Source organism: Sapajus apella, unplaced genomic scaffold (assembly GCF_009761245.1).
Source record: "Sapajus apella isolate SASKATOON/1434 unplaced genomic scaffold, GSC_monkey_1.0 scaffold11, whole genome shotgun sequence".
Classification (NCBI taxonomy): Eukaryota; Metazoa; Chordata; class Mammalia; order Primates; family Cebidae; genus Sapajus; species Sapajus apella.
In genome coordinates this window covers 8,393,405-8,537,583 of record NW_022436951.1, presented here as the reverse complement: position 1 = coordinate 8,537,583, position 144,179 = coordinate 8,393,405, and the positions used below count along the sequence as shown (strand labels likewise).

General features: G+C 40.8%; 4 protein-coding genes and 1 pseudogene across 7 annotated transcripts; 2 read left to right on the top strand and 3 right to left on the bottom strand.

The window, feature by feature from the left end:
* Positions 1-26,760: 26,760 nt before the first annotated feature.
* Positions 26,761-30,166, top strand: RXFP3 (relaxin family peptide receptor 3). The gene has a single exon (XM_032279003.1). The coding sequence runs from the start codon at positions 27,391-27,393 to the stop codon at positions 28,798-28,800; it is 1,410 nt and encodes a 469-aa protein (XP_032134894.1). The 5' UTR covers positions 26,761-27,390; the 3' UTR covers positions 28,801-30,166.
* A 5,686-nt stretch (positions 30,167-35,852) lies between these two features.
* SLC45A2 (solute carrier family 45 member 2) lies at positions 35,853-75,804 on the bottom strand. Its single transcript, XM_032279002.1, has 7 exons — positions 74,989-75,804; positions 73,017-73,193; positions 53,906-54,231; positions 43,752-43,895; positions 42,768-42,891; positions 38,380-38,591; positions 35,853-36,109 (listed from the first exon to the last, which is right to left on the bottom strand). Exons 1-7 carry the CDS (start codon positions 75,371-75,373, stop codon positions 35,885-35,887), a joined length of 1,593 nt encoding a protein of 530 aa, XP_032134893.1. The 5' UTR covers positions 75,374-75,804; the 3' UTR covers positions 35,853-35,884.
* On the top strand, positions 60,885-63,212 carry LOC116552295 (annotated as a pseudogene).
* A 6,274-nt stretch (positions 75,805-82,078) lies between the features above and the next one.
* AMACR (alpha-methylacyl-CoA racemase) lies at positions 82,079-98,793 on the bottom strand. Of its 2 annotated transcripts, XM_032279000.1 has the most exons (5): positions 98,445-98,793; positions 96,335-96,478; positions 95,159-95,319; positions 89,334-89,520; positions 82,079-82,835 (listed from the first exon to the last, which is right to left on the bottom strand). In XM_032279000.1, exons 1-5 carry the CDS (start codon positions 98,689-98,691, stop codon positions 82,426-82,428), a joined length of 1,149 nt encoding a protein of 382 aa, XP_032134891.1. In that variant the 5' UTR covers positions 98,692-98,793; the 3' UTR covers positions 82,079-82,425. The 2 variants fall into 2 exon arrangements, with proteins under 2 accessions (XP_032134891.1, XP_032134892.1); XM_032279001.1 differs by lacking the exon at positions 95,159-95,319.
* A 10,506-nt stretch (positions 98,794-109,299) lies between these two features.
* On the bottom strand, positions 109,300-133,542 carry C1QTNF3 (C1q and TNF related 3). Of its 3 annotated transcripts, none has more exons than XM_032278996.1 (6): positions 133,007-133,542; positions 125,878-125,989; positions 123,539-123,693; positions 118,961-119,090; positions 114,395-114,494; positions 109,300-111,585 (listed from the first exon to the last, which is right to left on the bottom strand). In XM_032278996.1, exons 1-6 carry the CDS (start codon positions 133,505-133,507, stop codon positions 111,426-111,428), a joined length of 1,158 nt encoding a protein of 385 aa, XP_032134887.1. In that variant the 5' UTR covers positions 133,508-133,542; the 3' UTR covers positions 109,300-111,425. The 3 variants fall into 3 exon arrangements, with proteins under 3 accessions (XP_032134887.1, XP_032134889.1, XP_032134890.1); XM_032278998.1 differs by having other exon boundaries at positions 133,046-133,542; XM_032278999.1 differs by having other exon boundaries at positions 133,226-133,535.
* Positions 133,543-144,179: the final 10,637 nt, after the last annotated feature.

The window sequence follows — 144,179 nt, the reverse complement described above, 5'->3', positions numbered from 1 at the left end:
AGATAACGCCATTGCACTCCAGTGAGCCGAGATCACGCCACTGCACTGAGCAACAAGAGTGAAACTCCATCTCAAAGAAAAAAGGCCTGTGTGGGGGGGTTATATTTATTTTTAAGAGAAATTTAAGAGTTAAATATATGCAACAGTAGAAGAAACTTTAGCAGAAATTCTTAGTGAACTTGGGTTTGGAAAATATTTTTTAAATATAACCCAAAAGCTTTCATAGTTTCTAAAGATTAGTGGGAAAAAATATATATCCTCAGAGCACAAACTAAAAAAAGTCAATTACTTGGACGTCACCAAAATTAAAAACTTTGCTCTTGAAAAGACACTGCTATGAAAATGAAATGGTGAATCAAGGACTAGAAAAAACTGCTTGCAAAACATATGTCTGAAAAATTATATAAATCTTGACTATGTAAAGATATCTTACTACTAAATGAATAAAACACAACCAATAAAAATGGACAAAATATTTGATGGACACTTCACCACAAAAGATTTGTAGATGCCAAATAAACACATGAAAAGACTGTTAACATCATTAGTCATTAGGGAAAAGCAAAAATTAAAACCACAATGAGATATTATTATGCAGCAGAAAAGCTAAAATTTAAAAGGCTGACCATGCCCAGTATTAATATCTTGATATGTAGGAACCAGGATTCTCTGACCCTGCTTGTAGGATTGTAAATGGTATAACTACTTTTGAAAATAGTTTGACAGTTTCTTTAAAAGTTAAATATACACCTACCATATGACCTAACCATTCTACTCTTTGGTATTTACCCAATTATCCACACAAAGATTTACACACAAATGTATATAACAGTTTCATTTGTAGTAGACAAAATCTGGCAACAATTGAAATCTATCGACAATTGAAAGAATAAACAAATTATGATATATCCTTATTGTGGAAAAATACTCAATAATAAAAAGGAGTAAACTACACTCAGTAATTGGGATAAATTGCAAAATAATTATACTCAGTGAAATAAAGCTAGATTTTTTTCTAAAGTACAAAACAAGGACACATACGATTCCATTTATATAAAATTCTAAGTAAAGCAAATGGTAGTGACTGGCAAATCAGAATGAGTGAGTCTGAATGAGAGGCAGATTACAAGGGGCAGGAAAAAACTCTGGGCATGTTAAAATCAAGTGTTATGCTTTAAGCATGTGCACTTCATTATGTGTGAATTATATTGCAGTTTTAAACATGTTTTTAGAATCTAGAAAGTAGTCCATCTTTGTAAGTGGCACCATTGACCTCATTGATAGATAGACTTACGTCAAGTCTGTGGTTTTAGAATGTTTTTACTATTTGACTGAAGCTACATCACTAGCCACATCTTGCTGATGAAACATTGTCACGTTTTCCTGAGGTAAATCCTTGATGCCAGATGCTAGCTAGATTCGTCAAACCTACGGAAGAATGGTTTTGGTTTGAATTTCCCTGATGATTCATTATACCGAATATTTTTTCACACACCGGCTGGCCATTTGTATGTCTTCTTTTGAGAAATGTTTATTCACGTCTCAGTTACTATATGATCCAGCAATCTCATTACTGGGTAAACATCCAAAGAAAATGGAATAAGTATGTCAAAGAGATATCTGCACTTCTATGTTTATTGGAGCACTATTCACAATAGCCAAAGTATGGAATCAGCCTAAGTGTCTAACCACAAATAAATGCATAAAGAAAATGTGATAGATATACATAATGGAATACTATTTGGCCATCAAAAAGAATGAAATTCTGCCATTTGGTACAACATGGATGAACCTGCAGGATATTATGTTAAATGAAACAAGCCAGGCACAAAAAGGCAAATACCATATGATCTCATTCATATGTGGGATCTAAAAAAGTTGATCTCATAATAGTAGAGAGTATAATGGTGGTTACCAGAGGCTGAGGTGATTCGTGGGAGGAGGGGATGGGAAATGTTGGTCAAAGGATACATAACTACAATTAGATAGAAGGAATAAATTTCAAGAGATCTACTATATGGCAAAGTTTTTATACTTAATGATGATATGCTATTTTCTTAAAGGAGAGTAGATGTTATATGCTTCTGCCACAAAAATGATCACTATATGAGGTAATGCATTTGCTAATTATCTAGATTTAACCATTCTGCAATTTATATATACTTCAAAACATCATATTGTATACAATCAAAGCAAAAAATGCTGTCAACTTTTTAAACATTTTTTGAAAAATAAATAATAAAAAGAATGTAGAAGCTAGACATAAAAAGTCAGCCTAAGCTAGTTTGCCATGATGGAGGTGGGAAGAGCATAGAGGCTGGTATTCAAAAGCATTCCTCAATGACTTTGTAGTGTTTAGACCTATGTGCAGATGCTACAATTGTGCATCTGATCATTGTGAACAAGGAAGAAAAAGAGTGGGAATGCCAGCTCTTAGACCCACTGGAAGCATCTAGGATTGGATGTTCCCAGTCCATCTCTGATTGAGTCACACACGGGCCTAGGAGGTAACAGGGAGTTAAAATTCCTTGTGTTATTCTTAAAAGACAACAGAGGATCTAGGACAATGCTTTTTAACCTCAGATGCACATTAGAATAATCTGTGAAACGTTGCAAAAATAACATCTGGATCTTAACCCAGACCTACAAAATCAGAATTCCTAGGGGGAGGAACCCAGAGTTTGGAATGTTTTTAAGCTCCTCAAGAGATTCTAAGACAGCTAAGAAAACAATGCATCAATGGTTTATTCTGTGGCAGAATAATCAATTGGAAAAATTTTACTGTATTTTGTTTTCTTCTTTCATGGACATTCATAACCTTAGAAGGGAAAAGCAGTCAATCCCCATACCTGCTCCCCTCCCCGCAATCCCTCACATCCTTACATTCTTATTGTCTTTTTGTCTGAACTTTATTTAAGGGAAAGAGTAGCTAATAACAAACTCCCTCCCTTCCTTCCTTCCTCCCTCCCTCCCACCCTTCCTTCCTCCCTTCTTTCCTTCCTATATTCCTTCCTTCTTTCTCAATGTGTTTCAAAGTGGGAGTAGTGGAAAGCTACTACCTGGTTTTTGAACAGTGATTCTCAAACTTCAGTATATCAAAACCACCTGTTAGCCTTGTGAAAACCTAGATTGCTAGGTCCCAGCCCCAGAGTTTCTGATTCAGTAGGTATCAGGTACGGCCCAAGTGTGCATGTCTACAAAACCCCAGGTGATGTTGATGTTGTCTGCTGGGAACACGTTTTGACAACCACTGTTTTAGAGTGTTTGCTGTGATTAGGTTGCATTATTTCTCAACAATAGAATGGATGAGTTCAATAATTTAAAAAGGAAGTGTTAAAGTCCAAAGGGTCATGAACTTTAGGGACTGGAATAGGAGAGAGGTTGGAGATTTAGAAGAGGTCAAAGCTTGCCTCCGTGCTTTCCTGAGGAGGCCTGCACAGGTGTTGATAGCAAGAGGGCATATCAGGTCATCCCATTGAGTTACTCAACAGAGGTGACCCGGGCTGAGCTCAGCATGAAAAAAAGCTGCCAGTGGAGCTGCACAATTTGTTAGGCCACTCAGACCTGACATGCAACGACATCAGCAGTGTGCCAGCATGGCACCAGAACTAGGGTCCTCTCTCTCTTCCTGACTGCATGAGCCCTAGGGTACAGCTGAAGAGGAAGAGGCTACCAGAGCTGATTAGCCTTAATGTCTCTCCAACTTAGGGGAGCCTTAACCCAACCTTAATTTAATTTAGAAAAATAATGAAATGTGATCGGTGTTGCCCTCTGAATGCTGTGGAGTAATCAAGACCTGTTTTAATATCTCCTGCTGAAACAAGGCCCCATTAACTTTTTAACTAGGAAGGATTGTTGTTACCCTGATTACAGAGGTCCCCCACAGCTGGGGCAAATATCGGCGTTAGGGGAGGTGAGGGGCAATATTACTTCCCACACATGGAGAATAGCAATTACCAGGTTGTGAACAAGCAGAACGTGGAGAAGACCAGAGAAGCATTTGAAGTGGAGCTCACAGATTACTGCAAATGTATTCCCTTTGTTAAATCAGTGTTAGTAGGAAAGAAATGGAATGAACGTCTCATTCATGGGTTCAAGCTGCACATGATTTTCTAGGCATATGTCAGGAGCTGGGGATACAAAGATGGATTAGATATGACCACAGTTCTCAAGAGGTATTCAGTTTAGAGAAGGGTGGTATGTATTACTGTTTGTCTAAGGCAGTAGCAGCCACTATAATAAATATTCATGTTAAATTCTATGGCAGCACAGAAAGAGTAATTCATTTTCTCTAGGGAATATTGGGAATAAGAGAATCCTTCAAAGAAGAAACAATGTGTAAGTTGAATCTTGGAGAACAATTAGTAGTTTACCAGACAACAGGGACAGAAGAAAAATGTCTGAGCAAAGAGAGTGATGGGGTAGGCAAAGAAGAGAGGGAGATTGCTTTAAAATGTAGGGGATGGCTAGTGGTCTGGTGTCAGCACAATTCAGTGTTTGGATATTGCAGTTGGTGGAGTAATGTTGACGAGGATCCAGTAGAAGGTAGGACCATGTTGAGAAGAGCCTGTATTCATATTCAACTGGCGTGAGGGAATTTAACAGAAGATTTATACAATGTTTAGATGTCTCCATACTTATAGTTAACCACTGCCCTGAGAGCACTAAGTAACCCCAGCCTCAGGCTGCTCTCATCCTCTCTTGACACCCCCTTTCCCTCATCTGTCTATGATCTGGCAACTAGAAGGTTAATACTTGACATCACAGAAACTCTCCATGTATTACTCTGCTCCTATCTTTAAAATGTTCATACTTCTTTTTTTCCTTGTAAGTAATTTATCTGTCTTTCTCCAGTATTTTGATTTGGAAGCTTAGATGTTTAACCTGTCATCTTTTAAAAAAATATGTACATATAGCTATATACTTTCATCTAAGCACTGCTTTAGTTACAACCTCCAAATATTGATGTGTCACATTTTTATTATGATTTAAAATATTTTTTAATTTCTCTTGTTAATTTTTTCACTCCTGGGTTGCTTAACATGTGTGGCTTAATTTTGAAACACTTGGGGGATGTCTAGTTATCATTCTTTCACTGATTTCTAGTTTAATTCCACTGTGCACAAACTATATACTCTGTATGATTTCAATCCTTTGAAATTTTTTGAAACTTGATTTTGGTCCAGTATGTGGTCTCTTTTGATGAATGTGCTATGTGTACTTTAATAAAATGTGTATTTTCTGTTTGTTGAGAATAGAGTGTAGAATTCACCCTTAGGATGTGTTCCTTCTGGAGTTTCAACCAAAAGCCTGGACGAATTACTTGCACCCTTCCACATTAGCAGGTTGGAACTTCAATCTCTGTTGCCCCAGCACTGTGTAGTTGTTGAAATATCTGCTTAGATGACTTTCCCTCCAAATCCTGTTTTTCACAGGGTATCACGACATCCTGCCCTGCTGTGCTATGCAGGGTTTAAGATATCCCCCATGACCCCCGCACTCTTGTGTGGCCCCCTTCTCTTCGAGTGTGGACTCACCTTTAAAGAAGAAGATATGACAGAAGTGTTGGTAGTGGCACTGCTGATAGGAGCTTATAAGAAGACTATAGCTTCTATGCTGAGACCTGTCTGTCCATCAGATCACTTACTCTGGTGGAAACCAGTTGCCATGCTGTGACGCAGCCTGTGGAGAATCCCATTGGGTGAAAGATGGAGACCTGCTATGTGAATGAGCTTAGAAGTAGTTTCCTCTGCCTACCAGTCAAGCCTGCACATAAAACCATAGCCCAAACTGACAGTTCAACTGCAACCTCATGAGAGAGAGACATTGAGCTAACGGCATTATTCTGCATCTGGATTCTTGATTCATAGAAACTGTTCAATAATAAATGTTCATTGTTTTAAGCAATAATGTTTTACTGTAATTTGTTATTAGGCAAATAATAACATATAAAATATTACCAGTAGAAATAGAGAGAAGTAAATAAATTCAAGAAAAAAAGAATTTTTTGAGACCGTGCTAGCAGAACCTACTATGTAGGGTTAGATTGGGTATAAAGGAAAATGAAAAATAAAGAATTATTCTTGGGTTCTTAGCTTGCAAACATAAAGGAATAGTAATGCCACTAAGCAAGATTTGGACACCTGAAGGAAAATTAGCAACCATGTGGGAATGTCAAGTAGCAATTGAACAGACAACTCTGGAGTTTTGGAGGTAAAAGACTTTAAGCACAGATTTGGGATAATAATGGTATCAACTTCACTGGCTGTGATCATTAGGTGAGCTGATACAGGTAAAACTCTTTGCACAGTGTGCACGGTTGTTACCTGTGGTAGGTAGAATTGTGTTCCCCCAAAAGATATATTCAAGTCCTAAGCCCTGGTATCTATAAATGTGACCTTATTTGAAAATAAGGTCTTTGCAGATGTAATTAGTTGAAATAAGGCTATACTGGAATATCGTGAGCCCTAATCCAACTGATAGCCTCATAAAAAGAGAAAACAGAGACACAGAGATACACACAGAAATGAGTATGTCATCTGAAGGCAGAGACAGAGATTGGAGTGATGGAATGGTATGATAGTCTGTTTCGCGTTTCCATAAAGGCATACCTGAGGCTGGGTAATTTGTAAAGGAAAGAGATGTATTTGGCTCACAGTTCTTCAGACTGTATTAGCATGGCACTAGGATCAACTCGGCTTCTGGTGAGGCCTCAGGAAGTTTTACCCATGGTAAAAGAAAGGGGAACAGGTATGTCACATGGCAAGAGAGAGAGATAGGAGGAGGCACCAGCCTCTTTTGAACCACCAGCTCCCTCATAAACTAACTGATCAAGAGCTCACTTATTACCATGGCAAGGACACCAAGCCATTCATGAAGGACCCATCCCCATGACCCAGACACATCCCAGGGTGGTATACCTCAACATTGGAAATCACATTTCGTGAGATTTGGAGGGGACAAACATCCAAACCATATAAGATTGGTTTCCCCTGAGGGCCTCCGGAAGAAATCAACCTTGCCAATGCCTTGCTTCCTGACTCTAGTTTCCAGAATGGTGAGAATAAACTTCCATTGTTTTAAGTCACCCAGTGCGTATTAACTTGTTACAACAATCCTATAAAACTAATAAAGTGTCCAAATAAATGTGAATGGTTGTCATGGCTTCTATTATTATTCATATTGTTGTCATTACACATCCAAACACCTAACATGTCACTTTGTGTATATAAGAACTCAATTCACATTTATAGTAGGACGAAAGATTTGTCATATGTGCAGATTAAAAAGAAGTAATGCAGTGTGAGGGGCGCCCACACATACTCCAAAGGGGTCTTGAAAGAATAGATTCTTTTCTCCTCCTATCTGAAAACCCACTTTGCCTGTAAAATTCCAGGATCTAGAAGTTCTGATTATGTGTCTCCTCTCTAATTTGACTCCAGGAGTGATTTTCTGTCCTCTAACCAAGATCCACACAAATTATTCCTCCATACTACAGTCTTCCAGAACAGAATATCCATGTGACTACAGGCTCCTCCAACCTACATCCTAGCCTTTACTTACACATTACTTACATACTGCATTATTTGGATTGTAACTTTATATATTTACTCAAATTTTCATAGCACTTTGCTTTCTCTGTAAGTATTGAAAGGGCAAAATAACAGCTTTTATCTTTAAAAATACTGCATAATGTTTTTCTTCGACATAATGGATATTCCCACATTTTTAACAGGCATATCTCCTGATCACAATATCTTGAAACTATATGCTGAGGACTTTTTTGGTATTTCTTTTTATATTTCAGTTGGTTTTGGGGGAACAGGTGGTGTCTGGTTGCACGTATGAGTTTTTTGGTGGTGATTTCTGAGATTTCAGTGTACCCATCACCTGAGCAGTATGCACTGCACTCAGTGTGTAGTCTTTTATCCCTCATTCATCTCCCACCCTTTCCCCTGAGTCCCCAAAGTCCCATGCATCATTCTTATGCCTTTGAGTCCTTAAAGCTTAGCTCCCTCTTATGAGTGAGAACATACAACATTTGGTTTTCCATTCCTGAGTTATTGCACTTAGAACAATGCTCTCCAACTCCACCCAGGTTACTGCAAATGCCATTATTTCATTCCTTTGCATGGCTGCATAGTATTCCATAGTATATATGTGCCACATTTTCTTTATTCACTGGTTGATTGATGGGCATTTGGGCTGGTTCCATATTTTTGCAATTGTGAATTGTGCTGCTACAAACATGCATGTGCAAGTATTTTTTCTTGTGTAATGACTTCTTTTCATCTTTTTCCAGATATGGGATTGCTGGATCAAATGGTAGATCTTTTTAACTTTTAGTTATTTAAGGAATCTCCACACTGTTTTCCATAGCGGTTGTACTAGTTTATATTCCCAACAGCAAAAATTACCAACAAATAAAGTCCATGACTGGATAGAATTCAGCTGTGAATCTGGTCATGAACTTTTTTTTTTTGTTGCCAATTTGTTTTACTACCATTTCCATCTCTCTGCTTGTTATTGGTCTGTTCAGAGTTTCTATTTCTTTCTGGTTTACTCTAGAGGGTTGTATATTTCCAAGAATTTATCCATCTCCTCTAGGTTATCTAGTTTGTGCACATAAATCTATTCATAGTAGCCTTGAATGATCTTTTATATTTCTGTGGTATTGGTTGTAATATCTCTGGTTTCATTTCTAATTTAGCTTATTTGGATCGTCTCTCTTATTTTCATGGTTAATCTTGCTAATGGTCTATTGATTTTGTTTATCTTTTCAAAGAACCAGTTTTTATTCATTTATCTTTTGTATTTTATTTGTTTTCATTGGATTTAGTTCTGCTCTGATCTTTGATTTTTTTTTCTTCTGTTGGGTTTGGGTTTGGTTTGTTCTTGTTTCTCTAGTTCCTTGAGGTGTGACCTTAGATTGTCTACTTGTGCACTTTCAGACTTTTTGATGTGGGCATTTAAGGCTATGAACTTTCCTCTTATCACAACCTAATACAGTTTGGCTGTGTCCCCATCCAACTCCCATCTTTAAGTATGGCTCCTATAATCCCCACGTGTTATAGAAGAGACCTGGTGAGAAGTCATTGAATCATCAAGGTGAGACGGTTTTTCCTATGCTATTCTTGCAGTAGTGAATAGGTCTCACAAGATCTGATGGTTTTATAAAGGGCAGTTTCCATGCACACACTCTCTTGTCTGCCACCATGCAAGACGTGACTGTTCTTCCTTCAACTTTCACCATGATTGTGAGGCCTCCTCAGCCATGTGGAACTGTGAGTGCATTAAATCTCTTTCTCTTCTTGAATTACCCAATCTTGTATATTTCTTCATAACGGTATGAAAATGGACAAATACAGTAGATTTGTACTGCAGAGAGTAGGGTGCTGCTATAAAGATAACTGAAAATGTGGAAGTAACTTTGGAACTGAGTAACAAGCAAAGGTTGGAACAGTTTGGAGGCCTCAGAAGAATATAGAAAATGTGGGAAAGTTTGGAACTTCCTAGAGATTTGTTGAATGGCTTTAACCAAAATTCTGATAGTAATATGGAGGATAAAGTCCAGCCTGAGGTGGTCTGAGATGGAGATGAGAAACTTGTTGAGAAGTGGAGGAAGGATGATTCTTGCTATGCTTTAGCAAAGAGACTGGTGATATTTTGCCCCTGCCCTAGAGATCTATGGAACTATCAACATGAGGGAGATGACATAGGGTATCTCACAGAAGAAAATTCTAAGCAGCAAAGTGTTCAAGAGGTGAGTTGGGTGCTAGTAAGAGTATGGAGTTTTATTCATTCACAAAGATACAGTTTGGAATAGGAACTTATGTGTAAAGGGAAACAGAGCATAGAAGTCTAGAAAATTTGCAGCCTGGGGGAGATCCAAGATGGCCGAATTGGAACAGCTCTGGAATGCAGTTCCCAGTGAGAACAACACAGAGGGTGAGTAATCACTGCATTTCCAAATGAGTTTTTACTGCCCACAGACCAGGAGATTCCAGGCTGAAAAGTGACTCAAGTTTCCAGACAGCCGTTTCAGCCGTTTCATGGGTCTCTACACAAAAAAATCACAAAAATCTGGGCAGCCATTAGAACTGGCACCTGGAATGCCTGGGATACAGAGCCACCCCTTCAACTGAAGAAAAGGGGGCTGAAACAGGGAGCCAGGTGATCTGGCTCAGCAGGTCCCACCCCAACAAAGACCAGCAATCTGAAACTCTCTGGATTGAGAGTTTCACACCAAGTGCAGTTGGACCCAGGATGGTCCAGCTTGGCAGTGGGTGGGGAGGGAGGGCATGAGCCATTATTAAGTCCACCACTACCAAGGCAGTCCATCATTACCAAGGCAGTCTGCCATTATCAAGGCACTCCACCATTACGAAGGCAGTTCACCATTACCAAGGCAATCCGCCTTTACTAAAGCAGCCTGCCATTGCCATGGCACTCTGAGGCAGACTGCCATTATGAAGGCAGTTCTAACTGTACCTCTGTAAACAAAACTGCAAGGAAGTTCACACAGCAGCTGGGCAGAGCCAATGGCAGGTCAGCAATACCTCTGCTGGCAGACTGTGACTAGACTACCTCCTTGCTGGGCAGGGCATCTCTGAAAAAGGGCAGCAGCAGATCAGGAACTTATAAATAAAGCCCCACTTTCCCAGGACAAAGCACCTGGGGAAAAAGGCAGTTATGAGTTCCTCTGCAGCAGACTTAAACGTATCAGCCAAGCAACTCTGAATGGAACAACAGAGCTCCCAGCTCAGCACTTGAGCTCCTACAAGGGACAGGCTGTCTCTTCAAGCAGCACCGCAGCCCACGCGTATCCAAAGAGACATCTCATAAAGGAGAGCTCAGGCTGACATCTGGCAGGTACCCTTCTGGGATGAAGATAACAGAAGAAGAAACCGGCAGCAACCCTTACTGTTCTGCAGCCACCACAGGTAATTCCCAGGCAAGCAGGGCCTGGAGTGGTCCTCCAGCAGTCCTACAGTAGAGGGGCCTGACTGTTAGAAGGAAAACTAAAAAACAGAAAGAAATAACTTCAACATCAACAAAAAGGACATCCACTCAGAGATCCAATCTGAACCAACTACAAAGACTACAGGTAGATAAATCCATGAAGATGGGAAGAAACCAGTGCAAAAAGGAGGAAAACACCTAAAACCAGAAAGCCTCTTCTCCTCCAAGGCATCACAACTCCTCAACAGCAAGGGAATAAAGCTGGATGAAGAATGAATCTGATGAATTGACAGAAATAGGCTTCAGAAGGTGGGTAATAACAAACTTATCTGAGCTAAAATAACATGTTCTAACCCAATGAAAAGAAACTAAGAACATTGAAAAAAGTTTGATGAAATGCTAATGAGAATAAACAGCTTAGAGAAGAATACAAATGACCTGATGGAGCTGAAAAACACAACACAAGAACTTTGCAAAGCATACACAAATTTCAATAGCTGAATTGACCAAGCAGAAGAAAGGATATCAGAGATTGAAGATCAACTCAATGAAATAAAATTAGAAGGCAAGATAAAGAAAAAAAGTGAAAAGAAATGAACAAAGCCTCCAAGAAATATGGGATTATGTGAAAAGACCAAAACTACATTTGATACGTGTAACTGAATGTGATGAAGAGGATCAATCCAAGCTGGAAAACACTCTTCAGGCTTTTATCTAGGAGAATTTCCCCAACCTAGCAAGGCAGGCCAACATTCAAGTCCAGGAAATACAGAGAACACCACAAAGATATTCCTCAAGAGGAGAAACCCCAAGATTCACCAGGATTGAAATGAAGGAAAAATGCTAAAGGCAGCCAGAGAGAAAGATTGGGTTACCCACAAAGGGAAGACCATCAGACTCACAGTGGATCTCTTGGCAGAAACCCTACAAGCCAGAAGGGAGTGGGGGCCAATATTCAACATCCTTAAAGAAAAGAACTGTCAACCCAGAAGTTCATATCCAGCCAAACTAAACTTCATAAGCAAAGGAGAAATAAAATCCTTTAGAGACAAGCAATTGCTGAGAGATTTTGTCACCACCAGGACTACCTTACAAGAGCTCTTGAAAGAAGCAGTAAACATAGAACAGAATAATCAGTACCAGCCACTCCAAAAAACGTACCAAATGGTAAAGACCATTGAAACAATGAAGAAACTACATCAACTATCCAGCCAAACAAACAGCTAGCATCAAAATGGCAGGACTAAATTCACACATAACAATATTAACCTTAAATGTAAATGGGCTAAGGCCCCAATCAAAAGACACAGAGTCGCAAATTGAATAAAAACTCAAAACCCATCAGTGTGCTGTATTCAGAAAACTCATCTCATGTGCAAGGACACAGACATAGACTCAAAATAATGGAATGGAGGAAGATTTACCAAGCAAATGGAGAGCAAAAAAACAGCAGGAGTTGCAATCCTAATCTCTGACAAAATAGACTTTAAACCAACAAATATCAAAAGAGTCAAAGAAGGGCATTACATAATGGTAAAATGATCAATGCAACACGAAGCGCTAACGATCCTAAATATATACGCACCCAAGACAGGAGCACCCAGATACTTAAAGCAAGTTCTTAATGACCTACAAGGAGACTTAGACACCCACACAATAACAGTGCTAGAATGTAACGCTCCACTGTCAATATTAGGACAACGAGACAGAAAATTAACAAGGATATTCAGGACTTGAACTCAGATCTGGACCAAGCAAACCTAATAGATATCTACAGAACTCTCCACCCCAAATCCACAGAATATAAATTCTTCTCAGCACTACATTGCACCTCCTTTAAAACTGACCACACAATTGGAAGTAAATCACTCCTCAGCAAATGCAAAATAATGGAAATCATAACAAACAGTCTCTCAGACAACAGTGCATTTAAATTAGAACTCAGGATTAAGAAACTAACTCAGAACTGCACAACTTCATGGAAACTGAACAACTGGCTCTTGAATGTTGACTGGATAAACAATGAAATGAAGGCAGAAATAAAGATGTTCTTTGAAACCAATGAGAAAAAATATATATCAGAATCTCTGGGACACATTTAAAGCAGTTTCTAGAGAAAATTTATAGCAATAAATGCCCATGAAAGGCAAGGAAAGATCTAAAATTGACACCCTATTATCAAAATTGAAAGAGCTAGAGGAGCAAGATGAAAAAAACCTGAAAAGCTAGCAGAAGACAAGAAATAACTAAGATCAGAGCAGAACTGAAGGGGCTAGAGTCACAAAAAAACCTTCAAAAAATCAATAAATCCAGGAGCTGGTTTTTTTGAAAAGATCAACAAAATAGACAGACTGCTAGACAGATTAATAAAAATGAAAAGAGAGAATAATAAAATACATGCAATAAAAAATGATAAAGGGGATATCACCAACGATTCCACAGAAATACAAACTACCATCACAGATTACTACAAACAACTCTATGCACATAAACCAGTAAACCTAGAAGAAATGGATAAATTCCAGGACACTTGCACCCTCCCAAGCCTAAACCAAGAAGAAGTTGAAATCCTGAATAGACCAATAACAAGGGCTGAATTGAGCTAGCAATTAATAGCCTACCAACAAAAAAAAGCCCAGGTCCAGATGGGTTCACAGCTGAATTCTACCTGACATACAAAGAGAAGCTGGTACCACTCCATCTGAAACTATTCCAAACAATCCAAAAAGAAGGAATCCTTCCCAAATCATTTTATGAGACCAACATCATCCTGATACCAAAACCTGGCAGAGACTCACCAAGAAAAAGAAAACTTCAGGCCAATATCCATGATGAAAATAGATGCAAAAATCTTCAATAAAATACTGCAAACTGATTGCAACAGCACATCAAAAAGTTTATCCATTATGATCAAGTAGGCTTCATCCTGGGGATGCAAGGCTGGTTCAACATACACAAGTCTATAACTGTAACCCACCACATAAACAGAACCAAAGACAAAAATCATATGATTATCTCAATAGTTGCAGAGAAGGTCTTTGGCAAAATTCAACAGTGCTTTATGCTAAAAACTCACAATAAACTAGATATCAATGGAACATATCTCAAAATAATAAAAGCTATTTATGACACACAGCCAATATCATACTAAATGGGAAAAAACTGGAAATATTCCCTTTGAAATCTGGCACTAGACAAGGATGCCCTCTCTCACCACTCCTATTCAATATAGTATTGGAAGTTCTAGCCAGAGCAATCAGGCAAGAAAAAGAAATAAAGCATATTCAGTTAGGAAATGAGGAAGTCAAATTGTCTCTATTTGCAGACAACATGATTGTATATTTATAAGACCCCACTGTCTCAGCCCAAAATCTCCTGAAACTGATAAGCAACTTCAACAAAGTCTCAGGATACAAAATCAATGCGCAGAAATCACATGCATTCCTATACACCAATAACAGACTAAAAGAGAGCCAAATCAAAAGCAAACTCCCATTTACAGTTGCTATGAAGAGAATAAATACCTAGGAATATAACTAACAAAGGATATAAAGGACCTCTTCAAGGAGAACTATGAACCACTGCTCAAGGAAATGAGAGGGGATACAAGGCCATGGGAGCCTGCCTCTTGTATCAATGTGACTTGGAAGTAAGACATGGAGTCGAAGGAGATCATTTTGGAACTTTAAGGTTTAATGACTAGTGTATTGGATTTCAGACTTGCATGGAGCCTGTAGCCCCTGTGTTTGGGCCAATTTTCCCCATTTGGAATGGGTGTATTTACCTAATGCCTGCACCCCCATTGTATCTAGGAAGTAACTAACTTGTTTTTGATTTTACAAACTCATAGGCAGAAGGGACTTGCCTTGTCTTGGTTAAGTATTTGGACTCTGGACTTTTAAGTTAATGCTAAAATGAGTTAAGACTCTGGAGAACTGTTGGGAAGGGATGATTGGTTTTGAAATGTGAGGACCTGAGATTTAGAAGGGGACAGGGGTAAAATGATATGGTTTGGCTGTGTCTCCACCCAAATTTCATCTTAAATTGTAGTTCCCATAATTCTTATGTGTTGTGGGAGGGACCCAGCAGGAGGTAATTGAATCATGGTGGCAGGTTTTTCCCATGCTGTTCTCATGATAGTGAATAAGTCTTGTAAGATCTGATGGTTTTATAAAGGGCAATTCCCCTGCATACACTCTCTTGCCCGCCACCATGCAAGATGTGCCTTTGCTCCCACTATGATTGTGAGACCTCCCCAGCTAGGTGGAACTATGAGTCCATTACTTTTTTTTTCTTTATAGATTTCCCAGTCTTGGGTATTTCTTCGTAGTAGTATAAAAATGGACTAATACACTGCCTTTGCTGTATCCCAGAGGTTTTGATAAGGTGTGTCAGTATTATTGTTCAGTTCAAAGAATGTTTTAATTTTCATCTTGATTTCATTGTTGACCCAATGATCATTCAAGAGCAAGTTATTTAATTTCCATATATTTGTATGGTCTTAAAGGTTCTGTATGGAGTCAATTTTCAATTTTGTTCCACTGTTGTCTGAGAGAGTACTTGGTGTAATTTCAATTTTCTTAAATGTATTGAGACTTGTTTTGTGGCCTTTCATATGGTCTATCTTGGAGAATGTTCTATGTGCTGATGATTCTGCGGTTATTGGGTGGAATGTTCTATAAATATTTGTTAAGTTCATTTATTCTAGGGTATAGTTTAAGTCTACTCTTTCTTTATTGACTTTATTTTTATGACCTGTCTAGTGCTTTCAGTGGAGTGTTGAGGTCCACCACTATTACTGTGTTGCTGTCTATCTCATTTCTTAGGTCTAGTAGTAATGTTTTATAAATTTGGGAGCTCCAGTGTTAGATGTGTAAGTATTTAGGATTGTGATATTTTCCTGCTGGACAAGTCCTTTTATCATTATATAATGTCCCTTTTTGTCTTTTTCAACTGCTGTTGCTTTAAATTTTGTTTTGTCTGATATAAGAATAACTATTCCTCCTTGCTTTTCATGTCCGCTTGCATGGAATATCTTTTTGCACACATTCATCTTAAGTTTATGTGAGTCCCTATGTGTTTGGTGAGTCTCTTAAAGACAGCACATACTTGGTTGATGAATTCTTACCCATCTGAATCTTTTAAGTGAAGCATTTAGGCCATTTATATGCAAAGTTAGTATTGAGATGTGAGGTACTATTTGATTCATTGTGCTAGCTGTTGACTGAATACCTTGGGTTTTTTTAATTGTGTTATTATTTCCTGGGTCCTGTGAGATTTATGCTTTAAAGAGATTCTATTTTGGAGTATTTAAAGGATTTGTTTCAAGATTTAGAGCTCCTTTTAGCAGTTCTTGTAGTTCTGGCTCGGCAATGGCACATTCTCTGAGCATTTGTTTATCTGAAAAAAACTGTTTGTTTCCTTCATTCATGAAGCTTAGTTTTGCTAGATACAAAATTCTTAGTTTACAATTGTTTTGTTTAAGGAGGCTAAAGATAGGACCCCAATCCCTTCTAGCTTGTAAGGTTCCTGCTAATAAATCTGATGTTAATCTGATAGGTTTTCTTTTAAGGTTACCTAATGCTTTTGCCTCACAACTCCTAAGATTTTTTTTTCTTCATCTTGACTGTAGATAATCTGATGACTATGTGTCTAGGCGGTGATCTGTTGGTGATGAATTTCCTGTGTGTGTGTGTGTGTGTGTGTGTGTTTAGTCACTTGTATGTGGATGTCTAGTTCTTTATCAAAGTCAGGGAAGTTTTCTTTGATTATTCCCTCAAATACGTTTTCCAAACTTTTAGAATTCTTTTCTTCCTTGGGAACAGCAGTTATTCTTAGGTTTCGTTGTTTAACATAATCCCAAAGTTCTTGGAGGCTTCATTCATTTTTTTTAATTCTTGTTTCTTTGTTTTGGTCAAATTGAGTTAATTCAGAAGCCTTGTTTTTGATTTTTGAAGTTCTTTCTTCTACTTGTTTGATTTTATTTTTGAGACTTTCCAGTGTATTTTGGATTTATCTCAGTGTGTCCTTCATTTCCAGAAGTTGTGATTTTTTTTTTTAATGTATGCTATCTATTTCTCTGGATCCTTCCATCCCTATCTTTTAACTTTTTTTATTTCTTCAAGTTGGTATTCACCTTTCTCTAGTGTCTCCTTGAGTAGTTTAATAATCAACCTTCTGAATTCTTTTTCTGGCAATTCAGATATTTCTTCTGGGTTTGAATCCATTGCTGATGAGCTAATGCGACCTTCTGGGGGTGTTAAAGAACACTGTTTTGTCATGTTACCAGAATTATTTTTCCAGTCCCTTCTCATTTAAGCAGATTATGTCAGAGGGAAGATCTAGGGCTCAAGGACTGTCATTCAAATTCTTTAATCCCATGGGATGCTGTCCCTTGATGTGGTGCTCTTCCCATTTTCCCTAAGGATGGGGCTTCCTGAGAGCCAAATTGCAGTGATTGTTATTTCTCTTCTGGGTCTAGCCACCCAATGGAGCTACTGGCTGAAGATGGATCATATCACAGGACTCTGCAGACAATCCCTAGTACCAGGGAGCCTCACAGAGGACCCTCACAGGGTCCTGTGATATGATCCATCTTCAGGTTCCTCAGCTGTCAGTAGCAGCACCTACTCTGGTAGAGGTAACAGGAGTGTGAAGTAGACTCTGTGAGGGTCCTTAGTTATAGTTTTGTTTAGCGTGCTGGTGTAGTGTTGGTTAGCCTCCAGCCAGGAGGTGGCCCTTTCAAGAAAGTACCAGCTGTGGTAGTATAGTATACAAGCTTGCCCTGGGGTCACCTGGATAAGTATTTGGCTTTCTCAGGCAGTGGGTGGGGCCATAGAGCTCCCAAGAGATTATGTCTTTTGTCTTCATGTACCAGGATGAATAGAGAAAGACCATCAGGTTGGGGGAGGTTTAGATGTGTCTGAGCTCAGAGTCTCCTTGGGCAGGGTTTGCTGCAGCTGCTGAGGCTGATAGAGGTTCTCAGGCCAATGGAGTTATAATCCCAGGGGGATTATAGCTGCCTCTGCTGTGTCATACAGGTCACCAGGGAAGTGGGGTAAAGCCAGCAGTGACAGGCCTCACCCAGTTCCCACGCAGCTTGAAAGGCCAGTCTCACTCCCACCATGCCCATCCCCCAACAGCATTGAGTTAATTTCCAGGAAGCCAGTGAGCAGGGCTGAGATCTTGCCTCAGGCTACAGGCCTCCCAGCTGAAAAAGCAAGCAGGGCTTTCAGGTTTCATACCTCTCAGCCTGCCACTGCTTCTGTGCTTTGTCTGCATTTCCTCTTCTTCCCCTCCCCCAGATTCTGTCCAGGAAACTTCATGTTCAGTTGAAATTGTTACAAAGGTCTGCTGAAAGTTTCCTTCTCCCTGTGGTCTGTTCCCAATTCCACTGGCAGCCCTCACCAAGGACTCCTGCAAGACAAAGTCAGAAATGGCTTCCCTGGGGACTGAGAGTGCCCACAGGGCTCTTCCTGCTGTTTCTCTTACCCCTATATTTTGCTCAGTTCTCTAAATTCATCCCAGCTTCAGGTGAGGTCAAATCCTTCTCCTGTAATCTAAACCTGCAGGTTTCCCAGTGAGGATATGTGTTTGGGGGTGGACATGCCCCTCTCACACTTTGGGCACTCACAGTTTTTCAGTTGTTTCACAGCCTGCAGCAGCAAGCTGCCTCTTTCAATGGGTCTGTGGATTCTCTCAGCTTTCCTGTTGTATGTTCCTGTTGTATTTCTTAGAGCAAAAGTTCATGTTGTGAGACTCCATACACTGCTCTATCTGAGCAGGAGCTGCCAGTTAGTCCTGTCTCCTATCTGCCATTTCCTGTATCAGGACTTTTTTTTTTTAAATCCCCAGTGATCATTTTCTGAGCTTCATCCCTACCACTTGCCAAGGAGCAAGGGAAAGAACCCACGAAGAATGCTTATGTGTTCTGCAAGTCTACCCAGGTGGTTACTTGCCCTTATACCAACCACATAAGATTTGAATGAATGACCTTAGGCTGCCTAAAACTTAAGGTTACAATGCTTGGTCATATAACTCTCTTTTTGCTATTTTTCTCTCCCAGAAACAATCCACCATAGGCATGGATTCAAATAGCTTCTTTTAATCCCCAAAACACAGTTAAATTCAGGCAGTAGTGTTTAATAAAAACTTAACACCCAGAGGAGTGACACAGAGGGCTGCTTCTCCTGTTACTAGTCTTGGCTACCCTTTAGGCTCACAACTAGAGGGTCTTTGCCCAACTCCTGATGATAATTCTTCTTTGCAAATAAAATTCAGATCAGGACTTCTCTCCATCCCCACAATTACCACCACTAAGCTGCCTGCCACTCCCTCCCACCTAGACCGCTTCAGCAGCATTTTTCTAGATTTCCAGCTCACACCATTGTTGCCTTACAATCTTTCACCATACAGCAATTAGTATGATCTTTATACAGTTTAAATTGGATTCCACAACATTTCTACTATCTTAATTTGGACTCTCCTCAAATCAGATCCAGAACCAAACATTCAAGTGAAAGTAGTTTGTTTGGAAGATGGCCTCAGATAACACTACAAGTGGAATGGAAAAGTGAGATAGAGAAGGGAATAAATCTAATAAAGGGTGTATTGTCAAGGAAGTTTCCATTCTGACAACTAAAATTTTATCTCTTAACTCTGGGAAATAGAGTAAGCACGCATCAGAGTTGCTCTGCCAAAGAAGCAAGGTAGCCAGGATATTTATACACCAACTCCTATCAGTGATTGGTTATGAGCTCCCCTGAGAGCTGAGGGTGGGGGATTAAATTTCCACCACCTCTAAGCTGCCCCACAGCATGCAAAGAAGGTTTCGACTGCCACAGAAAGCCCTTGGGGAAAATAGTCTCCAGAGCTGGTACTTGAAAGTCAAGCTAGCACGCAGGGAAATGGCATGTGCTGAGGTAGGATGTGCATGGCACCAACAGCACATAAATCCCTCTGGTGGCTTCCTGTTGGGTTGTGAGTGCAATCCAAATTCTCAAGCATGGCCTCCTAGGCTCTTATCACAGTCTTTTCATGTGTCTCTCTCCCAAGCATAGTCTCCCAGGCACAGCTGACTTTGGTTCTTTGTTCTTTGCCTCCTAGAATGATATGCCTAAATCTATCAGCCAAATATTCTTTGGAATTGGAGTAAGAGAACCTTTAATCATTTCCAGGCATATTAACTTGCCCTATTTCCTTCTCCTTCTTCTTCCTCTGTTGCTGCTGCTGCTGCTGCTGCTTCTGCTGCTTCTTCTTCTTCTTCTTCTTCTTCTTCTTCTTCTTCTTCTTCTTCTCCTCCTTCTCCTCCTCCTCCTCCTTTAAAAAACTGTTCTTGCCAGACACGGTGGCTCACACCTGTAATCCCAGCACTTTGGGAGGCCAAAGTGGGCAGGTCACAAGGTCAACAAATCGAGACCATCCTGACCAACATAGTGAAATTCTGACTCTACTAAAAATACAAAGATTAGCTGGGCATGCTGGCATGCACCTTTAGTCCCAGCTTCTTGGGAGGCTGAGTCAGGAGAATTGCTTGAACTTGGGACATGGAGGTTACAGTGAGCTGAGATCGTGCCACTGCACTCTGGCTTAGTGACAGAGTAAGACTTCATCTCAAAAAATATAAATAAATAAAAATAAAAAACTGTTCTTCTGCTGAAATCCATGAAGACAAACTTTAATTTAATAAAAATTCCTCTCTCACTGCCTCCAGAATTGACAATACAGATGACCTGCAGAAGAAGCTTGTACCCTTTGCTATGGAGCTGTACATGTGCCTGGCCCAGGAATCAAAAAAGCTGAAGAAAGAGATCTGTCAGAAAGTGGAAGAGCTGAAATCCCATTGCTGCCCAATGCCGATAAAGTAGCATAGAGGTCACTTAAAATGTAAGCAAGTTACAGCAATGCTTGTTGCCTGACTCAGAAATGATTGCCGTTTTATTTCCACCTCTGCACCCCTTAAGGTCTTGATGATGACACTAACTTCTGCAGGATTCCTCCAAGTATGTGGTATGACTTTTGGTTTACTATTTTGGTATGGAGAAGCCACTCTACTAGCTTCTGCTTGGTCTTTCCTACCACAGTAGCCCTTACTCCATGGACCAGGGAACCAATATAGCAATTCTGCCAGTTGTTGAATAATTCAGTTATGCATTCTATAACTGAGTAAATAACCACAGTGTGGTTTGGGGACACACTAAGCCCACCATGTGACAGAACTTGGCCAAAATTTCACTGATCTCCTGATGTCCATAAGCTTCTTCTGTTCTGATTAGTGGCCCACAACGCAATGTTGGGTCTCCAGGAATTAGTGTCAATTCAGAGCCAAAGTCTAGCTATTTCTTCTCCTCTATTCCCAGTCACACTGGCAAATGAAAGCTAAAGAGAATAATTACAATACAAATTTTTGGCTGTGTTTTGCAGTTCTTCCTTGAAGGTACCTGGCCTCCCCTTCATCCAAGGGACTCTGTAAACTGGCTCAAGTCTGGTAGCTATTCAAGAGACCACATCTCCGTTACTATGATTCAAGTTAGACCTCTGTTCACAAAGCTTAGTGATTCTTTTGCTTATACATATCAAGTAAAACCTTACAAGCTTGTCCACCTATTTGAGTCCTAGAAACAATGGTCAATTGGCACCGAAGTCATAGGTCAAACCATTCTGATCATTGCTTCCACTTTGCTTCATACTGTCATGCCTTTCCTACTTCACCTCTGCTAATTCAGGGCCTCCACTGGGCCTCTGCCACCCTGGGATCCCATTATTGAGGATTTGAGGAGTCTAGTTGAATTCGAGAAGCCTAGTTCAATGACAGCAGTTCTCAGTTGCATTCCCGGCCTACTGTAACAACTACCACAGAGGTCTTCAAAGATACCCAGGGTCCCCTCATGAATGTATTTCTTGCTGCCTTGTTGAAAGAGTACACACAGTTGGGGTGAATAAGCAGATCTTACATGGTTAACCTACTTTACCATTCCTATCTCCCTAAGCCTCTGGGTAGTGTTCCTTGCAGTGTACTGGGAAATGTCTAACATTTCTGGCATTTCAATTTTATTTTGTCCAAGATATTTCTAGATCTGTGTTTTAGCCAACCAACAAGTATACTGTTAGAGCCACTTCCTATAGCTTGAGCTAATATACTAAACCTAGAATCTCTGCATGCTGTACTCATATCAACAAATGTGACCAGACCAACATTACATTCCTTCCACCATGATCCAACACTCTTAGGATCCATTTCCATAAATGTTCTTGGTTTCCTTCAATAACACTGATAAACTTGCAATTCTTCTGGTGCATACTGTACTTTCTTCCTGTGTCACATTAAAGTATTCCCAAACTCCCTGGGGCCTGCCAGGACTTGGTCTGATTACAGAGTCCACTCTATAACCAGTGGAGGTAGTTTCTTAAGATGACCAAAAGCCCTTTGCAAGGCCCTTACCTCAGGGGAGAATATCATGGTCCTTTAGACAAGAAGAGGCTAACATCCTTAGAAAGAGAAGAACCTAATGTTTCTTAAGATATGGAGAAAAGATTTTTCATAGTTCAAAGACAGTTTGGGGATACTTTAGTGATCATTACATTGAACACACCAGGAAAACTGCTAATTTCAATGGAGACAAAACATTGTGTAAGAAAAGAAAAACAATTGCTATATAATGTATGGTTCAATCATTCATAAAGTCATTACAATGTAAATGCTGGATATTGATCTTTCAAAAGTACAACAGAACTAAATCCATATTACTCTCAAAAATCTTTAATTTGAAAAGATGTGATTCTTAGAAATCAATAAATATAAACAGTTAAAAGTTAGTTGCTTGAACATGGTTTTAAACTTTCTATTTTACTGTTTTCCTTTTTATTGTAATTATAATCATACAATTTATTAGAATTTCTTTTCTTTTTTTTTTTTTTTTTTTTTTTTTTTTTTGAGACAGAGTCTCACTCGGTTGCCAGGCTGCCAGGCTGGACTACAGTGGTGTGATCTTGGCTCACTGCAACTTCTGCCTCCTGGGTACAAGAGATTTTCCTGCCTCAGCCTCCCAAGTAGCTGGACTACAGGCACGCACCACCACACCCAGCTAATTTTTGCATTTTTAACAGAGATGGGATTTTACTATGCTGGCCAAAATGGTTTCGATCTCTTGACCTTGTGATCCACCCACTTCAGCTTCCCAAAGTACTGGGATTGTAGGTGTGAGCCACCATGCCCAGCCTCTTCTTTTTTTTTTAAATAAAGTCTTGCTATATTGCCCAGGCTAGAGTGCAGTGATGTGATCTCAGCTCATGGCAACCCCCCCCACATCCTGGGCTCAAGCAATTCTTCTGCCTCAGCCTCCAGAGTAGCTTGGACTACATCCATGCGCCACCATACATAGCTAATTTTTGTATTTTTAGTAGAGATGGGGTTTTGCTATGTTGGCTAGGCTGGTCTTAAACTCCTGAACTCCACGTCAGTACCCCAAAGTGCTGGAATTACAGGCGTGAGCCAGTATGCCCAAACTAGAATTCAAAATTTTAAAGTGTCTTTCTCATCTATTAGAATATGAGTTCTGGTAGATAGTGTTTACCATTAAGTCTTTAGTACATGACACAGTGTCCAGCACAAAGTTGGTTTTAAGATTAATCAAGATGTTCCAATCAGAATTGCTCCATTTCCCATTAGGTAATGCTCAAGCCAGGCTTGCATGCCCACCTTGCACGCCAGGCTTGCTAGTTTCTATTGCTGTTACAAGACATGGCCACAAATGTCATAGCTTAAAAGAAGGTACATTTATTCTCTCACAGTTCTGGAGATCAGAGGTTCAAAATCAGTTTCACTAGAGTAAAGCCAAGATGTCAGAAGAGCTGATTCCTTCTTGAAGCTTTAGAATTCATCTTTTTGCTTATTTTAGCTTCTAGTGGCTACAAAGTTCCTTTGGCTGTTTAAAGTAGCATCCAAGAGCTTGGGAAATAGGAAGTGGACATATTTTAGTGGGGGAGGGACACATTATTCAGCCTACCACCCACCCCTTTGTCGAAAAACCAAAATATGGAAGAGTTAGATCCAAATTGGAAAATGAAGCATAGATGAAGAGACACCACATGAGAGTCAAGAGACCATGTTTTAGATCTGGTGTGGCTACTTCCTAGTGGTGAGATCCTTGATAAACTCCTTCATTTCTTCAAGCCTCCTCTGCAAAATGCTGCAGCAAAGCAGGTGACTTCTTCCCTTCTGTGATCCTGGGCTCCCAGTGGTTATATGCTAGTGTGTGATTTTATTCTCTCCTCATGGCTTCACATGGCCCACATGGCTTCAGGAACACAAAAGAAGTGCAGAAAAAGATTTCAAGACCCCATACCCTGCCACTGTGAATGAAAGAGAGTTTCTTGCTGCTGATTTTCCTCCAGGCCCCCATCCCAGCCTGGTTTCAGTTTTGGTGAGAAGGGAGACAGAGAAACAGATCATGTATGTAACATAACAAGCTCTGAACCCTTCCTCCTTTATGGTTTCTTTAAATACCAACATAGAGTACCCCTTCTCAAAAAACCTAAAACTGGAATATCCTGTCAAACTATAACTATTTATTACCTACACATCCCTTAAAAATAAAAGGAAAATAATAAAAGAGCTAAAATTATTGTCCACTCATCTGGCATGATTTATTACATTTTAGATAACTTTGTCATGAACAAAACTAAATAAAAAATATAGTCTTAGTCACTAGCTGATTGCACACTCACTTAGATTAAGAATTCCAGTCCAAGTGTGGTGGTTCACACCTGTAATCCCAACTTTGGGAGGCCAAGACAGGCAGATCACGGGGTCAAGAGATCGAGACCATCCTGGCCAACATGGTGAAACCCGTCTCTACTAAAAATACAAAAAAAAATAAATAAATTAGCTGGGTGTGGTGGCACACACCTGTAGTCCTAGCTACTTGGGAAGCTGAGGCAGGAGAATCACATGAACCTAGGAGGCAGAGGTTGCAGTGAGCCGAGATCAGGCCACTGCCAACTGCACTCCAGCCTGACAACAGAGCAAGACTCTGTCAAAAAAAAAAAAAAAAAAAAGAATTCCAGAGAGGATCAAAATAGAGCACTTATGCCTTTCAGCCTATCTCAGTGCCTGGCAAGAGTAAGTGGCCAATGAATATGAGATGAATTGAGTCAGGCACATATAATTTTTCCATAAAGTATGGATATGTACATGTGATTTGGAGAAGATCAAGTAGATCTATCTATTTGTGAATGTGCTTAGAAGCACTGAGAGGCGGCTGTGTGTGTGGAATGAAAGTCATTGGTGTGAACGTACCAAAAATTTAACAGCAGAGAGCTTTCAGGGTATGCCTTAGTTTTTCCTGTGTTTCAATAGCCCCTTGACATATTCGAAAAGAAAGAGAAATAGAGACAGATGAAGAGAGGGAGAGATTTGATGAGGAAATAAATGGTTAAAAATAAAGTCAAATCTGAGTGTAAATGTAAGGTTACTAAAACCAAGATAAGAGTCGTCCACAGAAACAACCTGTGCTTTGGGAGGAATCCTCAGGGCAGGGCTGATCTGCTCCAGAAAAGAACTGATCAAAGGAAATGGTTGGTGTTTGGCAAGGTTTTTACTAAAGCCCAGACTCCCTCTAGTGGTCAGACCGAGCAGGACAGCATCCTTACCGGGTGAATGCTCTTCGGGGTTAAATGTCCTTTGGAATCAAGATTGTTCCTGTTTCCTTTTTTTCTTGTTTCTTTTTTCCTTTGTTCTCTTTCTTTCCTTTTTTCTTTCTTTCTCTTTGCTTTTTTCTAAGTGTTTCTTATCTCCTCAGCTTGAAGATTGGATTCCCTTTATCGCTAAAGATGGGAGTTCTGTAGTGCTCCAAGAGTGAGGACAATTATGCTTAAGATGCTTTTGTTTCACTTTAGTCTCAGACCCAGAGAAAAACATTTCAAATTTTTAAAGTAAATCCTTAAAAGTGTAATTTACACCAGAGCAATTGACCTGGCATTTACATAGACTGCAGCTTGAGAAGTAATACAAATGCTTTTCATTCATTCCCTTGGAAAAGTCCTGAGAATGTACTTCCATTGGTCTGAAAAACACCTGAAAAAGAGTTCTGATACGAACTGTAGTGGAAATAAGGGGGCTGAGGGTTCACGATCAGCCTAGTGGTATCCTCTGTTCTATCTGCATCTAGGTAAAGAGACCATGGGCTGTATGTGATCAAACAATTTGTTGAAGCGCTTTGGGCCTAGGGCATTTAATTACTGTGATGTAGGCCCACCACTTATTTGCTCTGTTTTTGTGTCACGTCTCAGAATACATTAAAGTAGGGGCAACCCCTGAACCCAGACTTCTGCCATGTGAAGCCCCTTTGAACATCCTGACAATCACAGACACCACGTAAGTGATCAGCTAATTAAAGAGAGGAGGCGGAGCTGCCTTTTATGTATCCAATAAGTACACATCATCTGACTTAAGCATGAAAAAAGGCCACTGTCATTACTTTTAGGAAGGAAAATAAGCAGGATATCGCATATTTTTAGAATCATTCCTCACCAAATGGAATAATTTCAGTGATAAAGTGGGAGTGAGGAAAGAAGAAAAAAACCTAATCATAATGTTTGGGAATAAGAAAGAAAGAGGAAACGCACGTCAAAGCCCACTTTCTCCTGCAGGTGTAAAATAAAGGGTTAAGACCGTTTCCTGCTGAAATTTTAGGGAGGCAAACGGAAGCTGGCGTGTGGGCTTTGCCGGCCGCCCAGCTCTAACTCGCGGCGCGGGCGCGGCGGGGTTCAGCACCTCGGAAAGCGCCTCTCCCGGCGCCCCGGGCTTACGCATGCTCCTTGAGGCCCACCGCCGCAGCGGTGCAAGTGCCACCGTAACTGGTGGGCGCCACTGGCAACCCACCCGGAGTTGACAACCGCGGAGAGACGCAGACACCCACTGACCTCCAAGGCAGCAGAGCGAGGTGGACAGAACCTTAGGATCTCTTTCTTTCCAAGGACGGAAACCTCTTCTAAGCAGTCCCAGAGGAAACAGCCAAAGGCATTGGAAAGAGAGCGAGCGTCCCAAATCGCACTGCTGAGCGTCTGGGTGAGTTATGCGCCTGTGTCCCAGTGACCGTGGGACACGGAGAGGGGAAGTCTGCGTTGTATATAAGAACCTAGGGACTCCGAGCTTGGCCTGAGAACACTTGGACGCCCAGTACTTGCCTTTGGGGCTGCGCTCCTCAACTCTGCTCCAAAGCAGCCGCGGATCTCAACTCCTGAGTCCAAGGCGGTTGGTTCGCTGTGCGCCAGGACGCGCTTAGTACCCGGTTCCTGAGCTCTATCTTCAGCGGCTACTTTGAAAGCTCCGGCGCACGCCCCGCAGGCTAGCTAGCCTGGGAACAAAACTGGGCGAACCGTGTTCTCTTAGGTCTTGTCCCCCAAAACATGACCTAGAGATACCTGCGCATGCAGATGGCCGATGCAGCCCGGATAGCCACCATGAATAAGGCAGCAGGCGGGGACAGGCTAGCAGAACTCGTCAGTCTGGTCCCAGACCTTCTGGAGGCCGCCAACAGGAGTGGTAACGCGTCGCTACAGCTTGCGGACTTGTGGTGGGAGCTGGGGCTGGAGTTGCCGGACGGCGCGGCGCCAGGACATCCTCCCGGCAGCGGCGGGGTAGAGAGCGCGGACACCGAGGCCAGGGTGCGGATCCTCATCAGTGTGGTGTACTGGGTGGTGTGCGCCCTGGGGTTGGCGGGCAACCTGCTGGTGCTCTACCTGATGAAGAGCAAGCAGGGCTGGCGCAAGTCCTCTATCAACCTCTTCGTCACCAACCTGGCGCTGACGGACTTTCAATTTGTGCTCACCCTGCCTTTCTGGGCGGTGGAGAACGCATTTGACTTCAAATGGCCCTTTGGCAAGGCCATGTGTAAGATCGTGTCCATGGTGACGTCCATGAACATGTACGCCAGCGTCTTCTTTCTCACTGCCATGAGTATGGCGCGCTACCACTCTGTGGCCTCTGCTCTGAAGAGCCACCGGACTCGAGGACACGGCCGAGGCGACTGCTGCGGCCGGAGCCTGGGTAACAGCTGCTGCGTCTCGGCCAAGGCGCTGTGCGTGTGGATCTGGGCTTCGTCCGCGCTGGCCTCTCTGCCCAGTGCCATTTTCTCCACCACGGTCAAGGTGATGGGCGAAGAGCTGTGCCTGGTGCGCTTCCCGGACAAGTTGCTGGGCCGCGATAGGCAGTTCTGGCTGGGTCTCTACCATTCGCAAAAGGTGTTGCTGGGCTTCGTGCTGCCTCTGGCTATCATTAGCTTGTGCTACTTGCTGCTGGTGCGCTTCATCTCCGACCGCCGCTTGGCGGGGACTGAAAGAGGGACCGCAGTAGCTGGCGGAGGCCTGGCCGGAGCCAGTGCCCGGAGACGGTCGAAAGTCACCAAGTCAGTGACCTTCGTTGTCCTGTCCTTCTTCCTGTGTTGGCTGCCCAACCAGGCGCTCACCACCTGGAGCATCCTCATCAAATTCAACGCGGTGCCCTTCAGCCAGGAGTATTTCCTGTGCCAGGTATACGCGTTCCCTGTGAGCGTGTGCCTGGCGCACTCCAACAGCTGCCTCAACCCCATCCTCTACTGCCTTGTGCGCCACGAGTTCCGCAAAGCGCTCAAGAGCCTGCTGTGGCGCATCGCGTCTCCTTCACTCACCAGCCTGCGCCCCTTCACTGCCACTACCAAGCCGGAGCCCGAGGATCAGGGGCTGCATTCCCTGGCGCCGCTCCAAGCGGCCGCGGAGCCAGACCTGCTCTACTACCCTCCTGGCGTCGTGGTCTACAGCGGGGGCCGCTACGACCTGCTGCCCAGCAGCTCTGCCTACTGAGGTCCAGGGCGCGCCGTCGGGGCAAGGTGGCCTTACCCGGGCGGTGAAGGAGGTGAACAGATTAAGGAAGCCTGCGTGTGTGTTGCGGGGGGCGCATTTAAGAAGTAGGTGGGACGAGGATGGGCAGAGCACGGAGGAGCAGCCTGTGTATAGGCCGGAGAACCTTCTCTGGAGAGGGGATGCTTTGAAATCAAATCAAGTGGAGAGAGGAAGCTGGCAAAGGGGCAGAGACGAGTCCCACGGGCCGGACCTTCAACCTCGGTTCCGCACCCCACCGCCTCTCCTTACTCTGCCCACGCTGGGCAGTGTGGGGGCGCCCAGAAGCAGAGAGAAGCAGCAAAAATGTAGAGAAATTGGCACAGGGAGCGGGGCTTAGCCAAATGATGCGCACACAATTGCGCCGGTTTATTCCAGCGACTTTTGCGGAGAGGGCAGCCGCTGCCACAAACTCTCATTTACTACTTGGCTAACGAGACTGCAGCAGCGCCAAGGTCCTGCTTGCTGTCGGGCTGCCCCAAGAATCTTGAGTTGGGAGGCAAGAAACGTTTTTGGAGTTAAGAAAAAGAACTGACCCTTCTGGTCCGCCCCCAGGACAAACGGCAAAGGAAAATCACCTCCCATGGAGTCATTGTACCGATTGTCATTCCGGATTGCGCTAGCAGGAACATGCTGAGCTGGACCTAGCTGCAAAGCCGGGGAGCGCAAACGTTAACAGGGGGATAACACCTGTCACAAGCTTGGGAGAGCGATTCTTTGGGGAGTGGCATCACTGCCGGAGGGAGCGGACACAGTGTGATTAGAAGGGCTGGATAGGGAAACTTCTTCAGGCTGCTGCCCCGAAAGGTAAAAGGGGGCTCATATGCTCACTCGGTAGCAGAGTTGGAAGTGGCGCGCTGGTGCATTGGGCGCTGCAAGCCCAGGCGCTCCATTTCCTCTGAGAGCACCTTGGGTGCCTGTAGGCACTCTGGTCTGTGTGCTGCCGGTGAGCTGGGCCCAGGAGCATCCTCAATAGCTCTACTGGGCGGAGTGGGGGCACTTCTGCAGTTCCTCCCTTCCCATGCTTTGAGAATCAAGCTGTCCCTTTGACTGAGGCTCTGGACCTGCGAGTAGAGGAATGGTTCAGTATTTTTTGTTTGTTTTTTGGTGCCGTTCCTTTTGTGGGGGTAGGCTTAGATAGAAGAGCAAGAAATGCCGCCGAAACGTGCAAGGGGAATGGCGGCGGCGGGATGGCAGAGCGCGGAATCATGGAAACCAAATTTCTAGAAGCTTGGTCAGATCTTTCAAAAGGAGGCGTGGGGTAGGAAAGAAAATAGAAGGTCCATGTACTCTGTCCTAAAGGGAGCAAAGTACTGGAGAAAAACCAGAATTTCAGGTGTAGGCTTCTTTATTGCTTATATTATTGACAAGAGAAGGTAGGAAATAGAAATTCCCATCGGACAGTACCATCACCAATTTCCATTTATTATGAAGAGTGCTTTACACAGTGAGCATGCATGACAAATTCTTCCCCAGCTTCCAGACAGTTTATGGAGCTGACTCTGAAGACACACAGTTCTCATGTCGACTCTGTTCTTATCACAGCAGTTTAAGGTGTTAAAACCCTCACAATGTCCTTTCTTGAGGCTCTTCTGAGAACTGGAATCAAACATCCGTCTACCCATCCAACTGCCAGCTTTGATAGAGGTATTACTGCTCTCTTTGGCAACCTAGTTTGGGGTCAGGAAATCAATGATGCAGGCACCCACTGGGGTGGTTAATTTAATATAATAAACAGCCATTCATAAAACATGTCTGTTGAAAGAGCCTCTTGCAGAGAATTGTTTAGTAATGTTGTTGAAAGTTTTCTGTAGTATCAGAGATTCAGGGTTCAAAATGTGAGATCTACAACTTCCACCTTCCTTGCCCTGCCTTCTGTGATTGTAAAACACAGTGCAGTGACTAGACACTCATGCCTTCCCACAAAAGCAAAAGTTGCCAGTCTCTATCCTGAGCAATCTTGACAAGTCAGCTCTTTTAGAAAACAGAATGGTGTGTTTGTTTTGAAGTAGTCCATTTTTTTCTTCACCCTTTGGGAAGAACATTTATTGATATTGATATTGAATAGCAATTGGGCTAACAAAGAAGCTCCAGGAAAGTTCCCCAAATACAAAATTCATGAAAAAATAAACACAGGAAAGAGCTAACAGGAGCATGGTAGCAGATTCATATGTAACACTGATAATAGACTCCTATTGAGAAAGTCTTATCAAAGCTCCTTGCCATTTCAATTTTAACAGTAAAATAATGTGTGGGTAGCTCACAATTTTTAGGAAAGCGTGTTGAAGTATGTACATCCGTGACTATGGATGCTAGAAAAACAGAAGAGAAGGAGCTGGAGGAATGGTCTTAAAAATAAAAAATAAAAAAATAAAAAAACCTCTGTAAAAAGGGTCACTTTGTCCAAATCCCAAGCTCAGGGCTTCTAAGAACATGGCAGGAGGGATCAAAGATCGTGACTTTGGTCTACCACAAGGACAAAGGGTCACCAAGGAAATGCGCAGATCAACTGTAATCAACAATTACTTTCTGAGCGCCTGTTGTGTGCCAACCCCTGTGCGGGGTACTGAGGTCATGTACATGAACCAGAGAAATTTCTGACTTCCACATGTAAAAGGACAGACGGCCATGAGCACAAGCAAGATAAGACAGTTGAATGTCAAAATAAGGCTGAAAGAAAAACAAAGGAAGGAAAGGTTGATCCTGCTAGGAGATCAGACTTCCTGGCCAAAATAATATTTGAGAGAGGCCTAGATATCTGGGTACAATTTAGGCAGAATGGCAAAGGTGGGTTGGGAGGAAGAGAGGATATTCAAAGCTCATAAAATGTGGTGACTAAAAGCTTTGATGCTGGAATGTCAGATGCTTGGTGGGGGGAGCAGGAAGCAAAGTAGTAGGGATTCTTGTACTCCTGTACGATTTCCCAAGATTTCTGTTGAGAGTATGTGCCCTTGTACTAACTTTATTTGTCTGGGGAAAGGAGATTTCTTTTGCCAGAAAGAATATGTCATTGTTATGCAGAGAACTTAGATACCTAAATGTGGTGGAAGACTTTTGATTTTTGATTATATTTATTCATTCAAACATCAAGGGAGTTTAATTCAATAAGCATTTGCATATTTGTGTGTGTGTATGCATGCAGGCACACACATGTACCCTGTGGTTAGTAAGGGATGACTACACTTGACTTCTTGGGGATTTAATAAGATGACCCTCAGCTATGGGCCACCTTTCCAGCTGGCCCGCCTATTCATTCCCAAATCTTCACACATCAAAACAGCTCTTGGAGAAATGGGCAGGAAATAAACACTGAACCCTGGAGAAGATTCCATTTCTAAACCTTGCAGAGATCAAGTACAGGTAGGGGAAGCAAGAGAGATGGCTTGTTGCTGTTTCTTTTCTAATGATAAGAGCTATGTGCCATGAGGTCCTCTGAGCATTTACTCATCCTCATCCCACACAATGGGGTTGGGAGCAGGTGTTTTCCCTAATGGCTTCTCTAAGTGAGTCATTAACTTATTTCTCCAGGATGGATGATGAAGGGGGCTGAGAGGGTGGAGTAGGGAATGGGTAGCTTTGCATATATTCTGTAAAAAGAATAAGATTATTTTATTTGGGAGTGAATGTACTAATAGAATACAGGAGGACCTGACTGGGAAGCAGAAAATGAGAAGCACCCATGTGGAGAGGAAGCGAGCAAGGCTTGGAGGGTGATAAGTAAAACAGCATGCTGAAGCCTGAGAAGACAGCCTTGCTGGGTCTGGAAAACACCAGAGATTTGGGAGAATGGGACACACTGCAGGAGTCTGGATATGGAAGCCACATGTCCTGCAGGTGACGAGATTGAACATGGAGTGGGAAGAAGTGGTCACTTTAGCAAAAGCCCCTGCCCTCCATTGTTTCCCCTGACATACACACCAGAAGTGGCCAGATTCACGGGGAAATTTCAGATGCCCTGCTCCACACCCCTAGCACTGCCTCAGTCACAGGTGCAAGAACCAAGTAGCAGCAGAGAGTGGGTTCTTTAAAGGCAAAGGAGGCAGTCATAGAATTGAAGCAACAAAGAGGAAGCCCAAACAGCAGCAGAAGGAAGAGAGCGCATGTGAGATATCAGGGATGCCACTGCCTTTTGAGACCTTGGAGAGATTAGGAAGGAGAAGGAGGCTGCAGCACAGAATGACAACAAATGGCTCTGTGATCCTAGGCTGGCTGACTTCGGTAGGTACTGCCCTTAGACCTGGGCAGCCAGGGCCCCCGGTCTGGGTGTCATCATTAGAGGACCCTGTTCTGCCCCTGCCCCTTTCCACATAGCAAGGAGTTCACAAGGCCTCCTGGAGCCTGTGCCTCCCCCATCTTCCCACCTGCTAGATTATGCTTCCGTAGCTGAGACCTTGGACTCCTTGTCCAAATTGCCGAGTTTATTTATAAGGAATCCATGGGTCCTTTCTTGAGTCCGTCCTCCAGAGCAAAGTCCATGCTGCTGAGTCTGTCCACCCTTAGGTGGTTAAGGGTGGCCATTTGTAGAAGCGGCAGAGGGTGGAGGCAGGTGGGAGGTTACAGATGTGGAGCAGAGAGAAGAGTGGGGGAAGCAGAGAAGAGGGATGGGCTGTGGACCACGTGCCTCCATTCATGTTCTTGCCCTGGACCCTGCAGATGTGAGCAGCTGTCTGAAGGAGGACCCAAAACCCAGCAAAAAAACAATCAGAGCAGGCCTGCTCTTCTCGGGAGGCTACAAATGAGCTGACACTGCAGGGGCCTGGCCATGCTACAGAATCCACTCATTCTCCTAGGCACTGGACACACAGAAGTAACACCCCAAATCCCAAATATCCCAGTTCTAAAAAGCAGCTCATTTCCCTTCTCCACATTCCCTTCCAGCACCAAAGATTTCGGTCAGTTACAAGTTGAGCTAAGACAATAACTACTCTACCAGACCCTAAATCAAGTAGGAAGAGGAACCACCCAGTTCTTCTAACTTCTAAAAGCGTGGGCAGATCTCTATTCTGCACTGGTCAGGCACATTCAGGGTTGGGTAGGCAAATACTTAAGACTGGGGCAGATCTAGTGGGGACAGGACAGGGAGTCGTTAACAGTAGTGACAATCGCTAGCTCCAATCAAATGCCAGACACCAGGCTAAGTGCTGTCCATTCAGAAAGCAGCAGAACCAAAGTGGCTGGGCTCAAAGCGCAGCTCCATCACTTAAGAATTGTGTGGTTTCAGACAAGTTATATCTTTCGGCCTCCATTTCTTCATCTAAAAAATGAAGATTGGTAACAGCACCCACCACAATTGCTGTGTTCACGTTAAAACATCTAGAATAGTGGTAAGGACTCCATAAATATCATGGTTTGTGTTTTGTTGTTTGTTTGTTTGTTTGCTTGCTTTGAGACCAGAACTCGCTTTGTCTCCCAGGATGGAGTGCAGTGACGCAATCATAGCTCACTACAGCCTCGGTCACCCAGGCTCAAGCAATTCTCCCACCTCAGCTTCTCCAACAGTTGAGACTACAGGCATGCACCACTATGCCCAGCTAATTTTTAAAATATTTTTTGTAGAGAGAGGGTCTCCCTATGTTTTCCAGGCTTTTCTTGAACTCCTGGCCTAAAGTGCTGGATTACAGGCATGAGCCACCATGCCTGAACCAATGTTATGTATTATTAATCATCACAACTCTCTGAGATAGCAATTCTCATCACAAATATATACGTGAGCAAGTGTGTCTTGGGGAGATTACATAGTTTGCTGCTGAGTGGCAAAGCCAGGATTCAAAACCAGCTTATTCCAAAACATGATTTTTATTAAACCATGCTGTCTCTTAAAGTGGCTGAAAACCTCACCATGGGGAAAGCAGTTGAAGAGGTATGGTTAAAGAAAAACTACTTAGCTTGGAGAAGAGAAGATCAAAGGAGAAACAGGGGGCTGTTTTTTCCAAAGACTTTCATATCAAATCCAGAGGACAAAACAAGGATGCAGACTAGAAAGAAATATTTTTACTGTGTCTATGAAATGAACTATTTTAAAGTGGTGAATCCTCCAGCATGAGATGTTCAAGTAGACTTGTCAGGGGTATCATAAAGTAATAGGAATTATGAGCAAATTAAATATGAATAAATTAATATCAGAGAAAAAATTACTAGTAATATTTTGAATAGTTGTGAATTTGATGAAATATATGACCCCCCGGCTGGGCGTGGTGGCTCACGCCTGTAATGCCAACACTTTGGGGGGCCAAGTCAGGCGGATCACCTGAGGTCAAGAGTTCGAGACCAGCCTGACCAACATGGAGAAACCCCATCTCTACTAAAAATAGAAAAGTAGCCGAGTGTGGTGCTGCATACCTGCAATCTCAGCTACTCAGGAGGCTGAGGCAGGAGAATCACTTGAATCCAGGAGGCGGAGGTTGCAGTGAGCTGAGAATCATGACATTACACTCCAGCCTGGGCAAGAAAAGTGAAACTCCGTCTCAAAAAAAAAAAAAAAAAGTATATATATATATATGTGTGTGTGTGTGTATATATATATGTATATATATATACTTATATATATGTATATATATATACTTATATATATGTATATATATGTGTATATATATATGTGTGTGTGTGTATATATACATATATATATGACTCCCCAATATATACGAACCCCTGGCAAAAAATCAAATCAAATCACTTCATAGAACACATCCAAGCATTGTGTGTGGAATTAGTCTGCTTCTCAGGCCTCAGCAAGGCCTGTAATGCCCTGTGGAAAGCAGCTCCTGCCTCTCCCACCCCTGCACCGAGATGCAATAAGGAAGGCGTGTGTAGGTGCTCCCACCCACACTTATCCCCTGCCACCAATGTGTGGAGGCATAGTCCAGGCAAAGGTTGCCTGCAATATGGGGACTGTTGTGCAGAGGACTGGTTGAAAGTGAGAGGTGGGCAGATACCGTGGCTGAAATCACAATACTGGGTGTTCAATGGACAGACCCTAAGAATCAGAGCTGCAACTTCCTGCCATGTGCTTTACTGTGTCTGAGGTTAGGGTCATTGTCTCTTTATTGACCTAATCCACGTATCTAACAAAGAGAGCCACAAAGCAACAGCCTATCAGTGCCACCGCAGACGCTGTGATCACCACGATGATGACACTCCCAGCTGCGTTGACCAGAAAGCCCAGGCCACCTCCGACCAGGATCTGAGCCAGCTGCACCATGCAGGTGAGGGTGGCGCAGTCCATGCCCTTCCCTCTCACGCTGTTGTCTGGGTTTCCTCCTGGGACTTGCTGTCTCTGCAAAAAAATCACAGGAACACCATTTGACCCACAAGGAACTATCATTTAGGGCACAGGTTGGCAAACTTTTTCTGTGACCAGCCAAATAGTAAATACCACTGGCTTTGTGGATTATATGGCCCTGGTCATAACTACTCAACTCTGCCATTGTAGTGCAAAAGCAGGGGCAATGTGGAGCTGGGTTGGGATTCCAATATACATTGATGGACATTAGCATTTGATTTCATGTAATTTACATGAATTGACAATGTGGAACTGAACTGAATATTGATAGGCACCAGCATTCGATTTCATGTAATTTTCACTTGTCAAAAGTATTATGCTTCTTTTGAAATTGTTTTCAATCATTTAAACATTAAAAAGGAATTCTTAGCTCACACAAGTACAAAAACAATACAATGTAGTGGATACTCAATAAATATTCCATTCTTTTTCTTTCTTAGTGTTAAAAATTCAAACATTTTGAGAAGGATATTGAATTGCTGACGTACTTAAGAGAAGCAACTTTTAAAAGCATTTCAATCTTTCAAAATATGGTTGCTACTTGATTAACATAATACTATTTGGTTAATATTGATATTTGGTCTGAACTGGTTGATAACTTTGCCATTTGTTGGCTGCCTCTTATGTGCTGCTGGGCCTGTACACATTTTTTTACATGTTACTTTATTTCAACCTCACCACCTCCCTAGATGCACATGTTATTATCATTACCTCCATGGTAACAATTATAACGCTAGCTATCCTATTTTGAGTCTTTGTTAGGCGCTAGGTGGCACTATGCTAAGCACATCCATTATCTTGTTAACTTTTCTGTAAGCTATATAACACTCTTTCCATTTGTCTCTTGAGGAAACTGAGGATCTGCGAGTTTAAATGATGATTTCCTACACTATTAGGCCAAAAAAAAGCATTTTGCTGAAAAGTGCATATTATCCTTTGACTAAAAAATAAAAATAAGAAAATGGATTTAATTTTTCTTGGTTTTTATTTTAAAATGCTGAAAAAAAACTAAGAGTGGTAACACATTGGAGTTGGAGGGAGATAGTAAATGTAAAGGGAGCACACAGTGTCCACTTTTGTATATCATTGTGAATATATTATCTCACCTAAAATGAACTCATTCTAAGTGCTACCTAATAAACAAATAAATAACATCCCCAGTGTTACACAGCTTCCAAGCGGAAGAGGCAGGATTTGAATCCAGGTCTCTCTGAGTCTGAAGTGTAGGTTTTTTTTTTGTTTTTTTTTTTGCCTCAGTACCATGTAACACTCTCTTTGGGGGGATGGATTTTTATGATGACTATCCCATTAACAGCAACACCCCTGTCATGCATTGAAACCTTGGTGACAATGTTTGCCAGGAGATTAGGATAGCCACGACTCTCGTTTGAAAGGTTTTTTACTCGTAGTACGGCTCTGCCCTGCTGCCAGATCAAATGATGAAAAAGATGGCCAGAATTATAGTCCCATGGATATGTGTTTGGTGTTTTTGCAGTTTCACGCTGAGCTGGATTAAACTTATCTCTGTAGCTTTTACATCATTGCTCCAGTTAAGGAATGGTATGCCTATTTTCATGGGAAGAAAGTTGCAAGTGTTGATAAGAAGAGGTGGTAATTTTAGAGTGGAAGTACCAACTCTTTTATAAACACTGCTTAGACTCTTGTTCACTGTTGAGTTCCAAGGTTTAAACGGCACATGTCCCATTCAGGGCAGCAAAGTGAGGATTGCCACCTGTGATTCCAGCTTTCCTTCTTGCACATCGGATCTAGTCTGGACTCCATTGCCTAGGACTTTCCTACCCTCGACAAATAACGCCAAGACATTCCACCATGCACCTCTGCAGATTAGGAGTAGGGAACCCTTATTGTGGGTATCCAGAAATGTTGCAGGTGCTCCAGAGACCTATCAGGCGATTATAGAAGACCTGAGTCCCCCTTGTTTGTCTCTGTGTAATCGTGGGCTGGTTTCTCAGCCTCACGGAACCTTCTTTTTCTAATCAGAAAAATGGGAATAACACTCCTTGTCCTACATCTCCCTAAGTGTGCAGGGGTTGAGAGTAAGGAGGACAGGAGAGCTGGCCTGGGCTGGGCTTGGCTGGTGGGCATGCCTGTACCAGATCATGGTTGCCGTTGGTTGGGCATTTTACTGCTGCTGTTTCAACAACCCTCTTTTCCAGCTCTGCTCTACACACTGCTACCACATCCTTCCCAGCCTTCAGATGAGTCTGGATGTTACCCAAGGCAGAGGTTCAATGACAACACACCTCCTTTTCTTCCTCTCGATGGTACTCAGTAATGAGGTTAAAGGGCACGGTGTACAGGGTGCTGGACATCACACCAAATAGGCTGCACAGGACCAGGGTGGAGTAGACATTTGGGAAGAGCCCAATAAATCCTGTCCCCAGGCCAAACAGCAAATATCCCGTGAAGTAAAGCCCCTTTAATCCAATGTAGGACAACAAAAATTTCTGAAAGTCTGTGGGAAGAAGAGAGGGAGAAATTACAGCTGGCGGTGCCTCACAACATTTAATAATTTTAGACAATCCTTTATTCTGAACATCCACTTTTTTAGACTTCCGTTGATACTGAGCCAGCAACAAAAGAATCCCCTTATCTGTGGGTTGAAAACAGCTGGCTTTCGGAACCATTTTTAAGACCTCTGGATAAAGGACAGCTTGAAATTGCCTTGCTAGTCTGATTTCTTTTTCTACAAAGAAGGGTCTGGCACTGTTTAGCAGACAGCTGGATAGCAAAAAGAAGCAAGAGAGGTAGTGAAAAAGCTGACCTTAACTATGGGGCTGTGGGGCTGCAGGAAAAGTGTGGGTTATTCTGACTCAGGTGGGCTGTGGCCCCATAGGACCAAAACAACAACACAGGCCTATCTTGGCCCCAGAACCCAAAGTCAGGTTGGAGAAAAGAAACAACCAGAATTTACAGGATGATCTAAGTCATTCATGATTTCTTAGTCCCATCTGAATGGAGTCCACCCAAAAAGGAGGTAAAGCATGTGCAATTATCTGAAGACATTTTCCCCGACTTGCCAATTCTTCCTAGGCTGGTAAGGAGCTCCCACAGCACCCACCATCTCCTCATCGCTGGTTCCCTAACTCTTGGTAAACAAGTTCCTTGACTTCTCAACACCCCAGCTTCATCCTCTGAAAACTGGGAATAATAAAACTCTCTTTTGGGGTGTTGCCAGGATCAAGTGAGATGAAGCATCTATGAAATCACCCAGCCCAATGCCTAGCATGTAGAGAACATCCAATTAATGTGGCTAGTGCTATTGCAAAAAAGACAGGCTGAGCTGGAGATGGTTGTCTCTTAACTGGGTTCCTCTTCCAGCAGGTCAACTTGGCTTGCTCATAGTAGTATAGTGGTAGGGCTAACTTTTAAAAATAAAAAATTCTGCTTTAAACATTTTACAAGACTTTTCACAATGGCAAGAAAAAATACTTAAAAATTTTTTTATCTTCCTTTCTTAATCAGTTGTTTTTAACCCACACATTCCTCATCTTTCCCCCGCCACATTCTCCTGGAACGCATGAATCAGGGGGATAAATAACAGATACTTGAAATGTGGCTATTCAATAATGAAATTTTCCATATCTATTAATATAATTATTGGACTTACACTTTGTAGACAAGCAACCTTATTTGTAGTGCATTCTAATCAATTATGAAACTAAACACTGTCTCACATTTTCTGATGGAAGACAAAGCTCTGGAAATGAAAAGTGGGCAACATTGCTTCCTCTATTAAACTTATACCATGCCTGGGGGACTGTTGTTGTTAAGGTTGAGAATTTTTTAAAAAATGAGAATAAGGCTATATCAGTTTCTGTTTACTTAATAATTATGTTTATGCAGAAAATATAATCTAAGGTGCCTCAAGACCTAAAAGATACTATCAATACCCATCAGGGAAATGCTCTTATCCAAATGCGTATGTCAGAGGAGGAGAAAGTAAAGAGGTATTTGGAAACATAAGTAATTTCAGTACACACTGAAAGCCTGGCAAAGAATACTCTATTCACAAAAAGAATTCAGTGAACTTCAGGGCCAACCTTGCGTTGCCCTCTGATGGGTCTGATACGCAGCGGTAGTCATATCCTCACACAATGCTTCTCTTCAGGACTGGAAGGAAATGTGATAGATTTCAGCACCAGCTATGACTAGTAGTGTATGATATTATGGTATGAACAATTGGCCATATCTTAGTACTCAGTGCTGTTATTCTAATTGGTATACGTGTACCCACTGTATACAAAAGGAGCTTGGAAACAAGCTCCTATCAGTGTTCTCCACCACAGCAGCCAGATTGTCCTGCCAACCTCCATGTGGATAGAAACTCTGAATCTGCTCCTGATGTTATGTGATGAGTTCAAAATAGAGGGTAATATAGCGAGCTCCAGAAGTAAAGGAAATGATAGATTCTGCCCCGGTGGGTTGAGGGAATGAACCTCGCTTAAATATTACTTCCTCAATGAAATATTGGGTCTAAAAATGTTATTGCAAGTTGTATAGTTGGGGAAGTAGAAAGAGCAGTTCAGGTAGAGAAACTAAAAACAGCAGCAAATACACAGAGATGAGAAAGTCTGCATAGCGGGTCATTGAGGGTAATTAATTGATACGGGAGTGAAAAAGGGCAACGTATGAACTAGGCCAAACTGTGAAAAGCTCAGAAACTTGACTTTATCCTATAGGCATGGAGAGTCCCTAAAATCCTTGAGCAGAGCTGGCTGGTATTTTATAAATAAAATGTTGATTGAATTCACAATGGTAGGGATCCCATAGATTTATACATTAATAAAACTTTGGAAAACTATTCAACTAATAATTTATTTTGTAACTGGAAAGGCTTTTAACTAGAAGGGACCTAAAAATAACATGCTTTAAAGTTTCAAATGCCATAAAATTTATGCAGACAAGACTAATGGAATGGTACCTAGTAAGGGTTTCTTGAGGAAAAAAAAAAGAAGTTTAGATGGACACATTTTTTTTCTTACAAAGATGAGGGTAGGGCTGGATGTAGTGCCTCAGGCCTGTAATCTCAGCACTTTGGGAGGCTAAGGCAAGAGGATCACTTGAGCCCAGAAGATCAAGACCAGCCTAAGCAATGTAGGGAGACCCCATCCTATGAAAAAAATTTAAATATTAATAAGCCAGGCACAGTGGCATGTGCTTGTGGTCCCAGGTACTCAGGAGGCTGAAGCTTGCTTGAGCCCAGAAGGTTGAGGCTGCAATGAGCCATGATCACGCCACTGCACTCCAGCCTGGGTGGCAGAGCAAGACCTTGTCTTAAAAAAAGAAGAAAAACAAAACAAAACAAAAGAATGAGGGTACTAGTAAATAGGCCTCTCAGCCCATGAAATCACAAAGGACTTAAGTTGGATAATTTACTAAACCCTTTTAGTCTAACATGCCTTTATTCTATTTTAAGTTCTTGAAATCCTCCTGGAATTTTTCTTAGTTCACACACTCCAAGAGGAAGAAAAGAGTTTGCTAAATAAATGTGAAATTTAAGCACCATTATATGAGCATCATAAATTTTAAAATAATGAATGTTGTGGTTATATGATTATTGGGCTCATGAACTTTTTCCACATTTATATGAGGTCCCCTTTTCCCAATTGTGCTCAATTTTTAAGCTATCTTGAGGCAGGTGTTCTTCTGTGCTATGGCAGGTGAAGGGAAGGGGAAGGGTCCCTCACATAAACATCCACCCTTCCCCTACCCCCACAAGAAGCAGGCTGACAGTGACAGAGTGAATTCATCTGAGAATGGTAACAGGTATTCTCCCCAACTCTTTCCACTTCCTTCACCCAGGCCATACCCATGCTGTCCCTTAGACCTGTCCAAAGCCCAGAGCCCTAAGTCAGTTATTCTTACAATCTTGCAGAAGAGCTCTTTATAATTAGGAGAACTGCATACATTTTTCAGGCCAGACTTTTCACTTAATTCAATGTATACAGAGCTTGGAGATATCCACACACAGGAGCAAGTACAATGCAGCCTGTGCGATGCCCTGCACTTGCAGCACAGCTGCTTGGACTTACTTAAAGACAACAGCGGAAATTCCTTTTTCAGTGCCTTCACAGCTGCAACCTAGTTAAGTAGAGGTTAAGAGGCTCAAAAAAGCTGACACCTGGGAAGAAAGGCCAACTGTCCCCAATCCTGGCATGGTGCTCCTATAACCTACCATGCTGCACATCTGAGCTAAGGTCACTTTACATGCTGATTTTGTCACCTGTAATGTTAATATCCCTTCTCTTCTGCATTGTCTACAAATCTGATAAGTCTGTCTATGAAACGCCACCAACGACCTTGCTTCAGTAGAACATAAACCTGCTCGGACTTGTCCATCCAACACTTCATTTTGTAAAGATTCCGTTTTATCTTCCAGAGAAACTTGATCAGGAACTCACTGATCCCAAATACAAAGTAATTGGTGAGGAAAATGACACCTAGAATTCATGATGAGAAAAGGATGTTTCATATGGTCCTTTCTAAAGTAATAGTTTTTCCTGATATCCATAGATTTATTAAGAATCTGATATTTTAAATAGTAGGAAATAAACATAGAAATATCAAATCCAAGTTGTGCTGGACCAGAGCCCTTTAGAAGACATCCTTAGGAAAGAGAGAGACTTACAAGAATAAAGTGAGGAAAACATAGAGTTGATGCACAGTCCCCAACATCCAACCTCGACTCCTCTTTGGTAGATAAGAAACTCCGTGGAGTTGTGTGCGCTATAGGGATCCCCATGGTACACAATCTGAAAGAGAGGTTGGAAGGCTGTTCAGGTACAAATACAATGACCCCTTCTCATGCACTCTGCTTCTCTACACCTGGGGAGCAAATGTCCCTGCCTGAGGGACCCTTTTTAGAGTACAGAGCTTATGCTGTCATGACCAAGTTGCCCCTTTAATCCTACCACATCTCCATTCAAGGACCTGCCGGAAATCGAATGCCTGCTGCATCAAGTCTAAACATCACTCTCCCAGGTCCTTAACATCCCTTTTTCCAGCTCACAGCTGGCCCCCCCTGACTCAGGCAATCCCACCACTCATCTTCTGGTACACCAATCAGCTTCTGACTCATCTCCACATGTGCCATTCCTGTTCCTGCTTGGAATGTTTCCACCCTCTCTAATATTCCCCTAACTCCTATTCACCCTTCAGGGTACAGACCATACTATAATCACTTTATTGTATTTTATTTTTTAAGAGACAGGGTCTTGCTCTGTCACTCAGGATGGAGTACAGTGACACAATCATAGCTCACTGCATCCTTGAACTCCTGGCCTCAAATGATTCTTCCACCTTGGCCTCCCAGAGCACTGAGATGATCTGCCATGGTCTACTATGCCCAGCCTGAACCCTGTACCTCGTTTTTGAAGCCTGCCATGATTGCTACAGCTGACATCAATTTGCCCTGCTTGCTATACTTGATTAAGTACTGGCAGGCTCCACCGTGTCCTCTGGTTGTCCAGGATATAGTAGTGTGCTTCTTGATGGTACTCTTTCCTACATTCTGACTGTGCCAATCTTAGAGGATAGCCCAGAAGAACTTCAACAGGTGTTAATGGAGGAAATGATGTGTAAAAGTGAGTGTGTGCACAGATACATTCATTACCTGTCCCATGAAATCTGTGAAGAAGAGCATGTTGGACAGGAAGGCAGTCCATCCAATGAGGTGGCTGATGGAAAGGTAGCGGTAGTGGGGAGGCATGCTCATCAGTGCTCTCAGCAGTGACTTTAATGTCATTGGCCTGCGAGTCTGAAATAAAACATGAAACACAGGTGTGACCTTCAATGCAGAAACTCAGCCAGCTAAGGGAACCAGAGCACATGGCCATGTTACGTATTTGTCAGTCAGCCATCACACAGTGTCACTTTTCCTGGGCACGGAACTATGTTTCCATGGAGTAGACTCACAGGAGATATTCTGTTAAGCATGAGTGGCTGCTTAGAAGTTTCAGGCCCAGAATGAGGCTTTAGAGCCAAGGGGAAAGGGAATGAGAATGGTGCTACCTTCAGGCCAAGATGTAGGAGACATTGAACATTCTATCTCTGAATGACAGAACTGTTGCACAAGGACAAAACTCACAGATATAAGCCAGCTCTTAGTTAGAATTCTTGGGCCTCTTAACTGTGAGAGCATAGTAGGCAAATCCAAGATGGCTGTCATGATCTTGGTCCCCTGATGTTATCCTGTTCTGTGACATGACAAAGGGACTTTGCAGCTATATTAATAATTAAGGTTAATGATCAGCTGACTTTGAGTTAATTGAAAAGGAGATTACCTGGGTGATCCTAACCAAATCCCATGAGCACTTGAAAAGTACAGAATTTTCTCCAACTGGTAGTAGAAGGGAAAGTCAGAGCAACTCAAAGCACAAGAAATGACAGCTTTGAAGGTGGAGGAAGCTACATGAAAAGGATCTGAGGGTGACATTTAGGGGCTGAGAGCAACTCCAGGCCAACAGTCCACAGAAAGCAGGGACCTCAGTCCTACAACCAGAGGAACTGGATTCTGCCAACATCCTGAATGAGCTCAGAGGCAGACTCTTCACACTGAGCTTCCTGATGAGAATACAGCTCTGCCAGCACTTTGATGTCAACCTTGTAAGACCCTGTGCTGAAACTTAGTGCAACTGACCCGCTTCTGATCTACAGAACTGTGAGATAATAAACTGATGTTGTTTTAAGCTGCTAAGTTTGTGAACATTTTTTATTTATTAGAACATTAATACAGAGAGCCAGTCAGTTCCCTGCTCTTAGCCAGCTGTCTCCTCCCAGGTTATTTCTCTGGATTCTAATGATAGCAGACACATGTAAATGAGCCCTACATTGAGTTAGAAGTGAGAACAATGTAGAACTCAAATACATATATTTACACACACACACACACACACACACACACACATGAGGAGACTTCAATATGTTAATGGAAAATGCATATTATGAAAAAATTATACATGTATTTCAAAAATTTTTTGAATCAAAATAAACTCATACTAACTTGTTATAGCATGTCTGAAGAGGATTTAGTTTGAGGCACTAAGAAGAATAAGACATCGGTTTGAAAAGAGCCCCTAACAGAGCAGCATGAATTCTACTAAAATTGAAGCTAGACTAAATATCAAATTTATGGTGAAGCTTTGGTGGAAGAATGGTGACATCACTGATTTTTTTTGAAGTTTATGAAGACAATGTCCCAAAGAAATCAGCAGTTTACAAATGGATAACTCATTTTAGGAAGGAACCAGATGGTGTTAAAGATGAAGCCTTCAGAGCAGACCATCCACATCAATTTGCAAAGAAAAAAGTTAGTCTTGTTTATGCACTAATTGAATAGGACTGACAATTAATGGCAAAAACAATAGCCAACACCATAGACATCACAGTTGTTTCAGATTACACAATTCTGACTGAAGAGTTAAGGTTTAGCAAACTTCCCACTTACTGGGTACCAAAAGTATTATGACCAGGTCAACTGCAGACAAGCACAGAGCTTTCAATGAAAATTTTAAACATGTAGGATCAAGATCCTGAAGGATTTCTTCAAAAAAATTGTAACTTGAGATGAAACAAGGCTTTATCAGTACAATCCTGAAAACAAAACACAATCAAAGCAATGGCTACCGAGAGAAACGTTCCAGTCAGAGCAAAAGCAGCCAGGGCAAGGGAAAAGGCCATGACAACAGTTTTTGGGGGATGCTCAGGCATTTTGCTTGTTGACTTTCTGGAAGGCCAAAGATCAATAATATCTACTTACTATAAGAATGTTTTGATAAAGTTAGCCAAAACTTTAGCAGAAAAACACCCACAAAAGCTTCACCAGAAAGTCTTTGTCCACCATAACAATGCTCCTTCTCCTTCCTCTCTTCAAACAAAGGCAATGTTGTGAGAGTTTTGATGGAATGTCTTTAGACACTAGAGTCCTGATTTGCCTCCTTCTGATTTCTGTTTCCTAATCTTAAAAAAAAATCTATGAAGGCCTCCCATAGTTTTTCAGTTAATAATGTAAAAAAGACTGCATTGACATGGCTAAATCTCCAGGACCCTCAGTTCTTTAGGATGCGATAAATGGCTGGTATTATTGCTTACTAAAGTGTCTTGAACTCAGTGGAGCTTGTGTTAAGAAACAAAGTTTCTTCTTTTTAATTTTTATCTTTTCATTCTATTTTTCCATTAACTTTAGGAAGGCCCATCCCACACACATATATGTAAAAAATGAATATATAGGTCCCTTATTCTTTTAGATTTAAATTTGGTTAAAACTAGAGGCTACAGGTTTTTTTGTTTGTTTCAGAAACACTGAGAGAATGAGAAACTTTAAACTATTGATGCAACTGTTTTGAAATACAAAGAATAATAACCTTTAGCATCTTGTCATATAAGAGAAGAAAGAAATCTTGGGAATACTAAGCAGTCAGCTGCCCGGAAGACGCTGAGACCATAAACATCAGCCATGATGTGCTAATGAGTCTTTCTTGTCATATATTTTTATTTATTCTGAATTATGACATTGAGTACTAGTTTATAAGACAGTCAACTGAGATTTTCTATTTTAACTGTAACCTTCTATTTTATACTTTGTAACCTTACATAATCATGCTTTTTACTTTTTTGTTGTGGAAAATTATATTCACTCATTTTAGTTTTGTTGTGTAAGTTGATTTTTTAAAAATTCATCCATTTTGTAGTATCTAGCCCACTGTCCATAAACTGTACTCATTTTCTGATAATCAGTGTTAAACACTGTAGACATTCCCCTGGACTGAAGAAAAATAACTGTTTTTCTGCAAGTAGAATATGGTACCTATAAAAATAAATGATTATAACAGAAATGAAGTGCAGAATTACTACTTTTTCCTCAACTACAGAAAGAAGCAGCTAACAATATAGCCAAAGAAACAACAGCCTGGTTTCCATGCCTCCAACTAAGTGATTTATCTTCACTTTCCTTCCTCTTTTTCCAAAAATGCAAATTGAGAAAGTGAATCTGGTCAACAAGTATTCAGCCTCATTCTAAATATTAATATATGCTTCTGACTTACACATAATTTTCAGCCTGGTTTCATTGTTAGATGAATTTCTCCTTTGTTCTAAAAATAAATATGAGCTTTTGAAATGTGCCTAGGATTTCTGTAAAAGCTGGGAGTGTAAATATTCAAAGCCTCTTTGTATACTTTAACTCAGAATAAAAATTCAGCTGGCATATTATTCCTGACTAATCAATTTCCTTGGTGAAACCCTTTCAATGGTTCTGAACCCCTGGGAATTGTTTTATTGCATTTATTTTGCACCACTGTCAGCTGGAGATTGGGTGGGATGAATTTACAAGAGAAAAAGGTACAGAGTCATCAGAGAGAGATGAAACTTCACAAATGTACCCTCAAAAGGAGACTATAAATGTTAAAGGGAGCAACCGAGGGCATGGAGGCATTGGAGATAGATTTTATGAGATCTGGCTTAAACTCCTGAAACAATTCAGCCCTCTTGCCATTAAAAAGAAAGCTCTGTTCTTAACGTACACAACCACCTTTATTTTGGAAAGCAATGCCTTTGGCAAACAATGACAGCCCCACACCCATGGTCCTAGCCCTGGAGAAGTATAGGCTTCTTTTGTCTAACTGGAGACCTTCCAAGGTACACATTTGTAAGAGAAGAGCAAATGCATGGCTTTGAGAGTAAGACGTATTACTCCATGCTTTATTCTTACTTCATCCTTTTGTCTATTTTATTTGCTTATTTATTTATATTTTTAGAGATGGGGTCTCACTCTGTTGCCCCAACTAGCGTACAGCGGCATGATCACAGCTCACTGTAGCATCAAACTCCTGTGCTCAATGGATCCTCCCATCTCGGCCTCCTGAGTTGCTGGGACTATGGGAATGAGCCACTGCACTGGGCTCAATTTTGTTTTTTAAACCAAATAACAAAATCATTCATAGCCTACAGAATTTTGTGTGTGGCCCCTAGTAGAAAGTTAGCTGTATCTTGTATTTGTTTTCTTACTCATGTGGGAGTTCCATGCCTTTCAAATGGCTTCTACTCACTTGATTTCATTTGACTCTCAACAGCAGCCTGAGTGACTGAGACAACCTCTGTGTTGTGTGACTCTTGAAGGGGGAGTCCCAGTTTACTAAAAGGGACATCAAAGAGGCAGATAATCTATCAGGGTGTTATCTATTATCACTTATATGCTTATCTTTAGTAAAATCCCACCTTGCTTTGGTCCCTAAACCACCACATTATTTTTTTTTATTCTCATTATATGATTACTTTTTTCCTTATTTTTATATATTATATAAATTTTGGATGTATTGCAGGATTTAAAAATGGAAAATTAAAGCTTCCTGTTAGCCTATCATCCAAACTTTTAATTTTTGGTATATTTCCTTTCCATTTTTTTCCTCTGTGTATGCAGCTTTTCCCAAAAAGCAAAGATTGTTTTCTGTATGTATTGTACATTTTACTTGATATGTTTTTAGTAAATCTTCAAAAACATGTATTTTTAATGACTGCATGAATTTTATCATATAGATATACCATGATTCTTGGGCTGTAATGCATAATTGCACAAAGGGCTCCAGTCCAACTAGTAATCTTAGAGTTCTGGTTTGTTGCTGAAGGAGGGGCAGGGAATGCAGGTATTCTCTCCCATGCAGCCTGGTGTAGGGAAACGAGGTTGAGTCCAAGCTTTAGGAGACCTAAATTCTCATATTTTCTCTACTTGTGTAATCGAGATAAAATGAAGACTTTATCCCAGTGACCTCCCAGCTCTTCCTTGCACTCCTACAGTTATGAAAAACACTGCATTCATTCTAAAATAGGAGCTACTGTTGGAATCAGATGAATAGAATATTACTCTCTTCGACTGCATTCTCCTATCAAGTGGCATGGGGAGAGGCAAGTTGATTCGCTGTGGCAACTCAACTCCAAGGTAGTCATGTAGATAGAATCAGGCCTCCTCTCAGCAGATCGTACTCAACCATTTTGCCAATTTAAACATAATCCATGTCAAAATTTACTTTTGCATTTATTTTGAAAAAATGCTAAGCAAATAAACAGAGTAAACAATACGTGAGAAAGCACTTGACCTCAAGAAAAAAACTACTTACAGACTTTTGTAACTTAGTGGCTAAGATGTATTGCTTTTATTCATACACATAACTGAATACAAAATATGAGGTTTTCTACTGACTATACGTAGCAAAAAAATTCCTTAAAATACCATTAAAGTAAAGTACAGTTTTTAAATTTTGTAAACCATTTAGCTAAATGTAATGTGCTATCCTAGATTGGGTCAGAAAAAGGATATTACCTACGAGTGGGATTGCTGGATCAAACGGTAGTTCTATTTTCAGTTCTTTAAGGAATCTCCAGACTGTTTTCCATAGTTGTTGTACTAATTTACATTCCCACCAGCAGTGTAGAAGTGTTCCCTGTTCACCACATCCATGTCGACATCTATTATTTTTTTGGTTGTGGCAATTCTTGGAGTAGTAAGGTGGTATCGCATTGTGGTTTTGATTTGCATTTCCCTGATCATTAGTGATGCTGAGCATTTTTTCATTTATGCTGAGTAGTATATATATGTATATATAGATATATATTAGGTAGATTATGGAGGTCCATATATATATCACAGTTTCTTTATCCACTCGTTGATTGATGGGCATTTAGGTTTGTTCCATGTTTTTGCAATTGCAAATTATGCTGCTATAAACATGTGTATGCAAGTATCCTTTTCATATAATGACTTCCTTTTCCTCTGGGTAGATACCCAGTAGTGAGCTTCTGCATGGCAAAAGGAACAGTCAGCAGAGTAAATAGACAACCCACAGAGTGGGAGAAAATCTTCACAATCTATACATCTATACATCTATACATTATGAATACTACTCAGCCATAAAAGGAATGAATTAATGGCATTCACATTGACTTGGGTGACATTGAAGACTAATCATTCTAAGTGAAGTAACTCAGGAATGGAAAATCAAACATTTTATGTTCTCGCTCATAAGTGGGAGCTAAGCTATGAGGATGCAAAAGCATAAGAATGACACAATGGATGTTGGGGACGCAGGGGGAAAGGGTGGAAAGGAGGTGAGGGATAAAAGACTACATATTGGGTGCAGTGTGTACTGCTTAGGTGATGAGTGTATCAAAATCTCATAAGTCACCACTAAAGAACTTACTCATGTGACCAAACACCACCTGTTCCCCAATTACTTATGAAATTTTTTAAATGTTTTTTTTTTTAAAAAAAAGGGGAAAAAAGGACATTAGTAGAAAAACTGGTGAAATACAAATAAATCTGCTGTTTACTTAACAGCATTGTAGCAATGTTAATTTCTTAGTTTTGACAAATGCGCATGGTTCTCTAAGATGTTAACATAAGGGAGAAGCTGGTAAAACATAGGAACTCTCTCTACTATCTGCAGCTTTTTTGTAAATCTAAAATTATTCAAAAATTAAACTTCGATAAAGAAAGCAAAATAACACATGGGCACGCTTTGCTAGGTGACAACTCCATGAGGTTGAACAAGGACTGTGGAATTTACTACAGTCTCCTGATGCTCAGCACTGGGTCTGGCAGGGGTAGTTAATAGTTATTGAATGAATAAAAGAATGCATAAGTGAATGAACCATGTACACATTGCAACTCATTCTAAGAATTCTTATTACTCACCCAAATAAACCCTCCTGGGTTCCTCTTTATTCCCTGCAGTCAGTAGCCAGATTAATGTCAAAAACAAAACAAAACAAAACAAAAACAAAAAAAAAGCTAACATCAAGGAGTCCTCCACCCCACTAGTTTTGATGGACCCCTATCATCTACCTAATAAAATTTTAGTCCTATGCTGACATTCAGAAGCATCCAAAATCTGGCTCCAATTTGCTTTCCTAACTTTATTTCTAATGTTACAAACTCTGTGATCTACTGTACCACTTATACTTTCTCCAAACATGCTTCATGTTTTTAAAATATTTGTTTTATATCTGTGGCTTTGCTGATGTCCTTCTGTCAGAAGTATTTTTCCCCCAAAGACTCTACCTATTCAAATCCTATCATTCAAGGCACAACTCAAGGGTGACCTCCTCCATGAAGCCTTTCTCTGTTTGCTTAGGCACAATCTTTCTCTCTTTAAAACTAACAGCAATTGTTATTCTGCCATTTGTGGCCACCTGGAAATGTGCCATTTGGGTCTCCTACTGGAGAAAACACAGTTGATTGACAGCCTTGAATGCTCCTTCTCTGGATCCACTACCTGTTCCTGCCAAGGTTACCCTTTCCATGGCTATTCCCAGATAGTGACTAAGCAAGCTGGGGGTATTAGTGCTGGCCTGTTTCTACAACAGCTGGGACTCCTCTAAGGAGCAACTTTGGCTGGAGGACTCCCGTTTGGCCTGGTTGAAACTTTCTTGGAACTTCACTGCATCTGAAAGGTTTCCTACCCCATCCTCTTTCCTTTCCTTTCTCCTTTCACAGGTGTTTGAGTTGCATCAAGTTAAGAAGACTTTCCCTTCCCATTTCTGCTTCTCCCCACTTTATCTTTCATGCTGTTTTCTCCAATGAATCTCTTACATGTCAAATCCTATCTTGGTGCTGTTTTTGAAAATCTGAACTGATACATTGTTTCTGTAGCATTTACCATGTTCTATCATGGATTATAAATCATGGTACAAATGGCTTTTGCCACCTGTTAGGCTGTAAATTCCTGGGCATAAAGACTGGACACTTGTCAGTTAAATATCTAGTACAGTGTTTTGCACATACTCAGTATCCAAAGCTGTTTGTTAAATGAATAATGTTTATAATGTATTGATATACTTATGTAAAGTTTGAAAAAGTGTCTTTACATGCTTTATCTTAGTTGAACATCCTAATAATCCTGGAAAATAGACTGGCCAAGCCAACAAGAGAAGTTGACTTTATAGGAAGGTGAGATTCACTGAGCTTATCTGAAAGTTGCTGGAGTCCAGATTTGTATTCCGTTTCTGCTTAAAGCATTCAGCATTCTCCCAGGGTCATAATAATAAGACCTAAACCCAACACCTTACTGTGTGGTGGCAAACACTCTAACTTTACATGGATTAGCCCTGTAACCTGCACAAAATCCTTGTAAATAGATGGAATTATTTTCTCATTTAACAAAAATGCAAATGTCCAAAGTCACGTAATCCAAAGATGGTATAGCCAGGATTTAAGCAACCATGCTTTTGATCTTTAGGCTACCTTAGAGCAAGTAGCTATTTGTGATTTGTGGAATGAATAACACAGGTCAGCAGCTAGAGGAAGCAAGATTTGCACCCAAGTCTTCTACAACCTCTTTGTCAATCAGGGAATCCTTTGTTCTGTATCCCTGAGGTGTTGGCATTCAATCCTAGCTTGAAGGAAAATGCAATTATTTCGTCAGCTTTGCCCAAAAGAACTTTCTACAATGATGAGAATGCCTTACATCTGCACTCTCCTATATTTTAGCTACAAGTCCTATGGGGACATTAAGCATTTAATGACATTGAGCTAATGCAACTAAAGAAATGAAGTTCTATTTTTATTTTTATTTAAATAGTCCCATGGGTTTATTAGCTACCATATTGCTCAGCTTAATTCTAGTCTCTTCTCTGATCATTTCATCTAAATGTGGTCTCATTTCTCTGGCAGTTAGTTGAGTATTATTTCAAATTTTAAGCTGATGAATTTACTGTGCAGTTCACTGAAAATGAGCTAAAGTATCCTTTCAACTCATGACATGCAAATTCAGTATGCCCAACTCAGTCACCAACCCAAGGATGCTACCATTTGGAGGAAAAAATTTCTAATCTATGATCCTAATCTAAGAGGTATTTCTTCTGGCCTGCTGGGAAAAGCAGCAAAGGAGAAAGGACTTACAGAGTGCCTACATAAATTGGTTATGAATAACACATAAACAAGGAACAACAAACTGCAGAAGGCCGCAGGAGGCCTCTGAGGAGGAAGGCCTCTCCATGCCTCATGTTCTGGTTCAGGGTGACCTAGGTTCTGTTACCATAAACACTGTGCTCAAGGACATAAAACCCCTTCGTAGCACTATGACGTAGCCAGATTTCTAGGCTCCTTGGAAGGTCTGCGTTCCACCAGCTGTACATAGAAAACAAGCTAAAGATAACCCCATGTTCTTGTTTTGCAAAACTTCCAAACCTCCACTATTATCAATCCTTAGGATGACACACCAGTTCCGGCTCACGATTCACTTACGACTCACTGATTCACTCCACCATCACTCCACCCCTACCCTATAGATCAAAGTGATTGCAGTCAATAAACGTGTGAATGATCAGAGCTCTGGGCCTTCACTGTCTCCTCCAGTATTGAGTGATGGCCCCCTGGTCCCACTTTCTCTCTTACTCTGTCTTTTTCTCATTCCTTTGTCACCACCAAACTCAGGGTACCCACAGGTAATGTAGGGCTGGTTCCCTACACTGGCGTAAGGATGACTTTAGGCTTCTCTTGTGGGCTAACCTTTCTCAACCGGCTTCATCTTCCATGGCTGGACACTCTGAAAGAAGTAGGAGACAGGAGGACCAGAGGAAAATGCAGACATTTTTCTTTGAGAAACAAAATTTTAATTCCAAGGGATGATAGCTACTGGGGATTTGGGAATTCCATTAGACTCCACGAAACTCTTCACATCAAACACACAAACAAAACAAAGAATTTTTTTTTTGAAAAAGAAGAAGAAAGAGCAAGAATATTTTTCCCATGTAAAGAAAAAAATTTTTCATCTTTACCTGTTCAGCGTGATTTTTGTTTTTTGCTCCCTGCATTGCCAGCTCTGGATTTACATAACCATTTTTAACTTTCTCGATAGAACCATATTCGTACATTCCATCTGATGACAATGGAGGGTCCTGGGGGGTTGGCTGTGGGGGAATGCCCTTTGCAACATCTGTAAGTGGGACTTCAGAGATACTGCACAGATGAACAATAAAACACAAAGTGAGCATCAACGCAGAGAAGAAGAACATGACCTGGAATTCTGTACCCAGCAGTCTTCCCAGTTCCAGATGGGCCCAGTCTATAGCACCCAAAAGGTAACCCATGGCACCTCCAAAACCTGGAAAGCAAGAAAAGCTGCATTAGCATATTTAGCAAATCATCTTTCATTTACCTCATGCGTAGACACTCCCTTCAGTGAGAAAACTCCCTGAAGACAGCAGAGGCAGCCTGGATATGACTGGAAAAGCAATACAGCAAGAGGCTGAGAAACATGCAGTCAGGCAATGTGGGTTCAACCTTTGGTTCTAGAATTCACTTGCTTTGACTTTCGGCTTCCTAATCCAGAACATGGAGGTAATAGTAAAAGAGTAACCCACTGGTAAGGTCATTTAACAGAAATGTAAATGCCCAAAGTCATGTAATCCAGACGGGGATTTTTGAAAAGAGTAAGTGTTCAGGCTGGGGCCAGACACATAGCAAGGGCTTACTTAAGTATTGCTACCATCAGAGATACTACGACCTTTCCAAAGTGCATTCTCTAGACTGCTTTTGAACTTAAATTTCTGACCAGAAAAATCCTCAAAGAAAACCAATTCCTGGCACCAATAAAATTAAATTATTTGTAGTTTCTCTATTATTAAGCTTCCTGGGATGATGTAAGCTTGCAAAGATCAAACAGCCTTAAAAGCTGTCTTTCTTCCTCTATCAGAAGCTCAAGGTACTTGTTCCCAGTTGATAGCTGGGAACAGGAAATAATGAGAACAAAAGTTTAAACATGAATTTTTGAAAATCCTATTCTCATTTCACAGGACTCCAACCTGAGGTCTTTTTGGTGCTTGTTTTTATCTCCTCAGGCTTAAACATAGTGTCACTTGAGGGACACTGAGAAAAGAGTCCTCAAAAATCTATTCAACCCTAATCATCTGATGTTTAAAATCCCATGTTAGTTATTCCTTTTTTGAGCTTCTGTTTTAAAATGCAAGTGTTTCTGGCATGGGCAGGCAATTGCTCAGCACCAAAATAGTAACTGCTCCTTAGATGTTCCTTCTGGTGCAGACATCAGTGACTTCTGATAAAGGTGGGGAGAGATCACGGTTGGGAGGGGCCAGTGGACATATGATAGGATGTCTAGGGAATTAAGGAGTTGAGTGCCAGACACACCCTCTACATATGTCACAAACTTATGGAGGGCTGATCCTACTGTCAAAATTCTTTAAAGGTCAAATTCCAATCATGCATACCAATCACAATTTATCTACCTGAACAGATCAGCTTTCATTTTTTGTTTTTGATTATTTTTGTGTGTATGAGTGAAGTCTCTATTTTATTTCTCAGATAAGAGCAATATCTTCACAAGCTAGGAAATCAAGGAAGAAAATAGAACTTAAGGAGTTCTTCTCTAACCCTAAACAGCTTAAGTTACATCAAGAACCTGACCTCAAGAACACAAACCTGAATACAAAGTACCATGAATCCTAATTTATTCAAATTCGAGAGAGAGTAGACAATTTGGGTCACTTCATATTCTGGTTAGTTGCAATTTAACACAGAGACTATTTAAGGAGGACCAACAATCTAATCATTGGATTCCAAAAATAAAGCATCATTAGCATGTCCTGAATGCTGAAGTGTTTTAAGGCAGAATTATAAGAAATTTGGCCAATGGGGGTATGGTGAAATAAGATATATAGTCTCTGGAAGCAAGAAATTTATGGTCTAGTTATGTGTGATGAGCATAAACATAAACAGATCAATAACATGATGGTGAAGAGCCCAGGATTTGAGGGAAAGAGAAGGTCCTGAAAAAGCCGCACTCTGTTCAGGGATTTGTGGTGCCTCTGGTTATTATTAGACAATGACTATTCAGTTGTGGACATGCAGAAGGTATCAGAAGCCATGTACCCAGCCAAGCAATCAACCAATAAGAATGTATTAAGTCTTCTCCCCAACCCGTTATGACAACCAAAAATGTCTCTAGATATGGCCAAATATCTCTGAGGAGGTTGAAAAGTGGCTCCTAGTTTAGAACCCCTGACTTAAGTCAACCCTATACAGACACATTCCTTTTTTGAAACAATCATTTCTAAACAGATCGATGGTTTTCATATTGCCATTTAATTCCCTTATCACTTATACCTCTTTCAAATTTTTGTTCAGCTGAGCATTATTGATTGCCTCAGTCGGAAGAATGTAGAGCAGAAGACCCGTGCCTATTTGAAAAAATTGATATGTGAAACAAATCCTCCAGTGTGCAATGGAATGGTAGTTTTATTTTATGGAAAAAATGTAAGGATATACACAGAATGATGGATTTATATTAGAGATAAATTTGGACAACTGAGTCCTACAGTTGGGGAGTTTCCTGATGCAGTTGCCATGTCTACTGGTTTAATTTAGTTCAATAAACATATATCAAGCACTAAACATATGTAAAAGACTCTACTAGCTTCTGGGGATATAAACAGAAATAAGACACAGTTTCCCATTCTTTTCCCCAGAAAGTGTTCTCAAGTGGGAGAAGCAGATAATGGGAGAAGCTACTTTCAAAACGGTAATAAATGATAAGCTAGAACTGTGAGCTGGATACTCAAAGTACAGAGTTTTGAAGTCAATTATTGGTGCTAGCAATGGTATGAAGTTGATGTCGATTATTAGTAAATCTGACAGGATTTCTCTTCATTATCAATGAGGGTTAGAAGAGTTCAATATATCAATGAATTCAAAAATGTAGAGGTAAAAGGAGATTTGAAGAACTAAGTTCAGAAAACTATGAACTTTATTGGCTCTGTGATGGAAGGAATCACAAGATTTGGAATCGTGCCAGATTTCTATTCCCACCTTTGTGCTTCCTAGTCACGTGCTCTTGGGTACTTCTCTGAGAAATGAGGGTGGTGCTGCCTCCTCATCTGAATTTAGTGAGGATTAATGCAAATAATTCATGTCAAGCCCCAGCACATACCATAGCAGAACCAGGCCCAAAACCGAGCTCCCTGATGACTTCCTACAGTAACCCTAATTCCAAGGCCTCCTCTAGAAGCAGGAGAAGAGATCTACTGCACTAAACTGGCTGAACGCAGCCTGCCTGGAACTTGCTGAAAGGATTTAGTCATTTTAGGCCCAGTGATTAGAACTGGTGAATCATTCCAAGGGCTGAGACCTGGGCTTACCCCGATCCTACTCTGGCATGTGGCAAGTATCATGAAAGTAAAATATATCTGAAACTTGAAAAGTGTAAAAATAGCAACTGCTTGATTTTTAAAATTCCCTCTAGAGCAACCTTCTTAAACTTTAATGTGCACACAATTCATGTCGGCATCTTATTAAATGCAAGTTCTGATTGTGAGGGTCTAAGGTGGAGCCTAAGCCTGAAATTCTGCGTTTCTTTCAAGCCCTCCAGTGCCACCAATGCTGCTGGGTCAAGCATCACTCTTTGAATGGCCAGGTGACAGCAATTTCCAACTAATTTCTATTCTTGAGAAATGTTATTTTGTTGTCACAGGATATTTGACCCGCAATCCATAACTGATAAAGCGCAATGATTTGCAGTCCTGTAAAATTAAGGTAGTTTGCAGATACGAATAGGGTTTTTGTAGCCTGGTAGAGAGATACTCCACAAGTATAACAAAGGAGTTATACTTTGATTGCCTTGCAGAAGGTTAACCAGGTTTATATTTAGTCTAGCATTTTTTATTTTTCTAGCCATGCACACACACAAACACACATACACATTTCCTGCAAGAACTTGGGGAAAACTCTTCTTATGTCTTCCCCATTGGTTCCTTTATTAATGTGTTAATTTAAAATCTTGACATATGCTATAACTTAGAGAATTATTAGCACTCTCTTATCTTAGGGAAGAGGGGAAGAAAAAAACAGGAAAAACTGTCTTTTTTTTGTACTTTAGGTTCGGGGGTACATGTGCAGATCATGCATTGTTGCATAGGTTCATACATGGCAATGTGGTTTGCTGCCTCCATCCCCCGCCACCTATATATGGCAATTCTCCTCATGTTATCCCTCCGCAACCTCCCACCCCCTGCAATTTGTCCCAAAGCTACTGTTTTGAAGTACGAGTAGCTGCAAATTACAATAGTGCAACAGGACATACCAGGAAAGCAAAGTGGGCCACTGGGGGAATTATCCTAACAGAGTATTAAAATACTGGAAGGAAATATTTAAACTTTGTCTATTTGCAGCCTCAGATAGGATGAGGGCCAGTAGAGGGCTGTAGGAAATCATTAAAGGTCTTTCTTTTACTTCTTCCGCTTAAGCCAAGAGTTTTATCTTCAAAGACAGTCTGAGCAGTGATAAAGGTGGATGGTTTTACCATTTTGCCACCTCCCACATCTACATCCAAACTATATTTACCTCTGCTGCTAAAATCAGCCTCTTTGGGGCCCCTAGAATCAATCACCAGGCCATTGGGCAAGCATAAGCTAGAGCCATTCGGAAGACACCTGCTACCACATTAGATAACAAATTTTACAAAGGGCCCAGAAGTGGTCCAGCTGGCTCCTTCCTCACCGAGCCAGGCTGTGTTGTCAAACTCAGGAGAATAAATGGCTTTAGAAGACAAATGTCATATTTCATAACTAATGATGCAACTTGAACAATGGCTCATCCTAGAAGTCCAAATACATAGAAATATGTAAAAAAATTTTCTTTAGTCCACAACTATAATAGGTAAAATGGAAAAATGTCACTACTAAGGAATCTAAAGGACGAAAGGAAACTCAAGAGAGTACATCTAAATCGAACTCTGCACCTACCATGTGCCCGTAATTGCCTGCAGGCCTCAGGTATATGGCTTAGCAAGCTTAGCACCAGGGCTGACACAGCTCATGAGAGCTAGCTGTGTGCTGTTTGCTACTTTACCTCCAGAGGAGGACAGACTAAAGACCTCCCATCTTCCCATGGGGTTCATAAGAAAATCAATCTGATTCTTTTCTACATGTTGAAAAAAAAATAGCAGTGAAAGTGTCAGATTAGGTACATGCTTCCACCTATACCCACCAGGTACATACTAAACCCTGGACAGTTAACATAAGTACCAGCTACTGTCTGTGTGTGTGTATGTGTGTGTGTGTGTGTGTGTGTGTGTGTGGTCATCAGCAGAAATTGTGGGAGCACCTACCTTCACCAGGAACTGTGCTAGACACTTGAGATACATTAATGAGCAAGACAGACAAGACCTCTGCTCGCTTGGAGGCTGAATACAGAAAAGCAGTCAAAATGATACATGAGTTGCGTTCCCCCCAAGAAAAGAAAAAAAATTAAAACTAAAAAAAAAAGTTTAAATTTAAATTTTAAAAAATGATATATATGCTCTAGTCAAGAGCTTGGCCAGACAAGCTGATCTAATATTTCTTTAAGTTTACATGTGCCTAATCTGACACTTTCACTGCTAATTTTTTTCTCATCAAAGATGCTTAGATAATATGTTTAAAATATTGCTCACTGTTTCCATCCACCTACCTCTAACCCTGGCATCCCTTTCTCTCATTGGGCCCTTCCTTCACATTTAAGCTGGGCCAGGATGCCTCATTGCTTTAAGAACAGAATGTAACAGTAGAGAACAGAGAAATAACAGTTTTCCTTGTTTCTGAGTTCCAAAAGCCCTTAGGCTGCAAAGGCATAGACAGTAGATTCAGTAAAAAATGTGCTTTAAGAACCAGGCTTCCCAGGCTAGGCAGAGCATTCATGTTGGGTGCACACATATTGGTAAATCCCTTAGGCAGTGATGGTGCTGCTGCCTGCTTGATGGGCCTAGCTAGGGTTGAAAGGTGGGAGGTAAGGAGCAGAGTCTCCCCTGGAAGGCTTGGGGGATCCAAGAGTAGAAAGGACCAGTGCCTCATTTCCTGGTCAGACACCATGGCGGCATAAGAACTCCAGGAATAAAAGGCTGTGCAGGAGGTCAGGCATTAATTGGCCTCATTCTGGAGCCATTTATGGCTGCCTTGAGTTTTCTTAAAATCTATGGAACTAATATTTTCGGTTCTGAGTTGTAATGGCTCAGCACACTGTAAAGTATTTTGCAAAATGCTTTAACTCCTCCTAGTGGTGACCAGGGAGCATGGCGCACAAATGCTAGAATGAAAAAGCTCAGGACTAGACTTGGTCAACTGAGTCAGACAGCCCCTGTGACCCACTGCAAATCTTCTCAGTCCCCACCCACCTCCCTTGCTCCAGCAGCTGCTGCAGTGACCAGTTCTAAGCCAGCTCTGGCCAGCTTTGCAGTGGGCAGGTGCATCTGGATGGTGCCTAACCTGAGAGAAGACACAAAATCAGTGCTTACAAAACCCATGGTACCACCCTTAGTCAGTGCAGACTGGATAATATTCCCTCATTCATCCCCTACATGGAGAGTTCTTTGATGCCCTTCCTAAGGCTCCTCAGAGACAGCTCCATTTTGCTTTTTGTTTGGCCTGTTTCTCTCCACCATTCCCTTACTCTTGCTCTCTAGAATACCTTCCCAAATAAACTGTATGTGTACAAACCTCTGGGGTTCACCTTTTAGAGGAATCCAAACTAACTCATGAATCACATTTTTTGTTAGCTGGTTGGCTGGCTGGCTTGCTGGTTGGTTGGTTGGTTTTGCCCCTAGTCTACCAGTAACCAGCTGTGTGACCTTGGGTTAGCCACTTTACTGTTCAACCACACAGCTTAATCATTGACAAAATGAGGATGTTAAAATTGAATATCCATCCCAGCAATATTTTTGGAGCACCTTCCATATTCCAAGCACTATTTAAAGTGGTGGTCAATGAACAGTAAACATGATGTTCTTACTCTTGAGAAGTTTGTATGTTGGTTAGAGAGACAGGCAATAAACAATAAACAAATGGAACTTCTCATCATGGCAGACCCTAGAGATAAGCGTTTCAGGACTACTGCAAGAAGCTGCTGGAGCGCAAGGAGGCGGATGGCCATCTGAAGGAGTTCAGGGAGCCATTCGAAGAACTTATCAGGCCGTATGAAAAGTCTGGAAATGATCTGAAGGCTCTATAAAGTGTTGGGCAGATTGTGAGTAACATGCTTAAACAATTAACTGAAGAACAATTGGTTGTTAAAGCTAGAAATGCACCAAGATATGTTGGCAGTTGTCATCGACAGCTTGACAAAAGAAGTGAAGCCAGGAACAGAAACTGCTTTGGATAAGACTACACTAATTATCACGAGATATATTCCATGAGAGGTGAATCCATTGATTTACGACATGTCTCATGAGGACCCTGGGATGTTTCTTATTCTGATATTAGAGGGCTAACAGAACAGATGCCAGAATTGAGGGGTTACCATTTACAAACCCAGTTATTACAGCATATAGGAATATAATACCAAAAGGCTGTTTGTTATGCGGACCACCAGAAGCAGGAAAAACACTCTTGGCACAACCTGTTGTTAGCCAGTTGGACTGTAATTTTTTTCCTTTTTTTAAGAAACAGGGTCTCTGGAGTGCAGTAATGCAATCTTGGCTCACTGAAACCTCCATCTCTCAGGCCCAAGCAATCCTCCCACTTCAGCCTCCACGCCCAGCTAATTTTTAATTAATTATTTATTTAAATTTATTTATTTATTTATTTATTTATTTTTATTTAGAGACAGTCTCATCTGTTGCCCAGGGTGGAGTGCAGTGGCACGAACTTGGTTCACTGTAACCTCCGCCTTCTGGGTTCAAGCAATTCTCCTGCATTAGCCTCCTAACTATCTGGGATTACAGGCATGCACAACCACACCCAGCTGGTTTTTGTATTTTTAGTAGAAACAGGGTTTTACCATGTTGGCCAGGCTGGTCTCAAACTCCTGACCTCAGGTGATCCACCCACCTTGGCCTCCTAAAGTGCTGGGATTACAGATGTGAGCCACTGTGCCTGTTTGCCCAGCTAATTTTTGTATCTTTTGTAGAGATGAGGTTTCACCATGGTGTCCAGGTACACCCACCTTGGCCTCCCACAGTGTTGGGATTACACCTGGCCAGGACTACAATTTCTTAAAGGTTGTATCCAGTTCTACTGTAGACAAGCACATTGGTGAAAGTGCTCATTTGATCAGGGAAATGTTTAATTATGCCAGGGACCATCCACCATGCATCATTTTTATGGATGAAATAGATGCTATTGATGGGTGACAGTTTTCCAAGGGTATTTAAGCTAACAGAGAGATTCAGAGAACTTTAATGGAGTTACTGAATCAAATGGATGGGTTTGATACTCTGCACAGAGTTAAAATGATCATAGCTACCAACAGACCAGATACACTGGGTCTTGCTTTGCTGCATCCAGGAAGATTAGATATTAAAAAATACATATTTATGGCTGCATAGTATTCCATGGTGTATATGTGCCACATTTTCTTTATCCAGTCTATCTTTGATGGGCATTAAGGATGAGTTTGTGTCCTTGGCATGGACATGGATGAACAAACACCGCATGTGCTGACTCATAAGTGGGTGCTGAACAATGAGTACACATAGACACAGGGAGGGGAACATCACACACCGGGCCTGTGGCAGGGTGGGGGTTTGGGAAAAAATAGCAGGGGGTGGGGAGTTGGGGAGGGCTAACATTAGGAGAAATACCTCATGTAGATGATGGGGGAATGGATGCAGCAAACCACCATGGCATGTGCATACCTATGTTACAAGCCTGCCCGTTCTGCACATGTACCCCAGAACTTAAAGTATAATAATAAAAAAAATTTTTTAATGAAAAAAATATGTATTGGTTTGCCAAATGAACAAGCAAGATTAGACATATTGAAAAGCCATGCAGGTCCCATTACAAAGCATGGTGAAATCGATTATGGAGCAATTGTAAAGTTTTCAGATGACTTTAATGGAGGAGACCTGAGAAATGTTTGTACTGAAGCAGGTATGTTTGCAAGTCGTGCTGATCGTGGTTTTGCAAAACAAGATTTCATGAAAGGTTAGAAAGTAGCTGATTCTAAGAAACTGGAACTTAAATTGAACTATAAGCCTGTGTAATTTACTTTTTGATGGCTGTATCACAGACTCTGGCTTAATGTAAAAATAAAGTTAAAATAATATATGTATTGGCAATGACCTCATTAAAAGTGTATGAATAAAAGTATGAGTAACATCATAAAAAATATAATAATTGAGTAATTCAACTTTTAGCATTGATATACAAGTTTATATGTTTGCTAATATTGCATTTATTGAAGCAGAAATTACGAAAGAAGAATGTGTTGAAGCTTTTTGTATTTGCTATGTGAGCATTTTGAAAATCATTGAAAATGGTTTGAGGTAGTGAGATAAGAAAGCATTTTTTAATGACTTATTTTATATCATTTGTTTTCCTCATTCTAAAAAGTTGAATAAAATCTGTTTGACTCAGATCTACAAAAATAAATAAATAAATGAAAAAATAACATAACGTCAGGTCATGATGGATACCACTGTGACGGAAGTCAGGGCTGGGTAGGGGTATGTTTGTGATCAGAGTAACAAAGCAAGGAAGTGAACCAAGCCAATTGCCGATTGTACCTGAGAAAGCACCTTCAAGCAGCGGAAAGAGGAGGATAAAGTCCTCTAGATTCCCCCTTCTCTAATCTGTCTTTGTGAGTTGTGTTGAATATATTTGAATGGAAAAGAGATGGCAATTTGGAGACTCAATCACCCTAAATTGCCTAAATCTCCTAAATCACCCTTATTATCCACAAGCTGAAATCCCTGTATCCTTGATTTCTGCCCTGGCCACATCCTTTCCAGGCTGCCTGAATGAAGAGATGTGAAAGTCCATAATGGGTGGAAACTTCAAAGGGAACTCAGTTGATGAAACAAAATCACTCATCCAGAGAAGATTTGTGAATGAGAAAAGGTTAAAATAGCCTCAAACATGAAACGGCTCCTTTCCACCATGTAAAAGGTTTAGTCAAATGGTTCTATGTTTCAATTCTATTTTTAAGACTCTTTTTAGCCCTTAATTACTTTCTATTTAGGGCATCTGCTGCATGTTCATGTTTTTTGTGCATACTTTGAAGTATGAATAAAACAAAAGAAGTTGGTACCTAACAAGTTGCCCATTCTTCTTCTAAAGATGTAAAGGGGCAAGTTCCTCACTGAGTCGTTACAAATAAAACGTTTGCAGGCATAGTGGGGATAGAGGAAATCAAGAAATATAAACATTTGGCGTTTCATCTCTTTAGGTTAGATTAAACCCTTTAGATGGTTCCTGGTGCTGTGCCTGTGACCCTTGCAAGGTGGTTAATAACTGACATGATGTAGAGATTTGCAAGCCTGTGAGGGAATGAAAGCTCAGAAACGCTGAGGCTACTCTGCAGTGAAGAGGAGGAACCAGGAGCTGAACAGAGCTGGCCTTTCCTATCATGCCTAATCCCAGCCTCCCACCAAGCAAGAAAACCCCTTGCTAAGAACAGCAAAGTCTCGGGTTCAAGTAGCAGAAGTAAGCTTGGTAGACTCCTTGGGCACAAAGGAATTTCCAGCCTTCCCTGGTGAGTACCGCTCTGTTAACTCGCTGGGTCCACAGCCTCAGGTGCACCCAGCAGTGAAGGATCTATGTGGTAAGAAGATGCAGGTGGACCCACCAAACCTACCCTGGCTAACATGTGTACCAGGGATAGAGGATGGTAGGGTTGCCTTTAAATATAAAAGACAGAAGCTAGAGGAATTAAATGTCTCCCTAGGAGCCAGTACAGTCTTTTCTCTAGAAAATGAAAAAAAAAATGTCAGAAAGATTATGGGAAATATTTTTGGTAATGAACACTTGGACACTTATTTACAAAGCATTTGGAAATGCTGGGCTGGAACCACAGCCCTGAATCAACAAATAAAAAGAATTTCACTGTACTGAGATGATTGGATTCCTTGGGTGAATAATAATTTGCCGCTGATGAAAAATCAAAATCAAAATGGGCCCTGACACTGAACATGCCTTTGTCAGTAAATGTTTATTTCAAATGGAATGCTGTAGTTATCTCTTTGCCAAGTTCATGTAAATTCAGAACGTTTGGCATGTTCACACAGGGCCAAGTGACAAAGCCCTGCCTGTTATTCTCACTCATCTTTTAATGCAGTTTTTCATTCAGAATCAGGACACTATAGTGCGGTCACATATTCCACGTTTAACTCATCAGAATTCAACTATTCACACTTTGAACAGAAGGAGAAAGAGATTACAAGAAAGACAAGAATAACATTTTAAATAGTATGGGTAATTCTATTAATTCCAGGAGTAAACATTAAAGGAGAGAATAATCTGCAGATACATATATATATATATATATATATAAGCAGGTTTGTACACACAAAACAAGACGTATTGTATTTTATGAGTAATCTAAGAGATATTTACGAATAATGTCGACTGTCATTGTCACTGAGTCAGGGAGTTTAGAATCTAAGCCTTAAACAAGGTGAGAGACTCCTCTGCACTGTCCTACCAGAGGAAGATGTTTTAAATTGTTTTTTTAGTTGGGGAAAGAAGTTGCTTTGAGCCATCCACACGACCTCAGCTGTCCCGATATGACCAAAGACATGCACTGGAAACAGCTGGTTGAGGTTCAGAGCTCAGTGCTGGTCATGAGACAAAGGAAAGTAATTAAATGAGAATATTTGTCTGATTGATGCAATTTGTCATGTCATGTAAAACTACGAATTATAAGCAGAGGTATGTAACTCTTGGATCTCCTTTTACACAACTCACATGTTTAAGTACCTGCTAACAGCATGGCAATGAATTAGAAGCCAAAGGGAATTTGCAGGTGAACCTTCATGGGGGAGTTTATTAATCTTGTAGAAGGGCTGGATAAATACATTGCAAATTACAACACAGAGGAGAGAGTGAACAAATGTGCAGATCAAATAAAACTGTGAGCAGGCACATATTATCACTTCAAAATATAATTATCCTTTAATTATTTACTAATATATGGGACTTTAAAAGCTCTGCTTCAGCCACTCGCGGTAACTCACCTCTGTAATCCCAGCACTTTGGGATACCAAGGCGGGCAGATCATGAGGTCAGGAGATCAAGACCATCCTGGCCAACATGGTGAAACCCCATCTCTACTAAAAATACAAAAATTAGCTGGGTGCGGGGATGCATGCCTGTAATCCCAGCTACCTGGGAGACTGAGGCAGGAGAATCATTTGAACCAGGGAGTTGGAGGTTCCAGTGAGCTGAGATCATGCTTACTGGACTCTAGCCTGGTGACAGAGCAAGACTCTGTCTCAAAAAAAAGGCTCTGATTCATTTTCTTGTAATAGTCTTGATCTTTAATTATTCTTATTAAGCTAACACTCAACTGTGTTTGCAATTTATGTGATAGCTACCAGCTTTGACTATTCAACAATAAACACTCCTTCCTTCTTGCTAATAGAACCCCAACGTGGTTTAGGGAGATATATGACCAACTCCCCACAAAACCCTCACTTTTCCAACCTCCTTAGGCCACTGAATGCTCACATAACCTAATTCTGTCTAATGAGAAACAAGCAGAACTCTGGGGGAGGGGAAGTTTCTAGGACAAATTTGCTTTCTTCATTTAAAGAGAGAGTGTAGGCTCTTACCCCTTCACTCTTCCTTCTCCCCTGACCCTCCTCTCCCCTCCTCCTGTCTTGAAAGGAACATAAGCTATGGACCTGCAGCAACTGTCTCATATCCAGGAGGCAACATATCCATGAAGCTGCGAAGGAAACATGAAATTGTTGGTTCTGACATTGAGCAGCTGAGAGAAAGCCAGCAGACACCTACTCCCGACCTTTAGTTACATAAGAAAAATAAACCTCTGCCTTTAAGCCACTGTTTTGTAGGCTTTAGTGACTTGCAGCCAACCCCTTCCTAATCACTCTATTCCTTAAGCATATACCAAGTGCCGATAGGGAAGGGGACAGGAGCACAGAGAAGGGCTGAAGGAAGGAAGTCAGCCTGGATTTTTGGATGGCAGTACCGGTCCCCCAAAAAGATTATTAAAGTGCACATAACATTGATTGTCTCTCACTCACACATCCCTTATCCTCTCATTCATTCACACTTATGTTCGCTCTGGATAGTCCCCTTCCCTTAAGAAGTTCATGGTGTAATGAGGGTGATTAGAAATGTATTCAAATAACTAACAGGGAAGGTGGAAAATGACAAAGGCCAGTAAAGAGACTCTAAGAAAGTAGCCCTTTGGGATGGGCTGTTTATTTAAGGTGGGAGGTGGTGAAATGTCTTCCTCAGGGTGTGTGCCAAATTTCCCTTTGCCACCAACCGCCCCTCCCTCCAAGGATGGGGTGAGGGTTGAAGGGGGGTTGGGGGGGGAATTTTCTTCCCCTCCCTGCAGGACAGTGGTGCAAGGATTTTAGAAGATCTTAAAAGGAGAATTCTGCATGAGAACCTGAGAACAGCTAGACTGGAACACAATACTCCAGTTCTTTAGCTGCTCTTACAAACACAAAAAGACCTTTGTAATTTTCTTGTTTATTTGAAAATTCTAGAATATCTTCATTATGAAACGAAGGAAAAGAAGAGAGACTGGGGAGGAGAGATGAGAGAGAAAAGCACGTGTGTTCCCTCCATATCCCACCCAAGCTTCAGGAGCTGGACTCTGTGGCAACAAGGATAAAAGTGAAAGGGCTCAATTATGGACTCAGTTGTGTCCTCTGCCCTCCAGACTTCTGTGTTGACGAGCTAACCCTGAATGCAACTGTATTTGTATACAAGGCCTTTAAAGAGATAATTAAGGTTAAATGAGACCTTAAGGGTGGAGCTATAATTCAAATCCAATAGGACTAATGTTCATATAAGAAGAGACAGTGAGGGTGCAGGTGCACAGAAGAAAGGCCATGTGAGGACACAGCAAGAAGGTGGCTGTCTGCTAGCCAGGAAGAGAGGCCTCACCAGAAACCAACCCTGACAGCTTCTTGATCTTGGATTTCCATACTCCAGAACTGTGGGAAAATGGATTTCTGTTGTTTAAGCCACATAGGCAGTGATATTCTGGCACAGCAGCCCAAACAGTCCACAAAGGCCCCAGGAGGAGATGACAATTCAGGATGTATGTGTGCTCAACTGCAGCCTCAGTGGTCTCTTTCTGCTAGAGTTATCTACCTCACTGGCAACTTTATGTTCATCTACTCAACAAACTTTTGTGCTTTGATTATTTTGTGGATCTACCCCCCGAACAAGTTAGAAATTAATTATACCTGCAATTTAGAAAAGAAGGAGGGCCCTTGTCCCTAGAAAATGAGTGAGCGTTTCCAAGCAGCTTTGATCTCCACAGGCAGAAAAGGTGAAAGAAACTTCTGGTGTGAGCAAAGACCCAGAACCTGAAGAAGGAAGGCTTGGCTCCTTCATTCGTCCCACTGGTCTTTCTTTTGAATACCTACAATATGCCAGCCAGTGGTAAAGAAGGGATGCAGGGAATAAAACAGACCTGCCCTCTGCTTCTGGGAACACGATGAAAAATTATTCAGAGCACAGAGAATGTGAAAGGGGTAATGGGAAGTAAAGTTTGGAGAGTGGGAAGGGAACAGATTGTGGCAGCTTTGAACTTCTGTCCAGAAAAATATTATTTATCCAGGAGGCACATAGGGGGAGCCATTGCAACTTATCAAGCAAGAAAGTGCCCTGGTCATGGTTGGCTTTTAAAAATATGAATCTGGACGCTATCAGTTGGCTCAATTGGAGTGGGAAGAAACTAGAGACTGGAGAGCAGTTAAAGGATGAATACTGCAAACCTGTAATAAAATTCTAAGGCCTCCAACTGACTGGGTGGACACACTCCTTCTTGGCCAAGGGGATCCCAAAGAAACCTGAAAACCTAGTTTAGGCCACGATGGGAAGGGAGGTGTTAGACACACCTTGGAGTTTAAACACCACTAACCATCATTTACATTAAAATAGAGATCACAAGACTGCCATACAAAACAGACTCTTTGTAGCAATAGGATGTCAAATTCCACCCTGACTCTGGCATACCATCACATGACAGATGACACATCCTGAAGAAAATTAATGTGTTTTATCCGAAATATCTTTCTTTGATATATTTTGGAATGGATCTGCAAAGCCATTTTTGTGGGAGAAATTTTTTTTCCTACAGAGAACCTCCTTCCCTTACTAGGTTTTTTTAGAGAGACCGACACCATCTAAGACTCAAAAGGAGACTTTTACCATCTATTCTCTCTGAAACTTGCTATCTGGAGGCTTCATCTACATAACAAGAACCTTGGTTTCCATAATCCTCCTTATCTTAGCTCAAGCATTTCTTTCTGTTGATTTCAACTCTTTAGGCAAAGCTTAACTCTTTAAGTCAATTGCCAATTGAAAGTTTTGACTCTACCTATAACCTGTGAGCCCCCCACTTCAAGTTGCCCCACCTTTCCGGGCTGAACCAATGTATTCCTTACATGTATTGATTTATATATTTGCCTGTAATTTCTATCACCCTAAAATATATAAAACCAAGCTATAGCTCAACCACTCTGGGCAAATGTTCAAGGACCTCTTGAGGCTGTGTCCCAAGCCATAGTCATTCCTATTTGGCTCAGAATAAACTTCTTCAAATATTTTAATTTTTTTCCCATCAACAGTACTAAAGCTCAGATAAGCTGTAATAAGAACCTGAATGAAGGTAATATGAAAATTATTGATGTTTGCTGGCACCATACCATATACTAATATCAACAGAAAATCTCAAAAGGGATATATTGTCTTAAATACATAGAATTAGTCAGTAAAAAGAGTCAAACTGCAAAATATTTGAAGAGATATATTCTGACCAAATATGAAGACCATGGCCTGTGATGCAGCTCTAGGAGATCTTGAGAACATGTGCCCAAGGTGGTAGGGCTACAGCTTGGTTTTATACATTTTAGGAAGACATTAGACATCAATCAATACATGTAAGATGCACATTGGTTTGGTCTGGAAAGGCAGGACAAATTGAAGTAGGGGCTTCCAGGTCATACGTAGATTCAAAGATTTCCTGATTGGCAATTGGTTGAAAGAGTTTATCTATAGACTTGGAAGCCATAGAAGAGAGTGTCTGGGTTAAAATAAGGGGTTATGGAGACCAAGGTTCTTAATATGCAGATGAAGCCTCCATGTAGCAGGCTTCAGAGAGAATGGATTGTAAATGTTTCTTATCAGACTTAAAAAGGTGCCAGACACTTTCCTTAATTTTACCCTAAATCAGGAAAAAACCTGGAAAGGGAAGAGTGAGGAGTACGGAATGTGGATTTTCCCCACAAGAGACAGCTTTTCAGGGCCATTTCAACATATGTCAAAGAAATGTATTTTGGGGTAAAATATACTTCCATTTCTTTCAAGGCCTGCAATGTTGTCATGTTGACACCTAATTGCTACAAAGAGTCTGTTTTGTCAGTTTTAAGGTTTCTGCTTTAATGTTAATACTGGTTAACTGTGCTTGAATTCCAAAGGGATGGAGCTATAATGAGGTATGTCCAACCACCCATTCCCATCATGGCCTAAACTAGTATTTCAGATTTACTTTAGGATACCCTTGGCCAAGAGGAAGGGTCCTTCAGTTAGCTGGGAGTTAGAATTATATTTCTGGTTTACAATACTATCACGTATTGGCCTTGGAAAACTCATTAACACAGAGATTTGTCTTCTAATATCAAGGCAACAAAGCATAGGTCTTTTGGCCACATCTAATACCATTGTAAGCTGGGAAGTGATGGCCACGTTGCCCGATGTCCTATAGATCAATAAACTCTTAATATCGAGTTCAAAAGCCAGAAAGTCTCCCATGACCTTATAATAAATTTCAGCAAATTATAATAAAACAGAAGGAATTGTCAGATTTAAGTTAGGAAAATGCAGTTGGAATCTATTCTGAGACCTTCTGGCTATGGACCATGGGCAAGTGACTTCATCAGTGCACCCCCTCCCCTACTCCAATCATTGAACTTCAGTTAAATATTTAACATCTGGCTCTCTAAGGAAAAAAAAAAAAGCCCTGATTTATAGCTTTGCCAATTTCTAGAGTTTTAAAACTCCCATCATAGCCAGTTTCAAGCCAGAAACGTGATGTCAAGAAGTTCACTGAATTCCTAAAACTTAACAATTGATTCTCAGCAAGCCAGCATGAGCCAGTTCTAGCACGCCACTGCTTCCAAAGCTTAGCTTCCGCATCTGAAAAATGGGAATCACACCACTTCCACATGGCCATTGTCAAGATTGAGATAATGTAAGTGAAAATACCTAAAACAGGGTTATTAGCATACATGAGGGGTATTTGAGAACTGTTTGTTCGGTATTTACTGAGCACCTGCTATGTAGCACACACTGTTCCAGGAACTGAAGATTCATTGGAGAACAAAACAAAAGGTCTGCTCAACTGGGATTGATGTTCTAAATGGGAGAAATAACCAGAAAGAAAAAAAGAGAAAGAGAGAGAGAGATGGATGATAGATAAATAGCCAGTCAGTTAGTCTGGTAGTGATAAGTACTAGAAAGAAACATCAAACCAGATAAGGATGAGGAGAAAGAGGAGTGGTCATACTATGTCACGTATGATAGCCAAGAAAGACCTCACTGATGAGAGACATCTGATGAGAAACCTGAGTGAAATGAAGGCATGACTATGGGATTATATGGGGAAGGGTATCCCAGGCAGGGCAAGAGCTCATGCCAAACCCTGGGGCAGGTATGATGGGCTGGTCCGACCCCTGAGACAGAAGGAGGCCAGTGGAGTGGGAGCATCTGAGTGAGTAGACACTGGTGGAAAGCACAGTGGGAAGGGAAGCCAAGAGCAAAGGTGAGGCGGGGGAAGGTCTCAAGCCCTGGCCATGTCTTAGGCACATTTACACATCTAGAGACATAGTGGGCAGGGGCCAGGGACAGACAGGGCTGCACTCCTATCCCTCTGCCTTCCCTGTACAGAGGAGGATCTACCAGCTGTGCTCTAACAGTCTCACTCCTTCATGTTTTCAACTGTTCAAATGTTTGCTCAAATGGCAAATATTGGCTCCAATGGCTTCCATGGTCAGGCAGCAGTCCAGAGGCAAAAACTGAGCAGAATTTGAGATCTTGCTTCTCATGGACCTACCTGGCCATGGAAGGAGACAGAATACATCAAAACGTAAATAAATGCATTAGCTGGGCTATGAAGACAATCAAATAAGGTGGGCTGATAGAGTCCCCCTCTTAGATATAAAAATCCTCTTGGGCCAGGATCCTGCAGTTGCCTTATATTTCAATGCCCAGTTCTAGCACAGTCCTAGCTGGTGCTCTCAGTAGCATTGCTCTGAACAATTGACCAAGAGTAACCAAAGCAGGCTGCAACAGCCTCAAGAGATGAAGAGAGACCTTTTCCTCCTGGCATGAACTTTTCCAAACTACAAGGCTGAAGAAATGCCAACTCTTTATATAACTAAGAAATCCCTAAGACGTGAGGTTTTTTGTTTGCTTGGTTTGTTTCTTCTTTTGTTTTTTAAATGCGGTTCTTAGGACACCTGCCACAAAATCATCTGGGGTCTTTATTAAACAAAATACAAACATCTGGGCCGCGCCTCAGACCCACTGAATCAGAATAACTGGAGAAGGAGCCCAGACAACTGTATTTTCAACGACCTCCTCAAGAATGTGGATGCTACATTGCTGATGTTTGAGAGCCACTGCTGTAAAGCAAAAGTACAACGCACAAGGCTTCTTTTCATTTCAGTTGTAATTGTCTCCGCAAAGCATTCTTAAGAAGCTCGTCTGTAAACTTCCTCTGCAGAAACTGCAGCACCAGTCACAAGCTGATTGTTCAAAGAGATGCAGGGGGAAATGGGGCCCGTGTGACTGAGGGCAGCCCATCAACTGATCCATTCATTCAAAAAACTCCAAGCGCAGAGAGACTGGATGGCTTTAGTGGAAGCGCCTCACTGTCTGGGGAGCTGAAGGAGAGACTTTCTGAAATATTCCCTACCTGTGAAGAGGGCATGGTAGTGGAGGCCCTTCTCCTTGTCCTGATGGGAGCAGACATCAAATAAGTAGGCCTTGATGGGCCCATCAATGAAGTCAGCAGCAAAATCAAAGAGAACCACACCTATCATGGTGACACTTATGGCCCAAACCAGCTTCCTCCTTGGGTTAGCAATCAAAGCTAAAAGAAAAATAAACATTGGTCTCCTAAATCCTGTTTTAGAATCATCCATCTGTGTTTTATTTCCACCTAAACCTCTTGTCAGAAAATCGTCTCCCTTGCTTTTATTTTGCTTTTTGTTCCAAATAAAATACCTTCATAGTTTTTCAGGCTTTAAAAAATTATGCAAGCGAATGTCCAGAAAGCACAAATCTATGGAGACAGAAAGTAAATTAGTGGTTGCCTAGGGCTGGTGTATAGGAGAAAAGGGGAAGTGACTGTTGACGGTAATGGGTTTCTTTCTGGGGTGATGAAAATGTTCTAGAATTAGAGAATAGTAATGGTTGCACAACCCTGTGAATACACTAATTGGCACTGAATTGTACACTTTTAAGTAGTGAAATTTCTGGCGTATAAAATATCTCTTTAAATAAAAAAGTATGCATGTTTATTGCAAACAATTCTAGGGATATAGAAAAAGCTGAGGGAGATGCTTCCAATCTCAGCCCCAGAGAAGGTCATGCTTTGAGGCCTCCTTTTACGCACTTCTGCACATATGGACACAGGTGTATGATGGTAGTCAAGTGCAGTGCTTCTCAAAGTTTGGCATGTTGAACTATCGCTTGTACATCTTGTTAAAACACAGATCACTGGCCCCATTTCCCAAGACTCTGATTCAATGGGTGAGCCTGAAGTGGGCCTGAGAAACTGCCCCACTCTAACAGCCCCTGCTGATCATGAGGGGCAGGTCAGAAGCCACACCTTGACCTGCACTGGAACAGCACTGATGTAGTAACTATATAATTTCATATAATTTCACCTCCTCACAATTTTTAACAGCTAGATATTCATTCTATGGATACCCTGTAATTCATTCACCCAATCTCCTATAAAAGATACATTGTTGTTTCTCTTGTTTCAGTTTGTTTTTTAAACTTAAGAATAGCATAGATTATATATACACATTTTAAAAATTACAGTATAAAATTAAATGAAAAATAAGCCTACCCGCAGCTTCTCACCTCCAGTCCTTCAGTAATCCTCCTTAGAGTCAACAAAGGTTATCGGCTTTCTGCTCAGTCTCCCAGAAATATCTTACATTTGTACATTTATGCTTTTTTTGAAATATGTACAAATGATAATTGATTATCCTGCCTCATAATCACCTATTCAGCTAGCTTGAGAGTTAATGGTCTAAAAATGTGTGGTATTTATTGTAATCCTTTCTACAATGCAACTTTATTGTACAACCATCAATTACTGATTAACTGGTAGCTGATTAATGGCCAGAAAAAAAATGCCTACACTGAGGTTTGTTTTTGTCCAGAATTTTCAATGCCAGAAATGTCCTCTTGAGCTGGTGGGCTTATGCCCTATGCCTATTAAGAGGCCCTACATAAAACTATGAACAGAATTAACTCATTTGGATACACAGGTGATTTATTGTAAATATTTATGGAGCTATTTGGCAGCTGGTCAATTTGATAAAGTATTAAATAGAGCATAATGGGCTCAAAAAGTAACTCAATTGATAAATATGTAAAAATATTCAATTTGATAAAATAGATACAAATTTAATCCTGTTTTTAAATCTTCACAACAACGAAAGATATTTATTTTTATATTTCTAGAAGTAGAGGCTCCCCAGCCACAGAATCTGGGCCAAATTCGTCAAAGGCGGAAGTTCACTGTAACCTAGGAGAGATCAATTCTAACAAATTCCTATGAAAGGTCAAACAAATTAACATTCTCCTCCTGCAGAGGTGCACACTAAGACACATATCCCTGCCCACCCCACCATGTGCAGTCCACTTACCTGCTACCACGGCATCCCCATTGAGGTACAGAGCCATGCCCACCAGCATCATGACTCCCAGGGTGAGGATATAGGGTCTCCGGCGGCCCCACCTGGACCGGCAGTGGTCACTGGCTGATCCGACCACGGGTTGCAGCAGGAATCCCAGGATGGGGCTGATGAACCACACCATGCTGTACAGACTATTGGGCAGGCCCACGCTGAGCAGGACCGGGGTCACATACGCTGCCTCCACCGCGTAGCAGAACTCTCGTCCGAACATGACCGTGCTGTGCATGATGAGTCTGCCAGTGGGTCTTTTAGGAGGCTCCACAGGGTCAAAGGGGCCGTCATCAGCTAGGGATTTATAGATGTGGCGGCCAGCCTGCCCACTGTTGACACCCATGGCTACTGGAAGAGGAACACCTCCTGCGTGGTGCTAGGGTCTGTGCTTCAAACTGGATTTGACGTGGAGCCTGGTCAAGCAACAACAGAGATGGTCAGGCTGGGGGAGGGGCTCAAATTCTTGCCTGCCTCTAAGATCACAAGTTATGATGAAAGGGAGCGGGTGGTGCTGGAAAGCATGACAGAGATTAGTAGCTGTGAGTGAGCCCTCTGGCTCCTTAGAAAGTTGGAATGTTTTTCCAAAGAGGTCTTCCTTTGTACTGTTCTCTCTCTCTCTCTCTGTTTCTCTCTCTCTCACACACACACACAATTACACAAGATCACACACACACATGGCTTTTCTCCCTCTCTCACACATACGTTATTACACATGATCACATACATGGTTTTTCTCTCACATACATTCTATTACACATGATCACACACGGCTTCTCTCTCACGCACACGTTATTTCACATGATTACACACATGGTTTCCCTCACACACACTATTACATGTAATCACACACAGCTCCTCTAACTCACACAGATGCTATTACACATGATCACACACATGGCTTCTGTCTCTCACACAGTACACACATAGCTTCTACTCATACACTATTATACATAATCACACATGGCTTGTCTCTCACACACACATTATTACACATGCTCACACATGGATTCTCTCTCACACATGTTATTTCACATACACACATGGCTTCCCTCACACACACTATCACACATGATCACACACATGACTTTTTTCTGTCACACACACTATCATACATGATCACACACATGACTTTTTTCTCACACACACTATCACACTGACTACACATGCAGCTTCTCACACACATGTTATACACATTCACACATGTCTTCTCTCACACATGTTATTTCACATCATTACACACATGGCTTCTCTCTCACACACATTAATTCACATGATCACACACAGCTTCTCTTTCACACACACATTATTTCACATGATTGCACACAGCTTCTCTTTCACACACTATTACACATGATCAACCACATGGTTTCTCTCACACACTATTACACCTGATCACACACAGGTCTTCTATCTCACATACATGATATTACACATGGCCACACACTTAGCTTCTGTCTCTCACACATTAGTACACATGATCACACACGGTCCTTCTCTCTCACACACACTGTTACACATGATCACACACATAGCTTCTCTCTCACACACGTTATTTCACATGACCACACATGGCTTCTCTCTCACACACATTACACATGATCACACATGGCTTCTCTCTCACACATGTTATTTCACATGATCACACACAGCTTCTCTCTCATACACATTACACATGATCACATGCATGACTGTTCTCTCACACACACGTTATTATACATGATCACACACATGGCTTCTCTCTCATACGTTATTTCACATGCTCACACATGGTTTCTCTCACACATTTGCTATTACACATGATCACACATGGCTTCTCACTCACACAGATGCTATTACACATGATCACACACATTGCTTCTCTTTCACACACACTATTACACATGATCACACATGGCTTCTCTCACACATGCATGCTATTTTACATGATCACACACGGCTGTGAGGTAATAAAGCCTTATTACATAGAGGTTATGTCAAAATATAAATTGATATCTTTTGGTAACCTTCTTTTTATAGATACAGACATTCTATCTTTTCCTGACTACAAGTTTTCTACACACACAGCTCAGGGGTGAAATAACTAGATTTAAAATGGTGGCAGGTCACACCCTTCCCCAAATCATTAGCTGTGTCATATCGCCCTGATTATTTTTCCTTGTTGCACTTAATACATTTTACAACGAGATAATTCTGGGTTTATTCAATGTCCTGTGTTTGTCTTTGATTTATTTAAGAGCAGAGAACAGGTTTGTTTTGTTCATTATGGTATCCCCAGCACCTACCATGACACCTGGCATATAGTAGGTCTTCAATAAATATTTGCTAAAGGAATTACTGAGTGAACAAAACATATACACTACATTTTGTGCTGCCAGTCAGCTGCCTGTCTGCTCAGCTCTATTTCCTTTGGTACTCTTTATCTTATGCAGCTACATTTCCAGGATTCCCTTTTTTTCTGGCTTCTAGGTAGATTTGGCTAATAGGAGGCATTGGTAGTAAGACTAGGGGTGAGAGAGAAGGAAAGAAGCCAGGAATATTTCCCTAGATTTCTTTCTCCCCCCTGAGAGATTGCTGGCAGCGTCTGTGTCTCCAAGGTGGGTCCAGCAACTTTGGCTTCTGGATCCAGGTAACACCAACTTTCCCATCACCCCTGCAGCCATAGGAGTGGCCCTGGCTTCTAGTTTTGTTCATATCTGGGTTGCCTCACTATCTCCTGGGTTTCTCTACTCTTTCATCACCAGTGGAATTCTTTATATTAAATTTCCTCTGTTTTTAAAGACTTTAAATGAGTTATATTTTCCTTGCTGGACCTTGAGTTCAAATGAAAATTCTGAGTTGTAGGAAACACAATCTTTTTTATATATATTTATTTACAGGCAAGGACTTGTTCTGTTGCCCAGGCTAGAGTACAGTGGCTCAATCCTAATTCACTGTGGCTTCAAACTCCTGGGCTCAAGTGATCCTCCTGCCCACCCTTCTGAGTAGCTAGGACTACAGGCGCACAACACCACGCCTTGCTAATTTTATTTTTTAATTTTATTTTTTGTAGAAATGGAGGTCCAGCTGTGTTCCCCAGGCTGGTCTTGAACCCTTGGCCTCAAGTGATCCTCCATGCCTGGGCTGGAAAACATAACCTTATGGGAAGTTTCCTACAAATCACTGAAGAGCAAAACTGAAGGCCATAATATGAAAGCTTAAATTCTGATTCTGCCTCTTCCTAGTTGCATATTCATGAGCAAACAATTTTAACTAGTGTTTCTAAAACTATACCAAGGCACCCAGGGCATTAGAGTGACCTCACAAGAGTATTTCAGGATATTTAAAAATTTGAACACAGTAAACACATTGAAAGTCAACATCTGTCAGACATCACATGAACTACTAGTGAGGTAGTTCATGCTTTCAACATAAGATTGCACTGTAATCCTTGGGATTTCATATTTTTGTGAGGCTGGGTTTTCCAGTCAGTCTGATAAAAAACCAAGTACTATATGGACATCAACATGGAGCAGAAAATGACGACAGCAGTGTTCAATCTGATTCCAGCTGAGAAGCTGCACAATGTGAAACAGGTGCATACATCTTAGTAAGTAGTTAACATAGAAATGAAAAATACATTTTCTTTTTATTTATGTGTATTCTATTTTTCAAACAGCTAATAAGTTGTTAGGACATAAATATTTAATTCATTGGGACCTAATTATTTATAAATTGGTTAGATATTTCTTTTGGTCTAAGCCACCATGAAAAAATTACTGAGGCACTAAGGGAAAAATGAACTAAGAATCCCTCCTGAGTCTTTGTTTTCTCATCAGTAAAATGAAGAAACCTGCCCCACCTTCCCCTTACAATTGATTGTTGAAGGACAGCTGAGATACTGTACATAATGAACCTTATTGATGACCCACCTAACATCCATTTTCTACTTCCTCTGCTCTGATGGCACCTGGATTAGATTGTGGAATCCACCCCTTCCTTACATGCCTTTGGGAAGCTGAGTCCAGGGAAGCTTCAGGAGCAGGCTGGTTTTATGTAAAGATAATCTTGTCTTCTTTGTCAAAGACTGGTTTAAGAATGGCTTGTAACTTAACTCAGTCCAAGGAGACGCAAGACAGTTTGCTAGGGGCTCCTGAGATCTTTATGTCTGGGTATCGCTGTGTGTGGGCATTAAGATGCAGAACTTGCTACGAGCCTGAGGAGAAATCAAACACACAGAGAATGGAAAGTTGACAGCCCAGAGAACTGCAGGGAAACAGAGCTCAAGTGACTGGATACAGGAAACCCTAAAAGTCACTGTCCCTCTGGACTCTAGGGAGTGAGCCAAAACATTTCCTTATTATTTTGGATATTGTTATTTGCAGATGAAGGCATTCTGATTTGATGCAGGTGAAAGTATTTTGTAAATTACAAAGTGTGATGTCATTGTTGCTAAAGTTTGGAATGTGCTTAGAGGGAGAACATGAACCCCGACAAAAAGCCTGGATGCAACCAATCACCCTGTTTCATGTGACTTATTTATCACCATAGTTTGTGGCATTTCATACTTCCTACATTGCAGAGTCAAGAGTGTAAATAAATGTATATTAATGTCTTCAAGAATATATAATTCCTCTTTCACCAGAATTTGCTATCTTCAATTGCCCGCTTATCTTCCACTCTCCTTAAAACTTCCTATTTTCAGCCAGGTGCAGTGGCTCACACCTGTAATCCCAGCACTTTGGGAGGCCGAGGTGGGCAGATAATGAGTTCAGGAGATGGAGGCCATCCTGGCTAACACAGTGAAACCCTGTCTCTATTAAAAATAGAAAAAATTAGCCAGATGTGGCGGCAGGCATCTGTAGTCCCAGCTACTTGGGAAGCTGAGGCAGGAGAATTGCTTGAATGTGGGAGGCAGAGGTTGCAGTGAGCCAAGATTGTGCCACTGCATTCTAGTCTGGGTGACAGGAGGAGACTCTGTCTCAAAACAAAAACAAAAAATATTTTTCTATTTTCTCCTTGCCTGTCCCCCTTACTTATTTCTAAGTCTAGTTTGTCAAAAGTTAACTGAAAACACAGAGGTGTAACATTTTTTGCACAGGGTCTTAGACTCTTCAGAAAAAAAGGAAAGTTTGGGTCACTAACAAAAGCTACTAACCTTGCTTTTACATATTCACTCTTTAAAAGTTCACAACCTACAAAAAACAATTTTTCATTTGAAAATTTTGTGTAAAGTCATCTAATTACAGAAATCAATACTCTAGCCTGTTTATTTACAGATTTTGCCAACTTGCTTTTATCCTTTCTCTCACTGGTCCATTCAACAGGTATTTTTTTTTGAGCACCTATTATAACAATAACCGAGGTAAAACGATTTGGTTCATATCCCTTAGGACAGTGCTACTCAAAGTGCAGTCATTGAACCAGAATCATAATCACCTGGAAGCTTGGTGGCACATTCTGGGTCTTAGAATCTCTGGGGGTGGGGCTCAGGAATCTGTTTTAACAGTATCTCCAAGTAATTATTTTGCTTGCTAGAACCATTACTCTGGGAACGTATGTCCTAGTGAATAATTTTGTAAAGTACAGTAAAGGCAATTACTGTCCTTGTAGATGTGTACGAAGTGCAGTGGAAACATAGGAAGGGGCTTAGGAATAGGAGCTAATACTGTTCACCTAGGATGTTTAGGCCCTTCACAGGCATTGTCTTAGACATCGCAATGACAGAGTGAGGCGTGAACCCAAGGCCCTTCTGATTCCACAACTCATAATCACTGTACAAAACTACTCTAGGGTTGAGAAGCACAGGAGGTTTCATGAAGAAGGCTGTGTTCCAGCCCAGTCTGAGTTTGCTAGATCAACAGGCTGGAGCAAAAGGGGTCTTGATAATCCTGGAAAATAACGATGCAGTATACAGAAAGAAATGGAAACAAGAGAGACCATGACATAGAAATTTCAGGTAGTCCAATGTAAGTCCTGGGGAACAGGAAGACAGGGATGGGACTGGACAGCTAGCTAGAAGTCCTGTTGTCAGTAAAGTGTTGATATGTTACGTAAATGAGTTTATATTCTACTGCAGGAGAAAAGAACAACACAAGATTTTTGCAGGACTGAAAATTCAGTGTGGTGTCAAAAACACCCAGAGGAGTAACGTGATAAAAAATATTAATAAGGCAATGATACTAGAGGTCAAGGCTGATAGGGCAACTGAACTGGAGTCTTGGGAAGAGATAAGAGGGGCCTGAATGAAAACTGCAGTGGTGGATAGGCAGAGGGCATGGATTCAAGTGCTGTTGAGGCAGAATTGACAGCACTTCACTCTTGAGATATATTCATTTAATAAATATTTACTAAGTTTCTGCTATTTGCTTGACACTATTCTAGCAACTAGGGCTTTTACAATGAATGAAACATACGAAATCCCTCATAAAGCTTCCATTCTAGTGTGTGTTGGCGGGCTAGGGGGGCAGGTGGGGTTAATAAGCAAATATGTCAGTAGTGATATATGGTACAAAGAAAAACAAGATGGGGTGAAGGGATAACCAGTGACAAGGTGGCTGCTATTTTAGACAGAGGCTAGGAAAGGACTCTCCACAGCAGGGGAACTGGGCAGTGGCCTCAATGAAGTGAGGATAAGCTCAGGGCCTATGAGGGTAGAGGGAGGCATGGTGGGAATGGAAGCAGGAGGCTGGTGAGAGAGGAAGACTTGCCTGGCAGAACTCAAATGACGGCACAATGTGAGAAAAAGAGGCATGTCAGTAAGACTAACAGGCAGCTGCACAGAGAAGCCTGGCTCCCAGCAGAGAGGACCAGATGGAGGGGTGGGAGTAATCTGCTGGAAGCCTGGAGAACATTTGGCAACATTCCCATTCAAAGACACACTGAGTGATTTCCAGTCAAATTAAATGGTCAAACTTCTTCATCCAAATTAAAATGGTCAGACTTCTTCATCTAAGAACATTCACTCTGGTAAACAAACAAAAAAGATTTCAAGGAATCACAAAATGCGATTTAAATGGTATTTAAAGGGTTTTCTTAAAAGCTTTGTGCAAACTTAAAAGCACAAGTACACTTTAGGGAAAAAGAAAGCTTTCTTTAATAAATTATATTATATTAATTCATTCAAAATATAAGTACACAAGTATCTTAATATCAACAAATATATCAAGCAAACTGGAAGGCAGAATAACTATCATAATTTAGTATAAGTACCCAAAGGATTTCTAACTCAAAAGCCCTAATGATAACCATTTTCAGAATTCAATCATCACTGTAGAATCAGAGTGTGTGGTTTTTTTGGTGATTAGAATGGTAGGACACTGCAATACTGTTCCTCCACGTTTCCATGCACACAATGTTATGTGTTACGCTACACTGCAAATGCAGTATTCAAAATCACTTGAGCTGTGGGCCTGGAAGTTAGAGACTAGCTTTTGCCTTATGACTTTCAATGATTTTATTTGAGGTGAGCTGATCAATCTCTTCAAGGCTGAATCCAAATTCTTTAAGTATCTCCTCAGTGTGTTCTCCTACAAAAGGATCCCTTTTGAAAGAAGGGACGGCTGGAGTGTCCGACAGCAGAGGTGCAGGGCGGGGGCTCACGTCCTGCTCCTCATTGGTGATAAATGAGCCCCGTTCCTTGTTGTGATCATGACTGACAACCTCCTCAAAAGTCAGAACCGGAGTCACACAGGCATCTGTGCCGTCAAAGATTTGACACCACTCTGCCTTTGTCTTCTTTGCAAATACATCTCCAAACTTCTTCTTCATTTCTGGCCAATCATTCATGCTCATCTGATTGGGAAGTTCATCAGGCTTTAGCCCAAGTCCTGAGGAAAAATAAAATTTCTAAAATTATTATGATTTGAACAGAGCAATTATAATCAGTGAAAATGAATGCTGAGCCCACCGTACTATGCAAAATAAGATGCTCTAGAAGAGCTTCTCAAATGAGGCAAGAGAAAAAAATGTAAAGTCAGTTTGAGGTTGGAGCAAAAGGCCAAAGAGAGCAGAGGTAGTCAGACTTGTCACTACCCAGATTTTATTATTCATGTTTTATCAAAAGTAGTGTTCAATAGTCTGGTTTCCAGAAATTGATTTCCTACCTCTTAGTAGATTTTGAAAAACAATTTCCCCAGGATGTTATTACAGTTATACTGAGTTAAAACAACTTCATATTTTCTATAATGTACTCAAACCTTATTAAAAAATACAATATAAACAATTTTACACGTGATCATCTCAGTTTCCAAGGAAGAAGCCTGAAGACAAATTATTTAATTCAGGATTGCAATTTTATAAATACATTCATATCTCTTTACTCTGTTAAAATAAAAGAGCTGGAATGGCCAGGAGTGGTGACATGAGTATAGTGCAAGCTACTTGGGAGGCTGAGGCTGGAGGATTGCTTGAGCCTGGGAATTCAAGGCCCAGCCTGGGCAACACAGCAAGACCCTCATCATCCACCCATCATCCATCCATCCATCCATCCATCCATACATACATACATATATACATACATACATTTTACATACATACATATATACATACATTTTTAAAATGAAAGAGCCCAAAAGGGCCAGGCATGGTGGCTCACCCAAGGTCAGGAGTTTGAGACCAGCCTGGCCAACATGGTGAAACCCAATCTCTACTGAAAACACAAAAATTAGCCAGGCGTGATGGAAGGTGCCTGTAATCCCAGCTACTCAGGGGGCTGAGACAGGAGAATTGCTTGAACCCAGGAGGTGGAGTTGCAGTAAGCCAAGATCATGTCACTACACTCAAGCATGGGTGACAGAGCAAGATTCTGCCTCCAAAAGAAAAAAAAAGAGCCAAAAATAGCTTTTTGTACCAGGATAAAGGACTTGTAAGGTAACCAAAGACTCATGCAAACTGTTCCTATAACAAACATGACAGAAACTTATCAGCCAGTCAGTCTACAGTGAGGCATGTAGACTTTCTGGCATGAAAGGGGCTTCAAGGGCCCATCAAGATGACAGTGCAGAGGACATGAAAGCAGCCACCTGGGGATTTATCAGGAAAGGTGCCTGTCTAGCTCTTGACCCCATCTGTGTTTTCTTTATCAATTATGTGGGCTTACCCCTGCAGACATGCCCAAACTCCAGTGCTGATTAAATTATACCCAAAGGGCAGGTTCACTTTACAATAATTGGTAAACTATGATGCATAACACTATATGTAAGTTTAGCCAAGTTAACTGAATAATCCTCACTTCCCTATCATGATCAAGGCTAATTATAAGTTGCTCTGAAGATGAGGCAGGAAGACATAAATACTGAAGCTTCTTCTTAGGGTTTTGAGGGCTATGAGGAAATAAGAAGCACTAACAGAGTTCCAGATTTGTGTAAACAGCCTCTGGTGGAATATATAGGTACATTTTCTTCTGTAACCACCAGTCCCATTCAAATACCAGGAAGGATATGAGGCAATAATTTCAGGTTATCACTATAATCTACAGAGAAATGCTTTCAAGGATGTCTTTTACTTACTTGGTGATCTTTCTTGATTGCCCTGAACTCTGTGACTGAAAGGCACATAAAATGAGCAGAAAGCCAAAAGTGGTGATCTTCACATGCTTTTAAAACAGTTTCTTTTTCTCAGAATTGATCAGAATCATAACACTAAGTAAAGCTGGAGCCAATATGTTCTCTAACATTATACTTGAGATTACACAGATCATAGTTTGTATGCTAGAAAAATACTAGAAATCACAAGCCTCCAGATCCTACCCTAACTCTAACATCCCAATTCTCCCATTGTCTACCATCTCGTCTCAGCATATAATCTCCCATCCTGTTCCTGGCCCTGACCAAGCCCACAGGATTAAACATCAGTGGTTTAAGGTGAGCTGTTTGCTATGCTCCTGACAATCCAACACAGAACTTGGAATCCAGTCCCAAGTCTCAGAATCCATAATTGTATAAATACAGTGATAGATAGTGGCTAGTTGTTATGGTACAATCACTATGAAATTTCTGGTATTTTAAGTCAAAGAGATTTTTCAGGAACTGGCCTGGGGCCTCAGACACCATTTAAAACTCGGGAAAGCATATTTTGATTTCAAAGAAACTACCATACACGTACACGTACACACACACACACACACACACACACACACACACGTAATTAAACAAAATGCTTATTCTTTTAAGTACATGTCATAAACTTTACTGCTTTATAATATTAAGTATATAGTAAGCAGTCAAAATTCATGTTAAGTATTCAAAGATGTATGTCCAGGATGGCAACTGTAAACATTATTTTTATACTGAAAAATTGGAAAAAATGTAAAGGAACTTGCAATAGGGAACTAATTATATAAATTTTAGTACAGGCAGATCATGAAATACATGATATGACTGCTATATAAAAGGGGTGAGGGTGAAGATCTTTTGCACTGACATGAAAGAATGTCTTCGCTATATTGTCATATAAAAAGAGCTAAAGGCCAGGCATGGTGGCTCACGCTTATAATCCCAGCACTTTGGGAGGCGGAGGCAGACGGATGACGAGGTCAGGAGTTTGAGACCAGCTTGGCCAAGATGGTGAAATCTTGTCTCTACTAAAAATACAAAAATTAGCTGGGCATGGTAGCGGGTGCCTGTAATCCTGGCTACTCAGGAAGCTGAGGCAGGAGAATCATGCCTGGGTGACAGAGGTCATCCAGCTTTTGAAAACCCAGGAGGCAGAGGTTAGGTTGCAGTGAGCTGAGATCACACTGCACTCCAGCCTGGGAACAGGATGAGACTGCATCTCAAACAAACAAACAAAAAAGAGCTACAAATTATATATATTATATATATATATTATATTAATATATATATATAATATATATATATAATATATATTATATATATATAAAATAATGTATATATAATATATTGTAAAATAGAAAATAATTGCTGAGTGTAGTGGCTCACGCCTGTAATCCCAGCACTTTAGGAGGCTGAGGCAGGAGGATCACTTGAGCCCAGGAGTTCAAGACCAGCCTGGGCAACAGAGTAAGACCCTATCTCTACAAAAAATCAACAAGTTAGCCAGGCATGGTGGCACATGCGTGTGGTCCCAGCCACACGGGAGGCTGAGGCAGGAGGATTGCTTAAGCCCAGTAAGTCATGACTGCAGTGAGCCATGTTGGTGCCACTGTACTCAAACCTGGGCAACAGAGGGAAGATCTTGTCTCAAAAAATAAAATAAAATAGAATAATTGTGTGTTTGTATGTGAACAGTAAAAATTCTTGAAGGCCACATCCCAAATTTTCCCAAAGTAGAAGAACAAAGAAAAATCTGCATTCTTACTTTTTAAAATCTGAATTGCTTATTTTTTTTTTTAGCAAACATATAATTTTAAATTTTTATTTCATATTTGAAAATTGTGGTAAAATATAATCCCAGCACTATAGGAGGCCAAGGTGGGCAGATCACTTGAGGTCAGGAGTTTGAGACCAGCCTGGCCCATCCCCATCTCTACTAAAAACATAAAAATTAGCCAGGTATGGTGGTGGGTACCTGTAATCCCAGCTACTCAGGAGGCTGAGGCAGCAGAATCACTTGAACCCAGAAGCAGAGGTTGCAGTGAGCCAAAATCATGCCACTGCACTCTAGCCTGGGTGACAGAGGTCACTTAGCTTTTAAAAATTATCTATGAATAAACAGCTTTTGGAAATTATCTATTGCTTACCTGACTGTACTATAAGAACCTCGCTATTTCAAAATGTCATAAAATTGTCAGTGTTTTTGGACTTTTTTTTGTCTTAGAAAATGGCAGGGACACAGCAGAGTATGCACCTTAAAAAGACTTTGCAAACTTATGTTTAGAAACTGAAGATCTAGATTAAAGTATTGTCTCAAAGATCTAAAATACAAGGGGGAGTAAATTAGATATGTAATTGGTACTATCTCGAAAAATTATTATTTATTTATATATTTATTTTTTGAGACAGAATCTCTCTCTGTCGCCCAGGCTGGAGGGCAATAATGCGATCTCAGTGCACTGCAACCTCTGCCTCCCAGGTTCAAGTGATTCTCATGCCTCAGCCTCCTGACCAGCTGGAATTACAAACACACGCCACCATACCTGGCTAATATTTGCATTTTTAGTAGAGATGGGGTTTCCCCGTGTTTCCCAGGCTGGTCTTGAACTCCTGACCTCAAGTGATCCACCTGCCTCAGCCTCCCAAAGTGTTGGGATTACAGGCATAGCCATCGCACCTGGCCCTCAAAAAATTATTATAGATATGGGGGTTTGTCCAGTAGGAGTTGAGAGAGAAGAAATGTATATGTGATTAGTAAAAGTACTATTTTTGTAAATAAATATTACGAAAGAAAGATAATGCTGAGGAATTTTGGCATGGACTAGGTAGAGTAAGTGAAAGGTGATTTAACATGCTATCTCCTCTAGCCATCTGTCAGCTAAGGATCCTAGGTAAACTTTGAAGGGAGATGGGGGTTAAGGATACCATAAAAGGCTGTGGATGCAAAAAGAGGGTGCTATAAAAAAAATCAGGGGAGTTACAAAGTTTGAACTCATCAGAAGAATACCTAGAAGAAGGTGATCAGGAGTAAAAGGGTTGGAGCAATGACCCCACTAGAAAAATGTTGTCTTGTTCCATCTTCAGTGTTTCCAGAAAGGCTCATTCATTGAGGAGAAACGTGGATGTGAAACATGAGCACTCCACATATGCAGCAGTCCTTCTTCATCTGAGGTTTTGTTTTCTACAGTTTCAGTTAGCCACAGTCAACCATGGTCCGAAAATATTGAATGAAAAATTCCAGAAATAAACAATTCATAAATTTAAACTGCATGCTCTTCTGAGTAGCATGATAAAAACTTACAGCATCCTGCTCCATCCTGCCCTGGACATGAATCATCCCTTTGTCCATCCTATCCACACCGTGGGTGCTACCCACCCATTAGTCACTTAGCAGCCAACTTAGTTAGCAGGCTGACTGTGCAGTATTGCAGGGCTTGTGTTCAAGTAACCCTTATTTTACTTCCTAAAGGCCCCAGCAGGCAGAGGTGATGCTGGCAATGTGGATGTGCCAAAGAGAAGCCTAAAGTGCTTCCCTTACGTGAAAAGGTGAAAGTTCTCAGCCTAAGGCAAGAACAAAACTTGCATGCTGAGGTTGCTAAAATTTATGGTTAAGAATGAATCCTATATTCATGTGATTGTGAAGAAGGGGAGAAGCAGAAAGAAATTCATGCTAGTTTTGCTGTCACTACTCAAACCGAAAAGTTACAGCCAAAGTGCATGGTAAGTGCTTGAGATGGAAAATTGCATTAAATTTGTGGGTGGAAGACATAAACAGAAACATCTTTCAATTGACAGCAATCAGGTTTAGTACTACCTGCAGTTTCAGGCATCCACTGGGGCTCTTGCAATGCATCTCCCACAGATAAGAAAGGACTACGGTGTATGTTTTAAAATAACAGGATACACCAAGGAAGGGAGTTAACTTCCAGAATGGCAGAATGAGAACCTTCAAAAACCTGCATTAAAGCAATGAGAACCCTAGCAACAACTGTCAGAATCAGCTTTTTCATAATTCTGGAAATTAAAAGCTTGCAGCATTCCAAGGAGCATTTATTCAAGAAAAACAGCTGAATCCCAGTAAGACCAGTGAGCTTTGTGGTGTTAAAATTTGTGCTAATTTCATCCCTCTCCCTGTGGTAACCTTGAAAACCAGCTACCTTTCAACTCTGGTTAATTCTGAAAGCCAGCAGGAGAACAGCCCCAAGAGGAGGAAAATGAGTTTGGAGCTTCCCCTAAAAACCTCATTCCCAGAGACTAATGACATTATTTAGCCTGTCTGGCAGCTTCCTGAAAGGCTCCATTTTCAGGGCTTGTCTTTCTGTGATCTGACTCAGAGCTCACTTTGCTCTACCCCTAAAATGTTGATTTAAAAAAAAAAATGGCAGTATTTTATCTATTTTATTGCAGGTAGGTACTGTGAGCTGTCGAAGGTGGTGTTACCTGTTGCAGCTAATGAGATGGTAACCAAGAAACCTAAAAGAAAAAACTGGGGAATGGGACATCCCCAATGGGTAGCATACTACGAGAAATTTTTTACAACTCCTGAGAAGGCCACACACATGCACACGTGCAGGGCAGTATGAATGCCTGGGAGAGATCTGAAAAAGCCCTCCTCTCTCACCTCTGGCTGACCTTAAGGCTCTTCACAAGCAAGAAGTTCAGGCACATAGTGCCTCAGAAAAAGACATAATAGATTCCAAAAGTCTTCTAAAAAGAACTAAAGAACATCCACAGCAAAAGGGGAGTTGGGGGAGACATGTGAAGGTGACTTGCCTTTGATCAGCAGCTCATAGAACTGGGGTTCTATTGCTCCCACGGCCATGAACTCCCCATCTGCTGTCCTGTAAGTTGTATAGAAAGGTGCTCCACCATCCAACATGTTCTGTCCTCGAGGTGCTTCCCACAGATTCAATTTCTGAGTTTTCCACAGAAAAGAACTTAAATATGCTGTTCCTTCCACCTTTGAGAAAAGTGAATACAAAACAAATTCAGACAATTCAAGTGTCAAAGCATGATTCATTCCTCTTATTCAAGTTTAAAATTTGTATAAAAATGCTTATCTTAGCGTGTAGGAAGACTCTACCCAATTATGCAACTTCTTTGGTATTTCCAGAAAGTGAGGTAGAGCAGGTTTATGTTAGAATAACAATTGGCTGCACTATTCAGTTCTGAAAATACTATAAGACCTAGAAGGAATGACTTTTGTTCTCCATTTCAAATAGGATTAGTAAAATGCTGGTGATTTTTAAAGCTAGGTGAGGGTACATGGAAGGTCACTGTACTATTCTACTTTTTACATATGTTTAAAACTACCAAGATAAAAAGTTAAAAATAAAGAAAAAGAGCTTTTAAAAATGCATCTTCTGATCTCCATACCTATAAACACACATAGATACATGAAGCATACTACATTTTAAAGGTAAATCACCTAACAGTAAAATTTGGCATATTCTAGCTTGATTCCAATCCTAAGAAAACTGTATTTGAGTATAATATATATGTTTTTTAATATATATATATTTAATATATATATGGTCTTTAATAATCCCTAGTAAGTTATAAAATAAACTAACAATATGGATGGCAGGTATACGCATTTTCTGAGTCCAGGCAAACTAGTTTGGAAATGCCACCTTCCCACTGTCCTGAAGTCATCACGCAATCAAGTACACAAGGCTCAAGCTCAAAGGCTGGAGACACCGGTCTATCTGAAGAAGATTATGTTCTGATCTTTACACCTTTTATAAGCCTAATGTCTCCAGTCCCCCAGGCAAAAGGCCCTCAAGCATCCTTGCCTCAATAGTTACCGATAGAGGAGGACTTGTTCCAGCTTCTAGCAATTTCTCAGTTACTGGTTGTGAAACAACCATACAATGTATCTTTGGCTATATCCAATTTTCCCTTTCAACTTGAAATTTCATGCACATCTGAATTTATGGCTGTGACATTTATTATCACCAAATAGCTGAGTTCATATAAGTGGCCTATGGCAGTGCTCTTGAGACTGGGTTACACAGATATTAGAGTTCCATATTTATACACATACACACATATATACACATATGCATATATATGTGCACTATTTTAAATATATTTTATGTTTATGTTATTTAATCATATATTTAACCTATACCAAATTCTGACACATCAGAGCCTCAACTCATTAACATTTGTTGTTAGACTTTAAAATAAAGCTTTTCCTTCCAATTTTGCCAAAATTTTACCTTGTATTTGGAACACTATTAAGGAAAACTTTTGTTCTGCATGGGTCTCCTCTGCTCTTAATTTCTGCTTGCTCATACAAAACCAACAAGTTTGACAAGGAATAATAAATAAACGACAATGAAAAATAAACAAGTGCCTGCTTTCCACTCAAGCTTTGATTTTCTCAGAGCCTACCCCCCAATCAACAGAGCAGTAACAGATGAACTGGAAGCAAGCTAGCTTGTCATACGGTGCAAGAGAGAGTTTTAGCAGAGAGTTCAGAATACTATTTGTCTGACTTTTATGTTCAGGCCAACGAATGTGAGAAGTTTTTAGTTACCATAGTGAGTCAACCTTGAAACAAAACGTTTCCATTCTGCTTCATCATAAATGAAATGCAATCTGGAATTTAAGCAAGCTATTTAAAAACTACAGGTTGTTGTTGTTGTTGTTGTTTTGTTTTTTGAGATGGAGCATTGTTCTGTTGCCCAGGTTGGAGTGCAGTGACACAATCTTGGCTCTCTGCAACCTCCACCTCCTGGGTTCAAGTGATTCTCCTGCCTCAGACTCCTGAGTAGCTGGGATTATAGGCGCCTACCATGCCCAGCTAATTTTTGTGTAAAAATTATAGGCATTTCTAACTTATCTCCGTAACTCAGGATTTTCCTAACAACTAGTCCAAACAAAATGTAGTAATAAACTGAATATTGAAAGTCATGAAACGATCACCCATAAGCTCTAACTTCCAGTGCTTACGTTTAGAACAGTTTCATTGGACTGACAAAACATAAATACTGAATGTGTAAACATAAAATATTTTATGCTAATAAAATACCCCTTTAATCTCTTTTTATGTTGAACGTCCTGATGAGATTGCTGAAAAATAGATGCACTAACAGAGTTACAGGTACAGTTGGGCTTACTCAGGACAAAAATAGGTTCTGGTCTAATCCTTAGCATTAGAAGAGGGGACAGGACAGGAAATACAGTAGGAACCCTCCTGGGCTCAGTGCAAGGCCTGGCAGTGGCTACCCTGGCACATGGCTTCTCTTGTCCCACGACTCACACACCATGCATGCCACAGACAAGAGCCCCCTGACACAGGGAAACCACAGCCTCAATTCACCACCAACCTTTGATATTGTTAAAAGAAAGACTTTAGACAAATTAAGAGTTTAACAGAGCAAAGCATGACTCATGAATTGGGCAATCTGTGGAACCAGACTAGGTTCAGAGTGACTCTAGTGTAGTCATGTGGACTCATGGATAGAAAATGAAAGGTGATGTACAGGAAACAGAAGTGAGGTACAGAAACAGCCGGATTGGTTACACTTGGGCCTTTGCCTTGTTTGAACACGGTTTGAACAGCTGGCCACCTGTGATGGGTTGAAGTATGGCTGCTGTGATTGGCTGAGACTTGCTGCTTGTTACAAGAGGTTACAGTCTGTTTACACAACCTGAGATCACAGTTCACCATGTAAGAGAAACCTTTAGGTGGAACTTAAAATACGTAAGGGGACAGCTTTAGGCTACACTTAATTTAACACTGTTCTCATCATGTGGGCCCAGATTGAGTGTAAATACAGCAAAATGCACTCTACATCCCACAGTTATCTTAACTACAGTTTCCAAGGAAACAGCGCTACGAAAAGATAGACTCCAGGTCTTCACAGGCAAGCCCAGGTCTGGAATTATGCTGCTAAAAAAAGTGAAAACTTCTGGTCCATTAGAAGGGATCTGCCTCCCCTTAATCAGCTTCCACAATTGCTTGTGTTATAAGAGTTCTTAGTGACGAAGGAATGACTATGATTTACTGATCCTTTTAGCTTTGAGTAATCAGCAAACACTTACTATCTCCAATGGAAATATAAACCCAGAAGAAAGATTACAACATTTTCACATACACTAAAACCTCACTAGTTTATTTTATTTATTTATTTATTTTTATTTTTTGAGACAGGGTCACGCTGTCTCACCCAGGCTGGAGTGCAGTGGTGTGATCTTGGCTCACTGCAACCTCTGCCTCCTAGTTTCAATCAATTCTCGTGCCTTAGCCTCCTGGGCAGCTGGGACTACAGACGCCCACTACCATGCCCAGCTAAATGTATTTTAGTAGAAATGGTGTTTCACTATGTTGCCCAGGCTGGTCTTGAACTCCTGATCTCAGGTGATCCACTCACCTCAGCCTCCTAAAGTGCTGGGACTACAGGCGCGTGAGCTACCATGCCCGGCCAACCTTACTATCTTCTAATCATTATGTAATTCTGATTAGCTACATCCTGCTGAAAAAAGCAATCACCTTTTTTTTTAATATTCAATGATAATCAACTGTATGTCCTCAGTAAATTATTCAAATTATTACTAGAGAAGTATCTAGCCTTAAATTCTCCTTAACACTCCCAAGGCCCCATGTTTGCTCCTTAGTTCATTCCTTTTGGACTCCACGGACTGTGCCCATGGGGCAGCAGAGGGAAGTTGTTGAAAGCAGTGACTTTAGGGTCCAACTGCCTGGGGCAGTGTTTGGAACCTTTCCCACCACCTGCTTTAGAGGAAGGCAGTTAACTTCTCCAAGCAGTCAACTGTTCAATGGCAATGACAGTAGCATGTCTCCCTGAGGAAGTTGTGTGGATCAAAGGAGGGAAGGCCTGTGGAAGGTTACTGGCCTTGCGTCTGGCGGGTAGTGGTATAAAGCCGGTGCTGCCAGCTCATGCTGCAACTGACTACGCCAGGAGCTGGCCAAAAAAGATAAACCACACTCCACTGCCGCTGCTACACACTTCAGAGAGGGAACACAGGAAAGTGTCAGATGTGTCCTGATGTCAGGGCCCCACAGGCACACACTCAGTACAGGGCTGGTCATGATTCACCATGAAGAGAAGGAAGCACAGGCTGAAGCTTTGGAGATGAGGGGTTTCTGGTAGAAAATGCATTTTGCGAAGATCATCAAGGACCCAATCCAGTTGACACTCTCAGTCTCTAAATTCTTGAGGTGTCCACCAACATTTGACCTTCTGACCATTCCTTTCTTTGGTTTCCAAGACAACACTCCCTTCTGTTTCTCTACTAACCTCAAGTATCCCACCTGGATATCTGAAAGGCAGTTCAAAATGGAAATGACCAAAACTGAATTCCTTTTCTTTTAGTAAAAATAACCACAATGACAACCTTTTACAGAAGGCCCACTGTACACCAGGCACTGTTCCCACACTGAACAATGGATGAACTCACTGAATTCTCACAGCATCTAACAATGCTATGAGGTGGATGTCATTATTATCTCTATTTCACAAAGGAAAGTATAGCACAGGCAGGTTAAGTAACTTGCCCAAGATCACAGAGCTGGTAAATGGCAGGGCTGGGGATGGAGGCAGTCAGCTACCACTCTATGCTCTGGCCACTGCTCCAGGCTGCCTCATCCTTTAGCAGTCTTTCCTCAGGATACTAGCAGGTCATCCAAGTGAGAAACCTGGGAGCCAGCCTTGTCTTCTCCCTTTTTGCTCCCTGTCAGTCCATTATCAATTCCCAGCAATTTTACATCTCAACTATTCCTTCAATGCAAACCAACTCTACCATTTACTGCTGTAGTACTTGCCCTGATGTCTTCAGCAATAATCCAGTAATTGGTCTCTCTAACTCCAGTCTTGTCTCTTCAAATCCATTCTCCATCCTACCTCCAAATGTCTGTGAAAATGCAAACATGGAGTGGTGCTAGAGTGGGCTCTCTTACCCACTAGCCATGAGATCTGGAGCAAATGGCTATGCTTCCATTTCCTCCTCTTTAAAACAACAATGTATTCCTCATGCAGTTTTAAGAATAAGAAAAAATCACCCAGGGAAAGTGCTCAGCAGAACATGAGGCAAGCACTCAGTGGATGACAGTGAACAAACAGAAGCATTATGATATCAGAGCATCCCCTACAAAACGCAGCAGGAAAGTTCAGACGGAGCTCCATTTTACCTTAGCATCCCTAAGAATTTTCTCTACCTGCTAAGGGAGACTTCTTGCACTTTTTTTGAAAGACAAGTGCTTGAAAATGATATGCTAAGCACAAGAGATAACTTGGCGAAAATTGCTGAAATATTTAGGTTGGCACAAAAGTAATTGTGGATTTGGCAAAACCTGCAACTACTTTTGCACCAAACTAAAACAACATATGAATCAGATGAGCCACAAAAAGTTTAGAAAATTGACTCTAAGAACAAATGATCAAAATATGACATTCTAACAGATATATAAAGGACATGAAGCTATTTTAAAAAGAAAAGGATATCCTTGGTAACTTGGATTGAAACTTCAAATGTCATTTATCTCGTCTTCTTCAAAAAAGGATTTTAAGCAGCCATATCGCACACTTAGCAACAAGCGGCAGGCATCTACCCCAATTAATACTTACCATATTTGCATCAATGACCTGACCCTTGCCAGAGCGTGTGCGTTCAAAAAGAGCCATTATAATGCCCAACACACATATAAGGCCACCACCAGCAAAGTCAGCCAGGAGATTCAGCGGGGCATATGGATTCTCACCACTTCTGCCAATTTTTGAGAGAACACCTATATCATTAAAAACAAATTTAATGTCTCTTTTAAATTTAATCTCTTCTTAAAATAAATATGTGAGCATCTTAGATGAATAACCAATCATCTTTCCAGTAGATAATCTAAGTGAAAGCTAGTATACAACACTTTTCCAAATCTGAGCTTAGTCAGCAAACTTACCAACAGGCTTTCCCTCAAGACAGGATCCTGGTTTTGCTGTTTTTTTCTTCTCTGAAACCTATTCCAACCACCATTTTCAAAATATTGCTAAGCTTTTACTCACTTTTGGAAAAGAAAATGATTATTTGTTCTGTGGTTTTAAAACAGTAAATGCACTTTCATTCTTATTAGAAAGAAATGCACGAAAATACTTGTACACAAGAAAAAAAGGAATCTAATTTTAAAACAGATGTGAAAAGCCAATTCTAGATACACTTCTTTCTTCAACCTTTAAATGTGTACTCACAGAAAATCTGAAACTTCCTTTAGTCAGTAACACACAGTTCTTAGAATTCTGGAATCAGGCCAATCTTACATGTTGTCTCTCAGGCAAAAACTCTAATAAAGTGATGTTAGGATCTGAAAACCACGGGCTTTTTCTAGTGTTCATAGAAGTCTGAAACAATGACTCAGGCAATGATTCTCAATGTGGTGGGTGGAGATCTGACGGGGAGAAGTAGCTGTCAGAATCTAACTATATCAACATTTTCAAACTACAGAGCAACCATCCCTAGTACCCATTAAGCCTCTTAATTCCTAGCAGGGGCTTGTCTGAGAATTGACTCAACAAATATAAAAAACAAATGATAGTAGTGAGCACATCCTTCGAACATGTTAAGGGGTGGGGTGAGAGAAGGTTGAGAATGATTGTTCTAAGACCCAAACCAGTCTATTTTAAACAACCATGATCTCCTGATGGATTTTGATAAATATTTAAATCTTCACCTTTAAAAATTCTTGTTAATCAACATACCTATAGATCTTGATGGAATAAACTAAAAGTGTAGACTAAATTTTTTTTTCAACGTACCTGACAAAGCCAAATAGTTGATATCATGGCCAGCTAGCCTAGAGAAGCTTCCTGACTGGCCAAATCCACTCAGCCTGGCATAAATAAGCCTTGGATTCTCCCGCTGCAGAATCTCTGGGCCAAGCTGGAGTCTCTCCATGACACCTTAAGAGAAAAGTAATAATCTTCTTAAGAGAGTATGAATTAAGAATGAGGATAATCTCTTCTCTGAAGCAAACATAAAATAGCAGTATTGCAAGTAATATTAATGACATATGCTGTAGGCTGATAGCATGTTTCCAGCAATTAAGGACCCAAAGAGTGAAGCCACCATTTCTGGAATGTGTGGCTTCTTCCCAGATTGTAATTTCTCCTGGCACATCCCTGTTTCCCTCTAGCTTTATCCAAGGCTATTTATTCAATCCCTAGCGCAAGGTCTCATCCCTTTAGGAAACCCCTTTTCTCTTTCTGTACTGCATCAGTGTTTGCCACGTCCCACCTCACCTGCACTTGCTCATACATACATACATACACTTATCTTCCCTATCAGCTCATGAGCTTCTCCTGAAGAATTCACACCTGATCTATTTCCACGGGCGCTTAAGTGCCTAGCATCTCTACCTTCATGAAAAAGCTCAGTACCCATCTGTAGAAAGAGAGGTGAGTGACAATAGTACCTGAAAGCTTTTCAGCCATCAACAAGTATAATATATATTGCACAAACCCCAGGTAACGGCACCTGAAGTGTCCTGGGATTAAAAGCAATCAAGATTACAAAATAAACTCACAATTCCAGTAATGGTGGCTTCAATCTTTGGGTCCTTAGCTGCTGGAAATATACCATCAGCCTACAGCAAATGTTATTAATTGTACTTGCAAATAAGGCTAAAATAAACCACAAAAAACCTCTAGTTATCTTCGTAAACACCAGTCACAACGCCTCACGTGGAGGCTATATCCATATTCCAAGCCGGTATTCCTCCTGATTACAAGACCTTGGACAAATTAGTTAACCATGCTCAGACTCCCTCATCTTAAATGGAGCATTCTTAAATTATTATACAATCTTAATCATAATTGTTACAATCCTCAAATACGGCTGTGAGAGTTAAATGAGTTAACACATTTAAATAAGCCTGGTGTCCTGCAGACATTCATTCATTCACCATTTACCGATTTACTGTTATTGATCAGGCAATGCTTTGAATTTCTATTTGAACAAAATTATTCTGGCAGCTGTCTGAGAATGAACTAGAGCGATACCAGCCCCAAACACCAGTTTTTAAAAGCCTGTCACACCAGTGTCAAGGCAGTTGTAGCAGGTATGGAAATAGTCCAAGTGGGTTAAGTAGCAAAATGACTATACTGGTGATCACTGAAATTGGATGTGGTGAAAGGAAGACTGGAGTCCATGATGAAGTACAGGTTTCAGATTCAGGCACTCACTGAAACAAGTAATACAGAAGGTGGAGGTACCGTTTTAGAAGGAAGAAGGAAAGGCTCAGTTTGGGATTTGTGGACAATGCCTGATGGAGAGCCCTGAAAGCGATGCCCAGGACCTGTGTATGCCGGTGTCTGCGACTCTGAAAAGGCGGAAGTCTCCATAAAAGGTGACAATGGTGGGAATGAATAAGGGGAGTCCAGGGAGCAGATGCTGAGAATTGAACCTCTCCCAGGCAGGGAGAGTTAGCCTGGGTTCGTGGATAGCTTCAGAGTACAGCACTCCATAAACATAACGGAAAGACCGTGGGCCTATACACAAGTTTTCCAGGGAGGGAATCCTATAGCTTTTATTAGATTCTCACAGGGTTCAAGACCCTCAAGAAATTAAGAAAGGCAAATACAGAATGTTTATCAGAAAAAAAAAAAGAGGATTTTGGGAAGGAGTCAGAGAGGCAAAAGGAGAGACCGGGCAATAGCAGTATCTCAGAACCCAACTTTTGGGGCATCGTCTCAAGGGACGAATGATCACCTACAATACCCTAGGAGCAAAAACACCTAGAATGCTGGGGCTGGCGAGGGTTCCAGCGGCAACTGGGCAAAGATGTGGCGGGCGCAGCCTCGATGGAACGGCCAGATCCCTACCCTCCGCGGGAACTTTCCGAGAGCAGCCCGCAGGGCCCGGGCTCACCGCTGCGGAAGGGCTCCAACAACACGTCCGACTGCGCGCACAGACGCCGCAGCACCGCGACTCCCCGGGGCTGCTTCAGGTCCAACGCCACCGAGCGTTTGCCCCGGGCCAAGCCGCTCACGTCGTAGCGGGAGCCAGGCCGGTCCACGCGCATCACCCGCGCCCCAAAATCCGCCAGGACCATACCACAGAACGGGCCCGGGGCCAGGCCGGCCAGCTCTATGACCGAGATGCCCTGCAGTGCCATGGCACTTACTTCCCAGCTCCCTCTGAAGAAAACTGAGCAGTCCTTTGCCCGGGCCCAACTGCTTGTAGGCAGCCCTAGCCGGGTCCGGATGTCCCGCCCCAGTCCCGTAGCTCCGCCCCTTTTTGGTGCGCCTGCGCGAGTGCACAGAGTCTGCGCACTAGTGCGCTTCCCGCCCTGCCTCCCGGGTCTGCCAAATTTCCTAGCTTACTTTCCTTTTGCTGCAACCTAAATTTCTGAGTCCTAAATTGCAGGGGGCTGACCTTTGGAACTCCTGCCTGTTACCGTCCTCTCTGGACGATTTTATTGTCACTATGGCGATCCCCAGCCGTTGTATCATTTGAGCCCCTAACTCCTGCCCTGCTCTTGGGAAATAAAATAACGTAAACACGTAAAAACGATGCAAAGGCATTTTCTTTCCTAGACTGCAGGTTGTCGTCTTCACCGCCCCCACTTAGCTACCTGGTAGTTTAATTCAGAAACGGCTTGCGATCCTTCCTAAATGCACTCATTTTGATTTACAAACTCTGTGGATTACACGTCTTTTTTTTAAAAGTTCAGACTACACTAGGAAAATTAGTATCAGAAGAACGTTAAGGGGTGTGATGCTCATCAGAGCTAAATGACAGCGCTTTAAAAATGTTAGCTTGTCTTCTGCCATTTCTACAGATAGCTACAATTTCAGGTTTTCAACCTAATACCTGACATTACAGCCCCCCTGCTTTTACAAATCATTTTCTCTCTTCTAGGTATAGCCTGTGTGCAGGTGGCCTAACATAATCTTTAACATCTGTAGGAATTTGAATAGAACCAGAAGCGGGTGCCAGAAATATGCCCGCACTAATCTTTATTGTGTGTTTATGTATTTTTCAAGCAAGTGATTAAATCAAAAGCAAAACTTGGCACGATTGTAATCAAGATATTTTAGGCAAGAAAGTCATCATGAATTTTAGAATTATTTTAGGACTCTGGCTTTCCCTTCATAGAAATAGAAAAAAATCCTAAAATTTGTATAGACCCACAAAAGATCCTGAATAGCCAAAGCAACACTGAACAAAAAGAGCAAGGCAGGAAGCAGCACATTACCAGAATTCAAATTATACTACAAAGGTATAGTAACCAAAACAGCATACTGTTGGCATAAAGCAGACACATAGACCAATGGAACAGACAAAAGAACTCCAAAATAAATCCATGTATTTACAGCCAACTGATTATCAACACAAACAGCAAGAACATACATTAAGGAAAGGACATTCTATTCAATAAATAGTGCTGGAAAAACAGGAAATCTATATGCAGAAGAATGAAACTAGACCCCTACCCCTCACCACATACAATCATCAACTCAGAATGGATTAAAGACTTAGACATACAACCTGAAACTATGAAACTACTAGAAGAAAACAGGTAAAACACTTCAGAACATGGACCTAGGCACAGATTTTATGACTAAGACTTCAAAAGCACAGGCAACAAAAACAAAAAATAGACAAATGGGACTATATTAAACTAAAATGCTTCTTGCACAACAAAGGAAACAACAGAACAAAGAAACAACTTATTGAATTTCCGAAAGTATTTTGCAAATTATTCATCCGACAAGGGACTAATATGCAAAATATACAAGAAATTCAATCCAACAGCAAAAACTGAAATAATCTCGTTAAAAAGTGGGCAAAGGATCTGAACAGACCTTTCTCAAAAGACATACAAATAGACAACAGGTATATGAAAAAATGCTCAACATCACTAATCATCAGGGTAATGCAAATTGAAACCACAATGACATATCATCTTTCTTTAGTTAGACTGGCTAGCATCAAAAAGACAAAAAAATAACAAATGCTGGCAGAGATGCAGAGAAGAGGAACTCATACACACTGTTGGTGGGAATGTAAATTAGTTTAGACATTATGGAAAACGGTATGGAGGTTTGTGAGAAAACTAAAAATAGAACTGCTATATGATTCAGCAATTCCACTACTGGGCATATATCCAAAAGAAATGAAATTAGTACAGCGAAAGAACACCTGTACCCACATGTTTATTGAAGCATTATTTACAGTAGCCAATATATGAAATCAACTTAAGTGTCCATTACTGGATGAATGGACAAAGAAAATGTGTACATATATACAATAAAATACTGTTTGATCATTAAAAAAAAGGATAAAATCCTGTCATCTGCAGTAACATGGATGGAACTCAGGGTCATTATGTTAAGTGAAATAAACTAGACACAGAAAGACAAATATCACATATTCTCATTCAGATGTGGGAGCTAGAAATCTAATCTCATAAAGATAAAGAGTAGAATTATAGGGGGCAGAGATGAAGAGAGGTTGGTTAATAGGTATAAATATGTAGTTAGATAGAAGGAATAAGTTATAGTATTTGATAGCACAGCTGGATGACTATAGTTAACAACAGTATATTGTATATTTCGAAATAGCGGCCAGATGCAGTGGCTCATACCTGTAATCCCAGCACTTTGGAGGATTGAGGCAGCAGAATTACTTGAGGACAGAAGTGTGAAACCAGCCTGGGCAACATAGTGAGACCCCCATCTCTACAAAAAGCTTGAAAAATTATCTGAATGTGGTGTATACCTATAGGCCTACCTACTCATGAGGCTGAGATCTGAGGATCACTTGAGCCCAGGAGTTTAAGACTTCAGTAATCTATAATCATACCACCGCACTCCAGCTTAGGAGACAGAGTGAGATCCTATATCAAAAAAAAAAAAAAAAAAAAACACCTAGAAGAGAAGATTTGAAATGTTTCCAACACAATGAAATGATAAATGTTCTGGGTGATGAATATCCTAAAATCCCTGATTTGATTATTACACATTGTATTCATGTATCAAAATCTCACATGTACTCCATAGATATGTATGAATACTATGTATTAATAATAAATCAATAAAAATGTATATGTTAAAGCCCTAACCCTCAGTACCTCAGAATGTGACTGTATTTGGAGATAGGGCCAAAATGAAGCCATATGGGTGGGCCCTAATCCAGAATGACTAATATTCAATCCTGGTATCCGCAGACGAAGAGATTAGGACCAAAATAACCACAGACCTAGGGTGACCATGTGAGGACACAGTGAGATCAAGTGAGGACACTTGCTGTCTTGAAGCCAAGGAAAGAGACTTCAGAAGAAACCAAACCTGCCAACATCTTGATCTTGCACTTTTAGCCTCCAGAACTGCAATAAATTAAACTTCTGTTGTTTAAGCCAACCAGCCTGTGATATTTCTTTTTTTTTTTTTTTTTTTTAGACGGAGTTTCGCTCTTGTTACCCAGGCTGGAGTGCAATGGCGCGATCTCGGCTCACCGCAACCTCCGCCTCCTGGGTTCAGGCAATTCTCCTGCCTCAGCCTCCTGAGTAGCTGGGATTACAGGCACACACCACCATGCCCAGCTAATGTTTTTGTATTTTTAGTAGAGACGGGGTTTCACCATGTTGACCAGGATGGTCTCGATCTCTTGACCTCGTGATCCACCCGCCTCGGCCTCCCAAAGTGCTGGGATTACAGGCTTGAGCCACCGCGCCCGGCCTTCTTGTTTAAGCCAACCAGCCTGTGATATTTCATTGTAGCAGCCTTAGTAAACAAATACATCCTCTGCCACACAATTATAGATAAGGTCTCTAACACAGGTCTCAGGCCATCTAATAGATTTCATTTTCTGTCTCAGAGAATGGCTTTGGAACCATGCTTCCTAGATTCTGGGTTTATTTCCCATAAATAATCCTTTGGCCAGGGATATCTCCTTAAGTGCATTCAATCTTTCTATTCTCTTCCTCCTAGCCAATATCATGCATCTATTTACACAAAATCCAGTTGATAAGGAGATTCACTTGCCTTTTTCTTTCTCCTCCAGGACATCCTTGTAGTAAGGGAGTAAATGCATTATACGCCAGCTACTTTTAACTCCTTCCATAGCTAAGGTCTTCTTTAACTTTCACCTGTAGTTAGATTTACTTGATTCCCCACCGAAGCATTCAAGAGACAAACACAGCCAGACACAGTGGCTCACACCTGTAATCCCAGCCCTTTGGGAGGCCAAGGTGGGCAGATCACTTGAGATCAGGAGTCCGAGACCATTCTGGCCAATGTGGTGAAACCCTGTCTCTACTAAAGTATAAAAATTAGCTAGGCGTGATGGTGTCTGTAATCCAAGCTACTCCAGAGGCTGAGGCAGGAGAATCGCTTGAAACCAGGAGGTAAAGGTTGCAGTGAGCTGAGATCACGCCACTGCACTCCAGCCTGGGTGACAGAGTGAGACTCAGTTTTCAAAAAAGGAAAAGAGACAAACCCATGATTTTGATGTATGTCCTACAGTCCATTATATCTATTTGCAGACATAGCTGTACTATTTATATATTTTGTTTTGCCAAAATATTACTTTGTTAATTTAATAAATTATATTATATTGCACTTATTTTTCTGAACTACTTTTTCACTCAATTTTATGTTAACTGGCTCCCCATTTCTACTACTTTCCCTTAGATGCATCAGGATTCTTGGTATAAATACAAAAAAATTCACTGGAAGGATATCAAGTAGCTCACATTGTTGCTGGGAAAGCTAGAAATCATGCAATGAATAGGGCATGGAATAGTCTGGGCTGCTAGAGTCAATTCAAGTTCGCAGCATGAATGTCTGGTTAGTATAGAGCAACTGCACAGAGAATTCACTCACCTCTGGCTGGCTGAACTCCTGCCTGCTATGCAGGATTGGCACCAGCCTAAATCTGACCCAAAAGAGCAGAGGGACTAACTTGAAGGGCCTCCCACTGACAATTAAGATGGAGCTGTTAAACTAGACTAATGACTGTGGTGGATTAAAACACATCAAATATTATGAAATACACTTTCATGAGTTCACAATAATGGTTTCTAAAAGCCTTTATTAATCCCTGTTGGAGGTTGTCAGGGCACCAACTTTTTATTCTAAATGTTCAATATTTATCTTGACTTCCATGTACATGGTATTTCAGGATAACCAAATAGCTAATAAAAGAATGTCTGTCTTTAAAACTTTCACTATTTTGCAACCCCAAATGAAATAGCACATTTAAGCTATAATCCTAACTGGTTTGAAAACATTAGACAAAAAGCTAAAGAGGGAAATGTCTTAGTTTGTTCAGCTGTTATAACAAATCACTGTAGACTGGGTGGCTTAGACATTGATTTCTCACAGTTCTGGTGGCTGGAAAGTCCGAAATCGAGGTGCTGGCAGAGTCATTGCTTGGTGAGGGCACTCTTCGTGGCTTCTCATTATGTTCTCAGAGGGTGGAAGGTGGGAGAGAGAGAAAGAGAGAAGCAAGCTAATCCCATCATGAGGACCCCACCCTCCTGACTTGATCACCTCCTGTATCAGTCCATTCTTATGCTGATGTGAAGAAATACCTGAGACTGGGTAATTTATAAAGCAAAGAGGTTTAATTGACTTACACAGTTCTGCAGAGCTGGGGAGGCCTCAGGAAACTATCATGGCCCAAGGTGAAAGAGAAGCAAGGCATTTTCTTCACAAGGTGGCAGAAAGGAGAAAAGCAGCAGAAAGGAGATAGGCCAGATACTTATAAAACCATCAGATCCATGAGAACTCACACAGTATCATGAGAATAGCATGGGGGAACTGCCCCCATGATCCAATTACTTCCCACTGGGTCCCTTCCACGACACATGCAGATTATGGGAACTACAATTCAAGATGAGATTTGGGTGGGGACACAGCCAAACCATATCATCTCCCAAAGCTGCCATCACCAAATACCATCACACTGAGGATTAGGGTTTTGATATGAGAATTTTGGGGGATACAAACATGCAGTTCATAGCAGAGAACTTTATAATGTATAAATCTGGCTTTGACATCCTGAATCCACTGGTCAACTTTAATATCAATATAATAGGCCACTATGTACTTCCCTGTATGATGCAATGGACAGAACCACCCATGAAGTTTTTGTAAAAATATGAAGCCTAAATTTAATCAAGCATCTTGTTTATCTACTTAAGGGAAATATAGAGGATAGAGGATAAACCAAAGGATATAATCAGCAAAATCCATAATATTAGAAAGTAAATGATAAATAATCAATAAATTATCACACATTTAAAAAAACTTAGATACATTAATCAAACGTAATATACAAATATTATCTGACATCACGATTTAACTAAACACACAGTAGGAAGGTATTTGTAAGACAATTGGGATATTGTTAAACTTTGACTGGATACTTGATAAAATAAAGAATTTTTTTCCTTTTGAGATTGTCATTTTTCTTTCTGTGGTTATCATTCTTCTCCTCCTTTTTTTTTTTTTTTTTTTTTTCTTTTAATAGAGGCAGGGTCTTGCTACATTGCCCAGGCTGGTCTCAAATTCCTGGGCTCAAGCAATCCACCTGCCTTAGCCTCCCAAAGTGCTGAGATGACAGGCATGAGCCATCTTACCAAGCCCATTTTTCCTTTTATGTTTTTAATTTTTAAAACTAATTTATCTGAGATACATGCTGAAGTGTTACAGGCCTCAAAAGCTAATCAAGGAACTTGTAATTTCTGACCAGCTGGATTTGAGAACTGCTATGAATCTTCAGCCTTTGTCCCTCTCATTCCCTTCTTTTTTGAGTAGGAACTTTTATATCTGTTATCCGTATTTTCTGTCCTACTATTTTATTAGGTGTGGAGGACCAATAACTTTTCCCTTTAGTTTCACAGGTGAGCAGATCAAAAGAAACTATACTCAAGGAGCTGGACTGAAGAATTACATCCAAAAAGCCTGTCTACATCTGGACATAATCCAGAGGATAAGATTCTAGATTTTTGAGATGATGCTATGATGATATGAGATCTCTGAAGACCTTGCAGGAAAGTGACTCTATTTTGCATGTGGGAAGTATTTCGGTCATTAGGGGCTGGAGGGCAATCTAAGGTTGACTCTAAGATGACCCAATTGATCTCCTCCTCCTAGAATCCAAGCCCTTGTGAAACCTCCTTCCTTTGAGTTAGAGCTGGCCTGGTGACTTGCTTCTAACCAATAAAATACCACAAGGTAATGGGATGTCACTTCCCTGATTAAGTTCTAAGTGGTTGTGGCTTTTATCTTACTTTCTGCAATAAATTCTCAGTTTCCATGCTTTAATGAAGTTAGCAGTTCACTGGACAAGCCCATACGATAAGGACCTGAGGGAGCTGCCAGATAACAGCTAGCAAAGAACTGAGGCTATCAATCCAACACTCTCAACAAATGGAGTTTTGCTAGCAATCTCAGGCAGCATGGAAGCAGAGCCTTCTCTAGCTGAGCTTTTGGATGACCCAGCCCTTGTCTACACCTTGACTGTAGCCCTGTGAGAGCTTCTGAAGCAAAGAATCTGGCTGAACCATGCCTGGACTCTTGACCCACAGAAACCGTAAAATAATGAATGTGAGCTATTTTAAGCTGTTAGTTTGTGGTTGTTATGTATCAGTAAATAATTAAAACATGCTGTAACTTATTTCTTTCTTTTAACAATCCTTTGTGGCACATGCTAGTAGACAACCTGGTTTTACAAATGAGGAAACTCAAGCACAGACACTGAGTAATTTCCCCAAAGTAACTCATTTACACCAAGAGGGGAGAGACTTTTTTTCCTATTCCACAATATTGCTATGACACGAAAGAGTCAAGGTGAGTGACAGTGGGTATGTTTTGTGGGGTTACTGCAGGGGAAGTAAGTGTAGAGAGTAGTTTTAAGGCTTTCTGCAAAGCAGGGCGTTGTTCATTTCACTGGATTAACACTTGCCATCCAAACAGGCTTGTGCCTCCTTACCTTGCACTGTCCAATAGACATTTGGAGAAGAAATGATGCGGGCATGGTAGGGAGGGGGTGGGATGTATGGTCAGCGTTAGCTAGCTGTGGAAGTTGCAGATACCAGGATGAAATTGCTTTCGTCAGACCCAGACAAAATAGAGCTGGTGAAGCCTGACAAAGAGGATACTCATGCTCTTATATATCTGGGATAAGAAGAACTGTTTCCAAGAACTTTCTAAAAACCCTTTGGTTTATAACTAGATATCCTGTAGGACTGTGATAATTCAGATAAGATGTTCTCCAAAGAACACTTGCCTACTAACAGCATCTCCATCAATGAATTGCTAACGACTCTGGCTTTCATCCTCTAGAACCAATGAAAGGCACTTTAAAAATCCTCCCTCCTGATAGCATTAGCGGAAATACCTAATGGAGATGACAGGGTGATGGATGCAGCCAACCACCATGGCATGTGTATACCTATGTAACAAGCCTGCATGTTCTATACATGTACCCCAGAACTTAAAGTACAATTTAAAAAAAATCCTGCCTTCCTTTTGTTCTGGGAAATGGCTTGCTACAAGGAATCATGCTTTCTTTTACGACTTAAAAACTTTCTTGTTTACCTAAATTATGACCAGGTACAGACCCTCCAAATTCCCACATTTTTTGTCTTATAAATATTAACTGAAGTGTTTATTGAACTGTTCGATCCAGGCAAAATGCCAACTAACTTGACTTGACCAAAGTTTAGTAAAGCTTTTCCCCTTTGCCCAGGCACCTAAACTTTGGCCCACTCTGGGCATTGGAACATGGAACCATGTTAAAAGTTAAAGGCCCCTCCTCCAGGGAACTGGCTGAACTCAGGGAACAGTGTTTGCTGGTCAACTGTCCCTTTATACCTGTCACTCATCCCATCCCCTGCACCCAGTTCTTATTTACTTCTCTCTATAAATGAAAGCCTATTTGTGTCTGGCCTCTGAGCTACAGATCTCATAGATCTCAGAGCCTTCTCCCTATTGCCAGAATCACCTTCCCCTTACAGCAATAATCCTTCTGAATAAAGTCTCTCTTTACGTAAATTTAAGCTTTTTTTAAATTTTACATTATTAACAACTTTTAAAAATGTGTAGACTTTTTGACCAAATAATCTCATTTCTAGAAATGTAATCAAAGGAAATAGTTTATTTTTTTAAAAAGAGAATGCTCATGACATATTATTTGTAGTAAAAAAAAAAAACTAGAAACAGCAAAAATCTTTTCCAAAACAGAAAAGTTAAATAAATTATGCAACCATTCAAAATGTGTTTTCAAATTGTTCAAACACTCTCAAGTAGCATTTGAGAGTGTTCTTAATAGATTAGTCCAAACCATTAGAGCAAGATACAAAAATATATGAAAACCTAATTTCAAAGGGTTTTGTTACTACGTTTAAAAATAAAAACCATCAATATATGAAGGAAAAGACAAATAAATATTTCAAAATGTTAATATTATTTAATATTTGATAGGATGATTAATTTTATACTAAATATTTTTGTGTCTTTTATAAATTTTCTATAGTGAGCTTTTTGTAATCAAAATATTATATATATATATGTATAACACTCCAAACATACCAAAGCAAGAAATTTGTCTCTGGCCATCAAATATTATCTTTTCCACAAGCTTTCATTATGCTCTCAGCTAGTTACTGTTTCCTGTGAATTCCTAGTCCTTTGCCCTCTATGGCTGTAAAAACATTCTAATTTAGGTTATATTATTCATGTACTTATTCCCTTTAGCCTATTGTCCTCTATTAGGTTGAAAATTTAGGGAAGGTAAGAATTTTACTTTAAATGCCACAGGAGTGCCTGGAATAGCACAGTATCTTGCATAAAGTAGATGTTTATGAATCCCAGCCACATTGTTTGTAGTTTACATTTGCATATTCCATCCTCTGAATTTTTTTATAAATTTTAATTTTGAATTCAGCTTTTATTCACGGTACCCTCAATGAAATTCCTTCAATATAATTTCTTTGTTGTCCAAGAGTCAAATATAATGTTTTCTACACTGGAAAATCACCAAAGCTGATTATTATGTGAAACAGTTCTATACCATATTACATCCCTGAAGCAAGCAGAAACTCATGTGCTTCGTTTGCAGAGTGCTTTAAGATTTAGAATTTGAGGCTGGGCATGGTGGCTTATGCCTGTAATCCCAGCACTTTGGGAGGCTGAGGCGGGCAGATCACCTGAGGTTGGGAGTTTCAGATCAGCCTAGTCAACATGGGGAAACCCTGTCTCTATTAAAAACACAAAAAATTAGCTGGATGTGGTAGCGGGCACGTGTAATCCCAGCTACTCGGGAGGCTGAGGGAGGAGAATCACCTGAACCCAGCAGGCAGAGGCTGCAATGAGCTGAGATCGAGCTACTGTACTCCAGCCTGGGTACTCCAGCAGAGTGAAACTCTGTCCCCAAAAAAAAAAAAAAAAAAAAAAGATTTAGAATTTGCAAGTTTGTTTATTAGATGATACATGTAATTTCCTATGATACCTACTTACTGTTTCCTTTTTAGCATCTCAGTTTTGGGACACTTGTGAAATCAGTCTTCCAGGTGTAAGTCTGGTCATGGGTAAATTGTGAAAGCATTGAAAAGTATCTTCACGTTTTCCCATCTCTGTTGTGAATCAATTTCCTTCACACCTGAGACTTGTTGCCTACAACCAAAACTTGTGTGTCTCTAAGGTGAAAATTTAGAATTTAAGCATAAACATTACAAAGACTTCAGGTGTGTGATAAAAAACCTTTTCCGTCAGAGATATTCAGATTTTATTTGCGAACCCTCTAAATATCAATGTCTTAAAAGGCTGGATTTATAAAAATGGAATAACTGAAAAGTGAAGTTTTCTGGAGTCACATGACCCTGCTGTGTGCCATGTCACCTATTCACATGGCTGTTCACGTCATCTGCATGAAAATATTTTCACTGTGTGTTAACCATAGTGATTTACAATTGTATGACTATTAAACTTTATTAAAAACAAGTTTAGAAAGTATAACAAAAGTGTGTTTATTTCCATATATTGCTTGTTACATTTTTCTTGCCACAGTTTTATTTAAAGCCAGGTCAAAATTTTTCTCTAAGTATTTATTAATAGTGTATGTTCTTCAGATATAAAATCCCTCTGGCCAACATACAACATTTGAATATCTATTGGCAACATACCTCTATGAAATATTTATGACATTTGTTAATAGCAAATCTCAGCCTCCTGACCCCATGTCCGAAGTCGTGGGTGATGTGGGGGACATATACAAAATTACAAAAACATTACTGGTCAAGCACATTATAGCTAAAATCTACTGACTCTAAAATGGCATTGCATGGGAATTCAGAGTTTCAACATAGTTGTGGATCAAAGGAAAGTTTCAAAGGCTAAGCTGAACATGGAGGGCACTGAATTAGCTAATAAGCCAGCTCTAATTAGCTCTCTATGCCTTTAGTTGTAGAGATAATCAATGCAAGTAAACCCATGGTTTAAAAGCCTATGTGGAAATCTAGATTGTTATAGATAATAAATTAAAGACTCAATATTTTAAAGGGAATTCATTATATGAAATGTTTCAGATAGGCGTCTGTCTAGTGCATTTTAAATATGATTCAAAATGAGGGTAAAGACATCTTCTCATGATGCCTTCTTTGCCTAAAATAAACCAAATTGGAGTATCATCTTTGGAAACTGTCTTCAGAACTTTGGGAACATTCTTATCAATATCATCTTTGTGGCAAATTTAGTCCTTTGAGAATAGATTTTGGGGTGCAGACGGATAGGCAAAAACCAAGTGACACCTTCTACAATACCTGGCACATAAAAGCTGCTCTGTGAATCTTGGTTAAGTATTGTAAACAAGGAAGTCATATTATTTTTTTATTGAATAAAACACTAAGACCCTTTTCTCATGTGTTTCTTAAATGGAATATTCTTATATTTCATATTCATTAGTTTGCATGTATACAATTAAGTTTACATTCCCTTTAACATGATATAGTGTATATAAAGTAGAAATATATTGGGGGTGATTTCCAAATTAAAAGAAAAGAATGTGATAATATTCATCCCATATGAACTAAGCTCACCTTAACTGGTTCTGCAGGCCGCAGCGACAAAGACCTATTGTAACTCAAGAAACAAAATGGCAAAGAGTGAATCTAATAAGCCAGATCATATAAACCCAGTTTCGGACCATGAGAACATTCTATTTCTAAAAATGCAAGCCAATAGAACTCAAGGTTTAATTATAGAAGTATTTTTATTAAAAAGGAGGAACCAATTATTTGTCTACATTGTAAATACTTTTGCTATCTAAAAGCTATCTGGAATTATTTTAAAAACTGTATTTTATTCATGAATATTGACCCACTGGGTGAAAGTGTTACTTCCCAGTCTAGGCTTTATGAATGTTTCTGGAACCTAGGTCCTGGCAAGTGCACCCCTGTTCTTGCCCCAGCAATATCACTGCATCCTATTCTCTCAAGTGTTATAAAGAATGATAAACTCAAGACTTCAGGAGTTCCTGAAAACTGATATTAAATTAGAAGCAGAGCAGCCATAATTCTTTACAAATAATTTCTCTGATAGGAAAAATTATTTCCAACCTGTGTCAGAGGACAATTCTCCTTTAGATGCCAAGGAAAGAGTGATAAAGATGCTGAGTATATTAGTCAAGGTCATCTGAGAAGGCTATTTTGTGGTTGATTCTTCTGAGCCCCTGAGTTGTCCAACATGATTGGTGTATACCTGTAGCATGAATAGCATAGTAACCAATAATTTTTTTGAATACAGCCTGTAAAGCCCTCAACTTTAATGTTTCTCAGACCATAACAATATCAGCTCAGCTACAAGTCTTCCCCAAAGTGGGCCTATTCTAGTCATGTATTTACTTCGTTTCAAACAGCAGGAATCCTGCAAAGGTGGAGAAGCGTTGGTGGTCCCCATGGAGAGCGCCATTGCCCATTCGCAGCCAAACCTCATCCCCTTTGGCCAGCTTCAGCACAGCATGGTTGCTGGATGTGTCTGATTTGCCCTTCGTTTCATAGCTGGAAAGAAAAAGAGGCACAAACTACTTAGTCTTTGCCATGAACAACCAGCTTTTCACCAAAGACTGTTCTCCCGTTCTCCCCTTCCCACAGGTATAATCCTGTGACTGAGTTCTCCAAGCAGCCTGTAAGCAGAAATGACCTATGTGCCCCATCTACAGCTGGCCAGTAACGCTCTCGCAAGCACCCCTCCCTGCTCCTTCTTATGACTGTCTGGAATGTTCATGGCAATGACAAGAATGATTTTAGAAGCCATATGGTGAATACTGGGTTCTTGGAGACTGTGTAGAAAAGAGCTCTCTCTCTCTCCCTTACCCCAACCTGGAACAACTCTGGGCTGTTTGATGAGAAGGAAAGAAAGTGATACTATGACCCATTCCACTGGGTTTTTGTTACAGCAATCTAGCTTTCCCTAACTAAGCTAGAATTTGGGACTAAAAGAGACTGCTCCATAACCCAAATAAAAATAGGCTTCACTGGCTCATGGTCAGGCAAGGAGCAATGGAGAAACAAATATCGTGGTCTGGAAAATCAGGAAATCCATGTTACACCATGCAAAAACATTTGGGAAAACGTGGTAACTTGGAAGATAGATCTAATGCTTACAGGCTAAGAAAGGGAAACAATCGGAAAAAGCCAAAATACTCTTTGCTGCTTTTAGAAAGATGTTGCTACAAAATATCAGCTTAGGCAAAAGCTGACTTGTTTGAAGTAGAGGAAGTAAACAGTGTCTACATGGTTGGGGCCTAACAAGGTTAGAAAAGCCAGGTGTTTTCATACCTGGAAGAGCAGTGATAAAGCTGATGTTTTTTCCTTAAGACTACTCATTCAGCAGCCATAAAAAAGAATCAGCTCATGTCCTTTGCAGGGACAGAGGTGAAGCTGGAAGCCGTAATTCTCAGCAAACTAACACAGGAACACAAAACCAAATACCACATATTCTCACTCATGAGTGAGAGTTGAACAATGAGAATGCATGGACATGGGGCGGTGGGGGGAACATCACACACCAGGGCCTTTTGTGGGGTGGGGGGATGAAGGAAGGAGGGCATTAGGACAAATACCTAATGCATGCTGGGCTTAAAACCTAGATGACGGGTTGATAGGTGCAGCAAACCACCATGGCACATGTATACCTATGTAACAAACCTGCACGTTCTGCACATGTATCCCAGAATTAAAGTAGAATTTTTTTAAAAAGACTACTTATTTAACCAAATAGACACAGCTGTGGCACAATCTGATGGTTTAAAAATATTGCCTTTCTACCCAAATCTATTGCTTTAGAAAGCCTCAGGTTAACTCCATTAAACTGAGAGAAAGGCATGAAGACAAGGAACAGTAGACTGAAAACTGTCAAGGAAAGTACATGGATTGTAGTTCAGTAATGCACGTTAACTCACTTGACTTAATGCATTTAACGAATGAAGCAAAAGCCAGCTAAGTAAACAGAGTAAAACAGAGTAAAAAAAAATAGAGTAAAAGCCTGTTAAGTAAGTTTCTGAGGAAATGAGATTACCCAAAACTGGAGTTAAGAGGCTTGGGATGTTTGACTCAGCCTTCAAATTCGCACCACCAGGAAGTGGGCTGTGAGAGAGACTCCAAGGAGGGCCTGTTCACCTTTTAGATGTGCCACGGAGAAAAACAGATAAAGAAGACCCTCCTAGAGGACAGAATCAGGAGCCAAAGAGAAAAACAGCCAATGAACCATTTGATGAGAAAGACTACTCATTGACTGATTCAGGGCTTTGAGCTGGATGCATTATTTGTGCTTTACAGTCTGTCTCCCATAGAGACAGGGATGGAGACACATGTATTCTAAGTGGAGGAAGAAGAGTTCAGCAGATATTTGGAAGCCAGAGGGGCAGAAAAGCCTAGCTGTTCACCAGAATCCCCTTCCCTCTTTTCCATCAGCACTGCACTTCCATGCCACCCTTGCACTGGCTGGGTGGAAAATAATGTGACTAAGTTTTCTGAACAGAATTCCTGATCCATAAATATTTCCACAAGCTGGCAACAGCAAACTTTTCTCCTTCTGACTCTGGCAATGACAATGACCAGAGAGAATTTCGAAGTCAGTTTTATAGATAGCAGTGCTGCTTTCATCAGCCTGGCTTCCTCAAAAACCAGGAAGAATAAACCCACTCCCAACCTGCATCCTTCCTTCAAATCCCCATTCTTTCCCAACTTAGAACTCTTGCCCTGGACTGGTCAAGAAAAATCAACTTCTAGCATGTTAGAGCTACCGGATCTCTTAGTTGCAACAACTTCACCTACCCTAACTCATCGTTATGTCTTTTGGCATTTCAAATACATCTTCCCACTCAAGTTCGGTGCCAGAAGCAAACACAGCAATTATCACACATCATCAAAAATAACAGGGAAATGATAACAGCCAGAGTGTTTTTGATAGAAAACTCACGGCCCACTTAATTGTAAGAAAGGTGTTGGCTGTCTACCTCTCTGCCACATTTCGAGCTAACATCAGAGGGCATGGGAGAATGGGAAAGCAGAAAAAGGGGGAGAGGGAGAGGAGAAAAATCATGAGTTATAAAAATAATCCAAATGATTGGTTATGGGGAGTGCTGCTAGTAACTAATGCAAGGCCTCTTATCAACCTGCTGATGCTCAAGTTCATCAGATTTATTTCTTCCCAAATAGTAATGATGATAATGTGGCCATATTGGTGCATGAGAACTCTTATTAGGAGAGGGGCCATGTCAGGCTCTATTGACTCCTACACGCTTCCCTCGTTCCTTGAACAAACAATGGCAGAACGGAGGAGACCTGTATAGGAAAGACCACCCACCTGTACATGCTGAAGACTGTATTGCCGTTGTGCATAAGGTACACATACACTTCCTCAACATCCTCATGCTTCATCATGCTGAAGGTGAAGAAATACACACCTGAAAAAGGCAGGTATTTATCCATGTTGATATTAACATGTTATACATTGAGGATCTGGAGCTATCTGGAGATTTGCCAAATGCCTTCACATTTCTTTTATTGATATTCTTTGTAGGATGGAGTCTCTCTTTGGCCTTAATTGCAGGAATGTCTCTTTATCTACTCCCCTTCCATGTGCTTTCAAGTATTTTGAAACTTTCTCAATGTGTACACTGTGTATCCTGAATAAGACTTAAAAGTCTTTAAGAGAAAGAGCCTACCTCATTGTAGCTGTATCTCTCTGCCTTGTGCTCTGACAAAGTGCTTAGGTCAAAGTAGGTGGTGTTCCTGGGCATAGGTTAGCTATCATCTGCATCTATAACAGGACTCATGTTATCAAGGTACAGAGAGGTTTGGGGTTGAGCAACAATGCCTCCTGACTTAAGAACACAAGGAACTATAATAATATGACAGATGATCATACTCACCAAAGAAGTTAGCTAAAGGTAAGGAAACCCTGGAGCACAGAATAAATGTTTATGAATTCTAAAGACATGGTTCTGGTAATTTTTCATGTTATTCCTTTTATGTTGGTGAAATCATATACAATAAACAGAAAGACCCAACTTAGACTCAGCAACAGGACCTTATCACTAAAAGTCTGTATCCTCTTATTTGGAAAAGATCAACATATATTTTTAAAGATTTTAGTTTTCTTATAAGAGCCTAGGGGTCTTAACTGAAAGCAATATAATATGACCTAATATACTCTAAGTGCCAGCACACAAGATACTATCACTGAATGATTAAGAAGAATCCAGTAGCAGACAGACAAGTCTAAAGGAAAATTTTTCCAACTCTAAGTGATCTGGGATTTGGGTGTGCATTTTGGAAAGGTGAATAAACATAAGTCATCAAGCTCTTAGTGATTTCCATGTTACATTTTAAACTAGTGGCTCTTCAAGACATAATCCAGAAATATCTTTTTTTAAAAAAAGCAAAGGACAGTTCTATTTTTTTCTCAAAGGTGCAATCAAGTAAGTTGGAAAAATAACCTGTAAAGGTGCATGTCAGTTCACCTGATTCTAAGCCAAATTAAATGAAGACGTATGATGATGCTTTGCCTAGTGCCAGGAATGCATATTCAATGTTCTGGGAGCAAAGGAAATGGCCTCAAAGTTCATCATGCCCATTCATATGCCTGGAGATTAGCCCACAGATGAAAAGAAAGGCAGATAAAATGAAAAGCCTCAAGAAAAATAGTTTATAGGTGTTTAGTTTTTCATATTTTATAAAATTTCATATTAGACACCTACACATCACAATTTTCAATGCCTCAAGAAGATAAAGCTGAAATCAAAATGACAGGAAAATATATTAGTTTTTCTTACAAATGATGACTACTATAAAAAATAGATTGCAAAAACATGTTAGAAAGAGTAGACTGAAAAAACCAGATGGTGAATAAATGAAATGCCTGGAGTTGGAAATACCGAAGTGAATATGTATTATACCCACATGTGGCTTTTCTGCAAGGGAAGGTACTGAAACCAGAGAAGACACACTTGCCCTACAGCTTTCAGATCTTTGTGTTGCTGTAATTTCAAAAACCAGCCTTCTCTGTCTCTTCATTCCCAAAGTTGAAAATGGTCTTTTTGCAATCTATTGCAAAAATGGAGATTGAAACAGAAAACTGTGAGGGTCAAATGACGGCATCGCTAGAAACTGAACGTCTGACCCAAGAGAGCTCTGAAAAACCAAATTTTACTTAGGCTTCAATTATAAAGCCATTTAATTCCAAGGAAATGTGGACCAGGTATTTCACTAATATAATCTGTGGCACAGATAGCATTTAACAGAATAGTTTTAAGAAAATTATGACATAAACCTTCAGAGCAGAAAATCACATAAGAATGTTAAAGGTGATTTTCCTGACATTAAAGTGTGTTGAAAGATTGTTTCTATCATTTCATATCTCGGTTCATTTCTGACTTAAGCTGAGTAGAAAAATAATTCAAGGTGTACTTAAAAGCATTTGTGAAAAATCTGACAGGGCCACTGCATCCATCAGAAGTTTCTTCCTTTTAATTCTGAATACCATATAGAGAAACAAAAAGAATTGAAAAACAAAAACCAAATAAGTATCCACATTCTGCAACACTAGGAGTCTGGAAGAAAATCAGTGAACTTCAAAATACCTGTAAGTGCTGCCAAATGCCCCTGAGGGTAGGCAGAGTCACGTGGAGATAACACGAGGTTGGGCAGGTTCTGAGGAGGCCAGGTGGCAGCAGGTTTTACACAGTGCCAGGAGAAATGCGCTTTCTGATAGTGAGGGCCACGTGGAAGGGCAATGCTGCAAACAAGCCCCTGTGAACAGGGCTGAGTTCACAAACTGAGTTCACAACCATCACCCCAAACACAGCCTTTGTTCACCGTGAAGCAAAGGCTGTATTTGGGGTGATGGTTGCTAGGTACAGTGTAGGTTGTGGAAAGAGGACCTACAGTGGCCAATCTCAAAATCTGCCAGCAAAAAGGAAAAACAAAAAAGGCTCTTGAAGGCAAGGGAACTAGGAAGTGCAAGGCTGGTTTCAGAAGCTTTCCTGGACCCAGTGCAGTCTGGAGAGGCAGCGGAAGTGTGAACAAGAAAAACACACATCAGGACCATACTTAAAAGGATCCATCAGTCTCCCCGCAGCAGGGGAGGGAGTCACTGAGTTACCCGGTCTAGAAACTGCCCTCATCCTTTCTTTCCCAAGAAGATATATCATATAGCTGGTCAAGGAAAATACAACTCATTCAACCATCAGTTAATTTCTAAAAGTAGAAAAGAAAAGCAAAAATGGCCCTAATGGATTAACAATACTCTCTAAGAAAAAAACATTGTCATATAGTAGATGAAAAATGTAGTCATGGATTTCTACTAACAAAGCAAATACCTCTATGAAAGATCATTATAGAACAAAAGGCACAAACCCATGGTAGAAAAGGCCAGACAACAGAAGGAACTAAACACTGGGGGCATCAGAAAAACCTGGTGAGATCTGAATAAAGTCTGTCATTTAGTCATAGTATTGTACCTAGTTTCATTTATTTATTTTAGTAATAGCACTTTGGTTATTTAAAATGTTAATAGCAGGGGAAGATGGTTAAAGAAAATATGAAAACTTTGTATAATAGTTTTATAACTCTCCTATAAGTCTAAAATCAATTCAAAGTAAAAAGTTTGTAAAATGGCATTTTCTATTTAACAACTGTCCAGAAACTTGAAAGCACATTTTGCTGATTAGGCTATCAGGAAATAAATGCTTTCATATCTTGACAATATAAGTATATTGGTTCAACGCTTTCAGGGAGCAATTTGGCAAAATTGATAAAAAAATTATGGATATGTTCACACTGGTAATGTTTCTAACACTTTAGCCTACAGATATACCTGTAAGTGATCAATATCAAAATGGTATATTCTGACTGGCATGGTGGCTCACACCTGTAATCCCAGCACTTTGGGAGGCTGAGGCAGGTGGATCACCTCAGGCCAGAAGTTTCAGACCAGCCTGGTCAACATAGTAAAATCCATCTCTACTAAAAATACAAAAATTAGCCTGGTATGGTGGCCTGGGTCTGTAGTGCCACCTACTCAGGAGACTGAGTGGGTAGGATTGCTTAAGCTTGGGAAGCAGGAGTGGCAAAGGTTGCAGTGAGCCAAGATGGCACCACTGACTACACTCCAGGCTGGGCAACAGAGTGAAACCCTGCCTAGAAAAAAACAAAAACAAAAACACCACCACCAACAACAAGAAAAAAAACAAACTTGAAACAACCCAATGTCCAGAAATAAGGGAATCACCAAATATACTTTGTTATATCCAGCTTTAAGAAAGAAGATGAAGTAATGCTGTGAAAAGAGTTCTAAAATATATTGTTAGTTTTTTTAAAAGCAAGATACAATCAGACTGTAGAGTATCCTAGCTTTTATATAGAAATGAGAGAAGATATATTTGTATTCATTTGCATAAAGAAACTCTTTCAACTTTTTAAATAAGTAAATGTATTACCTACTCAATTTTTTTTAATTAAAAACTAGGATCAAGCACTCCCTGGGGTGGTGGCTAGGGGAGGAAAAGGATATGACACATTTAAACTGAGAATTATGTTTTAAGGACTTTTATAATCAGAGGTAACTATGTCCTTCTCAGTCCAAATCAGAGTTAATAATATTAGTAACTATGGCCATATTTTAAAAACTGTTTTTGTCTTTTCAGATTCTAATTTGTTTACTTTGAAATCCAACAGAAATCTATATGTGCTGTTTGGCTTAACCCGAATCAGAAAAAAATACTACTAAAATGTCTTCCTTTATTTCCTACTCCCTTCATCCTTCTTTCCCTCCCTCCCTTTGTCAGTTCCCTCCCTCTCCTCTTTCCTTTCTTCCTTCACTGTCTTATTATGTTGATTAACTCAATCTTCATCTATTTTTCCATCTCACCTGATACTGGTGCCCCAAATCTACCAGTCATGACATCAAAGAAGTTTCCAATGTTGGTCTCAACACTGCTGAAGATAATCCCACTGTTCTGATTGCTGAAGTGAGTTGCCAGAGAAGCCATGAACGCAATCTAAGGAAATAACTATTGGTCAGTAAATAGGCAATTCATATTAAAGAAGTCAAGTTTTTATGCAGATTCATTTGTTAAAACATTATATATAACAGCAAGATTGGAAATAAACATCAATCTATGGAGAAAGAAATGAATAAATTATGGTAATTCCTAACATTTTAATGCTGTGCAGCTGTTAGATTGACAGTGTAAATCAACATTTTTGAACATAGGTTTCAAAGATTATTTGTCTTTCAAATGATTTTTGAAATATTAAAATTCTGTCATTAAATAATACCAGAAAAATTTAGATGAAATTTTCCACATATAGCTGTGAAATGCATGTTAGCAAATTCAAGGATCTAAGAAATCCTATAGTCGAACATTTTAATTTTGGAAACCCTGCATTATTTTTTCCCCAAAAGATGCCTATTAATTCTTTTTTTCTTTATAGAGACAAGGTCTCACTATGCTGCCCAGGCTGGTCTCAAACTCCTAGACTCAAGAGATCTACCTTCCTTGGCTTCCCAAAGTGCTAGGATTAAAGGCATGAGCCATGGTGCCCAGCCTATTAATTTCTAACAAAATTAATTTTTTGAATACACTTTGGTAATTCTTGATGCTGATCTAAATGTGCATGTATATAAAATGAGAAAATATCTTCCATTCACTGTTTACTCAAAAAGTAGACAACACAAGATCATTATGGTCTGATACCAGACTTTATTAATTGCATCTGTGTGGATGGAGTTATTGTGTGAGCAAATTCAGAAAAATATCTGCAAGAATATTTTTGAAATTATTAGTAGTATGTCTTTCTCGGTAGAAGTTTCACAGGAAGGTTTTCTTTTCTTAATTACACTTATAATTTTCAAGTAGCATGTATTAATTTTATATTCAGAAAAAAGAGATACTAATTTTAAAGATATAGAATTGTATTTATTTACATGAACAGGTATTTAGGATAGATTGTCATTCATTAAATAAAGTAGTAATATGTATATATGTTTCCATCATATTTAAAAGTAACATGTATATAACTATGCATAAATCTGAAAAGTTACATAACTGTATGTTAATAGTAATAATCTCTGGGCATGTTTTATTATTTTTTGCCCAGAAGTTTTTTAATCTTTTTTAACAATAAAAAGATATTATGTGAATAACCTTGAAATGGTAAAAGAGTGTTTGCAATTATCTAAAACATAGAAAAATGGTTTACTAAAATTAGCAATCTTTTTGAATATAGAACAGCAAAAATTTCTGGGCATGATTTTGGATGAAAAAAATGTCATATTGGAGCTGTAAAGTTTAGAGATAGGAGATTCCAAGAAGTCATTTAATAATCACACCCATTCCTGGGAATGGTTACAAATACTTTATGTGTAATCTTTTAAGGGACTTTGAAAGCCTCTCTCAATCAGTAAAAGATCAGCGAAGATGATTAATTTAAGAAGCCAACTCATGGTGGCAACTAAGAGGCTCTATGAGTTTGGGAATAAAACTGCCTACGTGGGTCCAAAAATATGAGATTAAGGCCCACCTCTCTTAATTCTGTCACTTGGTAAGTCATTTAGAACTTGAGCCTCAAATTTCTATATCCCTTCAGTGGGAAATGGGGAACTACTCTTCCTGCTCCTGCCACTACTACTACTATTGCTACCACTTCTGTACTACTAATGTCCAAAGACAGGGCTGAAGTTCAAAATACAAAATATTGACAATAATTTTTAAAGTCTTGGGACAATTCCACCTGTCAAGAAAAGCTTTTGTCACTATTCACAATAGCAAAGACATGAAATCAATCTAAATTCCCATTAATGATAGACTGGATAAAGAAAATGTGGTACATAAACACCATGGAACACCACGAGTCATAAAAAAGAATGAGATCATGTCCCTTAGAGGGACATGGTGGAGCTGGAGGCCATTATCCTTAGCAAACTAATGCAGGAACAGAAAACCAAACACCACATGTTTGCCTGTTCTCACATATATGTGGGAGCTAACTGATGAGAACACGTGGACACATAGAGGGGAACAACAAACACTAGGGCCTATCAGAGGGTGGAGGGTGGGAGGAGAGAGAGGATTAGGAAAAATAACCAATGGGTAGTAGGTTTAATACTTGGTAATAAAATAATCTGTACAACAAATCCCAATGACACAAGTTTACCTATGCAAAAAACCTGCACATGAACTCCTGAACTTAAAATAAAAATTAAAAAAAAGAAAAGCTTTTGCTTAAAACCACCATTGAAGAATGAGTTGCGAAGATCAAAGTCAATCCTTGGACCAAGTGAGTCATTGAAACTGAGTATAAGTTAGATTAATAAATTCTTTAACTTGCTGGAACCATCAAAGAATGTGAAGTTCCCTCCTTCACAATCTGCCTAAGACCCAAATGGTTGTATTGTGATTTTAGAGTAAAATAGTTGATGGGGCAAATTTAATAATTGCCCAGAATGTTCTCTATCAAACTGGCTACTCCAGGGCCTTTTCTCCGTGGTTTACCATTCACAGGTTCTAGGTTAGAGTGTTTAGCTTTGAGATATTTATCCTCTGTCTCATGAAATACCTTAACCTGGCTGAGTGGCATCTCTAGCCTTTTTGTTTGTAAATTTATACTGGCACATGGATCCCAGGTTGCTGAAATCATGAAACAGCATTTGGCTGGGCACGGTGGCTCAAACCTGTAATCCCAGCACTTTGGGAGGCAAGGCAGGCAGATCACTGGAGGCCAGGAATTCAAGACCAGCCTGACCAACATAGTGAAACCCCATCTCTACTAAAAATACAAAAAAATTAGCCAGATGTGATATTGTGTGCCTCTTATCTTAGCTACTCCAGAGGCTGAGGCAAGAGAATTGCTTGAACCTGGGTGGAGGCTGCAGTGAGCCACACCACTGCACTCCAGCCTGTGCACACACACACAAAACAAAACTAAAACAGCATTTATTTAAAAGTTGCAAAGCCCACAAAAAGCAGTGAGAGTAACACGCTAACTATTCAAGTTATTTTAAACTTGAAAAACCAAGACCCAGAAAAATCACGGAACTTATACAGGGTCAAATAACCACCATACACACACAAAATAAAAGACAGTTTCCCCTCAATTGACCTTTCAAGAATCAATTTATAGTCTAGTTCTTTATAGTCTTTATATCTAGTTCTTCAAATGACAAGAATTGCTTTATAGTCTAGTTCTTCAAAAGTCTCTCATGTTGCAGGATTTTATCTCAGTTACTTTATTTTTATCCACAAGTTACTGTTTCGGGAAGACACTAGCCAGAAACAAACTTAATTTTTTTAAATGCTAGTTTTCAATGCTGATAGAAGTTCCCCGGAGGGGATCCATTTCAAAATATTAGCTCTCCCCTACCTTCTGAAAATAACCCAAAGTTAGTAATTTTTCTTGTGATCTAACCTCACATTTATCAGTTTAAGATGTTGTTGGCAATAAGAACTTTAAAGGTCATTTAAAAGATAAATAAAGAATAGACATATGGGAACTTGAGCTGGGGATAAACTGTACAGTTTTAACCTTATACGTAAACTGATTTTTTAAACTTTATGCTGAAATAAATGTAATCTGGTCTGGAGCATTAAGTGGATGACTCAAAACCAAAATCCTTCATTGTTAAAGAAGATTCTGACAAGCAAAGCTCAAATAAAAATTGTACCACAAGGCCAAGCGTGGATCCCTGCACTTTTTTGGGAGGCTGAGGCAGGCAGATCACTTCAGGCCAGGAATCTGAGACCAGCCTGGCCAACATGGCAAAAACCCGTCTCTATTAGAAATACAAAAATTAGCCAGGTGTGGTGGTGCACACCTGTAATTCCAGCTATTAAGGAGGCTGAGACATGAGAATTGCTCAAAACGAGGAGGCAGAGATTGCAGTGAACACAGATCGTGCCACTGCACTCCAGCCTGGGCAACAGAGCAAGACTCTGTTTCAATAAATAAACAAATAAAAATTATACCACAAAATCCAAGTTGAGAGAAAACAATATATATCGATATTTATGTATAGATTAGTATATATAAATATAGCAACATTAATAAAATATCATAACTAGACATTTCATCATCCCATTTATATATCTAAATGTTTATATATTCAAGTCGGCCCAAACCCTTATTACATCTTATTACATTCTTCAAACATCTCATTTGGGAAAATAGGAGATGAGCTTATATTTACGGATGCCTTGGATTTGGTCCTATGAGGAACTTGGATTTCACTCTTCATAAATGTCTCTCCTCCCTAAGAATAATATCAAAGTCCTCCTTTTGGATAGAATAGGCCTTATGCAAACATCCCGTGGTGTAGATGAATGAACTGAAACTCAGGTTTACTCAAGATTGGGGAAGACTCGAGTAAGCACTCAAACGTGCTGATTCCTGGCCCCTTGTGGCCAGGGAGGTTGGGAAGCCACCAGGAGATGTACCGAGGATGGTTTACCTGAAGTTCCGGTGGAATCCCCGGGTATCCCTTCTCTCCTTTGGGGCCATGCTGCCCCCGCTCCCCTCGAGGCCCCAGGTCACCTTTGTCGCCCTTCTCACCTTTGGCTCCTTCATGACCAGTGGCTCCGTTGTTACCATTGTTTCCATGGTTTCCTTAAACAACCGGACATCATCCCATGAGAAAACCCAGTCGCTCATACTTACCATCCATTTGTAGACAAACTGTCCAAACTCAATTATGAAAGGGGACCATTCGAAACAATCCCAAGTAGAACCAAGGGGTATCATCATCTAAATGGGGCACCAGGCTCTGAAAGAAGCCTCAGATACCCTAAAGCTCCAAAGCCTGTTTATCCTTTGAAGCAAGTCTTGGAGAAAAAATTGTGTATAGAAGATTGATTATCATATTATCATTTAAAATAGCAAAGATTGGAAACCAACTATATAATCACCAACACAAGGAGGGCATGGCATATTCCAGTAAACCATGTTATATAGTCATAAAAAAGAAGGCTGAAGAAAAACATTTAATGATATAGTGATATTCATGATATTTTTAGATTTTAAAAAGTTCTGAGTGGCCAGGTACAGTGGCTCACACCTGTAATCCCAACACTTTGGGAAGCCAAGGTGGGAGGATCACTTGAGCCCTAGAGTTTGAGATCATCCTGAACAACATGGTGAGATCCTATCTTTACAAAAATGGAAATTAAAAAATTAGCCAGGTGTAGTGGTGCACACCTGTAGTCCCAGCTATTTGGGAGGCTAAGGCAGGAGGACCTCTTGAGTCTAAAAGGTCAAGGCTACAATGAGCCTGGATTGTGTCACTTCACTCCAGCCTGGGCAAAAGAGTCAGATCTTGTTTCAGAAAAAAAGTTATGAGTAAATAGAAATAACATGTTGCTATTTTTGTTTGGAAAAAATATGTATTTATGGATTATATTCATAGAGAAAAGACTAGAATACGTTACAGAAAAATATCCACAGTGGTTTTTTTCTAAATGTGAAACATGAGTAATGTTCATGTCATTCTATATATTTTTCTGTCTCTTTGAAGTTTTCTACAAAAAACACATAACGCTTTTATAACTGGGGAAAAGGTGAACTCATTCATTAAACAAATTACAGCAATGGTTTTGAAAGCAAGAGTTGGAAAACAATTTCGGCTCTTCCCTTTGCCACCAAGAGACAATTTTTACAGCTCTTCTTTATTTTAATATTTGCTAAATTTTAGGCTTTTTTTGCTGTTTATTTTGCACGCTACCTTTGATCAGTTATCATAGCAGGATTATAACTCTTCCAAATGAATGAACTTTAACTGTGTTTACAAATTAATGTGTTCAGTGACAAAGCAATTTCCTGGTTGGAAAACATTTAACGAAGGCCAGCCTTTCCTATAACCTCAGAAGAGTTAAGCCCTGAGAAGATTTTCTGAGGGTCCAAATAGCCCCTACCCTACATCATTGCACCTGGTGACTGCTGTCCTTGATGGCCAATGACATAGGTTCCAAGCCAGTAAATGTAAAGTTTAACATAGGATTTTCTTACTGTAAATTTGGTTTTGTGCAAGAAGCTACTCAAAAGTAGAAAAAAAAATGAAACAACATTTGATAAATATTAACATCAATGAGAGTAAGTCACAAAAGAGCCAGTGGACTTTGGCCATACCCTGAGATGGCCATACCCTTGGGATTAACCTGAGGATGAAGACAATAGAACCCAAGATAGGTTTGGGAGCCCCAGATTGAGGGGATGTGAGCTACCCTTTCCTGGGCTGGCCCAGGGCACCAACAGGCTCATGGCACCCCCACCCTGTTCCTGGCACCATCAGCACAGTACAGATGACCGAACTGTTCGTCTAGCAGGGTCTGATGTAGCTCCAAAGCATTCCCCATGCCACTACGTGGTGCTGGAGCCTAAAAATGTTTCCATGAGCCTGAGAGTGACAGGAGTCAACTGAGAGACAGCTGAACATGGAGAGACCCTGAGACTGGAACAAGAAGCACTTAGCTGCACCTAGAGTCACACAGAAGGACACACAGCTCAGTGACTGGCATGGAAATGACTGTAGCCCAGACCAGTAAGCTTTCGGCTCTGCTCTGCCCTTCTTAAAGCATGCTGTGGGAGATATACTGGAATGAAGACTATGACCAGGTAGTTTCAGACTCAATCCTGGTGAGGAGCCTCCAACCTATGAACCTGGTACTTCAGCGTGCCACAAGTCTAGTGAATCCTTTGGATGACACACAGGTGATCCCAAATTATTTAGGTTTGCCCTTCGCTCCTACTTTAGCTTGGGCTGCAATTAGATTGACAGCACGTCTTGCTCATCCTTACCTGGAATGCCAGGAGGGCCCGGTGGCCCAGGGGGCCCTTGGTAGCCTCGAAAGCTGTAGTCTCCATGACAACACTTACTGCAGTCTGGGGCCATTCCTCCGGTTTGTGGAGACTAAAAAGATAGAAAGAGAAGCTTCAGAAAAAAAGGCACTTGTGAGCAATTAGGATTTTTAAATTTCCTCTGGCCTTGGCCCTTAGGTAAGCTTAATTGCAATCCACAACAAGATCAGAAAAGATGGGATGGGGTGGAGATATCAATGGTAAAAGGTCAGGGAGCAGCTAAGGTGAGTTGATGATCAAAGGAAAAGGAAATAAGAAAGTCAACAGAGGAAGATGCTCTTTGAAAAGGCAGGTGTGTCAGGGTGGGAAATTGGGTCATATTCTGGAAAGTGTTTTCCTGCTGCTACGATAGCAGCAAAGGAAGAAACTCCTTCAGAAGTAGATTTGGAAGCCTCTTCTCTTTCCAAGCTGCCATAGCCCCAGATGTAGCTAAATTGAGTATATGACCCTCAAATTACAAGAATTATCCACTTCAAACACTGTTATTAAATTCTTACTGTGCTTACTATATTTGTGATACAGGGTTAAGAGCTAGAACAAAAGCTCTTAGAAATTCTGAATAGTAACACTAGGTTTTCAAACAGCTACAGCACACTTAAATTGTCTTAGAAAATGAATAAAATATTCTTTAATCCAATAAATTTATTTATTTAACTGACAACTACAGATTGTATATATTTATCATGTATAACATGTTGTTGTAAAATAAGTGCACATTGTAAATACCAAATTGAGCTAATAAACATATTAGCTTATATTTTTTGTAGATATATATGTATAGATATATATTTTTTGTAAATAATTTACCTTTTTGTGGAGAGAACACTTAAAATCTGCTCTTAGCAATTTTCAGGAATACAATACATTGCTATTAACTATAAGTCTAATACATTTTTATTAATTATCTACATCTTAAAACAACTTTAACTTTACAAGTAAATCGACTATTTAACATGATTTCTGTTTTACACATTCCACTTTAAAATGTGAAATGATTGGTTGGCTGGGCATCATGGCTCATGCCTATAATCCCAGCACTTTGGGAGGCCAAGGCAGGTGGATCACCTGAGGTCAGGAGTTGGAGACCAGCCTGACCAACATGGTGAAACCCCATCTCTGCTAAAAATATAAAAATTACCTGGGCATGGTGGTGCATGCCTATAATTCCAGCTACTTGGGAGGCTGAGCCAGGAGAATCACTTGAACCCAGGGGGTAGAGGTTGCAGTGAACTGAAATGGCATCACTGTACTCCAGCCTGGGTGACAAGAGCGAGACTCAGTTTCAAAAAAAAAAAAAAGAATGTGAAATTATTATCTCAGTGTTTGAATTGATATTTAATAAGCACTTAATGGGTACTAAATATGCTCAAATATGACACAGTAAAATGCTTATTTATACAAAGATAAATTTCTAAAATTTGTGCTTTCTGTCAAAGGGCTAAAGATCTAGTGGACGTTGACTGCAGAAGAGTTAAAGTTGCGTATGAAATTTGAACTCTCATCTAAATTGGCAACTTGCCTTTTAATTGTGTCATACAAAATACTCGTGGAAATGTTCCTAGACATCAATTATAATTCAATGGTCTTTTGAAAACAGCATGTTGTTGCTAAGAGATTCATGAAAAAAATGAAATAAAGGAGAGAAAGGAGGCCAGGGAAGAAGAGAAAGAAAAAGGAGGCACAGAGAGAGGAAAAAAGAATTTAAAATTCAAGTTGCATTATCACTAAAACTTTAAGCAGAAAACTAGGTCAAAACTTCACACAGTTAAACATGTAGACCTTTTTTTTTTTCTTTAATCAAAAATGGGCTTGGATTTTGGCCTCACTCTCTCACCACTTTTTCCTAAAATTTTCCACAAAGCCACAAAGCTATTCAGGGAAAACACTGAACAGTATCTGAAGCACAAGCACTCTCCTGCAACAGCTCAGAACTCAAGTCTTGTCTGATCAGGAGCTGTGACTTAGAGCTAACTCTAGTCTTGTCTTCAGTCTACCAGGCTCCAACCTGGACAAGAACTAGAGTCTACGAAAACCTTCTGTCAAATTGGTAGGGGAAGAAAAATCAACTAAAGCCATGGGTTTGAGATGAGCGATTTCATTTCAGGGATTTTATCTGAGGGATTTCAGGACACTTGAAAAGTCAAAGACACCACGGCACGCCCCACCTTCTCATCCAAAACTGTAATCTGAGAACTAAGGATTCCATATTTCCTGCCATGGTTTTGCTAATGTGAAAGTCAGCCTTTTAAACCTCAGAAAATTCAGGGCTCTGCCAATGATGAATTTTAAGGATGGAGAATGGAGGAGAAGAAGGGAAAATCCTCAAGTGGAACCACTGATGTAGGAATGGAATGGAAATACTGAGATGCTTAGGAATGTTGAAACACCCACTGGACTGAAACCAGAATTTCCATCATGCTGCTGCGTGACCTTAGAGAAGTCACTGTTCTCCAGACATCTTTTTTTGTTTGCTTTGTTTTTGGCTATTAAATCAAAGGATTGGATGAGGTGGTGTTGGGGCACGGAAAATGACTCTTCAAAACAACATGCTTCAGTGTGTTGAGTGCTTTGGAAATGGAAGGCTTCAGAAATAAGCCACGAAGATAAGGTGAGCTCAGGGAGGAAGAAAGGGTCCATGAAGCAGGACAAAAGCTCGCTTGATCTTGATTTTCAGTACGAATGCAGGTCATAAGAGAGGGGCCCTCATGATTCTTCTGACTTTTCGGATTTTAAGAAAGAGGTATTGGAAGAGCTACCACAGGGATAACTGGCTTGTGGGAAAGCGAGAGAGAGAGAGAGAGAGAGAGAGAGAGACAGAGACAGAGAGAGAGAGAGAAAGGAAGGAAAGAAAGCCTCAGATCCAAGGTCTCTCTCTGCCCTTCCCCTGCCTCCCAGTCTCTCTGATCCTCTTTCCAGAAGCGCCTGGAGAGATTCTGTTTGGAATTTCAAATAAGGAAATTTGACTAAGGAAGCTTCTTTCCAGAAGAAATGCAATTGTCTTAAGAACTCCTCCTTAGGAATCTATCAAATAACCAGGAAAGATCAACCACTGGAGAAGAGAAGAGACTGGGAGTCATCACAAGGCTCAGACAGGCTTTTCCCTATTTCCTGAAGGCAGCTGGGAGACATAATCTGGGAAGCTTTAAGACAACCTCTGTTCACAGTAAATTTCCCTTCCCTTCCTGACACTGTTACAGCAGGTAGCTACTCAGACATAAACAGGACAAGGGAGGGCTCTACCTGACCAGGAATGTCAGGTGATCATCAGGTGATGGTCAAGTGGTTTTTAACTGTCACTCTAAAATAATAATTGGTTGCACCCAGTGCCAGGGAAAGCCAGTCTCCCTATAGATAGAAAAAACCTGAAACTGGTGATCAGCAGCTTCCCAATAAGAGGTCAGGAGTTGGGCAAGTGGGCTCAAGCAAGTGCATTAAAAGGCAAAATGGCAGAATGTAACTGGCAAATGACCTCCTAGGAGCATTTGACTGGTAAGGGAAGAGTACCTCAAGTGAGCATGCTTACAACTCCAGTGAACACACTGCACATGCTCATCTCCCAAGTAAGTGCTGGCAGGCCACTGCCCATGTGGACAACCCACCCCAAGGGAAGAATCAAGGGAGAAGCAACACAAGACCCCAGAAAAATGCTAACGTAAAAAACCCTAAGTCAAAAGATCAAATCATGCACTTGTCTTTCAAGTTGCCCATTCGGCCCTCTTCTGGGTATACTTGCCTTCCTTTTGTTCTTGCTCTAAAGCTCTTTAACGAACTTTCATTCCTGTTCTAAAACTTGCTTTGGTCTCTCCTTCCACCTTACTACCCTCAATGGAATCCAGGAGCCAAGAATTGAGGTTGCTACAGACCTGTATGGATCTGGTAACAACACCTCCCTCAAGGCTCAGAGGAACTTCTTCATTTACTTCTACATTCCCCAACTCCCTGCTACCCTACATGGAAGGGTATGCCAGCATGCATACTGCATTCCCATGCAATTCCCGTGTGCTATTCCGTTAACTAAATCTGTATGTGTTTTTCTCCTATTGATCTGCCTTAGGACAGTTAATTTTCAGAGAATCTTCAGAGGATGAAACAGCGGAAGATTTCCCACTTTTTCCCTACAATGGTCTTGCATTTTTTTGTTGCTGTTGTTAAAGTCTAATATCTAGGCACAAGAAGTCAGCTCCAGGAGATGAGGTTGCTCAATGCTAGAGCTAACTTGGATTGGAAGTGCAAGACCAAGCTACTTGAGGGCACCTCGAGGGCACAGAGCTGTCACCAAAACAGTGAGAGACTTTTGGTTGCTACTAGTCAGGAGCCTCATGAGAACCCTTCAGCAACATCACATTACATGTTCCTCCCTCTGGCCTTGTCTTTCGAAGTTCAGTTGAATGTAACAATGCTTGTGAGTCTTTTGATGGAACTCTTAGAACAAGTTGGACGGTATGTGTTAATTCAGAAGTTTTCTCCTAGGTAAGGGAAAAATTACATGTACATAGTTGCTATTTATGATCTCCTTACGTTTATAAGCCGCTTTCCCAAAAGCAGGTCAAATTTATATGCAGAAGGCATGTAAATTTGCCTCATGGGAGAAAGACACGCTCCATCAATTTTGTAGAGGGAGGCCTAGGGGCAGTGATGCAGAATTGAACTCTACTACTTGTAAGTGACTTCTAGAAAGAAGAGTCATAGCTCCTTTTTTGAACACCCCCCTCAAAAAAAAGGGAAAAGAAAGAAGAGGAAGGGAAGTGGGAGGAGAGAGAAATGGGTATCCAGGAGAAGGAGAGGAGATTGATAAAGGTACATGACAAAGAGGCTGCAGAGAAGAAAATACCAGGAAAAGAGTCCAGGTCTGCTCACCCCAGATCTCTGGCCATTGTACTCCACCATGAACCCACAGCCAGAGCATCTCTCCAGAGCACAATCTGATTATCTCACTGTCCTGCTATGAACAAACAAAATCTTACTAGCAAAGCAAAACCTAAGCTCCTAAACCAGATAGCAGAATCCTTCTTGGCCTGACACTAAAATTGTGTAATGTCCCATCCCCCCACCCCTCACCCCTGCCTCCCTAACCCCGGAGCTTCAGCCACAGCCAAGTCCTCACAGCCCTCCAGTCTCTGCTGCAGCACTTTTATTTTCTTCCTAATTTGCTGTGGATAGTCATTCTTTTAATCTCATCTTTTAAGATCCAACTCAAAGACCATCAGTACTTTAACACTTTCGCTCAGCTGCCTTTTATGTACTGACTTTATTTAACACATGGCATTTAATCAAACTTAATTTAATTAACAAAAATTATTTCTACTAGAGCCCTTCAGGATGGTTTGGACATGGGAGCTCAGGCATATTTATCTTTATGTATCCCTGGCCCCCCCTTTTAAAGTTTGGCACAAAATAGAAGCACAAGAAATGCTTGGCAACTAAATGAATAAAAGGAAAAGTGAATTAAATGAAAGGAGAGGGACAGGGGAAGTAGGGAAAGAAGGAAGAACATAGCAGAATTCTAAATTCAATCTGTATCTCCATAGCCACTGGTAGAGGAGATGTACTGAAAACTCTAAATATCCTCACTATCTCCTGTCGGTGGTTTGTTTGAAAATACTTCAGGATTCTAGAAGGTAGAGTGAAGGAGAAATGTGATTGGGATTTCAGTGGCCTGCTGGGTGTTGGTTGTCAGGACATAATGACCAAAGATAACCTTTAACTTCCTTCTGCTGCCTCTCGGGAATCACACTGTCATGTCCAGGAAGGATACCATCTATGAAATGGAAAGTCCAGATCAAGTCTTGGACACAAGTGAAAATATCTTCACTACAAAACAAAAACAAAACAAAACAAAAACCACACACACAAATCACCCTTTAGCCAAAAGATTGTCAGATGAATAGACAATGTCTAAAAGTGGCTTTCAAAAGATAAGATCACATTGAAAGAATATCACTTCTTCCGTGGCTCCTCAAAGAAGCAATTTTCTCTTGATACAGCCCCCACAGAATGGTTTGGGCAACTACATTGTGTGGTCAGTTTAGAAGTTCTGGGTTAGTTTCAGATCTACAACTGATTCTGTATGTGATCTTGGTTCCTAATACATAACCAAACAACCCACCCAAACTTCTCAATCCATGGTGAAAAGGATTTAGATTTCAACTACATGAAATTCTTCAGGTCCTATTTAATGCATTAAAGCAGCCAATTCTTGTAGTAAAAACCCATGTGTTCAAATATCATATAACTCAAAGTAACTCTCCTCACTCCCTCCATCTGTTTTCAACACACCAGTGTCTCTTCCGGTATTTAATATTTTAAATTACATTGAGTTTCGCCAATTTGTAATTCATGATACTGAAATCTTAACTCACTCTTACACTACCAAGAGTTAAAGATATTTCCTTAAATGCTGAATTTATAACCTGAGAAATAAATCAAGTCCTCTGTGATTATCAGGCATCAAATCATGCTATAAGGTTTGCATTTTAAATATACAGTTTATTTTTTATTTAACTCTTTAATTCTTTTTAAAACAAGCTGAACAGGGAGGCTTAACAACCCAGAATGCTATAAATCAAATAAACAAGTCTGACAAGAAATGTCACAGTATACTCACAGATCAAAGTATAAAAAATTCTGATTGCTTTTGACAAACTCAAAGGGCAGCTTCTCCCTGCTGGAAGGGATTAAGAAAGTCCAGTTCTCTTACAAACAACAAATGATTATCTACCGCAACCCATCTGTCTTCATGGGTCAGCACTCCTTTCCAGACCAACAGAGCAAGAAAGAAATCAAGTCCCAGCATAGCAGGAAGCTGGCTCCCCTTTCTGATGAGGTGATGCTATGGCCACTCTTTATCCCATCACATCTGCTGATTTTCTAACAGAGACTGACAGTCTCTCTTGTACCCCAGAGCAATCCAGGAAGAGATCCACAAGCAGCTTAGCGAACATCTCTAAAGCATTCATTGATTCTAATAATCTTAGCCAAAAAAAGAACAACAGCAGCAACAACCACAGCAACAGCAAAAACAAAACTCATTAAGCTTTCACACAAATCCTTAAAAGAGAATTCTGAGTACCTGGCCCCAGAATGGGGTGATCTGGGCTAGGTCATCTACCTCGGGGTGCGGTAGCTCATCTGGTCTCAGGGATTTTAGGTCTGTAGAAGTGTTATTATCCACAGTCCCAGTTTTAGGATGGCTCCGCTCTCTCACTTTCTCCCTCCTGGAGCCGCTACGGCCAGTCTGCTGGTGGCTTTGCACTATTCTCGCCACCACTTTGTTAGCTCTTCCGCTCACCTCCATGTATTCATCTTGACACAGGCAAAAAGGGAGGAAAAACAAAGCCAGAAGTTGCCAATAGACGAGCTGCCTCCAAAGCATGATTCTCAACAGAGCCTCAGAGCCTCCCTGAGAAGACAGCAAGGCTCCCTCCAGGAGCGTGGTCTCCTCGGGTGGATGCCAGGACTGGAGCTGAGAGCTGCAGCGGCGGAGTGGTTTTATAGTTTGGTGTGTAATAAATAAGGCTGTAGGCATGCCAGAGTGACAGCAGCCCTCCTCCCCCGGCAGAACAGCCCCCATTCATCACTTTCCCACACCACAGGCAAGACGGATCTGTGTGCACAGTTTCCAGTTGGCGGGATTGGTAAATGTCACACCTTGGCACGTTTCTGTTGAAGTGTGAAGAAAACATACACAACTAGCTGGGAACAGAGAGCATGTGTCCAGCGGCTTGCTTTCGTGATTAGACATGAAAAGGCTGTGCATTTGCAGTCTGAAAAGCCTTTTGGAAAAACCTACCCTTGAGCTTGCCAGGAAATTCAGGCTTAACTGCATAAGTTTTGTCTGAAATAGCAGTGGGAACCCATTCAGGGCTTTCATGACAGCTCTTGCTTTCTAGTTGTACAGTTAATACTTCCCCACTTGGGCCCACTTAAGGTAACTCATTTCCCTTTCCGGATACCAGCAGCAGAAGGCAGTTGGTCTCCTAGGAAACACTGAGCGGGAATCAGGTGCAGTGTTTCTGGGTATAGCAACAGTATTTCACCATCCTCAGCTTTACTTCTTTTTCCTCTGGCTTCCCAAAAGCCAAAATTAAATCAAAGTTAACCAAGTCAGCTATTGCCAGATGAAGATACAACACCCTGCTTTAAGAGAATGCTATCTCTGGCTACTCTATTTTGACATATTCTTGATTAAAATAGAAATGGTGTCGAGCACAATGGTTCATGCCTATAATGAGCATTTGAAAGGCCAAGGCGGGAAGATCCCTTGAGCCCAGGAATTCAAGACCAGCGTGGGCAACTAAGCAAGACCTTGTCTCTACTAAATAAATAAATAAATAAATAGTAAGAAGTGGGAAGCACCAAGCACATCATTTCAAACACAGCATATCTAGATCAAGAGGATTCTCATGTTCTTTGCTTTAGTTGCTATACTTTTATTAATTCATCCAAAAAGCAAATGGACATTCCTAACCTCTTCAGGATAATAAATTAAGAGAATTTAAACAGTTTTGTCATTAAAAATTGCTTCTATTTACATAGAATTTTATTTATATTACTCATTCACTCACTTAAGAAAAAGTCACTGGCCTTCTCTCATGAGGACTAAAGAGACTCAGGACCATGAAGAGCACGGGTGGCAAGGGTCTGATGAGAAGGGGATGAGGTGGCACTGTGGGAAACTGAGGCTTGGAGAAGCTCAGCCTGCTGATGAAGATTCAGAGCAGCTGCAGAAAGAGGAGAGGAGAGGGAGCTGCTGACAGCTGCCCCGTCACTCAGCCGAGGGCCTGAGAACCAAGAGCCATCTCTAGAAGTGCCCAGAACTGGCGAAAGCTAGCCTGGCCCCTCTTGCAGCTGCCAGAACAGCCACTTCCAGAGTCCACATTTATGCATGAAAAGGGTTTGGTGCTGGGGACGGAAGGAGAGAGTTACTCTGTGAACTAAAAGCTCTCCAGGCCACAGTGCAGGGGCCTTAGGAGTCATGTTCTGTCCAAGCAGTCAGTTCCCACCTAGTAGGGCATAAAAAACTCAGCCATCTCCATGCTACATGTCTACTCTTCAGCATCCAGACCTTCCTCACTGGAGGATTCTTGAGTTCTGTCATGTCCACCATTAAAAGGCAGATGTCCCTGGGAAGGGAAGTGCATCAAACTGTTATTCTTAGTAACTGAGGATTTGCTTCCCAACTCTGGAGCTGGAGCTGGGGAGAGGATGGACCTGGGTTTGGAGGGCGAGCAAGTGGATGGGGTTTTGCTGTGGGAAGGAAAGCCCAGAGCACTATGTCAGTGGGGGATGTTTCCTCATCAGGGAGGCCTGGAGAAAATGTCACAGGGAGACCACAAAGCAAGCAGTGGCTCTGAAAACTAGGTCACCTAACTCACAGGTTTTCCAAGAGCTGTCTCTGGCTCTCGCCGTCATGCATCCCCCATGACATGCGCTATCTTGTTAAGTAACTATAAATCAGCCTCTGACTTTCCACCGCATTGAGACTTTCCATTCGTGTTTTCAATCCTGTCATCTATTCTAGCAGTTCTCAACCCTGGCTGCATATTAAACCAGGGAGCTTCTAAAAATATTAGTGCCTGGACTCCATCCTGGACCAATTGAGTCAGAATCTGTATTGGGGCCTGTTTTTAAAAAGTTCCCTCAGATGATTCTAAGGTGCATTCAGGGTTAGGAATCACTGACCCATCCTCTCCTTGACTCAAAAGGAATAAATAATAACATCCATAATTTGTTAAGCATTTACCATGTCCTAGCCAAGTACTTCTTTGCTTTATCTCACTGGCTTCTGTCAGCAAACCTATGATCCCATCTTATAGATGAGGAAATAAAAGCTTGCTGAGATAAAGTGACTTGTGTTGTGTTACGCAGCTAGAAAGAATTGAACTCTTGTCTTTCCAGAGTGAGCTCTGCTGCCTTCCCACAGAGAGGGATTTGCAGAGAAGGATTCTGCAGAACAGGATCCCTCCTTCTCTCTGCCATTGACCCCTTATTGATTTTTTGGGAGAGATCAATAATGGGCCAATGGCAGAGAGAAGTAGGTCAGTCTGAGAGCTGCCCCTCAAGAATTGGGATCAGAAAGTGTGTTATAGTTTGGGTTGTGTCCCCCCAAAAGAAATTTAAGTCCTAACCCCCAGTACCTGTAAGTATGACCTATTTAGAAATAGGGATTGTTAAAGTAAATGAAAATAGAGACCAGCCCTGAAGAATCCCATTGCAGACAAAGCCAATTAGGTCTCATAAGTGACCTTAACCTTGCTTGGTTTACAAACAGAGGCAAAAGTTCAGCAACTTTTTGTAAATGCCTATATTAAATAAAAACAGTACATAAGTTCAGTGACTTAGAAGCTTTCCAATGGGATAGACCAAATAAGGCAACTGTACAACTGTAACCAATCAACTATTTTCTTTGCTTTACATCTGTGTTTATCCTGTAAAACCTCCCCATCTCTTGTGTTCCCCTGGTGGAGCTCCTGAACCTCTTCTAGTTTAAAGTTGCCTGAGTCATGAATTGCTGTTTGTTCATCTTTAAAACTATATTGTGCCTCAGTTTACTTTTTAACAGGTCTTTATAGGTGATCAACTTAAGATGAGGTCATTAGGGTGGGCCCTGACCCAGTATGACTGTGTCCTTATAAAAAGGGAAAACTGAGACACAGAGGCAGAATGCACACAGGGAGCACACCCTGTGAAAATGAAAGTGGGGATGAGGGTAATGCATTTACAAGCCAAGAAATACCAAAAATTGACAGCAAACCACCAGAAGGTGGGTGAGAGGTGTGGGCCCAGATGGCCAGGGACAGACATATGCTGTCTCTACTATTGCTGATTAAACAAATATAAGTTTGATTTGCTTATTAGCTTATAAAGTTTGCGGTACACTGAAGTTTATACCCTGAAACAAACAATAGTGAATGAAAGGCACAGCACAAAAGAGAACAGCAAAAGCAGTAATATGAAACCTAAAGTGAGACCATCTGAGAGCGCCCATTAACCGTGGCACATCTGCGGTGTGGTTGCAAGTCAGGAAAACACTGCCTGGGTCCCACGAAATCCTTTCCAACATGGAGTCTGCACAGGAGTCTCGTAAAGAGGGCTTGTGTAGGCACCCAGGAAAGGTCAGTGACCTTTGCTCACAAGATCTGGGAGGGTCTTTGCAGACAGGAGCTGATAAGGCAGGAAGGCCTTGCGGGCAGAGATAGTGGAACACCTCCTGCTCTGCCTAGGTTCTCAGAATATGGGGTAATCTTGGTTGCCCTCTGTCCACAGTGATCGGGAGATAAAAGCCCCTTGATACATTGTGTGTGGTCAGACCTGGTGGCTCCCTACCCCCTGAGTTCGGGTACAGCTGCATACTGATAATGCTCAGTGGTAAAACTTGGTGTACTAGATTAGCCTCTCTAATGATGCATGCTTCTCCCCCGGCTATCTTGTCCCATAATAGTTTCAAGGCCTCCCCTGATAACGCCCCCTTGCTTTCCACCCCTCAATTAGCAAGTGTGTGCACCTAATAAAACCTGTGGAAACCAGAGCTTGGGGCCAGCATGGTCCTCGCACTTTACGTTGGTCCCCTGGACTCACTTTTTGAACTCTATTTTTTTCTTTGTCTTTATGTCCTTTCTCAATCCCTTGTCACCAATGGGGCTCGGGGAACCCAGGAACAGTGTTGGGGCTGGTACCCAACAGAAAGACATGGAACAGATCATTCTCTCACAACCCTTAGGAGGAACCAACCCTGCTAACAACTTGATCTCAGACTTTGAGACTCCAAAACTGTGACACAACAAATTTCTGTTTAAGTCACCTCATTTGTAGCATTTTGATACGGCAGTCTTAGCAAACAAATACAGAGAACATGTATGAAAACTTTTAAAAACAACAACAAAAACACTCCAGACCCAGTAGCGGTCTAGAGTCTATGCATATACTATCTTTAGTCTCTGCATATACTATCTTGTACACGCAGAGATGGTAGGCTGGAAAGATCTCGTAAATTGCTCAAGTTCATGGGTAGCAGGTAGAAAACTGGACCACAGAGAAGAGTCCCTAATCGTTCAATATAAGTTTCTTTTACTTCCCTGCAGTATTTTCTAATTAAATGCATTTTAAACGTTGGTTTATTATTAAATCTTACTTGGTTTTCATTTATATGTGCTCCAGAATGTTCCTTATATCTAGTTTTCAAAGACGTGGATAGAAATTGGGCTACTTTTTTAGCCCATAGGTAAAAAATTGGTAAATTTTTTACCTATGGGTTGAATATTAAAAACATCTAGAACCTACCCCAGGCAACCTCCCTGGAGGTGATGAAGTCCCAGTTCTGCACAGTTGTCTCTGGTTGTGAAACTTCACAAAGGACACCTGAGGACATCAGGCTCCTGGATACATGTGTGATATGGCTGGCTGAGAGTTAGAACTTGAGAAATGCCATTTTGTACAAGACAAAGCTATTTTCCAAAAATAAATTGTAACGACTGCCCCATTCTCCTCGCAATAATTGCTGACCTTGGCTTCTGTAAAGTTGCTTGCCTTTACTTATCAGTAACTGCCAGAAGTGCTTGCCTTTGCTCATCAGAAAGTGCTGAAAAGTTGCTTGCCCTGCATCCCCTCACCCCCTTGGTCCTAAATCCAGGATGTGGTTTTTCAGCTTAAAACCTCCGGTCCCCCTGAGCTCGGAGCCACAGGTTGGAGAGACGTGAGTCCTCTGTGGTCGCCGGCATAATAAATGACCTTGCAATCTGACATACTTTTGTCTTGGTGCTAACTTTCTACGCTCGGTCCAGTACAACACATGGGGACTGTCACTGCATCCTGCTTGTCGTGGGCCCAAGGGCCCAGTTAGGATGTTGCCACAGCCACTAATGTGAGCAGCGGAGGTGCAGATACATATAAATATATGTGTAAAAGCTAGTTCCGTGACTCAGCTTTGCAGGCAGAGGCAAATATTTGTTTAGCTTTACAAAGGAAGCTGTTATAAGATGTGTAGGTGCCCCATGGCCTCCCCAATGGTGCTTCACTGTGGCCTGAGCCAAAAAGGGATCAGTTATGGTCTGGCCAAGGGACAGTCAAGAACTGTGTTGGACTGAACGTGTCTTTGTATCAGTGCCAACTTAAAGAACAGCTAAAGGAGGCAACTGTTTGCCTGATTTTTGGGAGCAGTGGAAATGTGACCCACCTCTCTCCTGCCTCTTCCCAATGAAAAATATTCCCTGTACTAAGCACAGTGAATTCTGAGATTCTAAAGTCAAGGCCTAGTCTCTTTGATTTAAACCAGTTAGAGATTTATTAATATACCAATAAAATTAATATGCACCTTGAGATGAGGTAGTTTAGCTATATTGGTTTTTTATGTCTTCAGGTTAAGGGCTTTTTCAGGTGCTCTCCAGAGAAATTCTATTTGAAGAAGAACTTTAAAAAAAGAATCAGAGTATGTTCAGAAAGGGGACATTGCCTCTAGACATTAGGCACTGCCATTTGAAGAAAAATAGGTTCATGCTTTCCACTAATACAAGGCAAAATCAGGAATAAAGGAATACAAGAGGAAGTTGGTCGGCTGGTCAGGATGTTCTAATTTTGGTGGAATTACATGTTTAGGGTCATTAGACAAGTGCAAGAAACTCACTGCCAGTGTCCCAGGAGTGGATCTGTCTCCATCACCAGAATAAGGCCTTCAGAGATGCATGTGCAAAAGCTAGCATCCTAACGTATGCATTTATAATGAAAAATATAACTCTCAAGTTGGCTACATGTATTATAGATGTTTGCCAAAAAACAAATTCTCTTGGTAGGCAAATCTATGTGAGAAGCCAAATTCTAATCAGAGATGTGGGTGTTAAGCATGGTAGTGTGTGTGTGTGTGTGTGTGTGTGTGTGTGTGTGAGAGAGAATTTGTTGGATAATGTTAATGGCTGGTGCCATTGAGCATTTGTGTCCATCAGGCTCCAAACAGAAAAACGGAAACCACACTAGATATTTTAATACAGATGATTTAATATAAGAAATTACATAACACAGAGAAATAACCATCTTGTAAGTTTGGGTGAACCAAGGGAAGAGGTTGATGTCATCTGAATTTAGAAGCTGAAAGAAGGGACCCTGCAGGGCTGGGATTCAGGCTTCTGAGGAGGGGGCACTGCCAATCTAAAACCGATACCATTGCCAGGGTACAATGAGAATAATTCTGGGAGTATAGAAAGAAGCTGACCTGGAACCAACTATAGCTACCAGAGTGAAGGGCCATTGCTCAGATGATTCAAAAACAGTAAAAAAAAAAAAAAAAAAAAAAGGACAAGTGTCTTCTACAGCCATCCAGGACCCTCTTCTGTTACCTGCTATGGGTTAACGAAAGAGAAAAGTAATTTGCAGAATCTGAGTTCCAACATCCAGGGTGGAGTTTTGAAGGCTTAGTTGGAGCTGAAAGACAACAGTGTAAAACCTGATGCACCAAAGTCCTCTCTAGGAATGTTCCTGTCACAAGGAACAGATGCTCAAGCTCCTGGGGCAGCTCTTGAAACACATCACTCAGGCTGGTCTGAGGTCTCCTTTTGTAAATTTTATTCAGATCACCTCCATTTTTCCTAATCATTTCTTTCTTCAGACAGAGGACAATATAATTCTTACACAAAAGCTTTCTTTTTTCCCCTGGTGTTTGCATCCAGTATACCTGGATTGGATTTAGGGTATTCACAGACAATCTTTTGAGTCTTACTCATTAAGATGACCTGCTTACTGTGTATTGGATACTGGTGGCTGCAACTGGTTCCAAGTCAGCTTCCTTTTATGTCCCAGAATTTGCCTCATTGTACCCTGGCAAAGGTATCAGTTTTAGTTGGGCAGTGCCCCGTCGAAGCCTGAGTCCCAGCCCTGCGGAGTCCCTTCTTCCAGCTTCTAAATCCAGATAACACCAACGTCTTCCGTTGGTTCCCCCAGCCTTAGGACACAGTGACCTTCCCCAGGGACAGCCTGCCCAGCCCTATTTTGCTCTTTGAGAAACCAAGGTTGACTTCTGTAGGTGGAGGTCAAACAAGCTTGATTCAGATCATGAAGAAGCCTGAAGCAAAGGCAGCTCTGACACTCCAGAACCCAATTTCCCAGCCGGACTATGCTATACTAGCCTCCTAGTCATTTAATGAGGCAAACTGCATTCACATAACAAGGCAAGACAATGGTTTTCTTGAGACCTTGCTTGGCTACAGCAAGATCTTGAAAGATCCAAGCAAATTCCTCAAAATGGGAGATTGATTTTCAGGAATTGCCTAATGTGACTATGAGAGCTGGCAAGTCTGAAACTCACAGGGCAGGCTGGTAGGCTGGAAATTCCAAGAGTCTATGTTGCGGTCTTGAGTTTAAAGGCAGTCAGGAGGCAGAACTGTTTCCTCTTCAGGGTCCCTCAGTCTTTTCTTTTAAGGCCTTCAGCTGATCAGATGAGGCCCATCTACATTATGGTGAGTAATATAATTCATCCAAAGTATACTGATTTAAATATTAATCACATCCAAAAGAATACCTTTACAGCAACATCTAGGCCGGTGTTTGACCAAACAACAGGAAACCATAAGCTAGCTAAGCTGACACAAAAAATTCACACTGTAATAAGTGAATAAACATCCCAGGAGAACTGAGAACCATTTGATAATCATGAAGAATAATCCAATTTTACTTGAGACATTGGAAGATAACTTTTTCATTCTGAAATATTCCAGAGAAGATGGGATAAGCATTTTTGAATGAACCTGCAGAGATCACCTCATTGTCCCTGTCCCCAGTTCTTCTAAGCTCAGCCTTCTTTAGGGTTTCATAGACCTCTCCACCCCAGTTAGCCAGTTACTTCCATTACTCATCAGTTCTTCTCATGTGCTCCTCTTGCCTAGCCATTGTTACTCCTATTTTATTCTCTCTTCATGAAGTTTATTCAGGTTTACTCAGATAATGCCCCAATGGGTTCTCTTGCTGTTTAGTATATGTCTGAGCTACTCATTTAGCACTTGGCATCATCTCTATGGCAGACACTATTTGTTGGAGGCCCAACAACTGTTATTTTCTTTTTTCCTTTTTGTGCACACTAAAGCAACTCCATCTTGAATGCTAATCTGCCATGTTGACTTCTGATAAACACCTGCCGTGGGAAACCCTCTAAAATTCCCAGTATATTTATTGTTTCTCAGGTAAGAGCAGGTACTTACTGTAAATCCTGCCTTTAGGTTAAAACAACCTTGATGCTATCATACTTTGCTTGTCCTACACATCCCATCTGAATCACACATACCCATTCCCTATGATATATAAGGTCCAGCCCTGGGGAGTCATGATGCAGGGATCCATCATCTCTCACCACCACCTGAGACACAGACATGGCTTCTCCTCCTAAGTTCCAATTAAATGTTTCTTTCTGAGAAACTAGTTATGTCAGCCTCGATCTTCAACCTCTCAGCTTCCTTGGACTTTGGGGGTAGGTTTGCATAGACCTGCTCAGCATGGAACACCTTGTAACAGAGTCTTGATTTTGTTCTTCTGTCTTTCAGATAAAGTGAGTTCTAGTCACAGGAAGTAAAATATGACTGGCTTCATCTTTTGGCCAGTGATTATTTCAGGCATGGACATTGGCATTATGCGGTATGAAGAGAATCTACTGGCATTTTTGGGAAGGACTCCTTACCCCTGAAAAGGGACATATAAAAAGGAAATGTACCTTTTCTCTCTCTTCTTCCACTGAATGCAGTCATGTTTACATACAAAGTGGACACTACAGCAAACGCTAAGAATGGCAGAGCAGAAAGATGGAAATAACCTGGTCCTGGATGGCATTTGTGAGCCACTAAATTACCTAATTACCCAGTCTACAAACCACTCAGCTGTCTCCTATGTAAGATAACAAATTCTCTATTGTTTACATCTCTGAGGTGGTTCGACGTTGTCTTTATTGTGTTATTACTTAATACTCTACATATCTGTCTTATTTTTTCCAACTAGATTAAACATTTTTGAAGGGAATAACAACACCATGGTTATCTTTGTATATAGCCTTGTTCTGCAACTGATGCATAGTAAATACTCCATAATTACCTGTACTTAGTAGAACAAGTAAATGGAAAACATGAACCAAATTAATGGATTAAGTATGTACTGTCCTGGTTAGTTAAAGACTGCTGAGCTCAAATAAGGCAATTTTAAGGGAGGTGAAGGATTTAGAGACCGGAAATCCTCCATTCGTTTGGGTGTCCCAAGATACTTCCTGAGGAGGCAGGGTACTTCCTCTACATGTTCAGTCCTTCTTCTTTTGGGAGGCCTTTTGTGATTTTGCACAACAGAAACAATGCCACGTATTTCCATTTCATTATTCTCTTCCTAGACATGTTTGCAGTTAAATTGGTAGCAGCTGACTAGGTTCTGGCCAATGGATTGGATGAGGCAAGCTGCTCCCCAGCTTAGCCATTGAAAACGTCCAGTGAGATCACTCTACTCTTCCTCTTCTCCTTCGCTTACTTTGGTGGCCATGTGTTCCACATGGTGGAGCTATGATGGCAGAGTGTCGGCCCGGGTCCCTAAGTGACTGGGTGGAGGAGAACTCTCTATTGACAATTATAAAACATGTACTCGAAGTTAGTAATAAACTCGATCATGTTAAGCCATTGGGCTTTTGGAATTCATTTGTTACTAGAGATAGTCTATATACTGTCCCACTCAATAGACCTCCTTAACTAGATGTGTTCTCTCCCTATGATCTCAGAGCACTAAAATGTCTTCTTTGCAGTACTTTCCAAATTAAATTGCATATTTATCTATTGTATTCTTTTATTAATGCTGTTCTCTTCTCACTGGACCGTATATACCATGATCAGATCCTTATTTTCTTATTGCTGTACATTTAATGCCAACATAGTGCCAGCCATAGGATAGATGGCAATAAATATCAGCTAATGAATAGACAGAGGAATGGATGAATAGATGGACGCATATTGACTTTAGCTGCAGACCCGAGTTTGAGTTCCAGCTCCTCGACTTTCTAGCTGTTACTTTGTCCTTTCTAAGTCTTCGCTTCCTCATTAGTAAGATGAGGTTCATGATATCTATCTTACATGGTGGTTGTGAAGATTAAAAGAGTCATTGCTGGAGCAAAACACTTTCTTCCTCACACAGTGCCTGGCACCCACCAACTGTCAAATGTTGCCCATTATTATAGCTCAGGGATTGGGAAAAGGGGCAGAGCTAAAGAAAATTACTAGAAAGAAAACATCAGGTCTGCATAA

Coding starts and splice junctions, on each gene's coding strand:
- SLC45A2 (XM_032279002.1), bottom strand. CDS start 75,373: ATGGGTGTCAACAGTGGGCAGGCTGGCCGCCACATCTATAAATCCCTA. Junction 43,896..53,905: donor ACAAAAATCACGCTGAACAG/GTAAAGATGAAA, acceptor GTTTTATTTCAG/ACTCGCAGGCCAATGACATT. Junction 38,592..42,767: donor GTTTTCCTCACTTTATTCTT/GTAAGTCTCTCT, acceptor TTCTTCCCACAG/ACTTTCAGAAATTTTTGTTG.
- C1QTNF3 (XM_032278996.1), bottom strand. CDS start 133,507: ATGGGGGCTGTTCTGCCGGGGGAGGAGGGCTGCTGTCACTCTGGCATG. Junction 119,091..123,538: donor GGATTCCACCGGAACTTCAG/GTAAACCATCCT, acceptor TTATTTCCTTAG/ATTGCGTTCATGGCTTCTCT. Junction 114,495..118,960: donor ATTTGGGGCACCAGTATCAG/GTGAGATGGAAA, acceptor TGCCTTTTTCAG/GTGTGTATTTCTTCACCTTC.
- AMACR (XM_032279000.1), bottom strand. CDS start 98,691: ATGGCACTGCAGGGCATCTCGGTCATAGAGCTGGCCGGCCTGGCCCCG. Junction 96,479..98,444: donor GTTGGAGCCCTTCCGCAGCG/GTGAGCCCGGGC, acceptor TTTTCTCTTAAG/GTGTCATGGAGAGACTCCAG. Junction 82,836..89,333: donor CTATGAGCTGCTGATCAAAG/GCAAGTCACCTT, acceptor ATTTTTCCTCAG/GACTTGGGCTAAAGCCTGAT.
- RXFP3 (XM_032279003.1), top strand. CDS start 27,391: ATGCAGATGGCCGATGCAGCCCGGATAGCCACCATGAATAAGGCAGCA.